The following is a 123538-nucleotide window of genomic DNA, read 5'->3' on the forward strand; positions in this document are numbered from 1 at the left end:
AATATTTTATCATAACTGAAACCTTGCAATTTTATAGAAATGTATTAAAACATGAGTCTTTGACTCTTCTGAATATGACAAATACGTGAGTCCCTGGCTCCTCTGTATATGACAAATACGTGAGTCCCTGGCTCCTCTGAATATGACATATACGCGAGTCTTTGACTCTTCTGAATATGACAAATACGTGAGTCCCTGGCTCCTCTGAATATGACAAATACGTGAGTGTCTGACTCTTCTGAATATGACATATACGCGAGTCTTTGACTCTTCTGAATATGACAAATGCGTGGGTGTCTGACTCCTCTGAATATGACAAATACGTGAGTCTTTGACTCTTCTGAATATGACAAATACGTGAGTCTTTGACTCTTCTGAATATGACAAATACGTGAGTCTTTGACTCTTCTGAATATGACAAATACGTGAGTCTTTGACTCTTCTGAATATGACAAATACGTGAGTCTTAATTCCTCACAATAGGACAAATACTCGAGTCTTTGACTCCTCTGAATATGACAAAAACGCGAGTCTTTCACTCTTCTGAATATGACAAATACGCGAGTCTTTGAAACGAGGAAACCATATATTTGAGGTACAGATCTAAATCAAATTTAAAGATGCTTTGACCATTGACCAATGGTACATTTAGAGAGTTAATACGGATTGGTTTTAGCGGACGTGCACGATGCCTGAATATGAGGTAACTATATGCTACCAACCAATTTTTAGCGCTCTTAAGCATGTTTGTATTATCATAACTCTTGAAAATGAAATAGTTCTTTCTTAAGTAATTGTAAATACACTTAGATTTTAAGTTAATATATCGTGGAAATGTTGAAAATAAGGTATTGTTTAAACTGCGTACCGAAATTCTAAATGACTCCGTGAAGCCAGAATGCATTTTTAGACATGCCCACGATTGTATGAAAATAAACACAAGATATCTATAGTTTCGGTGAAATCAATGACATATTTACCGTCATGTTTAACGACGACGACGGCGACGATAATTTTTTTTAGAAAACACACCTTCAATATTTTTTAAAGTGGTTGTGGTATGTTTTTGTTTGAATTTGATGTGGAATTTTCTATTTCTTTTGTTTGATAAAATGTTCGGTGTGTTTGATGCTCGTTAGTAGACATGTTGGTTCCATTATTGTGTACTCATTTGAATACATAACATTACTTACGTAGATTTACAAAGATTTACAGGTCGAGTGTCGTCCATGAAAAAGACGACGCTTACTCTTCCGGAACAACTGGTCTGAATTCTCTCTATATTTGTAGGAGTCTTTGGTTCATATTTTGTCCTATCTATATGTGATGGAGATGATAATGAGATGTAGACGATGACTATGATGCCTGAGATTGAGATGATGACACAATAAGGATGACGACATATATGTTAGGGATGCTGACACCTATGACAGGGTTAATGACACCTATGACAGGGATGATGAAAACTATCACAGGGATTGTGACACCTATGACAGGAATGATGACACGCATGACAGAGATGACGACACATATGACAGGGATGACGACACCTATGACAGGGATGATGACACCTATGACAGGGATGACGACACCTATGACAGGGATGATGACACCTATGACAGAGATGATGACATTTATGACAGGGATGATGACACCTATGACAGGGATGCTGACACAAATGACAGGAATGATGACACCTATGACAGGGATGATGACGTCTAAGACAGGATGACGACACAAATGACAGGGATGATGACACCTATGACGGGATGATGACACCTATGACAGGGATGGTGACACCTCTGACAGGGATGATGACATCTATGACAGGGTTAATGACACCTATGACAGGGATGATGACACGTATGACAGAGAGGATGACACGTATGACAGAGATGATGACACGTATGACAGAGATGATGACACGTGTGATAGGGATGATGACACCTATGACAGGGATGGTGACACCTATGACAGGGTTAATGACACCTGTGACAGGGATGATGACACCTATGGCATGGTTAATGACACCTATGACAGGGATAGTGACACCTATAACAGGGATGATATAGACGATGATACCTGTGATTGATATGACACAATAAGGATGACGACATATATGTCAAGGATGCTGACACGTATGGCAGAGATGATGACACGTATGGCAGAGATGATGACACGTATGACAGAGATGATGACACGTATGGCAGAGATGATGACACGTATGGCAGAGATGATGACACGTATGACAGAGATGATGACACGTATGTCAGAGATGATGACACGTATGACAGGTATGATGACACGTATGGCAGAGATGATGACACCTGTGACAGGGATGACGACACCTATGACAGAGATGATAACACATTTGAAAGAAAACTATCATTTCTCGTTAGGCCATCATTACATGTCTAAAATGCTTATGAAAAATGATAATACGGGATATGTTTTCTGGTTGGACTGGTTAATTATAAAACTGTAAACACAATATTCAAAGTACTGGACACAAAACTGGCTCAGTCAATAACATTACAAAATCTAAAATTTTGATTTTTGCACTACACACCGCCAAGATCAACGCACAAAATCAAATTTAAGATTATTTCCCAGTAAAATAGATTACTGTTGAGGCGGGAAAAATATACTGGTATAAAATAGCACAAACAATCGTAGTTAAATAATCTATCGGTGATTTCGTAATAATAAGAAGAGGAAAACGATATTTTTTTGTATATGTGTGGAACTGTTCTGTTTACTGACTGTGTTGTGTCAATAATACAGACAAAAATTACCGCCAAAAGGAGTTGCTCGTGCAATGTATAAATGTCACATTTTGGCGACACATTCTGGAGAAAATTATTTGTTCTTTCTCAACAAATGTTATTTACGATCTTATTTCTTATTACACCAGTCAGTATTTGTATATTGATTAATTCACTATTCTGTTAGTTGATAAATTATTCTATTGTAAAATAAATATTCAGTTGGTCTGTTTGTTAAATATTCAATTAATTAGTCTGTTAGGTAATCATTTATTCTTTTTGTCAATTAATTACTCTGTTAGTCGATGAAGTTTAAGTATTTTGTATTCTGTTTGTCAATTCAATATTCTGTTTGTCAATTCAATATTCTGTTTGTCAATTCAATATTCTGTTTGTAAATTCAATATTCTATCGGTCAACTCAGTAATCAATTCATTATGCCATATTCTGTTTGTCAATTCAATATTCTGTTTGTCAATTCAATATTCTGTTTGTCAATTCAATATTCTGTTTGTCAATTCAATATTCCGTTTGTCAATTCAATATTCTATCGGTCAACTCAGTAATCAATTTATTATGCCATATTCTGTTTGTCAATTCAATATTCTGTTTGTCAATTCAATATTCTATCGGTCAACTCAGTTATCAATTTATTATGCCATTAGTGAAATAATTATTCTATGTTGGTATGACAAGGTAAGTCTTTATCTTTATCTACTTTATCTGTGATGAGGTAGGGTTGATATTTCTACTTCGATCTATAATGCTGAAGTGTACGCATGTTTGAATGTCTTTCGTTCTATTTATCAAAGATAAAGGTGGAATACAAGTAATGTCACGTTCTCAAATTAAGAACCGTTATAGCGACAAAAATACATCTCTATAAAGACGAGTATGCTAAAACACTGGCGTTGAAACAATAAGTAACATATTATTTTAAAAACAAGTTGATAAAATAGATGTTGGTATATATAAACCTCCATCATTTTATCAACCTTTGTGATGCATTCAACCTTAAGAAGGTATTTTATCATGAAAATAGTGTTATTTGGTAAAAGTATGTATGATTACGAAATCGCCACGTAACACCATATGTTAGAAAATGGAATGGCACCTTTCAGGAAAGGGTGTAAAACTCACGTAAGCAGCTTTGGAAAAAAAATGATTTCAAGTCTATATTGTATAGATAGGATAGTTAGCCGACATACAGATGTTGAAGTTATGTTAAATGGTTGGCGATGTTCGTGTAACCTATCATGGCTGTTTCCTTGTGTATAATGATATCATCCTGTGGCGATTTTAGGTATCCCCAGGTTTATGTTTACAAAGATCAGGCTGTCCATGATTACAAATGTCATTTCTGGAGTTTGTGCAAGTCTATTTCTCTTTTAATTCTGTCCCTAAAGATAGTTCTCAAGGAATTATTCCAAAGTATTGCAGTACATGTGCGTCAAAGAATGTTCTACTGGTTGTTATATTACATCGTACCTGGCGTAAAACCACTTGTTGGCGCTGAACTGCTAATTAACCAACAAGTCAGGTTAGGAGGCAAGGGGAGAAATGAAACTTAACTTTAAGGAAGTAGCTGGGCTAAGATTAGCAATCTTAGGTATGTTTCAACCAGCGTAAGACCTGTTCTTGGAAATTCTATATTCATGTTCATTGTGAGTTAAGAAAACCAAAATCAATGGCTATCTAGGGTTTATATCTCAAACATCTTATACTTAATTTCCAAATGATTTCCTATCAAGCCCAGACATTAGGAATGCAGACAGATGCGTCTGTTTATGAAAATGTTATGAGGTACGGTTAATCATTATCAGAAGAAACATGTGTTCTTAAATCGTTTACAAAATTTTCTTCTGCAACTGTGAACTCGTATTTATTCTAAAGAAGAATTTATACAAAATCAGTGAATAAAAATATAGAAATACATTATTCGTTAAAAATTGTTCGACATTAAAACAATCCTGGGGCATATCCTTAATGAACGTGTGTGTATCATATCTAACCTACAGACATAGATTTTCTATCTATATTATAGTTACAGAATATATTACGTATATAATACTTATCGTTATCTACACATTAATTAGCTCCGTAAGGTAGGCGTCTTTCGTATATGTAATGTTATCGTGAACAAAGGGGGCGATGATAGGCAGAGATTCTATCTCTTATTTCAGAAGATGGGACTCATTGCCAGAGTACTATGTACAGACTATTATGAACTGTGAATGCATTTTATCAAACATTCTGTACCATGCTGTACATTTTCTTTTGCGTTGAATAAGATCAGATATCGGTAACATCGACGTCATTACGGATAAATTTGTTCAGCATTTCTCCCTGGAAGAAAACATCGCGAGATCTCGCGATACCCCCTATTACTTGAACTCGGTGTGTACTAAACAAACAGACTGCCATTGAATAAAAGAAAAAAAAAGTAATGTAATGAAAACTACCTCAGGATTTGACGTAAATGATCAAATAAGTATGCATTATATAGCATTTAAATGTTTAAAATATATTTTAAGAGCTGTTCAAATAGCTAGTGTATCGGAAACATCTGTACCTCTGTCGGGTTCCCGTTAATAACGTTTCAAAAGATACGTTATTTATCTATTCCACTGTGTGAATGTTCTAGTACTGTTGGAGCTCGCCTTAACTGTTTAATGAGCATGTATTCACTACAAACATGCGCACACAGCACGGTCTCATCAACATGCATGCACGTTAGCGCCGATGTAGCACAGACGTAAGGATATATCCGTATTTCATTCAACAGGTCGGAAAACTCTTTACTTTGCTTTCAACTACACGTGTTGCATTTCATGGTAATGCGTTTAACATACAGACTGAATATTGAAGTGTTCCCTGTAGAAACCAAGCATTATACAAATAAAATTCAGGATATCATCACACACATCATCATCATATGTAGTTAAATACTTGAAGAAAAGTCTCGCCTTTTTTTAGTCTGGAAAATACTTAGTCGGATTTTCTAGCTCAAAACTCAAACGGAATTTTTCATGTTTTACACGTGTTTAAGCATTCCTCTTTAAGTTCACGTGTGAAGATCGGCTCGGTAGGGTCTATATCTTAAAGGGATTTATTGTATATGCCTGCCAAGGATTTTATATCTCAAGAAAAGTAAAACAGAAAATATCAATTAATTAATTAATCAAACTCTGGTTGAATTACATATGAATCTAAAAGTATGTTTTTCTTAATTCAAATAGAATATTTTATACTTTTTTTAACCCCGGAATGTGCATTCTTAGGTTTTATTCTAATATTTTAGAACATAAACTGTGCTTCGAATCTTTTTAACCTAGGTGTCATAACATGATTTACACTTGATTGAACTGATGGTCTTATTCGAACAACAGTCATTTTTCGATGTTACGCAAACATTTCTCAGACACCGATTCATGTCATGTACACGGTTTCCTCGTCATTCATTCTGACGTCATAACCATTGTCACACTTAAGGCGCAATACTAGACACGATGTTGTGATGGTGACGTCATAGATACCCGTAACAAAACGAAAGACGTCACCCGAACTCACGTGAAATATGTAATGTAAATGACTTCATGCATTATCATAACTTCGGTGAAAGACTTAAGAGTAATAAATGTGACATTTCGAAGTTTAAATACTTTATATAGCCAAACTTGTAATAGACAAAACATAAATAAATAAATAAACCTGCGAATCATTTCTGCTTTCATCAAACGGTGAACCCCCTAGCGGCGTTTACATTCACCACTACTCTCCTCAGATGGCTTTCTGCTGTTGGACGTGTTTATACGCTCAACTAAAATACCGAAAAAGACATGAAAATCTTAAGGTGCATTGACAAAGATTATAAAATACCATTGTCAAACGATCCCAAATGTAAATGATTGCAGTTCGTCGTTTCACGGTCACCACAAACATGATTAATATATCAAGTACAAAAAACACTCCCTGGTTATTCGTACGTAAATGGCAGTTAGGTGTGTTTCCGTTTGTGTTTTCAATAATCGAATTCTGTATCAGGTAATTATCATAGAACATAACTTTTCTCTATAAAGCATTTTTGCATTTAAAGGAATTTCACAGTTACGTAATTATGTTTGGCATTCCATTAACATGATGTTTGTTGTGACTTAGATGCCGTAATTACATATCCGTACCTATGTGTTATCATTAAATACACCCCATGCACCTGTGACAATAAATTACGTATTAAACGTTACATACAATGCATTTCAAGTATGTCGCTTTTATAACTTAATTTTACAGCCTTTTTTACAATATTGCTGCGGGTACTTTAAAGTGTATATCGATTCCCAGCTGTTGAATGATATGTCAGTATTAGCTGTGTCATAACTTATAGATGAGGTGGTTTTAAATGTGCCACCTCTCTTAACTTTAGGTATAAACATCATGTCGAACACTTGAGAACGTAATATGTGTGTTTTTCTAATATTTATTTTAAAAAATGATTTATTTGCGTCGCAATGCATGAATTTCTATTTCAATAACATGGGCTGAAAGAAATGTGTTTTGGAAATATTATTGTTCAATTTTCATTTCTGTGTATCAATTTATAGCCTGTCTCCAGTTTTACAATTGCAAAGATTGTACAAAAACACGCAAGTGAAAAGTACCTTTTAATACAAATTTATTTTTATGTAAAAATACATCAACTTATATAGATATTGATTAAGATATCAAAACACTTTCCAAAGCTCATTTTTACAGTATGTGATATTAAAAAATAATTGTTAAAACCATGAATTTGACGAGCTATCAAAGTCCCAAATACATGAAACGAAAAAGTATTAAAAGTAAAGATATGTAACTTGATGTTTATTTTTATCAATATTAGAAAACAAAATTCTAAAACATAAATCATATATTTAAATAATTATTTTTAACACGAATTTTAAATTAAGAAATTTTGTTTTCAAACATTTTTTTTCAAATAATTTGAATTAAACTATTGGTAAATTTGACTGAAGTCAATATTTTGATTGGTAATTTATTCCTAAATTATGAAAAAGCTGATGTTTGGATGCAATGGAATGCATGAAGGCACGGATAATGAATGATATTTTTATGATAAATCGGATGCCAGCTGTGTAATGTAAAGTAAATGTTGTGTTAGGTAATCATTAATGTCTAGAGCAGTTAATATGTAAAAATAAAAAATAATTGTAGCTATGTAGTTTAACAGTATACTTATAATCTTTGAGTTTGTGGATTTTATTTTAATTCATTTCGTGGATATTCTTTATCCACAATTGTTCTTGTTCAAGAATTGATAAACTAGAAAAACAATAAAATTTTCATAATTAGTGGTTTTAAAAAGTACTGCCTTGCAAAATCAAATGCTCACGAAAAAATGTTGGGTTTTTTCTCTCAAAGAGCGAAAATTCAGCCCCACTAAAAATTATTTCACAGCATCATTTAAATTTCTTCTGTAACGAACAACTTTATTTAAAAGTTAGTTATACATAATCTTCAAATCAGTTAGAAAAATCACGTTTGTGAATTCTGTCTTAGATCGATGGTTATTAACAGTCAAGAACGGACATGTTTTAGAGTACGTCTGTTTAGGATGGTAAACGTGTTTTTGCATTACAAATAAAGAACTATTGTCAAATTTTGTCTAGAGAAGGGAATTATCATTTCTGCTTTTATGCGATTTATGGAAACTTTAATCGCGGACCACCAGAACATTTTAACGCCTGTGTCATTATCAATAAGAAAAGTATGCGACGAATTCTCACAATGTTAATTCTACCTCTGTTGATTCAATCATCTAGAAGAGACGAGGGTGTATTAGCATTTAACAGGTGACAAATTATACTGTAACGCTTAACAGACATACCAAGCTCTGACCAAACGCACTGGTGATAAGGTCAGCCTAATAGAGTAATTGTGATTCAGTTTTACATGGCCTGTCATTTTCTTCACCAGCACGATATCGGGGTGGGGACTAATTGATTAGAGCACGTAACCAGATGATCGACGGCCAAAGTTATCATTTTATGTGCAAAATTCTGTCAAAATCACGATATTTTATAAAAATTACATGATTTAATTAAAATGAATAAGGAAAATATTAAAAATCGTATTTCGTGTTTTTTCCCCTTTTTACAAAAATCTTTTAATATTTTCTCATTCTAAAATTGATATTTCTTTAAACAAACATTTATTTTTTCAGTGGTTTTGTCTTAACAAGATAGGTTTCTATCATTCCGATTTTTCCCATTTTCCACGAATATGTTTTAGATTATAAATTTGCCCCTTTATGATATGATGTTTAGCCATATTGAACGACACGGAAATATAGTTTACTAATGAATCTACTGTACATCAGTGAAAAAATACCGATTTACTATCGTAGCTTATATAATCCATTTTCAATAAAGTTTGCTTGTAGAGTCGCACAAGACATGGCAACCAGTGGAAAAATTCATTTTGTAACAATCAAAAATATTTATGTAAATAAATAAACATATTAATTTAATTAAAATAAAATATGTCTAAACACTGTATCAAACTACTTATAAAAGCTTCGCCTGTTGTTCGACCCTATTAGCTAAATTTGTAATACAATATATTACAATATTACAATTAGAATAAAATTTGTTGAAATAAAATCTCAAAACGGACCGCTTTTCATTCTTACATCCAATATTGGTTTAAACTTTATTTTATTGGGGTAATAACAGTTGTACATATAAATGATACTAATTACAGGATACAGAAACAAGTACATAGTACTTATATTAATCCGTCTCCTAATGTAGATATAAGCTATGGACCAATATTGACTATACTGAATATATATGTACATCCAATATTCATTGGTTTGTCTCATCCTGCAAACATATTTTTCACATATTACCTATATTTAGTTTGTTTTTTCTTTGATCTTAGAAAGCTGGTGTTGTCTTTTATTTATATACCAATATATATAATCAGAATATTTAGCTTATTTCTAAAATTCGATTGAGGTTTAATCTTAAATATCTATCTCACTTCTTACTTGAACTTGATCTCTAGGATGTAAAATTCGTTTGAGCAACATCTCCTTAGGTTGAGACGCTATAAGTTATATTTAAAGACGTTTGCTCTTCCAGAACACCTGGTCTTATTCTCCTTGTATTTTTCAGAAATTTCCGTGTAAATCTTTCTCTCTTTTTTTGTTTATATTTTGCCCTAGTTTTAAGGAATGTTAGATTGGATTATGATTATGTTGTCATGTTGGTATTTTGTTGATTTTTAAAATTGTGTTTCTATGAAAGATATTCTCCTCTGAATAGACAGTGACACATTGTTCGTGTACATGACTATCCTGGTCTTCTTTTTTTATCTGATGCATATTATAGAGACTAGCGTGCAATAGTTTTGAAATTCATAAAAGAAATGTCTTCTGGTTAATTTAGATTTTTTTCTTTCGTTTGAAATGTACAAATTGAAACAAAAGGCACCTGCCACAGTTTCTTTATTTATCAATTGTTTGTACTAGAACTTCTGAAAAATGATAAAAACAAGCTCTCTTATCGATAAATACTTTTCACTGATGTATCTAAAATGAGATAGAAACGTTTTTTTTATATACCTTAACGTCAACAAAATAACCCGACAATGTCATCTTGTTTAGTCTGTATCGGCCGCAGTTTGTTAAAATGTCATACCCTTTACTTTTCCTACTTTCTGATTTACGTTGAATTCACAGCAGTAGTAAACTGCTGTGTAAAACCACACTTATGCTTGTAATATCTCAAAAACTTTAATTCAATAATAACAAAGAAAATTACAACAGATTATTCTAAAATTTTCCAAAATTATCAGATTTATTGAAATTTATATCAACGGATAATAACAGCAACTCCGATATCAAGCCATTTATATATTTTTCTTTTAAATGAAAAAAGTAAGAAACCCTTGCATTATTATTATATGGTTTCCACCCAGTAAGTAAACCCAGAAATCATCAAGTATGCTTATTTTTCATTTATAATGTAGTAAACGAGATTATAATTTTATCGCTGTTCCCTATATCTGGTTAAAACTCATTTAATTTACGAAAAACTGCATATAAACATTTTAGTCTATAAATGGTCACAGATACAAATGGTCAAAAACCGATAGTCTTTTTCCGTTCAGCTTGTGAAACCTAAACACTTTAATAAAAAAACGACAAAGAAATTATTACCAGAATTGTTTTGTCAAACTCACATTCTAAAATGATCTGATATATGAAAAATACGAAATACAATTATGTGTGGGGCTAGTGCACCTCTAGGTTTAAATTTTGACTTTTCCCTGTATCACTTTGGATTTTCCTCTCTTGCCTTCTAGGCTTCAAAGTTCAGACCCTTGATATCACTGTCGGGTCCACGAAGGACTAAACAGCTGTATGACGCAGTTTAATTAATTGTTCGTCTCTACAGTATCTAACTCTTAATTTGTATTAAAATGCGATATTTGCTTGTGTGTTTTCTGTTCAATCTTTCTATTGAATGAACCATAGCTCTGTTCTGCAAAGTTATTAAGATCATAATATTCATAATTATCGAAAGACCATTTCACGATTATAATTAAACTTTTTGTGTCTTAAAAGGAGTTGATATTAACATTTTATATAGTAACAAAGGCATGGTTTACATTACAAACATCCAAAACCTTGGAGCTGCAAGATAACGTAGAGTAGGGTCGTTTTAATGCCCAAGACAGTAGCAATTAACATAATATAAAAAAGTGATATTAATACAATGATATCTTCATACATTTTATTTGTTTATTTAATGGGTTTACGTCCAGTGTTACGATCTTTCGGCCGTTCGGCGGACGAGGGGTAAAACATGCTGGTGATTGGAGTAAACAGGACCAACAAATCCTATGCAAAACCGTGTAATATAGAATGAAAGAGGTCGAGGGGAGTGTACCAACCAAGTACCCTTATTCTACATAGTTGCTAATGAAATAATATAAGAATGTACAGCTTAATTGTCCATTAGAGAAATTACTCTCACTCATTACCATGAACATTCGAGCCCATAATCATACGTTTAGTTTTCAGATCACCATTTGTCACCATTGGATGCTGTAAAGTTACTTAATTTACCACCATCAAATTTTAGCGCATAATAATTTTTGGCAAATTACTGCAATGATATATTCGTACATCCACAACAAGACCTGTATCAGCTGTACAAAGAAATTGCAATTAGCGCAGTCTTATTTTAGCGCAATTTTTTTACTGCGCAAAAACAGCAAAAATAGGATGTTTTAAACGTAATTAAATAGGATTCGATTTATAGAGAAAAACGAGTTTATGAGACCTTAAAAAATAACTAGTCAATTGTTTGAAAATAGGATTCCTGAAGGCATGTTGGCGATACAGACTTTACAAAGACACAAGTTTATAGTATATTTTAATACAAATTTAGGAAAATTGGATAAAATCAAAACCTGCTATATAAAAGACACAAAAAATAACATCTTTCAATGAAGAATTTGAGTGAGAGACACTAGAGCCAGATGATAATGTAAACTACATAATACTGCTGTTTCGTCAAGGACTCATAAATGATGCTAAGGGCATTGAGTTTGAAAACTGGCAGGAAAGTTATTAAAATCAAAATTGACCGGAAGAATTGAAATGTAGATTGAAAAGACACGCTGGTCTCATAATACTACACATTTCTGCAACTCACATATATCTGATAATATCAGAATAACGTGACCTACATGTGTATATTTCTGAACTGTGTCATTTTAGATGAACAATGACATGAAAACATAACAGCATATGTAATTGGAATTATTCGACATCGTATTTCGAACTCCGTATTTAGATCGTAAAACAAATTTTGAAATGACGTCATGGATTAAACTCTAACACATCGAGACAAGTTATCAGAGCCTGCCAACTGAATTAGTCTAATGATATCAGATAATGCCTACAAATAATGAAGAAATCATATCATGAAACACGTGTTCATGTTAGACACAGCACATCATATCAAGTTGGTACTCAAGAAGTAAGAAGCATTCTTTTACGTTTTTAATGTTATATAAATTAGATTTGCATACCAGCCGTGTTGAAATAGTAAATTATTGTGTATTTCCGGTCACTTGACTGGAGTTCAACCAAGCGTGTCTTTGAATGAGTTAAGAAGTGGGGTATATTAGATGTGTTGTGTTGTATTAATTCAACGAATCATAGGTGATATTGAACCAAAATTGACACTTATCCACATCAATCGTCTCAGGATATTTACACAATTAAAGTGTATGAGATCAAATCCATTCAGAAAAAAGTGGGCTAAAAGAACCTCAAGGTTCAGCCACTAGATGGCGTTATTGTATACAGTCGGCGTTTGCAAGTGATCCATGGTTTCCTCTACCGTATCAACTTTCACCAGACTAACCGAAATTAGTGACGATATTGAGAACATAGGCCATACCAGTTTACAGGATCATGGGCCAAGGTCTCTTACACCGTGTATACTTATCAGTTGTAACTTGCATTCGACACATAGTAGAAAACCTACTCATTCTCGGTATCAAACGAGAGAGTGGTTTCCATCGGCCGTCAATGAAATCAAATTTACTCAGAACAACCAATGAACTATTCATCTCACTTAAAGACAGGTGTAACTATATTTAATAGTATAATAGGCACAAGCAAAATATACACAATGGAACATCTAGCACATCAAAGGCGTCCACAGGGTTAGGGTTTGAATCTTATTAGTGTATTGCCTCGCTTAAAATGTCTAGCTTTGTTTAAAATTTCGTTAGAATCCATTACACAGAGCAGGTTAGATCTATTCATCTTACCTACTTCCTGACCAACAATTTGAAATTCTTCATCGATGTGTTGTTTTCGAGATATCTGTCGTTAAAATTTATATCTAATCGAAATATTATCTGACTTTTGATTTTGTTTATTATTACTCTGAAGTTTTGTGATTTTCGATACTGAAATAAAGAGAATAGAGCTCTTTTGATCGAGGTACATTAATGATAGAAAGTGTTAAACTTTGAAATAACCAACCACTTTAAAGACTCTTTGTTAAGACGATGACCAGTCTCAGACAAGTGGTACAAGTGCAACACGGCTGTAACGAGACATCCAAGATGTTATGGTCACTTAAATAATAAGTGATTCCAGCTTTCATGAACCGTGAATATGTACAAATCCATGTGTTTCTACTACATAAATTATTGACGATTTATTGGTTCTAGGATGAAAACTATCCACCAAATTATGTCGTAAGATTTATAAGATGTGGCTTAGCTATAAAACACCAACAAACAAATAGCGACAGGTTAACAGGATTCAAACCCTAACTCGGTGAAACTAAGGAAAATAGTGCAGAAAAGATAGATTTACATGGAGACTCGTCAACACATACAAAGGAAATAAGATTGTTCGGAAAGAAATAGCGTCTTCTACTTCATCTACAAATTCCGTCACGTAAATGTTTGTCAATGCCAGTAAGCCATATGACACTCCCAAATGAGAACTAGGTAAGCAAGCCAACCGAACCATACTATCGAGTATGAAACATGTTTAATTTCATATGCAAAAGGAAACAGAATATTTCATGTTATGCTCTTCATGATAACAATATCGTTTTCTTTATTCTTCTTTAATTGGTATCTCGTTATCGTTGTTATTTTTCAACACCACAATTGACCTCCAACTCACGTGCATTAATGCACAGACAGAAACTGTCGTTTCATACGCTTAAGGAATTAACTATCCAGCATACAGCATCGGTTAAATCTCGTGCAACAAACAAATATGTACAACGAAACAAAATTGCATTAAAATATTTCTAAATATGGATTTTCAACTGATATGTTTGCTCAATAATAAAAGAATGCCTCAATTTGAAATGGACAAGAGCTTGCACTCGTCAGATTTAGAACATATTAATGACATCAAGCAACAATTTAAATTCGAAATCAATTAAGCGAAGGTAGTATATGAACTAAAAGAAAATTTAAAAGAAGGTTCTGGTAAACAAATTTTGAGATATGATGTTGGTAGTGTGTCGTTTATCTTAATAATAATTTAATTCACAGCCAACAATATCGGATGTGAACATGTTTTTGTCACATGTAAAAGTACAGAAGAAAACTACCGTTAATCAATGTTTACCGTGGCTTCCGTTCTATTGTGGTATCGTTGACCTGTCACGATCGACAGGATACATTTCAAATTTCCTTTTATCTAACCCCGTGAAACAATAAACCAAGGCGTGAAATCTAACATCCTTACAAGTTTACTAAATTACTGATATAGGAAACACTATCAGTGCACATCACTAATTAATCACATCATTAAACGCACTTTAAGGGCGATCTAGATACGTTTTAAAACTGTCGTTTAGTTTGAAATATATTCAGATACTTTCAGAATACTGTAATTAGGTTTTTTTCGGTTCTAAAAATTCTTCATCGGTTGGATTTCTTTACAGGAAGTGGCATCTGATCATTAATTATCGTACTTTGCACAAATGTTTTTTTTCGGTTCTGAAAATTCTTCATCGGTTGGATTCCTTTACAGGAAGTGGCACCTCATCATTAACCACCCCGTTCACCGTCCGTGTCCATTGCCTTGAGATATTCTGCATTACCATATTAAGTCTGAAAACAATTTTTTGTTTTACACGTATATATACAGATTTTGAAACTATTATAAACTTCACGTCCTTTATTTTCAGCTTTCGCTTTTTGTTTGTGGAATTAGACAGGTGATGACTTGCAGATGAGGCATTGAGTTATCCAGGCGGTTGATTGAAACATATGCAATGTTTATATTTTCGGTTATAAAAGATTTCCACACTTTTGCCCTCTAAACCACAACATCACTGGCGGGTCCTAAGACGATGAAACAGCTGTAGGATGAAATCCAGTGTTTTCCCTGTTCATTTTGCATCTAATGCTTTCTTGTATGAAAAATTATTATTCACTTGTGTGTCTCTTGAACAATCTTCCAAGAAACATTGAAAAATATTCAGTCGCGTTAAAGGTTTAACAGAACATTTTCGGAACAATAAAGACATACTATAAAGCCAACACAAATATATAAACTCAAGAGTCATCGCCGAAATTCGTAACAACAAAACTATTTACTTTCAAGACCTGCTATAAAGAACAAATGATAATTTGTACACATAATTTTAAAAATACATTATATTTGAAATTATTGAAATATTCAATGTAAATGAAAGCATTCCATGAATTTTGACTAGTTCAATAGATGTGGTTTCTAAATTAGTTTATATATTTTTTTGTTTATATTATGTATGCAACAAGTACGTCAAACTAGCATTTATTTTACTTGCAATGAGGCCAGAACAAACAAACTCACAAAAATAATGCAAATATAGAAATAGCTATACAACAGGTGTTACACTTACTTATTGTTATTTTCTGAGTCAATATTTCATACTTTTTGAAATCATTTTTACCCTGCTGTCAGTATGCCATTAGTGGAAATTTCAGAGGTACGTTACGGTGCGTCTGTCTTTCGTCCTTCACAGGTGCGTTTAATTTGCTGAACATAAAAATTACCATTTCGGTTGGAGTCTATTTATGCATAACCGAATTCAAAGTAATGAAACACAAACACACGTTTATGTTCTGGCTCTTAGGCTTCAGAATCTAGGCCTATTTAAAGATGCCATTCATTTGTATGTCTGTTGTACAATCTTTTAAGAATAGTATGATGCAGGTGGTAGACACTGCCGGTAGACATTAAGTTCCGAGGTTTGTCGTAACCTGCATGCCACGTTTTAATTCATGTGAATAATGCCACGTCCTTCTAGAATTATCAGATATGTAGAAATTATAAAATTTATTGAAGTATGGGGCTAGTACATTTCTTGTAAGCACTTTGGATTTTTTCTCATTTGCCTCAAAGGTTTCAAAATTTAGGCTCTTAACCTACATTTGTATCTGTCGAGTCCTGGAAGAACGAAACAGCTGTACGATGCAGTTATATCTATTATTTGGCTCAACTATATCCGACTCTAAATTTGTATTCAAAGATGGTATTCCCTTGTGTGGCTTTTGTACAATCTCCGATGTGTTTTGACTGAGTTTTCAAGATAATTGTCAAAAATGACATCACCTTACCACTTTGTTTTTCGAAATATGCGGTTTTATTAAGACTGGAGAAAGGTTTTGGACGTAATCAAAAATACAACTGGGACATATTTTAGTTTGTGTGCGATTTCGGGTATTCTGTACTCGTTCATCTTATCAAATTTGATTTGAATAGTAAAATATATTATCATATTATTTTAATGTTTTATAACATTATGAAATTTATTCTTATTTTGGCTCTCGCCGTCAACGACATTCGCGTGATTATTTCCTTTGCCCATATTTGGTTTTCTGTTTATTGAGTGTGAAGTTTAGTTATAAATTTTTCGTTATTCTTTTGACCAGTACACTGCCCATGTTTTCCTCAGACGTGCATTGCTACAGTAACCAAGACACGCGCGTAACTTATTCAGTTATTGTTTTATATAGGCACTAGAAATTAGCATTTCGACTTTTGAATGACTAATGTTTGGCTGTGTCAGCTTCAGATTGAGGAGTCATCACTTGATTGTAATAAAACTTGAGGGTAAACCAGAAATATTCAAAGTAATAAAATGACGTCATCAAACAAAAGACAGAGGAAACCAGTTCATGGAGGAACTATAAAATACCAAAAACATGATAATTACAGCTACTTAACGTGTCATTAGGGTTTTGGAAAGTGACATCATCCACATTATGGCATGAGTCTTATCAATCTGTCATCAGAAAGATTCTAAGACCGAAGTCAACTGTATATGTATGATATTCGGTACGTGTTATTGTCTAGCCACGTCGTCTAAATTCAGCTTTCGCTTGTGTTTGGAAACCTGGGGAGTAAAGAACCTTCAAAGAATGGCCGCTAGGGTGACACCTTTTGGCTGAACAAAATTTGTTTTCATAAGGGGATGGTCTTATTCGCAAGTATAAACTCTGAGACAATATTATGTTATATATGTCAAGGATACTTGGCGGACATACCAGGGAACCTGTATGAGTGATCAGTATTCAACTATATCCTAAAAATATATGAAAAACAAAAAGGAAACTACTGGCATATCAATAGAACAGTACATGCTGTTAGTAAGACGAAGAAAGGACCAGGTGTTCCAGGAGGGTGAACGTTTTCTAACGACGCACGGCAATATAATTGTTGGTTAATCCAAGTAAATAATTTCACGTTCCGAAACGAGAACAAGGTAAACAACAACAGAACTACCAGGTTTACTAACGAGTATTAGACAAGTCCAACTTATATATATAGAAAATAGAATGCATCTTATTCTGACCATCGTGACGATTGTAAAATTTTCCCTTAAAATTGAACAAGGTGGTCGTACTTTTTCGAAGTGCATTTTATTGGGTAACAGGAGTGAATGTTCAGTAATAGCGAGTTAGTCTAACTTTAGGTAAATTCAGGAGTATTTCTTAAATCGACAAACGAGAATGTATTTACACCGAAAAGGAAAGGCACCAATGAAACCTATCTACATCTCTTTAAAAAATGTTTGTGTTGCTAATAATAAGAAACAAACGTTATCAAGAACATGGTGAAATATGTCTATATCTGTAGGAGTACTGATTAAGGATAGCGTTAGAAAAATAATGTTACATTATTTATTTGTGAAAAGTAAAGCAAATTTGCTCATTTTCACTTCTATTTCATTCCTATCATATGAGTTATTTTTCAAGGTAAGATATAGGACTTTTGAAAAGTTATATGGTTAAATACAGAACTGGCAGCGTGTACATATACCTCATACTTATTTAATTATCATCTGTAACTTATCATCTATACAAAATATACATTATTTTAAATGGTTAATATATTAAACTTTATTTAATTTACAACAATTGTGAAACAAGTTTTTCTAACTTATACTTATCATGTTTGTTTGCCCGGATGGAAGCGGGTGAGGAGTGCCTGAGGAAAACCAACATGACCCAGCACCTTTTCCACGGTCGTTCGGGGAATCGAACTCCGGACATCTTAGTGAAAGGCGAGTCGGTTACCACTGCGCCACTCGATCACCTAAATGGTTGCGTGTTTAGTAATAAGGGTCAGCATGATGTTATTTTTCAGATTTACATCCTTACATGGCGTAAAATGACCCCTCTGACGTATTACAGACAATCAATTGGCAATCTGGATAAAAAGACTTTATTGAATGCAGTCCGTGTCTTTTCTGTAAATCATCCTTATACAAGACATCAACCTTATCTGCGATTTGCCTGTTTCAGCAGTAACCTCTTGATATGGACACAATAATTACTGTATATGCATTTGTCTTATTATCTTATAAAACTAAACATAGGTACGTGTGTCTACATTGTCATATTTAAAAGAGCGTGAAGGGAGAGGGTAGTGGAAAAGGGAATGAAAAGGCAACACAGAAAAGGGTGGTTTGAATATGGTATTCTAGAAGATAATTTCGCGTAGTTCTAATTTTGGTGATTTTCTGGATTGTATTTCAACTGAAATAAAATTCCAGTAAAAAACAATTCCTATGTAAAAAATCGCAATTCTGGAAATTTTTTCTGGTTAAAGAAAACAATGCTGCTATTCAAATATAACCTGTATTGTAAAACTTGATATTTATGCAAACCATTAGCATTTTTCAAATTTACTGAAACGGCAAAAATCTTGATTTAGTCTAACGAAGTTTTATAGAAGTAGAGAGAAAATAAATCACTGAAGAAAGCTATGAACTTGAATATTTACCACTGAAGTTTGGAATATTTACCACTGAAGTTTGGAATATTTACCACTGAAGTTTGGAATATTTACCACTGAAGTTTGTTATATAAAAACAGGAAATATGTAATTTTAATTATTTAGTTATGAAAAGCGTTGTTTGATAATTAAAATCGACGAGTGTGTATCAGTTTATATATATATTTTTTTTCTGCAGATAACGAATTTACTCCATTATGATGAGTAAACTTCGACAGAATCCAACAAATCAATACTTATGACCTTTCTGCCGTACTATTATAGCACATCAAACGCATTATCACTAACTCGTTAATCATTCTTCCAGGTGTGGACACAGGTGAAGCGGCCACAGGTAAGACTCTAGGTAGGGGCCTGTTCCTGCTGACTCGTATCCCCCCAATAAAACAATCTTATTCTCATTAATCAGACGAGGACAGGTTTAATTGAAGACCTTCAAAAAGATGAACATAAAATGTAGAATTTAATGTAAACCAAGGCGGCGATTAATCAGTGATTTGTAATCGTCTCACCATGTAGAGTTTTATATCACGGGTATTTCTCACTAATCTGTTACACAGGTGTCGTCTTGTGATAGAACGCGCGTTATAATTCAATGGTTAATCTACGGTGATTCAGATATGAATTATGGTTTTGTACTCGGAAACACGATCGAGACCCCAAAAAAAATCTCTGGCCTAAGGGAGGTAACTCTGAGTTTCAGAGATATTTTATTTTTTTATTTAAAAAGTTTATAAGTATATTTTTTTTAATCAGTTTGGGTTAGGAAAATTGTTTATGTTATTTTCAAGAATTCGAATGTGTCTGTTCAAGCATAAGTGAAAATATACACATCACATAGTTTTGACATAACAGGGAAAAGCCGTCATTGTTTTAAAGAAACTCCGTTGACTATTGTCCCACTCCTGTAAGGAGGGCGAGGTGTCATGGTCTCAGGATGAATCTGTGATGAACAAATTTTGCATAACAATTTTATGTTGGCCTATTTTACGACATCACAATCGTCTTAAAAGACTTAAAAGGAAAAATTAAGAAATACATTCTGCTGGTTAGTTTGCTCTTTTTCACTGTACTGTCGATTCGCAAATTCGTAACGTCCCAAAATTCCTTTGATGTACGAATCAAGATTCATTACAGTCTAATGAATGATGTACATACAGGTAGTTCCATTGAAAGTATTTCAATATTTCACAAACTATTTTTTATTATTATTTCATCGTTTTTACTTTTGTAGGTTTTTTTAAATTTACAAAATGTCTGATAATCTCAACCCCCTTCAATGTTAATTTGTTTTTCTTTTTTGTGTTTATTTATTTTCCATTTCTAGTCAATCTTTCTTCATTATTTTATTTATCATTCGGCCATATATAGAGAGAATTTATATAGGCATTGCCTGTTATTCAATCCATTTGACTTAACATCATGTCAATAAAATTTGATGAAATGAAAATGATAGTCTCAACATTTATTACGGAGATCCATATATAGTACATACCAACTTTACGCAAAAATAGAGTTTTTTTTTCATTACAAACAAAACTCTCTGACCTTTCATATCACCTCATTGCATTGTTCCATAGATCACTTTACATATACGAAAGTTATGGAAGATTTTGCCGAAATCTTACAGTAAATAGACGGAAAAGTCAATGATTAAAACTTTTTCACTGAATTTTTTTTTCAATTTTTTTTGTGCATGATTAATTTTATCAAATAATTCCGTTTTACATGTTTTTTTCCCCAATTTTACGCGTTTAATTGCAGAAATGCTTTTTCTTACGATCCCATTGAAAATCATTATTTCAATGAAATATAATATTTCAGTGACAGATTCTTTTTGTTTCCTAGATACTTTTCGATATTTCCATGGTAATGCTAATATTTTACTGGTATTTCAGTAATGTTTCACAATATCTCACTGATAATTGCTGATATTTTACTAATAATCACCAATATTTTTTCACTGCTGTTATTTCCAAAACTTCCATCCATTATTCTGATATATTACAAATATCTATTATAGTTTTCGGTAGAATACAATAAATGATAGCAGTGATAGGATTTACACAACTTCAACCAAACCTAAAATGATAAACTAGAACAGAATATACACGGAATCTTAAACTATGTTACAAATGAAGAGGATCCTCATTACAACACGACGGGAGAAGGGAGGTAACTTAAGAATACCTGCTGTTTTACTGAGGAAAACGTTTTATAATGTATTTTGTAAATATAAGATGCTAATCATGGGTGTGTTATTTAATGTGTAATCGAGATTCCCTACTGATGTTAATTACCTGTTTGTTTCTAGCACAAACTGTCACGTTATGTCAAAACATAAAATATATAATTGTGCTGTTACAAAATACATTTATATAACTGTTGTGTTTAAATTATCTTATATAACTGTGGTGTTTAATCTTAAACATAACACTGTAACTGTTGCTATCGTTATCAACAATAATAATTGTAAACATTTATTAATTATATATAACTACGACATGTGATGATTATACCAGTGCTAACGTTTGATCAATATTGTAGAATTGTAAAGTTTTATCAATAATAGGTGACTATAACAATTATACATAATAAGTAATTATATCACATTATTATAAATGATAGGTAACTATAACATACAATAGTTAGTATTATATTATTTCATCCAAAAACAACATTGAATCCAATACTCGGAACTTTGTAGCCATTCTAAGGTATAAACTGAGATTTCTGTTATGTTTACGAAAGCATTTAGATAAATAGCCATCAAGTTAAATTTGGTATTTCATGTCATCTTATTAAAGAGAGACTTTGATATACAAATTGTTTATAATAATATATGATATATTTCGTGATAAATTGATATGTTTTTACACTTTCTTATAAACAAGAAAAAAAAAGAGAAAATTTAGTGGAAAAAACTTATTTATTAGATGTTTCTAAAAACTTTTTATGATAATGAAATTGAAATCGGAATGAATATCAATATCAACTTGTTTGTTTGTTTGTTTGTTTGTAACATGAGGTAGTATAGTGTATTGTTTTTCCTTATTTGGTATTCATTATATTTTCATATTGCAGTTGACATATTCCCAACCCACAGAAGTAGATAAGTCTTATTACAATATGATATATAATTTCATTTGATCCTTAAGCTAGCAGAGTTTGCCAGTTTTGGTCAATAGATCATTTTATCAGACAAATATTAACCTCGTACTTCATCCTCGGCCGATATGTTATTCTGAGGTTAATAAAACCATATATAGACCTTGTAAAATATGAATCTTAATCTAATCTTTATAAAATGGGATTTCTGGACAGATATGTATGATTTGTTCTAGCAACATATTGAATACGATGTCCTGTTATTGTAAACATATATTTATCTTGTGTTTCATGTGTGACTGATGTTTTGTTCTAGCCAGTGACGAATACTTCAGAGGACAAGCGAGACAAGATATCCTATTGGAAAGGACGGAGAGGAAAAGATATCTCTGTACGGAAAGATAGGATATTCCGGTAGGAAGAGAAGAGATATTCCGGTAGGGAGGGACGAGATATCCCAGTACGGTGGGACGAGATATCCCAGTAGGGTGGGACGAGATATCCCAGTATGGTGGGACGAGATTACCCAGTAGGGTGGGACGAGATATCCCAGTATGGTGGGACGAGATATCCCAGTAGGGTGGGACGAGATATCCCAGTAGAGTGGGACTAAATATTCCAGTAGGTTGGGACGAGATATCCCAGTAGGGAGGGACGAGATATCCCAGTAGGGTGGGACGAGATATCCCAGTATGGTGGGACGAGATATCACAGTAGAGTGGGACTAAATATTCCAGTAGGTTGGGACGAGATATCCCAGTAGGGAGGGACGAGATATCCCAGTAGGGTGGGACGAGATATCCGAATAGGACGGGACAAAATATCAAGTCAGGGAGGGACAAGATATCATGGTAGATATGGACATGATATCATGTTAGGGAGGGAAGACTGGGGCGGGGTTTCACGGTAGATATGAACATAATAACACGTTAGGGAAGGACGAGATATCAAGGAAGATACGAATGAGATATCCAAGATGGGAGGGACAAGATATTACAGTTGGAAGAGACATGATATCACGTTACAGAGGGACAAGATATTGTATTCGTAATATTATATTGATCTTAAGTTGAACATTTCGTGGTAAATTGTCTTAGCGAAATAAAGGATATGCGTGTTCTTAATTAACAGCTTACCCTTAAACTGCTAAAAAAATACGAAGAAAATACCAACATGGCAACATAATTATAATCCAAACTCAAATTCACTTAAACTAGAGCAAGATATGAATAAAAGATTTACACGGAGACCCTGAGTAAGTACAAGGATAATAAGACGTGGTGTTCCGGAAGAGCTAGCGTCTTCTGCTTGATCAACGACACTTGCGATGTTAATCTTGGTCAAACAAAATAAGTAATGCCACCCACTCAAACGAGAACAAGGTATGCAACCACGGTACCAACAGGCAAACTAACGAGCACCAAATACGTCCAGATTCATTTCGCACACAAAATAGAATATTTCTCAATGAGATCTCTATGACGACAGAAACACATTAATTCCCTATAATTTTCATTAACATATATCTTTGAAACTTTGTGTTACGAAGTTGACGACTTTATACACGAATGTTGTAATAATGGGAACAGGCCGTAGAAAGTCGAATCAACGAATCGAATAAATTCTTTTGAAGTTAAGAAATCCAGTATAAACAAGGGAGGTCCGTATTCTTATCATTAAAAGGCAATCTAAATTATTGTAATACCGAAGCATGATTAGCCAGGGTTATAAAAGTCAAATTATCTTAACGAAGCATAGTATATACGTATCCTAAATTGACACCAGCCCTATCACTGGCACAAGTGAAAAAAATTCCTCAACAAAGTAAATTATAAACGAGTCCTAGATTAATATCTAGCTTACCACTGGTCAATGTCAAATTATCTTAACGAAGTACAGGATATAATTGTCCTTGATTATAAGCTTACCCTATCACTGGTCCAACCTATTCATACAAAAAAATCTTAATACGTAATGAAAGGTGTTATTTTGTTTGTGTATCCATCATACAGCCTTATAGTCGATTCATGTACTTTCATCACGAAGGAATGCAATAATTCGATATGTCTTTAAATCATTTTAAAATTATATGACGAGTTTCATAGAAAGGACACCGGTGTGGTGAGAAATCATGATTTTGTGGGGTGTAGTTCGGTGAGGAGAAAGGGCTAGGATGCGAGTGAGGTGAGGAGACATGAATGTGTGGGGTGCGGTTCGGTGAGGAGAAAGGATGCGGGAGTGGTGAGGAGAACTGCTTGTGTGGGGTGCGGTAAGTTGAGGAGAAAGGATGTGGGCGTGGTGAGGAGAACTCATTGTGTGGGGTGCGGTACGTTGAGGAGGAAGGATGTGGGCGTGGTGAGGAGAACTGATTGTGTAGGGTGCGGTACGTTGAGGAAGAAGGATGTGGGCGTGGTGAGGAGAACTGATTCTGTGGGGTGCGTACGGTGAGGAGAAAGGATGTGGGCGTGGTGAGGAGAACTGTTTGTGCGGGGTGCGGTTCGTTGAGGAGAAAAGATGACGATCAGTTGAGGAGAAAGGAATGAAGGTGGGGTGTGGAGAAAGGAAAGGTAATATGGGATGAGAAAAAAAATAGAGGAAGAGTTAGGAGAAAGAATGCTGGATGGGATGGTGGAGGTAAATGGAGGACACATATCGGGACCAGGGGATGGGCTGAGGAGAGATCGAGTTTAGATTGATGTTTAGTTCCTATTATACTGTCTATTTAGATGGGTTGATCTACTAGAGTGACGAAACAAGAGAACTTTTTGAAATCTATTTCTGTGAAAATAAAAATGTTTATCATTAATGGTTAAATAGTTACAAATCTCTCATAGCAAAAACCTTCAAAATCTAATAAACCAGGGCGATTTAATAGAAAAATGATTAAAAATCTAAATTCTGTAAAGAGCAAATATGATCGATGTTACTTATTGGACAAACGCATGGTTGATGGTCAACGAACATTTTATCAAACATCGGCATGTACATTTTTGTTAAAATTTTAATCTACCTCCGTCCATCACCCCGAGTAGACGAGGCGATACATGCACTGTACTGACGTTGTAAGGAACCAAGGCTAGGGATGGAATTGGATCTTATGTAATTCATACGAGCGGTCTTTATAAATGCAAGCGTGCTGCTTATTTAATATCATTTCTGTATCTCTGCCAGTTAGCATCCCTCTATCAGATCTTATAACGGCTTTCATCTATATATGCATCACGTTTGCCCGCCAGCCGCTCAGAAGTGGTAGACTTTGATGCTGTGGAGATATTCTAGTCGTGAATGCATTCCAGCCCTGGTGATGCCTACACGAACGGAATATCTGTTTCGGGAGGACCTAGTGATCAAACCCCACTGTTAATTGTATCGTGGAGGATCTTGTACAAGTACTGGCAACTGACTAATGCTATTACGACTGATAGGAACACATATTTTCTTCCTATAACACCTGTACCTCCGCTGTACCACTCGGTACGCCAAACCTTACAGCCTATATATATAAATCCGCGACAAATATCATTGATCACTATCAGCCGATTTACAAACTTCCGGTGGATTTCCTACTCCATTGAAAATAATCTCATAAGTACAAATAGAAAAAGGATAAACTGTGTGGCTGTTACGACGATAATAACAGAACCATCGGACATATTTGAAATCTGAATCATAATTGTTTATAAGGCGTTATATAGCAAATAAAAATATCTGGAGTTATTTATTTAACGAACAATTTATATCAGTTGGGAAACTTTTATTGACGGAATAAAGATACAACAGAAAAAACAGGTTCTTCCCTCCCTCTTTGTACAGATTCTAAAGATTAAAGTTGATGAATAGAAAACAAATATAATGCTAAATTAATGTCGCTTCTGTAACAGTCACCGTGAACCATTATTGAGGCATGATCAGCTTGTGGTTAGCCTAACCCGACAGCTGTCTCGTGCCTCTCCTTGTGCCTTCCACAAGGTTTTCATCAAACCTTCAGGTCTGGAGATTGTCTGTCAAGTCACATACGGATCATTACTCCCGGCTGAAACATTCATTACGTTTATAAACCAATATATTTTATAATGGTTGGACCCTGTCTTTATAAATCAACTATTATAAGGACAATTTATATCATAAACATAAACAAAATCCATAAATCTTAGCTCAGATTGATTCAAACCAGAAATTTTGTACTTTGTTGTGTATTTAATGTGTTGTTTGTGATTATACAAAGATACAGTTCGCCAACCTCGGGCTGATTTTAGGTCTAACAGAACAGTCCAAAGGTGTAGGTGAGATATCTGATACACTTACCTAACAGAGAGGACATATCAACTCAAGTATTTTCGTAATTTTTTTTTCTTCATCAGATTTCTGATATGCTGGCAAGTGTTTAGGGCAATACCTGCCTCTCAACTATGGAAACAAATGAAGGACATTAGCTCGATACATACCATTGAAATATTTTTATCAATTCTCGCACGACTATTATAATGTTGTATTAGTTATACAAAATAAAACAAAAGGTATATTTGAGGCGATCTTGACATTCCATTTGAGGAAAATTGTGAAAGTAAAGAACTATTCATCCTTGGTTTATTGTTCTTTATCGTTGAACAGTTTCTACTCCAGTGTTCTGGTTTTTCTTTCCCGTTCACTACTCATAGTGGGAACAGTTTCTACTCCAGTGTTTTGATTTTTCTTTCACGTTCTCTACTTACAGTTGAACAGTTTCTACTCCTGTGTTCTGGTTTTTCTTTCACATTCTCTATTTATCGTTGAACAGTATCTACTCCTGTGTTCTGCTCTTCTTTCACGTTCTCTATCTATCGTTGAACAGTTTCTACTGCAGTGTTCTGGTTTTTCTTTCACGTTCTCTATTTATCGTTGAACAGTATCTACTCCTGTGTTCTGCTCTTCTTTCACGTTCTCTATCTATCATTGAACAGTTCCTACTCCTGTGTTCTGGTTTTTCTTTCACGTTCTCTATTTATCGTTGAACAGTTAATACTCCAGTGTTCTGATTTTTCTTTCACGTTCTCTATTTATCGTTGAACAGTTTCTACTCCAGTGTTTTGGTTTTTCTTTCACGTTCTCTACTCATTGTTGAACAGTTTCTAATCCTGTGTTCTGGTTTTTCTTTCACGTTCTCTATTTTTCGTTGAACAGTTTCCACTGCAGTGTTCTGGTTTTTCTTTCACGTTCTCTATTTATCGTCGAACAGTTAATACTCCTGTGTTCTGGTTTTTCTTTCACGTTCTCTATTTATCGTTGAACAGTTCCTGTCAGGTACAGGTTATTGTATTGTGTATTTGTACATGTACATGTATCCTTTTGTTTTCTTGAGTTTTCGTACGAGCTGATGTGTGACTGTGACTCTTTGTGTGTGGTTACTTCTGTGATAGAATTTTGACTCTTTGTGCGTTTTCGTTTTGTTACTATGCGTGTGTGCTTCATGTGAAATTTTGTGTGTGCTTTTTGTGAGTTTTTGTGTGTGCTTTTTGTGAGTTTTTGTGTGTGCATTTTGTGTGTTATTTTGTGAGTTTTTGTGTGTTATTTTGTGTGTTATTTTGTGAGTTTTTGTGTGTTATTTTGTGTGTTATTTTGTGAGTTTTTGTGTGTGCATTTTGTGTGTTATTTTGTGTGTTATTTTGTGTGTTATTTTGTGAGTTTTTGTGTGTTATTTTGTGTGTGTTTTTTGTGAGTTTTTGTGTGTGCTTTTTGTGAGTTTTTGTGTGTGCTTTTTGTGTGTTATTTTGTGTGTTATTTTGTGAGTTTTTGTGTGTTATTTTGTGTGTTTTTTGTGAGTTTTTGTGAGTTTTTGTGTGTTATTTTGTGAGTTTTTGTGTGTGCTTTTTGTGTGTTATTTGTGGGTTATTTTGTGTGACTTTCTATTTGTGTGAAAATGCTTTTCTATGTATATGTGTTCATATTGTGATTATTTGTAAGTTCGTTTTTTTGTGTGTTCTCGTGTGTTACTAATTGTGTGTTAATGTTTTGACTTTTGGTGTGCATTCAAGTTATGACCATTTTAGTGTTACTGTTGTTACAAAGTTTAATTGTTCATACCGTGATTATTACTGTGTTCTAGTGGTAAAATCATTACTGAGTGCTCGTGTTATGACTATTACTGAGTGCTCGTATTATAACTATTACTGAGTGCTCGTGTTATGACTATAACTGAGTACTCGTGTTATAACCATTACTGTGTGTTCGTGTTCTTACTATTACTGAGTGTTCGTGTTCTTACTGAGTGTTCGTGTTATTACTGAGTGTTCGTGTTATTACTGAGTGTTCGTGTTATTACTGAGTGTTCGTGTTATTACTGAGTGTTCGTGTTATTACTGAGTGTTCGTGTTATTACTGAGTGTTCGTGTTATTACTGAGTGTTCGTGTTATTACTGAGTGTTCGTGTTATAACTATTACTGAGTGTTCGTGTTATTACTGAGTGTTCGTGTTATTACTGAGTGTTCGTGTTATTACTATTATTGAGTGTTCGTGTTATTACTATTACTGAGTGCTCGTGACTTACTGAGTACTCTATTACTGAGTGTTCGTGTTATTACTGAGTGTTCGTGTTATTACTATTACTGAGTGTTCGTGTTATGACTATTACTGAGTGTTCGTGTTATTACTATTACTGAGTGTTCGTGTTATTACTATTACTGAGTGTTCGTGTTATTACTATTACTGAGTGTTCGTGTTATTACTGAGCGCTCGTGTTATAGCTATTACTGAGTGCTCGTGTTATAACTATTACTGAGTGCTCGTGTTATGACTATTACTGAGTGTTCGTGTTATTACTGAGTGTTCGTGTTATTACTGAGTGTTCGTGTTATTACTATTATTGAGTGTTCGTGTTATGACTATTATTGAGTGCTCGTGTTATAACTATAACTGAGTGTTCGTGTTATTACTATTACTGAGTGCTCGTGTTATAACTATAACTGAGTGTTCGTGTTATTACTATAACTGAGTGCTCGTGTTATAACCATTACTGAGTGTACTTGTCATGACTATAACTGAGTGCTCGTGTTATTACTATTACTGAGTGCTCGTGTTATGACTATTACTGAGTGTTCGTGTTATTACTGAGTGTTCGTGTTATTACTATTACTGAGTGTTCGTGTTTTAACTATAACTGAGTGTTCGTGTTATTACTATAACTGAGTGCTCGTGTTATTACTATTATTGAGTGTTCGTGTTATTACTGAGTGTTCGTGTTATTACTATTACTGAGTGTTCGTGTTATTACTATTACTGAGTGTTCGTGTTATTACTATTATTGAGTGTTCGTGTTATGACTATTACTGAGTGCTCTTGTTATGACTATTACTGAGTGCTCGTGTTATAACTATAACTGAGTGCTCGTGTTAAAACTATTACTGAGTGTTCGTGTTATGACTATTACTGAGTGCTCGTGTTATGACTATTACTGAGTGTACTTGTTATGACTATAACTGAGTGCTCGTGTTATAGTTATATTTATGTGCTGGTGTAGTGTGTTGGATTGATAAAAGAAACCATATAAACAGAGTTTTATTGCTTGCTCGTCTAGCTGTTCAGTAAAATCTTTGTAGTACTATCACATCTAAGTTACAATCTTATGGTGAAACTGTTAACTCAAGAAGTGGGACCCATATTATGTGGATTTTGGAGAACTCCAAATAACTTTTGACTAATCTTTACCACACACTTCTAAAGACATTTCCTCTATAAACATTTTCCACCCTGTACACTACCATATTCCATTCTAGTCTGAAAGAACGCCTTCGTTCACTAGTTATGAGAGCTTTCTTTTTCGAGAATGGTGAACGGTGGTATAACTATATGGTTGTGAGATATACTGAAGCTTACATCGTGATATTACGTCCAAATCAAAGAAGAAATATACAGAGGACAAAGCGTAAAAATAATCGTGTTTCTGGTTGACAACATCTTCATCGTGCTTGGTGGTAAGATCTTTCAATAGACTATTGGTATGGTAAAAAACTGTAACTCTCCTGGCTGATTTGTTTTTTGTTTTCATACGAGGCTGAATTTATCTAAGAACTTAACAAAAAGAGGTCAGAAAGGGCTTGCACATTAATTGAATTTCACTTTCATGACATCTTGTTTCTAAATAACAAGATGTTTATTGACCAAGACCATCGCATACATCCATCAGAATTGAAAATCTAGGACACGACAAACACTTTGATCTCTTCCTTCAACGAAACCGACATGGACAGTTTTCCACCTAGCTGTGTAATGATTTCAATTTCTCTATTGTGAATTTTCCATTTCTGGATAGCAACATTTCATGTCGCTGTTCAATTCAATATTCGAAGGCATGTTCCCATTATCACGATTTTCGGCGAGAAGTCATCAACTGGCATCTTACGGACATACTCTAAATACAGTGTTTCTTAAAAGTATAAATGTATTGACCGTGTTTTACTTCCACTATTAAGAATTTTAAAAGATGCAGATTATGGACAAATTTTTCATTCATCTCTTTGACAGGAGTATTCTATTACTTTGTTAGGTATGAAGTTGGACTTGTTTGATGCTCGTTTGTTTGCCCGTTGATGAAACAGAAAAAGCTCACTCTTCCGAAACACATGGTCTTATTCTCCTAGGAGTCTTTGTGAATTTTTTTCCCATATTATTTTTTTGGATTATAAGTATATTCACTTGTTGTGATGCTCTTGTGTTTGGCTATCAATTTGTATGATCGTGCTGTGACTGTATGGTGTAGACCATCATCACTGGGCTCAGCCGTTACAACAATGAAGCGTGTGACTGGCCCAGTCATCTCTAGACACCTTGGAGAAGCCCATCGTCAGTGGCCAAAGCCTTCCTAAGCCTGAATCGGTTGATTATGCCAAACGCATATTGTCGTACCATTTTTCAAAAATAAAGCACGGCCGCCATGATTGTCACTTAATCTATTTTCTAATCGTTTATAACATTGCTTTTTCAAAATTGACTATTTAGATACTTACATGACTCATTAGTGTATGGTTTGGTTCTTTGTGATAGACGGCCATGCTTCTTTCACTTGTTCAACACCGTTATATTTTTCTGCATATTACACAAAAAAATGAATAATTTAAAAAGCAACACACAACAGACAAACACCAATTATACAGATGCGATTTTATTGACTAAGAATGGATTCCTAAAATAAGAAATGAAGTTTAATAATTCTTCATTACATTGTAAAAATGTACCCGTTTCTAAGCAGTACTTACAAGTTAAAACGTGAAACTATTACAAAATCTCGCTCATAGGACAATAGTCATATTTCTAGTACAGTATTATATGACAGCCAAACGTGCATCATTGCATAAGATGTACTATATCATATAAGCAGCCATTGCGGTCACTTTCAATGATATAATAGATCGTGATTAAAACGATATGGTACTATCTGTCAACATATTAAAATGAATAACACTACTAATATAACCATATTGTGTAAAAATCAAACTCCATTACTGTAAAATATCATCAGATTTGAAAGATTGAGTGATATCTGAAAAACCCCAGAAAAAATTCTCTTGGTATCGTTAACGAAACAATAGTAACAGAAACCATAATAAGACTTATGTTCTTGTTTATGATAACGTCTTTTGGTGTTCATTGACGAAACTCCTAGCATATGTTTACAAATTTGAGATGCTTTGAAGTCAAAATGAGTTTCTATAAAAATATACTGACGGTAAGGCACTGCTTCCAAATTGTCTATCAAGGTTCACAGGTGTATTTGAAGAGAATGCCAAACATGTTCTTTGTCAATATATTTAACAGGGTATTAGGTAAAATCAAGCGCGCTTAGGATCATTATTACAAGCTTTTTTTTTCAGAACATAGCATAAATATTCTAAATCATGAATAAGGAATTCTAGGATATAGGCTCTATTGTGAATTTGTCCGAAGTTTATAGAATATGTATGGGATTACGATATGATGAGAGCTTATATGCATGTATCACAGACGCTTCAGAAACAAATCTTTTCAGTACAATTATTACATAATGGTTTACAAAAATGAATAACTCAATGATTTAAAGAGAAATGAAGTTGAAATTATAGGCCTTCTACGATTGTTCAAAAGTGTAAAAATGTTGTATCTATGTTTTAATTACCTGTACAGATGTCATATATATTGTTATCATCACCTGTACAAATGTGGGATATCCATTGTCAACATCACCTGAACAAATGTGGCATTTCTATTGTCAACATCACCTGTACAAATGTGGCATATCTATTGTCAACATCAACTGTACAAATGTGGCATATCTATTGTCAACATCACCTGTACAAATGTCATATCTATTGTCAACATCACCTGTACAAATGTCATACCTATTGTCAACATCACCTGTACAAATGTCATATCTATTGTTATTATCACCTGTACAAATGTCATATTTATTGTTATTATCACCTGTACAAATGTCATATTTATTGTTATCATCACCTGTACAAATGTGGCATACCTATTGCTATCCACACCTGTACAAATGTGACATACCTGTTGTTTTCACCTGTAAAAAGTCAAATCTAATGTCATTCTACCTGTAAAATGTCATATATATTGTTACCACATGTAAAATGTCATATCTATTGTTACCACCTGTAAAATGTCATATATATTGTTACCACCTGTAAAATGACATATCTATTGTTACCACCTGTAAAATGTCATATCTATTGTTACCACCTGTAAAATGTCATATATATTGTTACCACCTGTAAAATGACATATCTATTGTTACCACCTGTAAAATGTCATATATATTGTAACCACCTGTAAAATGTCATATCTATAGTTATCACCTGTTAAATGTCATATATATTGTTTCCACCTGTAAAATGTCATATATATTGTTATCACCTGTAAAATGTCATATATATTGTTACCACCTGTAAAATGTCATATATTGTTACCACCTGTAAAATGTCATATATATTGTTATCACCTGTAAAATGTCATATATATTGTTTCCACCTGTAAAATGTCATATCTATTGTTACCACCTGTAAAATGCCATATCTATAGTTATCACCTGTGAAATGTCATATATATTGTTTCCACCTGTAAAATGTCATATATATTGTTATCACCTGTAAAATGTCATATATTGTTACCACCTGTAAAATGTCATATCTATTGTTACCACCTGTAAAATGTCATATCTATAGTTACCACCTGTAAAATGTCATATCTATTGTTACCACCTGTAAAATGTCATATATTGTTACCACCTGTAAAATGTCATATATAATATCGTTATCACATCATGTACAAATATCATTGTTTATGCTATTAGTACCAAAGTCTATCAGAAAGGTCCTTTATTCCGAAGAAACATGAAGCAGATGACTGCTGTGAGTTACAAAACAAGAATATAAGATGTACCTAAATGTTAAATGTACGGATGTAATTATTCTCAAAATACCAATGCATGGGCATTGTTTGTGTGGGTTTAGAATAAAAATAATGACGTGTTTTAAGTGATCTTTCAACAATACTATTTAACATACTCTAAAATGTATCCTAACTTATACTAACTATAATAAGTGACAGTGTTGAACATTTCTGTTATAAATATGATAGACTTTGTAGTCACCATGGAAACATAGACGTATATAAATATTCATTTCCCCGTGACTTTCAACTGGGAATTTAATGTTGGTCCACAAATAGAGTAATAGAGGTTATGAGCGACCATCCTACTTCCAACACTATATGATCTTTATCGGTAGAGGATATGAGAAATATTAGCACTGTCATGTGAAAATCGATATTCAAACATTCTTATATCATGGATGAAAAAATTCATGCAATAATTTCACTGCTATGAAAATAGCATCGAGGTAAGTTCTTAAGCCATATTTTGTAATATTAAAAGCAATTTCCAAAATGTGATATTGAGAATCCCTCTTTTACCCAACGGAACAAGTCTATCCTTTGCCTTTTTTCTATCCTTGCGTTCAAATACTTTCAGTTTGTTGATGTGAGAAAAGAAAGATCTCCAAAGTTAATGAGGCAATGGCATGTAGACTGTGAGGCTGTATTTTTTTACCGGCTAATAAATTAGTCTAAATCCATGACTTATTAGGAAATCAATAAAAATTAAATATCTACTCAGATAACAGTTTAAAGGCAAATTAAAACACATATAGAACAATAAGTTATTTGTAGCATTGATGAGCACATTTCTGTTCGTTGCTTGGTAAGAAAACATGACTTTGTACAGGATTATCATCATCATCATCATCACATAAATTACAATATATTTACAAGTTACATGATATATTCCATAGTATAACCGCAAGGTGAGTACATAAGCCTGCTGTTAATAAATACATATTCGGCACAATGTGATAATATGTAACCTTTGTAAAGGTCAGTTCTTATAAAAAAAATGTATTTATCTTGAATTGATGGATTTACATGCGTGGTTCTGGTGCAAACATCACCGATTCTATTTAACCATTTCCTGTTTGGTTGACAGGTCAGTCTGTCTCAACGTTGACCATTCCATGTTTATTATCATCAAGACCAAAGCACTCTTGGAAATGTCGAATTCTTAGGCTGTCTTACACATCCGGTGAATTTACACAGATTCACCAAAGGTTTGGTGAGTTGTAAGGCATATGTTGGCGTATGTTTGTGCATAAGTTTGACAAAAAGCACATGCAGATTGTAGTTTTATACATGTTTCTGTTTCTTACAGTTGTGAGACAATTGATTCATCTTATCCACTCTACAAATTATTTACACAAGTGCACTTCTTCTTCAAATAAACATTGTTTACAGTGGAAGTCACAACACCAAACTACCTGACATGCGCAGGACCGGTTATACGCCTTTGTTTGTACATTGTAGCCACGCCCACAACATATGGCGTCACAGTTCCGGTCTTTGTCACACTCCCTTCCTGTCGTGCCTTGTGAGTACCTACTTCGGGAACAGTAACTCGGTGAATCGTCCATGTACACCATGCTGCTTCCATAAGCACTTAAGAACGGACTCGGACGAATTGCGTTTGATATTTCACCTTTCGGTAGTTCATACTTTCCATATGATATATTGTTCTCTATCTCCACTTTCACTGCGCGTTCGTATTTCCGTTTTAAAATATTGCCGATCTTGTGGAATGGAGAGAGTTGTTGCCAGCACGTGCGGACCGTGCACGATCCGGAAACGCCATGACATTTGCACGTGGTGTTGACGTTGCTTCGAACAACCTGTAACACAAATAGAAGTATATTTATCAGTACCACGACATAAACAACACAGGTAGATAATAACGTAGGTAGGGAATTGTTATCATTACCACGACAAAAACAACACAGGTAGATAATAACGTAGGTAGGGAATTGTTATCATTACCACGACAAAAACAACACAGGTAGATAATAACGTAGGTAGGGAATTGTTATCATTACCACGACAAAAACAACACAGGTAGATAATAACGCAGGTAGGGAATTGTTATCATTACCACGACGAAAACAACACAGGTAGATAATAACGTAGTTAGGGAATTGTTATCATTACCACGACGAAAACAACGCCGGTAAATGATAACAAAGATAGGGGCGTTGTTATCATTACCACAATATAAACAACACAGGTAGATAATAACGTAGGTAGGGAATTGTTATCATTTCCACGACAAAAACAACACAGGTAGATAATAACAAAGGTAGGGGCGTTGCTATCATTACCACGACAAAAACAACGCCGGTAAATGATAACAAAGATAGGGGCGTTGTTTTCATTACCACAATATAAACAACACAGGTAGATAATAACAAGGGTAGGGGCATTGTTATCATTACCACGACAAAAACAACACAGGTAAATGATAACATAGGTAGAGACATTATTAACTTTACCACGACATCAACAACACAGGTAAATAATAACAAAGGTAGGGCATTGTTATCATTATCACGCTATAAACAACGCCGATAAATGATTACATAGGTAGGGACATTATTATCATTACCACGACATCAACAACAGGTAAATAATAACAAAGGTAGGGCATTGTTATCATTATCACGCTATAAACAACGCCGATAAATGATATATTTATGTCAATCAAAATTATGAGGCAATCCTAGTTTAATCGTTATGGAAGACCTTCCAGATTTTATGAAATTTTATTGAAAGGTCATGACTTTATTTGGCCCCATGACATAGACATTTTACAATTATAGATATTGTACAATAGGGTGTTTCAATAGACAGTATCATCTTATTTTATCTACCACAGAAAACATCATAGGAGGACAAATTGACAACAGGAAAGACAACAAGAGGACGACAAATTGATAAAACAGGAAGTGAGAGACCCTAGGGATCGTCACTTTAAATAGAAAGCCCACGGGAGAGAAGATATCAGGACGAGATTAGAGAAACAAGATGTAAAGAAAGACGTTGTAAAAACGGGAGATATATTGAAGGAGACAAAATGAAAAAGGGAGATCACAAAAAAGGAACCGCTTGGAGGATCCAACTACCGAAACCAGCACATGCGGCGTGTTGAACAATCGCCTTCAGTAAATAAATTTTCCTACACACAATTTCGTGTAATTGCTCAAGTAAAGAAAAAGCACGAGGTCATTACACTGGTGAGCTATCGCTTATCGAAATGTCGTGAGGCAATATAGACCCTATCAGCCGGAAACGGTGATTTGTTTCATGTGTAGTATATATATATATATATTGTGTCGATGTAAATGAAGGTAATAAATGAACAAATACACCGTTATTAACTATTTTACATAACTGGAGGATCAACGGCCACTTTCACTTGCCCCTAGCTATATACATGTACACAGTATACGCCCTTGTACAGCTCACACAGTGTTTTAAAAGCAATAGCTGCATTGGTGTCTAAAGAAGATAGATTCAGAGACTATGCTAATGTTATTTTAATGTTTAATGGCAATATCACCGCTAAACCATTTCAATTAATTTAGATTTCGATGTTGATTCAACAAGCAAAAGTTAAATAAAATTTCTGTCGCTTTACGACAAATAACATTCATTTAAAAAAAATCATTAAAAAAACCCAAAATACAAAACAAAAAAAAAAAAAAAAAAAAACAATGAATATATCCACATTGTGTATTTCATCTTAAAATAAAAACAAATTCTCACAAAATCTTGAATAAACAACACCACAACATCCTTTATCATCGGGAGTAGTGCCATGTTTTATATAATAAAACTATGAATAATATAATTCGGCATCATTTCTGACGGGAGGAATGCACAGGTACATGTCTTTTTCTTAGTTCACAGCTTGATCATAACAGATGACATTACTCATGCACGTGCCATAATTCATTATGGCGCGAAAACCTACATGACACATCACGTGACTAATGACGATGTAGTGAGACGGTGCGCCATACCAGGGAAGGCACGCGACTAAGATTTAATTTATTTTCCAACTCCAAAGAAAATGAGTCTTTGATTTGTATAAACATTTTAAAATGTGTACATAATAAATCTCGTGTATGTTGACAGATCAGTGAATGTTTGTAAGTAAATATTTTTGTTTTTTCTTTGTGACTTATGTAGCAGGGGGTCGTTAAGAGAGAACTATTGAACGCAGTATACCCTTTCACTCAAGACTTCCCTCCTACCTTTCAGTGCATGTACAGCATGTCAGTGCCCTGAGCACTATCGTGGAACATCAACAGTAAAACTGTCTTAATCTGTTAACATAGCAGTCATGTCCACGCCCATTAATAACGCCGTATTTATACCACTTGCATTCTTCAGAACAACGTAGTATGTTCGTGGTAGTTGTTTCAAATAACTCAGAATTGTTTTGTTTCGACGCCTGCATAATGTGATAAGTTTATACACAACTGGTGAAAAAGGAAAACTGAAGTTTAAAACAAGTTCATAATGACATACTTGGCTGAATTTCGTACGACGTTAACTGCACAACTTGTAAATGCTAACATAACTTGGTTTCTTACATAGAAACTACTGTATAATTCAGTAGTGTAACGTACATAGATAATAATATACTTTAGTATTGGGCTTGTTATGGCATTTATGGTCTTATAAATGATAACCTTTATATACAAACATCACACTGCGCGACAGATGGTATGTTTGCGTTAAGAAAATGTTTGTCACGTATGGACAGCATTATTGATGAAAAAGCATCACCTTTTTTATGTTCTCAATAGTGACGTCATAATGGTCACGCGCTATATGTCATTTATGATATTATACATGGCCATTTTTCTGTACAGATGTGAATATATAACATTAAATTAATTTAGATAAACAAATATTCATTTATTTCGACATCTAAATGATTGTCTAGTATTCGTTGTAACGTTACGTCTGGTGTTAGACAGACGAAGTACAGAACTACGATTTAACATGTAGATCACACTACCTATATATTATCTTATATAACTTATGTCACTTTGCTATCTTAATCTGTTTTCGAAAACCAACATGCATCGTTGCTAAATACAAAGTCCCGTTACTGTATACAACAGTACTCTGACACTTGTCGGTCACCGCATGTCTTCTACAACCATAGATTTACTTATCACACTCTGACTTATACGGAGTTCCGATGTATGAAAAAGAACATGCATCAGACTCGAAGTAGCGTATGCGATGTGGCATTTATGGGTCAGGTTTGGTGTGGAGGAGCGAGCTGTGGGGTATAGAGAATTGGTAAATGTTTACATGGTCAGATCATTACCGTATCACTGTTGATGAGGGATTGCCACTGTATGGCACAAAATATTAGGTGTTTTTTAAAATATTTTTTTCACGTTTAATCTGGTCGTTCTGTCTTATAAAACGATGGATAAATTCATAATGTTTTAATTATATATATTATAATATCAGATTTCCTTCATATTCGAGTAACTTATTCTTATGTCGTAATCCAGATATCACATACAAGATGTTTCCAAATGCATTCACGAAAGCCTGTCATTTACAGAAATGTTCAACCAACATACGCTTTCTCTCAAGGTCACTGGCCGTAATATAAAAAAGGACTTTCCTTATCTATTGTTACAACGATTAATGTTTCATAAATGTCGTCTATTTTCTGTCAAGATATCTTGGTCCGTTACATTTCAGACAATAAGAGAAGATTTGTGGTTACATACCAAGAGGTTTGACGAGTCTTAAGTATTGATTGGATGATTTATCAGCACGAGGGGGAGTGGAAGAGATAGTAGCAGAAGGCTGAAATGAGGAGACAGGGATCTTGCCTACAGTTAACCGGTGGTTAGTGAAAAATTTAAACTGTTGCCAGTTAAAAAAGATTTTTCAGATCAAAATTTATATTTAGAAATCTAAAGCTGTGAAATGATAAGGAATGTTCCATGATTGATTTCATTCGTTGTTGAAAAAAATGAAAATTTTATTGAATATTGATTAACTCAAGTCACTGATAAACATATCAGCACTGCTGTGAATGGATATTCCAGGATACAAATTATTCAGTTGACCTTTAAGAATTGCATATCCACTATCAAATAAGATCTGCTGTTGTCATGTTTTATGATAATGCTTTTTGTTGATAACTATGCAATTGACTTGTTTAAAAGGTGAGTCTAGACCTGAAAGACATCTGCCCTTAATATCACATGCGAATCTTAGAATGACGAAATAACTAAATCCATTGTTGGATTTTACTGTATCCAACTCTAAATTTATATCTTATGACGCTTTTCATTGGTCTTTTGTACAACCCTCAATCAAAATATCTTTGATAGAGCGTGGGAGGTTCTTACTTAGTTAAGAAACTTGAGGTTGGTAAATCCATGTGGTCGACAGGTAACTACAATACCTATTCACGTCATTTCTGGGAATCGAACCCAGGACATCAGGGGAAAGGCAAGTGCGTTACCACGTAGTGAAAATGACCAGATAAAAATAGGACACGAAATTAATTGAAGTGAAAATATCCGGCTTTTGTGCTTTACAAAAAGCCATACGCATTATGTATCCTGAAACCTAAAACTTCATAATTCTATATCAAAACGCATCAAGATATTTCATGCTACTACGAAATATCATGCCACACCAAATATTTGCAGAACTGAATTTTCATCTCATTAATTACAACAAGGTGGATGTTTGGACAACTGCCTTTTTATCACATTGATTACAACACGCTGAATGTTTTTTGACAACCGACTTTTCATCACATTTATTAAATCATGGTGAAGGTTTGGACAACTGAGTATTCATGACATTAATTACAACACGCCTGAATTATGTTGATACAAATGTCTAGAATAATTGAAACAATTGGTGAGATTACAAGATGGAGTCTTACAGATTGTGATCTCACACCTAGTACCCATTCACGCGCAGATGCTTCAGTAAAGATGATAAGACATTCCACAGTTTACTTATAGTCTATTCTCTTAGATAGGATAGTGAAAACTCAACTTGGCATATTATGGATAACTTCAAGGTATAGAATGCAGCAGTATGTGTATCAGACCCAATTCCTTATGACAATTATAGTTACCGTTAGCAGTAAACAAGATCAGAAATGAGCGAAGGCTTGGAAGAGAATGTCCATCACATACTTGTATCTACATTGAAGGTTTTAGTGTCCGTTTTGGTAACTATTCTCTCCTCAAGCAAGTGTTTAACAGATTTTCAATCGAAAAGATCTTGTGTATTAGTACAACCTGGTTATCAATATCTTTATAACAGAAACAGTATGTGTTATCATATTTCTGTATACTTTGTAGATATTTTCGTTATTTTGCGATTGCGCTATTCTTTATTTTATCAAAAAACATTTCCAAACGTTAAGTCTTTCAGTATTTCTCTGTTTATTTATGCATAAGCAAAACTTAATTGGAAAACAATTGAATAGCAATAAAGATTTAATACCAAACCTTTGCTGTAAAAACGAAAAAAATCCTTATGTGGATCCGATCAACCAATCACAAATCCTGGTTTTACATCCCGACTTTCACACAGTTTCTACAGTTTTACAACCCGACTATCACACAGTTTCTACATTACATTTACAATTTTACATCCCGACTATCACACAGTTTCTACATTACATTTATAATCTTACATCCCGACTATCACACAGTTTCTACATTACATTTACAATTTTACATCTCGACAAGGACACAGTTTCTACATTATATTTACAATTTTACATCTCGACAAGGACACAGTTTCTACATTACATTTACAATTTTACATCTCGACAAGGACACAGTTTCTACATTACATTTACAATTTTACATCTCGACTATCACACAGTTTCTACATTACATTTACAATTTTACATCTCGACTATCACACAGTTTCTACATTACATTTACAATTTTACATCTCGACTATCACACAGTTTCTACATTACATTTACAATTTTACATCTCGACAAGGACACAGTTTCCACATTACATTTACAATTTTACATCCCGACTATCACAAAGTTTCTACAGTTTTACATCTCGACTATCACACAGTTTCTACATTACATTTACAATTTTACATCCCGACTATCACACAGTTTCTACATTACATTTACAATTTTACATCTCGACTATCACACAGTTTCTACATTACATTTACAATTTTACATCCCGACTATCACACAGTTTCTACATTACATTTACAATTTTACATCTCGACAAGGACACAGTTTCTACATTACATTTACAATTTTACATCCCGACTATCACACAGTTTCTACATTACATTTACAATTTTACATCCCGACTATCACACAGTTTCTACATTACATTTACAATTTTACATCCCGACTATCACACAGTTTCTACATTACATTTACAATCTTACATCCCGACTATCCCACAGTTTCTACATTACATTTACAATTTTACATCCCGACTATCACACAGTTTCTACATTACATGTACAATTTTACATCTCGACAAGGACACAGTTTCTACATTATATTTACAATTTTACATCTCGACAAGGACACAGTTTCTACATTACATTTACAATTTTACATCCCGACTATCAGACAGTTTCTACATTACATTTACAATTTTACATCTCGACAAGGACACAGTTTCTACATTACATTTACAATTTTACATCCCGACTATCACACAGTTTCTACATTACATTTACAATTTTACATCCCGACTATCACAGTTTCTACATTACATTTACAGATTTACATCCCGACTATCACACAGTTTCTACATTACATTTACAGATTTACATCCCGACTATCACACAGTTTCTACATTACATTTACAATTTTAAATCTCGACTATCACACAGTTTCTACATTACATTTACAATTTTACATCTCGACAAGGACACAGCTTCTACATCACATTTACAATTTTACATCTCGACAAGGACACAGCTTCTACATCACATTTACAATTTTAAGGACACAGTTTCTACATTACATTTACAATTTTACATCTCGACTATCACACCGCTTCTACATTACATTTACAGCTTTACATCCCGACTATCACATTTTCTACATTACATTTACAATTTTACATCTCGACAAGGACACAGCTTCTACATTACATTTACAATTTTACATCTCGACAAGGACACAGTTTCTACATTATATTTACAATTTTACATCTCGACTATCACACAGTTTCTACATTACATTTACAATTTTACATCTCGACAAGGACACAGCTTCTACATTACATTTACAATTTTACATTTCAACAAGGACACAGTTTCTACATTACATTTACAATTTTACATCTCGACAAGGACACAGTTTCTACATTACATTTACAATTTTACATCCCGACTATCACACAGTTTCTACATTACATTTACAGATTTACATCCCGACTATCACACCGCTTCTACATTACATTTACAATTTTAAGGACACAGTTTCTACATTACATTTACAATTTTACATCTCGACTATCACACCGCTTCTACATTACATTTACAGCTTTACATCCCGACTATCACAGTTTCTACATTACATTTACAATTTTACATCTCGACAAGGACACAGCTTCTACATTACATTTACAATTTTACATCTCGACAAGGACACAGCTTCTACATTACATTTACAATTTTACATCTCGACAAGGACACAGTTTCTACATTATATTTACAATTTTACATCTCGACAAGGACACAGTTTCTACATTATATTTACAATTTGACATCTCGACAAGGACACAGCTTCTACATTACATTTACAATTTGACATCTCGACTATCACACAGTTTCTACATTACATTTACAATTTTACATCTCGACAAGGACACAGTTTCTACATTACATTTACAATTTGACATCTCGACTATCACACAGTTTCTACATTACATTTACAATTTGACATCTCGACTATCACACAGCTTCTACATTACATTTACAATTTTACATCTCGACAAGGACACAGTTTCTACATTATATTTACAATTTTACATCTCGACAAGGACACAGCTTCTACATTATATTTACAATTTGACATCTCGACAAGGACACAGCTTCTACATTACATTTACAATTTGACATCTCGACTATCACACAGTTTCTACATTACATTTACAATTTTACATCTCGACAAGGACACAGCTTCTACATTACATTTACAATTTGACATCTCGACTATCACACAGCTTCTACATTATTTTGTTCGATTACATCCATTTTATACATTAGGACTGGTTACAGTAACGTTTTCTATTCAATGGTTAAACCATAATTGTTATTTACGCAAGATTTTCTTCCCGAAAATGTGATTTGATTTTCTCTGACATTTTATATTTTGAAATTAAGAAGTCATTAAGAAAAGTCATTGCACATTTGTCGAACATAAATTTTGAAACACATTTGCATATCTCAAATCTAATATCACACTGTACAACACAGCAAGAACCACATACCGTAAACAGTACAAGTATGCCAAGACAGGTGTACCGACCGTGCAATAAATACACTCTCCGGTAATAAACATAGTCTGTGGGGTCAAGGGTCAAACTGCCAACGACTACAATCCCAGAAATGTTTATCAATCAAAACAGAAATACTAAGACATGTAAATAATTGCGCTTAAAACCTCGTGGCAAACACGTCATAAAAGTGTCTAAATGTTTGATAGCAGTAAATGATAACTGTAACATCAATGATAGCAGGAGCAGATTTTAAAAAGTGATAGGGAAATGGATTTATTTTCATCTTTAATAAAATCACGTCGTTTATTACGCATGATGGAGTTAAACCTGCGCCTTCACAAATTCCAATCTGACACGTTACAAACCCATCTAGAACCAGAAATACGCATTAGTTGGAAATACATATTTCAGTCTAGGTAGTGGGCCTTTCTTTTTCACTGTCATGAATGTTTTATTACGATAATGATCCACTAAATGCCCATAAGGACATCATAAATGGCTACAAACCGTAAGGTCATTATGAACGGCTACAAACAAACCATAGGGACATCATGAAAAGCTACCAACCATAAGGACATCATGAACGGCTACAAACAAACCATAGGGACACCATGAAAAGCTACCAACCATAAGGACATCATGAATGGCTACCAACTATAAGGACATCATAAATGGCTACAAACCGTAAGGTCATTATGAACGGCTACAAACAAACCAAAGGGACACCATGAAAAGCTACCAACCATAAGGACATCATGAACGGCTACAAACCATAAAGACGCCATGAACGGCTACAACCATAAATGCATCATGGACGGTTACCAACCATAAGGACACCATGAACGGCTACCAGCCATAAGGACACCATGAACGACTACCAACCATAAGGACATCATGGACGGTTACCAAACAAAAAGACACAATGAATGGCTACCAACCGAAAGGACATCATGAACAAAACATGTTTTATATCATTTATCTGATTTTTAAAGCTTTTTGAGATAAATTAAATAGTATACATGTTAACGCCACATACACTAATCTATTCACCCATCCATCCACCCCATCCACCCCATCATCATCATCATCATCATCATCATCATCATCCCTAAATCATAAACATGATACAAAACTTTCTTGATATTTTCTATATATGGAATTAATGAATTGTTGACTTTAAAGAACTAAAAACGGTTTTCGACCCTTCAACACCTTCTTTATTTCATTATTTTTTATTATTGTAATTATTATTTTTTTTATTTATTTTTCACTCTGTACATCAACATAGCCCATTACAAACTGAAGAAACGCCTTCCTATTACGATGGTATTTCTTCCAAAGAAATATCAAGGTTTAATAAGTATACTATACTATACTGCAGCGTATTTCGTGACAAAACACGTCCAAATCAAAGAAGAAATATACGGATGACGAAATCATTAAGATGGTCGAGTTCCTGGTTGACAATAGCAATCGTGTCTAGCGGTAAGATCATCCAACAGAATATTGGAATAACTACGAGAACTAACTATGAGCCCCTGTTGGCGGACTTTTTTTTCATACGAAGCTGCGTTTATCGAAGAGCTTATTCAAAATAGGTCACAAAGACTTTGGAAGTCCTTCGTTTTCACTTTCAGATATATTTAAGTACCAAGAGATTTATTGACAATGTATACCCATCAGAATTGGAATTCAAGGACAGGAAAGGCTTTTCTACATCAATCGTTGATTCAGAAGACGCTATCCTTCACCTATCTAACACTTCTCCTTGTACTTTTCCAGGGATCATCGTGTAAATCTTAATTCTTTATATATTTTGTCCAGTTTTATAAAAATGATGTTTGAGTTCCGTTAACATGTCTTTATTTCTGGAAGGGGTGGTAGCTGTTTTTGCGAGGTTTCGATTATATTAACCAATTAACAATTGATCAATTAACAACTTGTAACCTCAACATATATCCATGAGATAAAGAGGATCGCTTTTTGCCTTTTTATTTATCTTGATCAGAAGGCCCATATTCCGCAATAGGTAAAGTCAGTTCAATGGTTATCTTTCCTGTTCTATTAACTCTAAAACACCATTATACATATCTAGTATAACTTGTGCCATAAAAGGTAGAACAGGTGTTCATGATCACAGACTGAGAATTCAAAAAATGGATAAGGAGAATAAGACCAAGTATTCCAGAAGAGTAAGCGTCCTCTGCTTCATCGACGACATCCGTTATTGTCAGTTCAAATAAGTAAAGTCACGTTCTCAACTGAGAACATTATATACAGCAACGGACCCAATAGGCAAACTAATGAGCATCAAACACGTTCAGCTTCGTATCGCACAAAGAAATATATGATATGATGAATGACTCTAACAATCCGAATAACAATCTTCTTGCCATGAAATTTGTAATATGTAAATGTTGAAAATAAAAAAAGAAACTAATAAGGTCATATATAGTTATAATTCCACTTTTTATTTGATTTTTAAAATACAAAATAAAAAACACTAATATTACATCTATTAAATACCTTATTCCATCGGATGTTGCTAGTACATCAATAGAGACACATACTCCAGCCAGACTTAATATTGAAGTGTAGAATAGTGTGTATTGAATTCGTTATTAGATTTCCATAAAAATACTTTCCATGAGTTAACAAAAACCCAAAATTAAAACAGAATAATTATGCAGATTTAGTAATGACGAGAATAAAGTCATGTACCAAGCTTGACTGTACTGACAATGAAGAGAATATTCGGCCCTAAATACTGGTATGGTGTTCGGAGGGAAATTTCAGGGTGATTAAGACACATTACGTGAAACAGCAGGCCCGATGTGTTTCATCCAGGACTTAATCGGCGATCATATTTGTTGTTTACATGTTTCATTTACAGATGAGATGATGATCTTGGAACGACACTCCTCACACCGGAAGAGTAGTCGTCAATTGTTGCTCGTGTGTTATCAATTCTATGTAACGAGGAAAGGTTAATGTCTGTCGACTTTGTTTTAAAAGACTCCTGTCTGTAAAATAACAATTAATTAAACTTTACAGACGTCCGTCCATGTCATCTTCACTTTTATCCTGTGTTTCTAAACGAGGGTATTATAATGTTTTGTCGAGTTTGAGACAAGTTATCGTGGTTAATACGCGAAAGACCGTTTGAAGTCGTGGGTTGTCTAAACAGTAATGAAAACACAGCCAAACATCCAACCAAACAACTCCTTAAAGGGCGCGGAAAACACGGGCGGAGAAAGTAATCGGTAAACCTCGGTATATCACAGAACATTCCGGGAATACACAGGGCACTGAGGAGATATCTCTCGTAAACTCACATCTATGTGAGGGTTAAAGATTTATTTTCACGTAGTAATAATTTTATTTTATGAAAATATTGAACAATTTGTCAGATTTGCTAATTTAAAACACATTGGTCTCACATTAAAAAAAATGTTAAGAGACGCTTTCAAAATCAAATAAATGAAATAATTTTCAAAATGAAGTAAAAGGTTTATAGAAACAAATTCAAATTTCGGCATTCAAAATATTCTGGATCCGTGCGTCATAATTACTAGGGAGATGCGTGTGAATATATTTACTCTTTCAAGGAGGTGTTTGCTCGCGCGCATGTTAAAATACAAATCAACATGAAAGTTTGCGCCTAGCGTGTTTTTGTCTCTGGTAGTGGTTATTTTATCGTTAAATAAGGCATGAACAATCACTGCTGATGGGGTTGTGATTTGTTGTTACACTCAACACTTCTGTCTCAAGTATTCTTAATAGGAACACTCAAAACTGTTTAGTGTAGGTAACGATGGTTCATGTACACAATATTAGAGATAATGTTATCCTTAAATCTGTATCGCGATGTTCACATCCAAGGACACTTGAAAATCAATCGCTTTTAAATGCTTGATTGCTATATTAACAACTACATAGCGTTTTAACGATGTTGATCCAAGTACAGTCGAGTACAGTAGAAGCAAATTCTATCAATGTCACACCGTTAAATTAAGATTTTTTTTTCTTTACGAACTTTTCATATAATCGATTCATCTGTCTGTTTTTATAGTGCAAAGACCTACCTTTTGATGTAATGATTTTAAGAACACGATGCTTAAACCGAGCTGTAGCAGTTCTGAAGGCTATCAGAGCACGACAACTGTGTCGGAGTGTTACTAAGCATTAGATGTATGTTGCTGTGGATTTCTTCGGCAGTCCTTGTAATACCATGTCCCTGATTGCACGTCCGATAACTGGAAAGACCAGTGTATCCCCTCCGTAGAAACCAGTCTCTCAGTACACACGTACAGGGAGCACTGTCTCGTCAAAAATATTACAAGCTTCTTGTCACGAAATAGTCTTTGTAAGTTTCAACCCGTTCTCTTTACATTAAAAAGGAAAATTGTGTTTGAATAAGAATTAACCAGCATCTTAGCATTAATTGATAAATATTATATGCTAAGTGTCAATAATAAGCAGGATAAACACTTGTTAAAGAGAATATGATTTTTACAATAGAGCTAATCATGCTTGGTGGGTAAGAAGTATCCGTATGAGTGTTTGTTGTCTACACGCCAGTCTGTAAGTTACAATTAAAGATAACGTTATGAGAACTAATTAACCAACTTTTGTTTCCTTCACGTGCTCTAGGGATTCGACAGTTCCCTATATCATTGATAAGGCTCGTACCGTCAGAGTCTCCATGTAACCTTTCTTCTAAACCTGATAATCTCTGGTGGTGATTGACTAATCGTTAAACAACTGCTGCGAGTTAGTGATACAACGAAATTATTAAAACACTCGTCATAACCAAAATATACTGGGTTACTTAAAGATAAATCATAAACAAAAACTTATATATACGATGAAAAATCGTGTAAATATCACAGATATAGGTTAATTTTATAACAAAGCACAGGTATAAGTTTTACTTTATCACAAATCACAGGTATAAGTTTTACTTTATCACAAATCACAGGTATAAGTTTTACTTTATCACAAATCACAGATATCAGTTTTACTTTATCACAAATCACAGGTATAAAGTTAATTTTATCACAAATTACAGATATAAGGTTAACTTTATCACAAATTACATGTATAAGGTTAACTTTATCACAAATCACAGGTATAAGATTAACTTTCACACAACTCACAGGTATAAGTTTTACTTTATCACAAATCACAGGTACAAGGTTAACTTTATCACAAATTACATGTATAAGGTTAATTGTATCACAAATCACAGATATAAGGTTAACTTTATCACAAATTACATGTGTAAGGTTAACTTTATCAAAAATCACAGATATAAGGTTTATTATGTCACAAATCACAGGTTTAAGGTTAACTTTATCACAAATCATTAACATAACGTTAAGGTAATATTTACACGTATTTATAACGTAAATCACATTTTCAATATTTCTAAATTTTCAAGCTGTAAAACTATTATAAATAGTGGATAAAAAAAGTAAAAATGTAAGGTAGCATTTTAATTCAAATAAGTTTCATGATTCAAGTGCAGGTTGTGGCAATTTTATTTGATAAGAACAAAAGTAACAGCCCTGAGGTATATATACAATATTCATATCTAATTTTATTTCTCACACAACAATGTAGGAAAATCCTACCTCCCCCAAGGCTACCCTCTGATAAGCAGAGGGTTTAAAGGAGTGTTACAAACATTTCGAGATTTGTCCTTCTCGTCAGTGTTTTAAGTTTTATTTGTAGTAAGACTGCTACAGGTATATTATAAATGAACATTATCAATTTGCTTTCAGTTAAGATAAATTTAAGTATATATGTATATATTAAACATATTATCAAAAGTACCAGTACAAATTTAGGATTTAAAATATTTCCAATACAAATATAGGATTTAAAATATTTCTAGTATGGTGTCGTGATATTCGTAAGATAATTCATTATGTAATCAAAATACTTATTTAAAACAAAGAACAATGATATTGCATATAATATTGACATTCCCCATATGACATGGGGGGTGCATTACTGACAATATAGAAATACTTCATCAATTACTCAGCCCGACCACACTGCGGTCGACCGATCGTACCTGTGTTAATGGCTAATCTGCGATGCAATACATCACCGCAAGGTAAGCAATGCCTGTGGCGTTTATAACGGCGGGATTTACGCTAGAATTCAGAACAGAAAGAACGCGATGATCCTCTGCGATTATTTAATCTAAAGATCTAACAGTTTAGTCCAACTTGTGACGCCCATGCTGTGAAAGTTACACGTGATTCTGCCCCCGCACGGTTCCATATCGCTGTTATTCAATCATCGGCATTGTAACATGTTGCAGGTCTTACAGATATACAAACATATAAAATCGGACAAAGCACGCAGCTGTCAGGAAATGCCATCGATTTAAGTTACTTTTAATTGACGTTAATCGATTCTGATCCGCCTTGCGGTACAAAACTTTCAAGGAGAGGTGCTGGAGTGACAACGGCATGTACATGTTTTTTTTTTATCCGGTAAAGATGAAACGATTTTCATCTACAAAGGGTCACCCTAATATCACAGGGAGGTAGGTATAAGATAAATATACGAAACAGACAGCAAAGCTATAAATGTAGCAAAAACAAACATTTGTGACACTTTGTCACACTTCTGTTCATCAATCCATCACCTCTCGCACGTGTTTACATGATATGTCATACATTTGGTCACGTGATATTGTCTTTGTGACGTCATTCTTTTGTTTCCAATTTCCTCAGACACGCAACGCAGGGTAATAGATCAGGTCGATATTTCGGGCGTGAAACATATAAAAAAAAAATACACCACACGATCAAAAACTCTTTAACATTCAATTTCGAAAATCGTTTATTTCATCACCTATTTGAGAAATGTGTAGACGTCTGTTCGTATGTTTAGCGTTGTGTTCAAGTCTTTTATTTTCATTCCTAAAAATATATGTCACTGTCATTCAATGTACATGTTTGTACTATAAATAAACAAAAGTGACAACGTTCTTGAAACAGATTGTAAAACATTAGTTTATGAAAAATGAAGTGAAAAAACACCATCGCTAACCAAACATTTATAAAAATATCTAAATAAAGATATTAAAAGGAAAATGATATAATTTTGCTTAGTGTCTTCTGTGGTCACTCGAAAAACAACTCGTAGTTTTGAGCCGTTAAACCCCCTTCAATGAAATAACAATGGGCTCATTTCTCTTGTGGTTCAAAACTATAAGTTGTTTTTCGAGTGACCACCACAACAGACCTTATACTGAACAGTATAGAAAAACTGAAAAAAAAAATTCTTCTGCTATATATCAACTTTCGTCAGGACTTTTTTCAGTACAAGTCAATTTCGAATTCGTTGTCCCTTTAAGACTATTAGAACTGAACTTGGATACGTACCGCGCCTACCACCTCATATAGACTAATACCGTAACGTTCAGAAAAATAATTATAAAGTTTTGAGATGCCTCCAAGCAGTTGGTTTAATATACAAATAGTGAGATTTACACACAAAATAGCGGTGTTCACCTGGGCTAGATTTTGTAGAACGCGCTGTGTTAGGGTATCGTTTTATTTCGTCGGTCGAAAATTCTAAAACACAAGGTATACGCTAATTCTAAAGATCTGTTTGATTAATATTTATTGTATATATAAGTGTTAGTGTACAAATACATTCTCCTCACTTCACAAGATGTAGAAGAAACGAGACCTCTTAATACCTAACAAACACTCCTCGAAGTCAGTACACACACTTGAAATTTCTGGTAACGACACTTATCAGACTTGAGCACAGCCAATACAGCATGTTTCGCGAGCACTAACAAGAGGAGAAGTAGACAGTTTGTGTAAACAATATCATCAGATCTTCACGATAACTACAGGTGTAATCTTACCATCATAAAATCACCAGGAAGAATGTTTGAATTCTTTTATGAAACTATATTGGATTATAGTCTAATAGATATTAATCATTTTTATTCGCTCTTACTGTTTCTAAATTTAATTGCATTATGAATCTTACCTATAGCGACATTGAGATATCATTAGATATTGAATGTATCACCAGTACTTTTTACAGAATACAGTTATTAACGATAGATTCCAAATTTCTGATAAATTCTCTTTATAGATACTTTGTCCCCAAACGACCAGGATTCTAGTTGTTTCAAATCAATATTCCTTCATTACGACGTTTAACCCAGACCCGATACATTGTAGTACGATTCGAGGTTGAAAACGTTTAAAAAAACACAAAAACAAAACAAAACAAAGAAACGTAAACAGATTTTCTCTTCTGTGTTATCTATAGGTATACCACTTGTTGGCGTGAGGTGGACAATTTTAAGTAAGTATACAAACCCTGTTAGACATATCTAACTATGTAGCTACCTAGCTTTATAGCTATGAGATGCTATTGAACATCTAGAATTGTTCTTGTTTGTTAACAAGGTATTACTCCATCATAAATATTGTAATCAGAGCTATCTCCCCTACCTCCATCACCACATATCAATCATAGCTAGCATTTATCTGTAATTTCGCTATCAGTGAATACTATCTTACAAACTGCACTTTAACAAAACCACACGTTAATAAAACTGCACGTTAACAAAAACTGCACCCTAACAAAACCGCACCTTAACAAAACCGTACCGTAACAAAACCGCACCTTAACAAAACCACAACTTCACAAAACCGCACCTTAACAAAACCGTACCGTAACAAAACCACACCTTAACAAAACCACAACTTCACAAAACCACACCTTAACAAAACCGTACCGTAACAAAACCACACCTTAACAAAACCACAACTTCACAAAACCACACCTTAACAAAACCGCACCGTAACAAAATCACATCCTAACAAAATTGCACTCTAACAAAACTGCATCCTAAGTTAACAGACCGTTTACTAACAAAGCGACAACGGACAAACTGTCTATCAACAAACCGTCCACTCATTTTAACAGGATCTTCTAACAGACATGTCCTCTGATCAAAAACTATAAATTGTTTAACGTCCTATCAACAGCAAGGGTCATTTAAGGAAACCTCCAGATGCATACGTGGTGAGTTTATGTGAAGAGGGTATGTGTTTCGGAAGGCTGTGATATGTTCTTGTTAGTCTTCTTGTGATGATGAGAAACTGAAACCGAATTTATAGTGCTACCATACCGAAATAAACTGACTAAAACACGCAGCGGCACACCCAATATTGTACTGACAACAGGCAAACCAGATTTTCCTTTACCATAAAATTGGGCGCTAAGAAAAGATCGAATAGCAACTAACATTTTAAAGAGTTTGGTAAATCTGGGTCAAGGGATAGTGCCCTAAGTATTCCACGCATGGGTGAACGCTTTACTTACACAATATAAGTCAAAAAGTGAGACAATGTGAAGGGAGGCATTGGGAACAAGAAGGATCTTTAGACAAGAGATCCCAGAGAGATCTTGGCATCCGCCATTGTTTGATCTTTTTTGTTTTTTAAAAGTTGGATTTTTCCCCTTCTTTTCTCTTCTGTTCTCTGTTTTTGCTCTAAATTATAAGAACTTTGAAATTCCCTCTCTTAATCCTAAAATTGTTCACGGAAGGACGGACAGACGGATGTAGGGCTATCTGAATAGCCCAACATCATCAGATGGTGAGCTTAAAGAGTGAAAATATTCAGATCTCAAATTTAGTCGCCTCTTTCGATCATGCAATGGCGGCATGAGGTACCATTCTAACACCATGCAAGCAGGACAAAACATTGATGATAATTAAAAAGTGTCTCGTGAGAGAATAGCAATATTCAAAAAATTATTTTTGACATAACTATAATTTTCAATAATTTATAAATCAATAAATGAATATCGTACTTACTCGTATTCCGAGTTTACTATTATGTTGGTTGATCATGGCACGATGGTCTTTGCCCCTCCGTCGGGCCCGTCGCAGAAACCGTCTCGTAAACCGGAAGCCATACTTGACATTGTCGCCACAGCCACCCCATCGCCATGCCTCCTTATTTTGAAGACTCTGAGACTCGTCACAAGTACATCTGTCTAGGCGCCCACTACTACACGCACGTGCAAATTCGTGTACTAAGCTGGCAGAAGACATCGCATAAAGGAAAGATGTTTCTTTGAAACCTGTGAAAAATAAACCATCGATATCAAAACACACCAACAAACAAGGCAAGAACATAGTTTATCATTACCTCTACAAACAATGAAAAAAGAACACGTTTTTTGAAGTATATATACAACGGGAAGCGGGAAACAATCCGAAAACAAACTGAAACAAACCATCTACAAGAAACCACTTGTGTAAAAATCCGATATTACTTTGGGAGAACATTTTTGAATTTATGAGCGGTTTCTTGACGATTTTATACCCGTTTGAGAAATCAATGACTTTAAGTTGGTAGGTAGTAATTAGATTTTGTTGAATTAGCTAATACTACATTAAAACGGTTTATAGATATTAATTATCACAATAAAGGCAATTACGAAAATAGACTGGTTTTTATCGTCAACTAAGTTTGTTCACGGTCGGGTCACGGTTCTATCAACGATGTTTTGTTTACGTAAAGTGATAAAGTACAAATCAAACTGAAAAAAAGATACAACATTGTCCAAAATGGTCACACCATTAATTCTGGTTCATGTTGTCTCCTACAACGTTTGTTAGCTACAGGTTTACTACATCATTGACGTATGTTGATGTTCTGGTAAATTTACTATCAATTTTGTAGATTATACATTTTCTGAAAACCATTAATTATTGTAAGACGTTTCTTCATTCATCAATTCTTACTGCTTTTGGCACTCTAATTCATCAAATAAAAATGTTAACATGTTTGGTACTTTTCTAATTGTCATTAGATCCGAGTGAAACGTGAACGAAGCTTAAACGCTCGTAGATAAGACAGTACTTTTAAGGAGATGGATAAATGTTCGAGGATACGAGCGTACTTTTAAGGGGCGATCTAGTTTACTTGGTGTTTAAATCTTTTAATAGTCAGAGATTTCATATAAACTATTTGGTTACTTAGGCATGTCAAAAAGAAGAAATATCGTCAATCTTAATCATCAATTTAAGATTCATCAAGATTTTACAATCTTTAAAACATTTCTTAATAAAAACAGAAACTCTGTAAAGGAAAAAATGGAAAATCCGTTTCTTAGTCATTTTTTCCCTTTCGAAAATTAAAAAACACTTAGCAGTGTACATTAACCATATAGGATCGTCGACCTGACTCCTACTTTTCATAAATATTCTCAGGTAAGGGCTTGGTATTTACAGGGAGGTTCATGGTAGTATCGTTTTTTTACAGGTTTATTGTAAATCTCCTTGTCATTTTACAAGTAAAACCCAATCATTGAAACGTGAATGTTTAATACATGGCTTGTTGACGCGAGAGGGGCGTTGTGTTTCTGTCTTATTGGCATTTTAGTGGGAGTGTGAGGCAGGTAGCCACTCTGTATAAAGGACAAAGCTTCCGTCAGAATCCTCATACACCAGACAAATGACATGTGAAATATCTCCCGTCACCCTGGTGGTCTGCACAACAAAATCATTTAAAGTAATCGTTTAGCAATTAAGGCCATCCGCACTTCTTTACCCTCGCGTAGGTAGATCATTTTTTCAACAATCATCAGTCAGTTTGTAAAGGCGCATGAATACACCGGTATCTGTCATGGTGAACTGACATTAGATTCCACTTCAATCAGCCAGCCAGGTGTTTCGCTTGGAATGCAGTTTACTGAGGCATGCACGTCTTTCGTTCTCTGTATTTAGTTAGTTTTCACAACTGAACATACTTCGGGATTTTCTTCACGCCATTTAGCAAATGTACGCCCATCCCCTTTGTATAAAATGCGGACAGAGCGCGGAGTATCAATAGTCATTTACGAGATTGGACATATTAAAGCAGCAACTATATGTGCTGGTAGAATTGTTAAATGAAGCTTTTAGTACTTAAGCGTCGCACACCTTAACATATTTATGACTTGATGGAGTCAACACAATCTACCATCGAACACATAGAACGTACTGGAAGTTGACAACTACCTCCACCCCCTCCCAACATCTCGCGGTATTAATGCCGGTAACTCCACACTGCTGTTCTCTAATATTTAGACATAGAAGAAGACGGTTTATTAACCCGTCTTTCAATAACCAATACTTTGGTGATGTCATGACGTCATCACACGCGATCACATATATCAACAATGCCCAAAACACAAGACAAAATTGTAACGTTATGCTCAGAGAAAACCCCTGATTTATTCCACTTTTTCTTATAAAGTTCCCGGGTTGTTTCTTTGCGTTTGTTAATTACGGTCTGTGCTAATCCGTGCGAGGCTTTTTCATCTTTGAGTCTGGGTCATTTATGTGTTTTAATTAAGATCGGTGTTAATGTAACTACACATAATTGCGTGTGTTTATATTTGGTACCTTAACTCTATCATGGTGAAAGAATCTTAAACGTTTTACTTAAACTTCAGTCAACAATACCGAGTAGATACCTACAACGATGACTGACCTCGCACGGAATTTGTAATCCTGTCACTCTCACGCTTGTTAACAAAGTGATGACAAGGATAAATCTAGTATGTCCACTTCTACTGATCATAGTCGTTAACACGCTTATCAAAACTTATTCTGGTCAAAGTCGTCAACATTCTTATCAGAGATGAGATATGAAGTCCGCGACGCTTGTTTCAGAATCCCGTAAAGCCAGACGATGGCGTTTGTTTTCCGTGTTTACTATATTTTTCCAAGATGTTTCCGAGAGTTTTGTATATCGATGACCTCATATTGTTACAGTTAGGGCTAATGATACTTGAACATTCCTCGTAAGTAAGTAAGTAAGAAGTCTACAGGCGGCCTTATCTGGTCACAAGATAATAAATAAACAGACATGATACCCATATAAGCTCTTAATCATGGCTGGGTGGCAAGGGACATCACTCTGCCTTCCGAGTACGTAGTGAAAGTAAACATTCCACGGGTTACGTCACCAGCTGATAAAGGTCCACTCTCCCAGGCATGGGAATTCTATCCTATCCGATAAATTTAATTTGTCGAGTAGTTACAATACTATTTACATCTGAACCTTTTTTTATGTATATTGACAATGTATGTAATATTTTGTTTGTTTCTTAAGGATGTACTCCCCTTAGAACTAATAAAAATCTAGTATGAAAGTTTTTTCTGGTGATGTTTTTTTTGAAAGGGTATGATTTTAGAAAGTAGACTTTAAGCAAAAAAATCGTCATGTTACCGCACTACTTTTTCCAGTACAGAACGTCTGCTAGTATTACAATTTTTTAAATTTACGTTTGGATAGAGAAATTTTCGCTGATACTTTTCATTATCTAAAAAGAGTGGGTCACTGTGTTGTAACTTTTGCAATTTTCGCCAAAAAAGATCCAAAATCAAGAAACAAGCTGACTTATTTTTTTTTCGGGTACAAAATTTCCGGGAAAAAGGTTCACTTAGTCAGGAAACTGAAATCTGTGATTTGTGGTGATAATTAATACAAAATTTAGTTGAAATCTACCTAAGATTTGTAACGTTATACTCAGATGAAGTACCTTAACAACCAGAAAACGTTGGAATTGTTGACGTCATAAACCGAATCACGCCGTCAACTACACCGTCATAGGTGTAATCCTCGAACGAAATTTCTTCAAAATGTCATATAAATCTACCGTTTTCAACTTAGAAGTAAAACTATAGATGCCAATGTAAAATAAAAAGACAAATAGTCCAAAATATTATGTTTGAATTCATTTCATATTGAATGATGTCTTACTTCCGGTTAACACCTCAGAGGAATACATCCTTAACCGAAACCCGCTGTCAACTTCGCCATGAAATGTAGTCCACAAGTGAACTTTCTCCAAAGCGTTATCAGATTAAAATTTGTAAGTATAACTGTAGATAACAAAAGGTTAAAGACTGCCAAAACACCGAGAAGTTGGAGTTCATTTTTTAATTATTTTTTGTCTTACTTCCGGTCAAACGTACATCCTTAACACATTATTATTTTAACATTAAGATTATTGTAAATTTTATTTACTATAACACAAAATAACTACTAACGTACCGGCGGAGGTTTCGAGACTACTGTAAATGTTAGTTACTCTCTAACACAAAGTAACTACTGACGTACCGGCGGAGGTTTCGAGACTACTGTAAATGTTAGTTACTCTCTAACACAAAGTAACTACTGACGTACTAACAGAATTTTGGAGACTACAGTAAATGTTGATTACTCTCGAACACAAAGTAATTACTAACCTACTGACAGAAGTTTGGAGACTACTGTACATGTTATTTACTCTCTAACACAAAATAACTACTGACGTACTGACAGACGTTTCGAGACTATTGTTAATACTGCTCTTACACATACATTCCTTTCTCATCAAGTCGGCAATAATGCCACAAATATGAACAAATGACTTTGCGCATAATATTGTTATTGGTTTTGGGCAACCGTATTGGTCAACTGTGCTGGTCAACAGCACCGGCCAACTGTTCTGGTGAACGGTGCTTGTCAACTTCATGTATTTCACTTCAAAATGTCGCGTTTTAAACGATCACAGAAAACACAGAAATTCGCAATAATCAAAACTCCTCCGTCGGACGTTAAAAATGATTCTAATAAAAAAGTATTGGAAAATGCCCAAAAATTCCATATGATGACGTATTTGTACTGAGATAAATATCATAAAGATGACGTAACGAGATTTATTGTTTCGAACTGGTTATTCCTGTGAACCATTTGCACTCACTTCTTTACCAGAAAAAAAGGACCCTTGGAGAATATGATTTATAAGTTTTGTAACATACAACGATACAAAAAAACAAGCAGGCAGCAGGGTCACAATTACACGACCGACTATAGAACGTGTAATTGACACCTGTCATACCACTGAAGTATCTCGTAAGGAACGGCTGAGGACTTCTAGGGGTGTAGTGGAGGCAGAGAACCAACTTACTGGCGAACGTAAAAAAACGTTTGGTGGATCAGCACCATCCTGGTTATACAGAAAGTTGTAATACTGTCAACATTTTATGGCCAAACATTTGTATAATTATTATAGACGGCTGTTCATGATAAGTTCTGTATATCCTTGACTCGACGTATTCAAGGACGGATGCCCAATTAGTAAAGAGACATGAAAAACAATTTTGGCCTGCAATGAAAAATAACTTTTCTCGAGGAGACTTTAGTTCAGGAAGTCATCTGTTCCAAACGTAATTAAATATTGTATCTTTTTGACAAAGACATTTGTGAATTCATTCTATAAATTTTCATTGCGTTCTTAACGGTCCATCAACACATAAAAGGTCATTAGGGTCATCAACCGGTAAAACACACAGCGATCCAAAAATAACATCAAACAAACTAAACGGTAAAAGACAAATGCTAAAAATCTTAAATGGTTGTCACAAAGATTAAAATTGTAAGTCATAGTCTATTATATATACCAACATCTTTCAGATAACAAAGAATTTTATAGATCTGAACAGTTTTAAAAAGGGCCTTTAGACTCGTAACTTTACAATAACAAAATTCTCGAGTAAACAGAAGGTCAATGCAGTCCAATAAAAATGTTTAACGGTGAATGGCTCATCACATGCCAAAACATTTTCTCCAGCGTAGTCATAGTTCATATGACATCATGAGGTTAAGATGTAGGCAAAATGGAAACGATCTGCCAGTCACAAATCGACAATCTGGATATTGTGACTGATGCAGCGGGACCACAATGTGCTCATTAATTAGTAACAAATAATACCTTAGTTTGTAACACTGAAAATGAAAGAAGACAAAACATGAAGTCACAAATATCACTCCGCAAGCAAACAGAGAGTAGAAGTTGTTGATTTATTTCAAACATACCTATTTAACATTTACTATTGTTTAAACTTTATCATTATTGTAGAATGCGGCCTCGCGTGCCAACAACTCTTTGACCCCGTAGGCTAAGTCCATTATGACAAACTCCCTGTCAGTCCCGTCTATTTGGAGAGAAGATACATTCTCTACAAGATGGACCAATAGATTGCCATCCGTGTTCATCAAAACTGGTATGTAAAAGGTTCTTTATCTTGGGGTATATCCAGACTACAATTCATCTTTAAGGCGTTGTTATGGAAGTGTTGTTTGCCATTCGAACGAAAGTTTGAATACCAACGTGGGGGTTGTACAGACGATGCCAACATTTAAATGTGCAATGTTCTCAACTTATGAAATGTTCTCTTATCAAACAATTAATTTTGTCTATAATCATTAAATGGTTTCAATATAACAAACGACCGAAGGAAAGTAAATCCGCCAGCTAGCGTGATGATGGCTGACAAAGATACAAACAAAATGTTGCCCTTCTCCAAGATTTTAACATAGCCGACGAAGGTCACTATGTTATCTTCAATATATCCGAAAGCGAGATTTATATCCTTGTAGTATAAGTGTTTTCAATGTACTCTAAACCGAGAATGCATCCCGGTAGTACAGATGTCTCCAATAGACCCTACAGCGGGATTATATCCCGGCAGTACAGGTGTCTCCAACAGACCCTAAAGCGGGATTTATCCCGGTAGTACAGGTGTCTCCAACAGACCCTAAAGCGGGATTGTATCCCGGTAGTACAGGTGTCTCCAAAAGACCCTTAAGCGGGATTGTATCCCGGTAGTACAGGTGTCTCCAACAGACTATAAAGAGGGATTGTGTCAAGGTAATACTGGTGTCTCTAACAGACCCTAGAGCGGGATTGTATCCCGGTAGTACCGATGTCTTCAATAGACCTTACAGGCGGAAGTATTGGTGTCTTCAATAGACGTTACAGACGGACGTTTTGGTGTCTCCTACATACCTTACAGACTGACGTTTTGGTGTCTCCAATAGACCTTACAAACGGATGTTTTGGTGTCTCCAATATACCTTACAGACGGAAGTATTTGTGTCTTCAACAGACCTTAGAGGCGGAAGTATTGTTGTCTCCAATAGACCTTTCAGGCGCAAGTATTGTTGTCTTCAATAGACCATACATACGGAAGTATTGGTGTCTTAAATATACTCTCTGGCGGTGTAGCATCATTCGCCAATGTCTTCGCTGCTTTAGTATGTAGCAATGGGTTCTTCTTTAAATATGTAAGGGTTTGTCATAAGACTGATGCAAATGGCTTCACGCTAGAACAATGTATTTTCTACTCTCAGACACGATACATCCTACAAACTCCAGATACCACAGTGCATGCAAACAACTACGAGCTTAATGTACTTTCGAGCGTGCTATTCTCAGCTCGCTGTACCAAAATCAGCCTTCCTTATCTCGACAAGATTCCCACAAACGATTCATGGGCTGTCACACTGACCGGACGGTCGATATATTTCGAGATAAACACATATAGACGCAAGGCAACATAGACCACGGTCATTATAGCATCAGTGTTTTACTTTCACACCCCCACCCCTACCCCCACCCAAACTGACTACTTACTATCTTACATTACACGTACATGCACGTGTATCGTCAGTAAATCAATAAATCGGTAGAAATAATTTCTGTGTAAATGATAGTAAACATTGAAAAACTAGAAAATGTCTGTAAGACATGAATGCCTCACCCCCCCCCCCCCCACCCCCCACATCCCCCCCACCCCCCCATGTGAAATAATAGTGAAAGGTCTGAATGAAGTTGTTAGGTGGTATATACTGATTTGGGACGCGACGGGACGCGACGGGACGGGACGCGACGCGACGCGACGGGACGGGACGGGACGGACAGACATGGGCAACGCTATATGCCCCCGGCCATAAATGGCGGGGGCATAAAAATAATTTGCTATCATAAGTTTATACTTCCTACCTGTAGAATCTTGTTTAATTCAAACTGCAAATTTGTAATCATTTACTTGAGAATGACTGTAATTCAAGAGAAAAAAAATCGATGTCGAGTCAATAAAGTCATATAGATGTATTGTAACTAGTTATTAAAACTGTGACTTGTGAATACTGTGTGTTTAACGACAATCACAAACTGCTACATTTAGTAAAATTCTGTCAGACACTTTGTATGAGGTATTGAGAGAGTTACGAATGTTAGCATATTAGGTTCAGGGTCGTGAAACTGTCACAGAATGAGATATCTTATAGACATGTAAACATTTAACAGTCTTAAAATAGAAAACATAATAAATTGAAATGGTTATTAATAGAAATTTGATGTAACAAAGACGCTTAACTAAAAATAAACTATTTGTACAGAATTCTTTTATGTACGAAACCATATTTCTAATAAAATCATCATTTGTCACATAGATACAGTTTGACATCATAGAATATAGACTAATTATTGCATTGTTAACATATTTCCGACCATATTCCATTTTTGTTCTGTAGAGTGACATATGGTTTGATTTCTATTCGAAAATGAAAGCTGGAGAAGCGTTGCTGTACATGGAAGTTTACTTCGGAACTCAGGTCTGTTGGAACTTCCGAACGGAAGAACAGTTTTTTAATCCATCGTTACATATCTCTATGTTTCTATCAAAACGATGGTTACGTTCGTTTCCAATTAATTTTGAATCAATCAAAACGTTGGAAATTTTGACTGCTGTGTCGACGGGAAACCATAGCAACTGCATTTCAAGTCTTCAATAATCTGATTAGATATTTTAATTACAAATACGACATGCCGTAAAGAGGTTTAATAGTGATAATGTATTAATTTACATATACGACATGCCGTAAACAGGTTTAATACTGATAACGTATTAAGTTACAAATAAACAGAAATCAATTCATTAAAAGATTAGAATTTCCATGTAAACTTAAAAATTACCGTTTGATCTAATTAAACCCTTCGCTGTGTTGAGATGTTGAAGCTCGTTTTACACGCTTATCTGACAGTGTAAAGTTTTTTTTTTGCCAAAAACCAACCGCAACACTTATAACATCATTGTAAACACAGTACATTTATAATAAATTATGTAATTTGAACTGAATTCAACGATAAAGAATGGTATGCGAAAGCTAAAGAAACAATAAAGAATTTCGATTGAAAGGCAGACTACACTCATAATTCACCCCACCCCCCCCCCCCCTCTCTCTCTCTCTCTCTCTCTCCCTCCCCCGCCCCAATTTTTTAAAAATAGGTCTTGATCTCCAGCTGATTATAGATTATCAGTTTTGCCAAGTTGGTCAATAAGATGAAACTTCTCAGTAACCGGTAAAAAAATGTCGTGTTTATTTAAGGTGTTCTTATAGTGTGATCCAAAAGACCAGGAAAGACTTTGTAAACCTTTATACAAATCATAAATTAACAGATTTTGTAAAGATATATGAGTCCATAGCTAGAGAACAACGTGCCTTCATCCTGTTTTAAATAACTGCATTAATTTCTCAGATTTCTCATTATGGGAATCTGAGGTCAGAAACAATTAAAACAGCGTCAAAATCTTGCTGAATCCGATCGCTGATAATTGAAGATAAATTTGTTAACCCCATTTTCTCTGCACAAAATCAATACCTTGATAATACGATACCATAATGACTCATTTTATGCACACAAAATATTTATATTATCGCGGTTTTTTTTTCTTACAAAAAATTAATTTGACTTATGGTACCAATTTAGTTAATGGCGTTTCTTGCAACAAACCCTTGAATCAGTGTGGTACAGCATGGCGCTTGTACAGGCGACGTCAGATCTGCCAAGCTGTCTGTCTGTCACGGCTAACAAAGTGCAACTGTCTCATTCCCTTGGTCTTAGTAGGCAAAAAAGTGACATTACAAATCCCTCTAATTACTTAGAGCCCCAGGAGGCTACTATACAACACTATGTAAACAATGCATGCTAGAATACAACAGACAACAACATCTATTATCTCCCAAGCTCAGTATTGCTTAATGTTTTTCGCCTTCCAACTTACGTTGCATTGTATTTATTTTAATGTTCTTTCCTTTATCAACACTGAGTAATTACTGAATGTTTTTATATATAAAATATATAGATAAAATACCCGATATATTCCAGACAGATTTTTCTTTAAGCAGACGTCGCCATTATTAGCTATATGAGCTTACGGTATCGTCCACCATGTTATCCCCTGTAAGGCGTTAGGATCAGTGTAATAGACACTCCATACACTCGCTGGGATATTTAGAGTTATCTGGGTAGAGGATTTTACGGTCCCGATAGCGCTGGACAGACGGTTCGTCAGCAACCGATAGCCCTGATAAATGGCCGTTGGTGATTGAGAAGGTGCCGGGTGGCCGTCGGTATGGGGTATGGTAATCCGCTGATAGCCGTCACAATATCCCAGTAATACCCTTACTCTCAAGGTTGATATCGTCACCACAAACTCAATACATCACCCTGTAATGGTGTATTACCCAATCGCGGACAAAAGGCAGCCCGAATATAGCAATTTATATGTGTGAAGTGTCACTCCGTTGAATTGCCGGAGTTTTTATGCACTGACCCGTCCGTTCAAGGCTTTGAGGATTCTGGGTGGCTGGTCAGGGCTAGAATTTATTGGGATTGAATAGACAATTAATGTAACAGATTTTAGTACTGACTATGAAGATAAATCTCCCAAGGTCTACAGAAATTCGAATCAATATGTGATAGAAACCAAAGCCACAACATCACTTTGACAGTATTAATCCTCGTCAGCCATTAAACTTTTAAATTTCGAGGAATGTTTTGTAAACCCCACTAGTCACCAGGATCGTTGTCCTCTCCTTCCGGGACATGAAGGGCTAAATCATAGTTACGGGAGAGCACGTCGCGAGCCGCGGATTTAATCAATATACTTTATAGCACTTTGTCGTGTTAATATACCTGTCGCCGTTTGACTTATGGTCGGAAAAATCAACGATTTTAGCACGAAGAGCATGATCGGCAAATAGAATTTTGACTTTCTTCCATTTGGTGTCGTCTCGAACAAAAATAAATATCATAGCAAATGAAAGTGAATCATTGTTTTTATTCATACTTAAATCACACATATTTTCAAACCTACACCAATACCTATTAAGAGAGATACAACTCTCTACAGACACCGGATATGGGGGGTGGGGGTGGGGGTGGGGTCGGACTTTACAGGTCACGGTGACTCAAATACAAAAATACGTTCCAGACCTCAGCGCAATTTAGGGACATAATAACCGAGAGTTTAAATATCAAAAACTGTTTATATCAGTTAGATAACTGTTTTTGTTTCAAACATTGTTGCTTTTAGGTGTGTTGTTTTCTGAGGAAGGATGTCAACTTTAACCAATAGGACGAGAAAATTGCATCATAGAATATCGGATGCTTAAAATAATGTTAGTTTAGACTGCTAGCCCGTGTGTTGTTTAACATAAGTTCCTATACTAATAATGGTGTGTGTCACACCGTAGAGTTAATACAGAAAGTTAGCATAGTGTTAGCAGATGACCTTGAACTTTGACATTCCTTTGCATAATGACCTACTTTAACACGAATTAGATTTTTCATATTAGAAAAATGATTTCACCAGTTACTATAATCATCAATATGTTAGGTATCACGATATATAGTCAACACTTAATCTGACTTTTCTCTTGCAATTCCTGTCGTCAGTCAGGCCATTAAAATCGGTAAATTGAGGACGGTGCGTAGTAACTTAAAATGCACCAGAAGTAGAGGTCACCATGTATGTTCTGATTGGCTTCATTTAATTAAAGATGATTGAATTTTGGTATTTTTTTTAAACATAAAATGAACGGAAGTCAGCGTACACACGTGTGTCTCATATCGTTTATCAATGTTATCGAAGCATTATATATACCAACACTTTCCTTATCGTGGCAGTTCAACCTAGTCCATTGGGAAATAAGTGTTTGATCAAGTCAGTGACTTCTCATGGCTTGTCTGTAGACAAATATTTAGCTTCTGGACTAACGTTACACAAAGTTTCACTAAAGAAATGCATGTCAACGTTTCAATAAAATTCGAAAAATAGTGTTTTTGTGTTGTTGTTCAATAAAGGCGTGTCTTCGTAATGAACTGAGAAGTGTCTATCTGAAAGGTCAATGGAAGAAGGCGATTAATTAAAGTAGAATTAGACGCTCGTATCCATCAGGAAGTCAGGACCAGAACGCTGATAGAGAGATACGCTCAGGTCATGTGCCGTAAACGCCCCATCCTGTGTTAGCTTTGGCACGTGGTCGAGTAAAATTAAACTTGATTTTTTTTTCATTTTTTTTATGATATGGATTTTCAAAATAAAAGTAATTCAGAAACATATTAAAAATAACAACTTTATATCTTATTCTCTTGAAGGATAAATAGACTTACAAATTAAATTTTGAAATTTGTCAAGCTTGATCTAACCACAATGTACAAGAATGTACATGTGTATCTTCCGTTGGAATGCGATTTCCAGCTGATCGATAGTCGATAATCAATCACTATTAGCTTATGTCCACCGACGCTATACCTTAACAGGAACAGTATTACGATGTTAAATAAGTGAATACATTTGTTTTGTTTTTCCATGCCACAAGCATGAAAGCTGCCGCATTTCTGTGGACAATGAAATATCATGTGTTCAACCCATTGCCGTACACCAAAACAAGAGATCCCCCTCACAGCATGTTTCATCAGTCCTGCTTTGCAATTTTCCATTAATATTTTTCATACTGAAGAAATTAAACTCGAAAAACGTAATCATTTTAAAGATCAACCATTATTGTAAAATAATATAAGATGTTTTAAAGAATATTTTTTTACACTATCGTCACTAGAATTTTGCTGGTAATTGGTATGAATATCTAACCTGAACATTATAAGTACCGGAAAATAAATTAAATATTAACTTGAGAGATCACTAGACATCATAATATTCATGAACGACAGCACTTAGGGCGTGCCCTTGCTCTCAAAACAAACCCTTCTGCGGAAAACAAAATTCTCTTTATTTCAAATTATAGAGGAAAATCTATTTCAGTTTAACTAAATATTTACCAGCAATTGACATCATTATTAAATGCAAACGCAGTAAATTTTATCAAAATTCACATGAAGGTAGAGACAATACCCTTAACTAGTCAGTACAAGCTTCTACTTCATTCAAGTACAGGCCATTCATACGAAAATCAAATACGCTTGGAATGTCTTTGCTGATCGGAATACGTAATCATTGGGTTATTTGAATACGTTTATTTACCATCATATCGATAACATTACACCAAAAATATAAATACTGAAACTCTATATCCCTTTGTTCAATAAAGAAATGTTTGAGTACGCCCTAAGATGAATGAAACATCAAATCTCCATCGGACATTCCCTAAAATTAAACATATCTAGAAAATCCTAATTCCGTAGTCTAATTTGATAATTTCAGATACAGAACTCAAAATGATTTCAATTTCAAATGATATCTGTAATATCAGCATAGCGGTAGCTAACACTGGACCTATATTGATTATTATAAGATACATACTAACATGATACAAATCCAATTTATCATTTAAATCAACACATTTTGTTAAAAAGGAAACAAGATATATCCAGCTGGAAACAAAGGAAAACGCAATGCGCTTTTGCTTTAAGTAACATATATCTTATATCTAACAAGTTTTCCTGAATTTAATCGATGTGAAGGCAAAGAGGTAAGTTATTTGCTTTAAATTCTGGAGAGAAAAATGAAAACAATATGATCTATCCCGTTAATCAGCTTGTGATTATTTTTTACTTTTATTTCATTTCCAAAGTTCTAAAATGATTATGTTCTACACTTCCGGTTTTCAGGACGACTGTATCCTTCTCTGTTGAAGTCTTAAGGAATGTTTTATCTCTATTGACCTTTAATAAATTTCGATTGATCAAACATCTACGAACAATTCTTCTATGAAGTACAATGACATGAACAATAAACAGCGAGGTTTTAAATATTCTAAGAAGCAAATACTGTGAGATCATTAATATTCGTGGTGTTTTATTTCTGTTACTTCGTGTTGATATTCGTGGTGTTTTATTTCCGTTATTTCGTGTTAATATTCGCGGGGTTTTATTTCCGTTAATTTCGTGTCTACTTTTAATCCACCAATTTCCCAATCCACGAACTGAAGGTCCGATTACACACACATCCCTTCTTTGGGAAGAATTATCCTGATATACACATTTCCAAATATACACAAACAAAAATCGGGTCATTTTTGGAGAAAAATCAAAAAGTAAAATCATCTTCCTATTCCAGGTTAGAGTATAAAGTTTGCTAGCTTGGCTACCTAAATGTTGAATGTCTTTTTTATGTAAGAGATGCTGTATCCGGCGTGTTTACTACAAAGGCATAGGTGTCATTACTGACACAGTACCTAGAAAATAACATCCGAACTGTATTTATATTGTCAAGAAATGCTAATTAATTCATCATGATACAGGCGATGTTGTAAATAATCGTCACTGAATGAATTAAGACAAAACATTCACATTCTGAAGCAGCGAAATGTCGACTGCATTGCGATAACACAAACCATCGCGAGGTTATATGATATACATATAGAATGCACGTGGATACGTTACTATGTCAACTCAGATAAACGTACAAAACATTTAAGGTTTAAAATGCAAAAACAATCTAACTTGCTTCAACGTTTTACTGTTAAATCTAGATAACATCATTAAGTATTTGAATGGCAGCAGGGCTAAACATGGGCCTGTACATTCAATAACGAATTATCAATGAAAACTTGCCGTCAGGCGTGAAGTTCAAGGTTGTTTCAATTGACCTTGAGTAAATGACTTAGTGGTGGTAAAGGTTCTTTGAAAAGATATGGCCTCAACCATGTTGTAGATAGATACATATTTCGATGTTCAGTGTGGCCGTGACTGGGATAAGGTAGAGGATATGCCTACAACAATGATGTGAGACTGATACCTGTACCGAAAATGTGGCTTACAGCCAGGCCAATAAATGTTATTGTTAATTCTCGTTAAGCCTTCATCTACCTGTGTTTTTCCGAAACAGATCTTGACTACAGGAGTACGTCTCCCGAAACACAGAAAAATTGTCTAGAAACCAGTCCTCACCACAAACACCGATACATCTCCCTAAACACAGTCTCCCTAAACACAGTAAGATGATCCTGAAACTAGTCCCCACCATCAACAGGGGTACGTCTTCCTAAACACAGTAAGATGGTCTTAAAACTAGTCCCCACTACCAACAGGGATACGTCCCCCTAAACACAGTACAATGGTCCTGAAACTAGTCCTCACCACTAAGAGGGATACGTCTCCCTAAACACAGTAAGATGGTTCTGAAACTACTACCCACCACTAACAGGAGTACGTCTCCCTAAACACAGTAAGATGATTCTGAAACTAGTCCCCACCACTAACAGGGATACGTCCCCCTAAACACAGTATGACGGTCCTGAAACTAGTCCCCACCATCAACAGGGATACGTCCCCCTAAACACAGTATGACGGTCCTGAAACTAGTCCCCACCATCAACAGGGATACGTCTCCCTAAACACAGTATGACGGTCCTGAAACTAGTCCCCACCATCAACAGGGATACGTCTCCCTAAACACAGTATGAAGGTCCTGAAACTAGTCCCCACCACCAACAGGAATACGTCTCCCTAAACACAGTAAGATGATCCTGAAACTAGTCTCCACCATCAACAGGGATACGTCTCCCTAAACACAGTAAGATGGTCCTGAAACTAGTCCCCACCACCAACAGGGATACGTCTCCCTAAACACAGTAAGATGGTCCTGAAACTAGTCCCCACCACCAACAGGGATACGTCTCCCTAAACACCGTAAGATGGTCCTGAAACTTGTCCCCACCACCAACAGGGATACGTCTCCCTAAACACAGTAAGATGATCCTGAAACTAGTCCCCACCATCAACAGGGATACATTTCCCTAAACACAGTATGACGGTCCTGAAACTAGTCCCCACCACCAACAGGGATACGTCTCCCTAAACACAGTAAGATGATCCTGAAACTAGTCCCCACCATCAACAGGGATACATCTCCCTAAACACAGTATGACGGTTCTGAAACTAGTCCCCACCATCAACAGGGATACGTCTCCCTAAACACAGTAAGATGGTCCTGAAACTAGTCCCCACCATCAACAGGGATACGTCCCCCTAAACACAGTAAGATGGTTCTGAAACTAGTCCCCACCACTAACAGAGATACGTCTCTCTAAACACAGTTAGATAGTTTGAAAAATGTTCCATCTAACTAGGTTTTGTTCAGTCTTCTCTCTAACCGATAATTATTCCGTCTAACTAGGTTTTATTCAAATAGGTCTTAAGTGTAACCGATTTCTCCTGATAAAAATGTTCCGGCTAACTAGATTTTTTCTCAAATAGAAATTGTCGTGTAATTGTCATCTGCTAAAAGTATTCAGACTATTAAACTTACAAAGTTTCATTTAAACCGAACGTTATCTGAAAAGAAAATTCCTCTAATGAAAGAAGTCAATGTGTTACCACGTCGGCTTGCTTGAATCGACATTTAATGTCGGTGTAAAGTTTTTTTCTGTCCTAAGTAAGGTGGATAGTAAGTAACGAGAAATATCCTAAACATATAGTGAGAATATACCGTAGTTAGAAAGCATGCAGAGGTGTATTCATCCCTGTTTACTACCGGTGTCAGTTTAGATTTTACTAACAATTGACTTTCATTTGTAACATGATGATGGAGTAAAGCCTTTGTTTACACGAGAAACAACCCACAGAGAGCTATGTGGCTAAACAGTGGTAGACTTTGCCAAAAAACACGCATACAATTTAGAAGTAAAACAATTCATCATCGCAATTTAGTACACAGCTTATTATGACGTCATCATTTTATGAACATGCATCAATATTTGTTGGTAATTACTTAATTTTATATAATAATTGATTTTTTTTAATATTAAATCATCACATGAAACATTTCCGAATGAGATCCCTGACTGTCTACTTTTAAAAAGCTTTGATGTTGTTTAACACTGTTAGACTGTCTCATTAATTTTTATTTAAAACAACATTGAACCATTTAACTGAAATAATACTTGACAAACAAGGGCTTATTAACATGGAAATCTCTGAGAGAAAACGACCTTTGTTAATTGACTTCAAAGCATGACATGTTAAACTGAACATGTTAAACATTGAAAGCTCTTCCACTCCTAGCCTACATCCTTCTCTACTTCATTTCATTCAGATAAATTCGGACTTTCAAAAATGAAATATTTGTCGTTTATATAAATTACGAACGAAACGTAACCAAAGTCAAAATGATACGTGTTTATACTTTTCACGTCAGGTTGTATAAATTTTGAACAAACTAAGGGAAGTACTATAATATTAGGATACAATTTTCACATTAAAACATCAAGTTTTACCGATGATGAAATAATACCACAAATAGAAGTAGTGTTAAATAGAAAAAATAGACAAAGTCTTGGTACATAGGATGGGAGACTGACCACAGCTGTATTATCATCAAATCTCTATATATAACAAGGAGACTGACCACAGCTGTATTATCATCAAATCTCTGTATATAACAAGGAGACTGACCACAGCTGTATTATCATCAAATCTCTGTATATAACAAGGAGACTGACCACAGCTGTATTATCATCAAATCTCTTCAAATCTCTATATATAACAAGGAGACTGACCACAGCTGTATAATCATCAAATCTCTATATATAACAAGGAGACTGACCACAGCTGTATAATCATCAAATCTCTATATATAACAAGGAGACTGACCACAGCTGTATTATCATCAAATCTCTACATATAACAAGGAGACTGACCACAGCTGTATTATCATCAAATCTCTATATATAACAAGGAGACTGACCACAGCTGTATTATCATCAAATCTCTATATATAACAAGGAGACTGACCACATCTGTATATCATCAAATCTCTATATATAACAAGGAGACTGACCACAGCTGTATAATCATCAAATCTCTATATATAACAAGGAGACTGACCACAGCTGTATAATCATCAAATCTCTGTATATAACAAGGAGACTGACCACAGCTATCAAAATGACCACATCAATCTCTGACCACATATATAACAAGGAGACTGACCACAGCTGTATAATCATCAAATCTCTATATATAACAAGGAGACTGACCACAGCTGTATAATCATCAAATCTCTACATATAACAAGGAGACTGACCACAGCTGTATAATCATCAAATCTCTATATATAACAAGGAGACTGACCACAGCTGTATAATCATCAAATCTCTATATATAACAAGGAGACTGACCACAGCTGTATTATCATCAAATCTCTGTATATAACAAGGAGACTGACCACAGCTGTATTATCATCAAATCTCTATATATAACAAGGAGACTGACCACAGCTGTATAATCATCAAATCTCTATATATAACAAGGAGACTGACCACAGCTGTATAATCATCAAATCTCTATATATAACAAGGAGACTGACCACAGCTGTATAATCATCAAATCTCTATATATAACAAGGAGACTGACCACAGCTGTATTATCTACATATCAAATGATCTCATATATATAACAAGGAGACTGACCACAGCTGTATAATCATCAAATCTCTATATATAACAAGGAGACTGACCACAGCTGTATTATCATCAAATCTCTACATATAACAAGGAGACTGACCACAGCTGTATAATCATCAAATCTCTATATATAACAAGGAGACTGACCACAGCTGTATTATCATCAAATCTCTACATATAACAAGGAGACTGACCACAGCTGTATTATCATCAAATCTCTGTATAACGAGGAGACTGACCACAGCTGTATAATCATCAAATCTCTATATATAACGAGGAGACTGACCACAGCTGTATAATCATCAAATCTCTATATATAACAAGGAGACTGACCACAGCTGTATAATCATCAAATCTCTATATATAACAAGGAGACTGACCACAGCTGTATAATCATCAAATCTCTATATATAACAAGGAGACTGACCACAGCTGTATTATCATCAAATCTCTATATATAACAAGGAGACTGACCACAGCTGTATTATCATCAAATCTCTATATATAACAAGGAGACTGACCACAGCTGTATTATCATCAAATCTCTACATATAACAAGGAGACTGACCACAGCTGTATAATCATCAAATCTCTATATATAACAAGGAGACTGACCACAGCTGTATTATCATCAAATCTCTATATATAACAAGGAGACTGACCACAGCTGTATAATCATCAAATCTCTGTATATAACAAGGAGACTGACAACAGCTGTATTATCATCAAATCTCTGTATAACGAGGAGACTGACCACAGCTGTATTATCATCAAATCTCTGTATAACGAGGAGACTGACCACAGCTGTATAATCATCAAATCTCTATATATAACAAGGAGACTGACCACAGCTGTATTATCATCAAATCTCTACATATAACAAGGAGACTGACCACAGCTGTATTATCATCAAATCTCTACATATAACAAGGAGACTGACCACAGCTGTATTATCATCAAATCTCTGTATATAACAAGGAGACTGACCACAGCTGTATTATCATCAAATCTCTGTATTTTACAAGGAGACTGACCACATCTGTATAATCATCAAATCTCTATATTTTACAAGGAGACTGACCACAGCTATATCATCATTTAATCTCTATATTTTTCGTGGAGACTGACCACAGCCGTATTGTTATAAAAATATATATATTACAAAAATGTGACCCTATATGTATTGTCATCAAATCTTCTATTATCACATAACTGGCATGTTGAATCATTTCATACAGCGATGTCATAAATACCATAAACATGTACATCAACACTATTGTGACGTCATAAGTAAGTCACGTTTTGATGACGTCACATGATTGTCTCGGTAGTGAAAAGTGTACCGTCCACATCGAAATAAGTCTGTCTTACATGGCAATCAGTTCTATCTTTTTGCTTCATTTTTTTTAGAAACATGGCTAATGTAATGAATAGAATCTTAGACTTGTGATGTCATATGAGCAGTATTATTAAACGAGTTCAATAATTTGGTATGTCACTCGCCAAAAGCCTCTTGACATATAAAATTATTGAACAATTTAACAGCTTTTTACCCGGTTTTAATTTTTAATTTGTTTTTAACAATTATGTAGGGGATTCAATTCGGTGCTATTGTACATTCTTACAAAAGTTGTATCTGATGGCAAGTTTCAATTAGCTACAACCCCTTGGTAGTATTTCTAGGCCATTTTCCAAAGATTTCAACTACGTATGTGTTTTCCTGTTAATTATTATACACATCACGTCTCATTTTTTAAATTGGGAATTGCAAACCTTAATAATATGACTTACCTTTCTTGAGAAGGTTTCGTCTGTGGGGCTCCGTAAGGGAGCAATTCCATCGCTCGTTCTGAAACTGAAACTGACACTCCATCACAGAGAGTTCAATGGCGTCGAGTAATGTCCGAGCTACGCCACGCCCCCGTCTGCACATACGTTTTTGTTTTTTGTGCAAGTTCATCATTTCACACAATTTGGTAGAAGAAATGCCCCTGTTTCCCCGACCGTCGTCGATGTAATTATTCTCGAAGTTATAGCTGTGAGAAAGCATAGGGTCCCAGGCAGTCAACCTGTAAGAGACAATCAAAGTCGATAGTTAGAGGGAGGTGATCAGGAGGGATCAAAGAACTGGCTCTCCACCTTCATCGATCAACTTAGAAAACAATAAGTTCAGATTCAGGCAACTAGAACTGCTCTGTTTGTCGGTAGATTAGCTTTTTCATGTTACTTTCAATAGAGAATTGTTCTTATACACAGGTATATACAGATAAAATTAACTGTAAAGTGTGGTATAATGCCACTGTGTTTACACTATATACAACAGTCTCAACCATATAGACATAAGGATTTCAACGAGTTTCTCAAGTTCAATATCTTATCGATTATATTGATTGTGTTACGTTATTGTGGTGTATACTGCGTTCATACGGAGATGAAAGTTGTAATGGAAAGTTTGAATTTAACAAAAAGATTACAAAATGGCTCCGATTTTTCCCTGACCACATACTGTAAAAAATAAGTTGAAAACGTACCCCGAATTCGCTCTACCCCTCACAACGTTCGCATGGTGACTTACAAAACTGAAATATATGGAATATGATATTATCATAAAGACGTTAATAATTTTATTAGTTTTGTACAATTTGTATATTTATCAATATTCTTAGATAGTTTATCTGCAAAATTCCAATATATTGAGTTATAAATATCGAAATTCAATATATTAAATAAATCCATGTTCTGTTAAAAAAAATATAATAAAAAAGACATTTTTTTCATTCCTCCGAGCGGAAATATTGTTTAACAATTGTCAATGACGTTAATGACTTTGCACACTTTGTGGACCATGTTACATATATTTAACAAACCTGGCCAAAATTGGTTTATCAGAGGGCAAAGAGGGTTATGCACAGAAAGAAAAGTCAGGAACTTAAACATTCGTTGGGAGAGAAAGCGTTTTAAGGCAATTTCCCAGCATTGTTATGTGAAACAGATATAGCTGTACATACTGGGGACTTCATATCTCTGTGGAGTCAGTAAATGTAAGGAGACCAGTTAAGTAACCGTCAACCTTCCTTTTATGGATAATAAATTATCTACATTAACACACAACTCATTGCCATCCGAGAAGAATAAAATAAAAATGCATCATCTGTCTGTCTGGTAAGTCGTTACAAGACTCATCAGTGGTACAACGGGTAAAATAAGTTTGAATATAAAAAGTAATTTAGATAAACCAAATAAGGACATATTCCTAATTATTGTATCATTGGTAACAGGATGTAGCTAATTGTTTATTTATAATTGAATTACAACTATTAACACGCTTGTAATTCCAAAAAGTGCATCTTTCGAAAATTATATCCTAATAAACGTAATCAAATTACATATATTTTTGTTATTTTTAATTATAACTATCGTTTATAACGTAGCTATCTCTGTGTTTGGTTTGGTATTTTAAGTGTTTTAAGAGTTAAACAAAATGAAAGAAGATAACAATGAATTATGAAGTCACATATTGTGTATATATATATATATGTATGTCCTTGCGACAAATGCCGATCAACGTCCCTCGGAGTTGCAAAACCATAAACAGATAATGTATTTAAGGAGGGGAGTACTTATCCCAGCAATAGCATCAATGTTAGTGTACGAAAGTGAAAAAGTACTTGACACTGATGATGTAAAAATCATTTCTACAAACTCATATCATCAGCCGGTTTTATCTTTTTCGTACAAGTTTTTTGTAGGACAAAGATGGCTTTCTGTAATTTGGCGCAATTTTGCTTGTTTTATTTTCTGATTTTCTTTTTTTTTTCTCTAAAATTAGATTTATTGTTTGGCGTCACCATATGTGCAAGATAGGAGTGTCAACGAATGATTTGAATTCCTGTTAACTTTGCCCTTTATAGGTATAACATACCTACCTTACCTTCCTATTGCTTTCGTGAATGACAGATATCGTATATTGATTAGTAGTATACAGGTGTCGCGTGGTCGTATATAACATGCAAAATAATTAGCTTTTTTATTTTTTATGGTCGATTATCCAACGATTTTGCATTTACAATATTGTATGGCACTTTTGTAATATAATCTGGTGTGTTTTTTCATTCGCTGCATCACTCAGAAATCGATTGTCATAATATGGACAATGAATTGAAAATTGCGCGACTAAATGGGTGCGTCCGTTTGATGTTATACTGTGCATTTTTTGCCTTTAAAGCATGTCAAAAAGTTACTGTTTTAACTTTTGTGGTAAAAAGTATCATTTTTTTTCATTTCATATGCTTTTTTTTGTGAAACTCGTCATGAAGTTTCAATTTTTTTTTTCTCCTTAATGAAGACCTTCCAAGAATGGTATTCATAAAATATTACATTACATGATAACTTTATTTAAGTTCTGATATACATGAAAATGTTGTCGTTTATAGCAAAACGTTCAGTTATTGAAAATTTCTTCTAGTACTCCACATCTATTGTAATAGATCTGTATATGTGCATTTGTAATACATATATATATGTACATTTGTGATACATATCTTTATATATAGATATGTTCATTTTAATACATATTTACATATATGTGTGTGTGTGTGTGTGTGTGTGTGTGTGTGTGTGTGTGTACATTCGTGATACATATATATAAAGACATTTATTATATGTAATAAATAGTACGTTCTTGTTATAAATCCATGTTTGTGTGTAATTCATGTAGATGCGTTCGTTTCACAAAATTGACTTACGTATACTCAAGGTGTAGAACCTTACGTGTTTGTGTCGTACTCCCGGTAATAAAAGTGAATTTGGAAATCGGTAAATTATATATTTTTGCAATACTCGACCAATGCTATATGTAAACATGGTTTTATATGCTGTTAATACGTGTATCACCTGTATGTACATGTAGCGGTTTACACATATCTGTCTGCGACTGGCTGACAAGTTAATGACCAAGGACACCGGTAAATCATGAAGCACACCAGTATATCCCTACATGTCATATGTCGCTACCTAACAGATGGGGATGCAGCTATGTACAGCTGACCATGAATGTAAGGAATGAGGATGTTTGTATTTACCTGTACAGGTAAAAGTGTGATGAGTAGAACACAATACGGGACATTAGTACAGTCAATCAGCGGGTGTCAGACTACAAACATAAGTATGAAAAATCGAGAATAACGAGACGAATTTATAAAGAGCTTAGCCCCATGTTGCTATGATGCAATGCTTCATTCTCACTGTTTTGTTGCAGCCGAATCAACACCAAAACAGCAATACATTGTGGACGTCTCCAACACCACAGTATTTAGTTCCTAATTCCTATAATTTTACCGATAGTAAATCTATTTATGGTTTTCTCATTATCTGTTATATTGAGATGTCCTAGATCAGGATAATAATGTCTACCATCTACAGTTCTGTGGTATAAACTATCACTGTAATGTGTTATTTAAGGACATGTTTGTCTAAATTAACACTCGTAGCATTATTTATTACTTTTTAAAAGTTTGCATTTAGATACAACGATGATGCTAGGTCTCTGAATAATAAACATCTGTTTAATTTATCCGTGACCAGATCACAGACAAAGTATCAACATATTCTCCTCTTCTCCAGAAGTATATCAATATATCCATTTCCAAATGATAATGCATCACAATGTATACCTGTGTTTAATTCAAAAACATTTAATTTCTTTTCCTTACTAGTAACCTACCTGCCTTCCAAAATTATACTCTTAACTAGTTAATTACTAACCTCAAAATATACTCCCTACCTGTTAACTACTAACCTCAAAATGTACTCCCTACCTGTTACTTATTAACCTCAGAAATATACTCCCTACTAGTTAACTACTAACCTCAAAATATACTCCTTACTAGTTAGCTATAACCTCAAAATATACTCCCTACCTGTTAACTACTAACCTCAAAATATGCTCACTACTAGTTAACTACTAACCTCAAAAATATATTCCATACTACTTAACTACTAACCTCAAAAATATACTCCATACATGTTAACTAACCTCAAAATATACTTCCACATTTATTGTTAGTGTAGATCACACGTAGTTTCACTTTATAAATACATCAATCAATCTGTAACGTAGCCTGGGTTTCCTGCCAGAGTCACTTCAATCTGCATGTTGTTGTGATTGATACCCTTGAACTTATAGTACCTGGTGATATCTACCCTACTCGTCTTGAGCTACATTTATTCTGTTGTGATTTCAACAATGGCAGTTTTAGCAATTAACATTTCAGATGGAAGCGAAAAGTGGTACATAACCCTCAGCATCATCCGAATGGTCGTAAATAGTATCTGGTGACCGACATATCTGTAACTAACAGTAAATATCTGGTGACCGACATATCTGTAACTAACAGTAAATAGCTAGTGACCCACATATCTGTAACTAACAGTAAATATCTGGTGACCGACATATCTGTAACTAACAGTAAATATTATCTGGTGACCGACATATCTGTAACTAACAGTAAATATCTAGTGACCGACATATCTGTAACTAACAGTAAATATCTAGTGACCGACATATCTGTAACTAACAGTAAATATCTGGTGACCGACATATCTGTAACTAACAGTAAATATCAGGTGACCAATATATCTGTAACTAACAGTAAATATTATCTGGTGACAGACATATCTGTAACTAACAGTAAATATTATGTGGTGACCGACATATCTGTAACTAACAGTAAATATTATCTGGTGACAGACATATCTGTAACTAACAGTAAATATCTAGTGACCGACATATCTGTAACTAACAGTAAATATCTGGTGACCGACATATCTGTAACTAACAGTAAATATCTGGTGACCGACATATCTGTAACTAACAGTAAATATTATCTGGTGACCGACATATCTGTAACTAACAGTAAATATCTAGTGACCGACATATCTGTAACTAACAGTAAATATTATCTGGTGACCGACATATCTGTAACTAACAGTAAATATTATCTGGTGACCGACATATCTGTAACTAACAGTAAATATCTGGTGACCGACATTTCTGTAACTAACAATACATCATTTCAAGGTTTAGTCTATATTAGTTTTGATATTTTGTTACTTCAGTCGTGTTTAGTTAAGTCGTCAACAGGACGTTCAAATTCTAGAGTGGTGAGAGTGGTGACGGTATTCGCTATAAGGTGTTTGTATAGACACTGTGATATTTTCGTCCAGTTATCAGGACGCTACAAAATGCAGATACACTCAGAAAATATCAGTTATCACGAGGTTTGCTTATCAAACACCAACTATTTCAAATTCACGAATATCTCTCATATGAAGTGAATGTTCACCGATATTTCTCTCGATCACGATGTTGTCATTTTACGTGAGTTCGAAATACAGTGACTTAATCAAGATCAACTTGACTTCACTCTGATACCAATGCTGGTTAATTCATGTGTCAGAACAAAACCGTTGTAGCGGAATAAATTTTCTTTGTATACTGATAGACAAGAGAGTATTCCGAAGGTCACTTTGTTGCCAATGGAGGTATGCCATATTGTTAGCAACTGTAACTTATATACAAGTGCACTAGATGTGTTAATTTTGGTAAATTTCTACATTTTTATTTCTCATGAAGAAACTTGTCACTTAGTTGATCGAAGTGTCCGATTATGTAAGTTGCTAGTTTCATTTTCTTATTCAGCGTATAACACATAGTAGTAAATTTTATCTATTTTCAGGGATAATTCTCAAATGTACCTAGCCTAGTTTCTAAAAAGTATGGTAAATAAACACTTTAAAATGAAAAGAATGCCGAAAATTACAGAAAATTATAATATTTATAGACAGAGGAGAACTTTAACGTGAAACTTATCCGTGATAAAACTAAAAATTACGATTGTTTAATTCTCGTGTATGATATGGAATTTCACATCTAAATGACTGAAACACTAGGAAATACATAAAGATGTAGCAAATGACATGTAAGCGAGCCAGTTATGAGTTGTATACGAATGGCAGTAAACAGGAAAATGGAACCCGGTAGTTGTCAGTCGTAGACGTTTTGCTGGGCGTTAAGGATATTAGAGCTATTCAGCCGTCAAACTAACTCCAACACCTATGTGCCATGGTATCTTTGATGTGAATTACTGATTTTTTACTTCAGAGCTCTGAATTTCATGTAACGACCCATGAATTAATAAAAAGATGACATGCAGGTAAAATACCTTGTTCTGTTCATGAAAATTTATTGAGAAAAAAAAAATTCTCTTCATTTTATTCGACTTACCTTTCAAATGTACCTTTATGTTGATCGTCAAAACAGTTTTTAGTTTCCGATACGTAAATAGACTGATAAAGATACAATATGTCTTATGTATATGATAGCTTTATAATAACATTGGTATTTTTTCACACTTGTACAAATTTACGTTAGAATGGTGATATTCCAAATTCATTTTAGCTTTGTCCACCCATGATGTCTGATAGTAATCGACCAGGTTGAGACACACTATGACAAAGAAAGATTGTGGAAAAGACAAACAAGTGAAAAACACCATTGACTACAAATTTAGAGTTAGACACAGTATAGTCAAACAATGAGGCATTTTTATAACTTGGTGAATCTCGAAATTTTCATATATCTGGTCATTTAAGAAAAAAGTCAAGTTGATGTGTATCAATTAAAACGTGGAATACACGTTTTCATTTTTATGATGAGATGGTCAATCCTATTTTCCTAATTTTACTCTCAAAATGTAAACGAAACTATCACACCACACTTATAGTATTTAAATGGGAGTTCAATATTTTGGTGCCCCCTGGTAACATTGTGTTATTAGCTATTACACGCGAAAAAATATCCCAGAAAAGTCACCAAAATTATTGAAAAGAAACGAGTTTCAAGTAATAGGAGTTTCATATATATATATATATATTAAAAAGAAATTGTCGGATTTCAGTCTGGTGTTGACCTGTCCAAAACTTCTACGCTATTGATTGACAATGATAGCAAATTATCAAATAAAAATGTGATTTTCAAATGTGCAAATAGTTGTACTGGATTTGGAATTATTTGTAATCTTTGATTAATGGATGGCGAAGTATATCTCCGTCCGAATCCATATATCTAATGACATCCCAGGAATCAGAGAGCGTCCCACTGACACTAATCTGCCACATCAATGCAACATCTTTTAAAGTCCGTTATAGGACTTTTATGGGGGTGATGATTCAAAATAGTAACAAGAGTATATCTGTTTTATCGTTCTCGTGTAGGACGACATTAAAAAATTAAACGTTCTTACACATCTTTATTTCAAATGGAATCTAACTCAAGACCACATGTTAATTATTCATTTGCTTAATTTAAATGTGTCTACTTGCAACTCAGTAATCTCCCAAATTATTTCTGGTTGTTATTAAAATGAAATGCAATTCACGTTTCATGTATATTAATATTCTATTCATTATTTTGTTTATTTGGGCGATAGCATCCATGATTCTACACTATTATACGTCTATAAACCTTAGTCGCTACATTTTGTCGAGTTTGGTTCTTTGAAGTAGGTTTCCATCAGTGTTACACATAACTTGTAATCAGATGGAGAAAACTTGGCAATGAAGGTACACTATAGACGTACAAATGTGAAGAGCAGTTCAAAATAAAACTAGTAAATGATTAAATTTTGATCTAAGTTATGCCACAGGCCTCTAAACTGATATTCTTTACATATGAAGAACACCTGATCGAACTCTTCGATATCATCACGCATTTCATCCTTAATATCAAACATGTGTTATCTGCTTCCATCAATTGCTTGTTGAACAGGTAAACTAATTTGTTGTATAATTGAATTATTATGAAATGTGCATATAACACTTTTAACAATGTCTATGAATGATTCGAAAATATAGGTTTGTAACTGAAAGCTGATGTATCGTATATGTCAGTTTCTTAAGAAGATATGTATCAATCTATAGAGAGAGGGGTACACCAGAGGGTAACTGAATAAGTGGTGATATGGAAATATAGGAACGGGGGTCCCGCATAGTTGATGATCATTTCATAAATGGTTCCGGAGCTAGTCAAAATAACTCATCACTGTTAGTCTTATTAACTCGTTACTGTTGGCCACATTAACTCTTCACTGTGAGTCACATTAACTCATTTATGTTAGTCTCATTAACTCATCACTGTTCGTCTCATTAACTCATCACTGTGAGTCACATTAATTCATCACTGTGAGTCACATTAACTCATTTATGTTAGTCTCATTAACTCATCACTGTTCGTCTCATTAACTCATCACTGTGAGTCTCATTAACTCATCACTGTGAGTCACATTAATTCATTTATGTTAGTCTCATTAACTCATCACCGTTAGTCACATTAACTCATCACCGTTAGTCACATTAACTCATCACTGTGAGTCACATTAATTCATCACTGTTAGTCACATTAACTCATCACTGTTAGTCACATTAACTCATCACTGTTAGCACATTAACTCATCACTGTGAGTCACATTAATTCATCACTGTGAGTCACATTAACTCATCACTGTGAGTCACATTAATTCATCACTGTTAGTCACATTAACTCATCACTGTGAGTCACATTAACTCATTTCTGTTAGTCTCATTAACTCATTTCTGTTAGTCTCCTTAACTCATCACTGTTAGTCTCCTTAACTCATCATTGTTATTCAAATTAACTCATCACTGTTAGCCACATTAACTCATCACTGTTAGTCACATTAACTCATTTGTGTCAGAAAAGTATTCTTTCTACTTGCTCCTGGACAAAGATTGTATATAAAAGTTCATATCACATCAACACCTTCCTGGTTACGTTTCCATTTAATCTTTCTTGTTCACTTACGTACACCAAACACTTTCAACATCACATCGCTCATTGAACATAATATTTCTCATTAAGATCTTAAAACTTCCCAATAACCTTCATCAACCTGCATGTCTCCTAAACTTGTGTTGGGATTTTGTCTGTCACTTGCTGTCATGTTGTACGAACCCCCTGCGACATGTAAATATAAGGATGCAGGGATTCCGCTATTCAGAGATGGAAAATTCACAATAGGAAAGCTGAAGTCATTACGCTTGTCATACAGCTTGGTGGAATGCTGCCTCAGTACGTTGTGTTGTAGGAAAGGATCGAGGTATGCGGTTGATGTAGAACAGGCTGCGGAATCCTTGACCTGCAGTTGTGGTTGTTGTCATATTGCTGTCGATGCAGTAACATCGTCCTGCTCACAAGGTCAGAAAAAACGCCTTCCTATTCACAAAACACACAGTAATATGTTCCTGCTCACAAGGTAAGAAAAAACTCCTTCCTGTTCACAAATTCACATGAAAATCTTCCTCTTCACAAGGTTTGAAAAAACTCCTTCTTGTTCAAAAAGTCATAGTAACATCATCCCGCTCACATGGTCAGAATTTTTTTTTTTTTCTTGTCCACAAAATCAGAAAAAAATCTTCATATTGACCAGGTCTTTAAGCCTCCTTATTGTCAAACAGTTAAAAATGCCTTTCCTGTTCACAAGGTCAGAAAAGGCCTTCCGGGTCACAAGGTAAAAAAGGCCTTCCGGGTCACAAGGTCAGAAAAGGCCTTTCGGGTCACAAGGTCAGAAAAGGCCTTCCGGGTCACAAGGTCAAAAAAGGCCTACCGGTTCACAAGGTCAGAAAAGACCTTCCGGTTCACCTTGTCACATTGTCCTTTTGTCATGTAATAACATATTAACAAACAATAACATACAAGTAATATATTATGCACATGCACCTGTCGATTTTTATATCTCCACATAATTCGCTAACCTTTTACCTAATCCTCGGCCACACAGCTACTATACACATCCTTAACGTGCTTAAGATATAGTATCAATCATTCATGATCTGCAGAAAAAAACCCATATGCGCCATTTTGCATCTGCGGTAAGTTTAAGTTCTATCTGCAGAAAATAACGTTTAACCTGAGATGTGTAACTACACTAACTAACGTTTAACCTGTGATATATAACTACAGAAACTAACGTTTAACATGAGAGATATAACTACAGAAACTAACGTTTAACCTGAGATATATAACTACAGAAACTAACATTTAATCTGAGATGTATAACTACAGAAACTGACGTTTAACCTGAGATATATATCTGCAGAAAATAACGTTTAACCTGAGATATATAACTACAGAAACTAACATTTAACCTGAGATGTGTAACTATACAAACTTACGTTTAACCTGAGATGTATATCTACACTAACTAACGTTTTATCTGAGATCTATAACTACAGAAACTAACGTTTAACCTGAGATATATAACTACACAAACTAACGTTTAACCTGAGATATATAACTACACAAACAAACGTTTAACCTGAGACTGTGATGTATAACTAAATGTTAAAAAAACAGCATGCTTTTTATAGATGTATGTATACTTAAATAACGTAACGTAGGAAATGTTATATATTTGAAAAACCACTAGAAAATACCAATATGCGAACATAATGCAAACTTCAATACAACACGGGCAAATAATTTTACACGAAGACTCCTTAAAAAGTACAAGGAGAATAAGACCATGCTCTCCGCAAAAGTAAGCGTCTTCTGCTTCATTGACGACAATCGCCATGTAAACTTTGATAAATCCAAGTAAGTAATGTCACGTTCTCTACGAGAACAATCTATACAACAATTACACCAACAGGCAAACTAACGAGTATCAAACATGTCCAGCCCCATATCGCACAAAGAAATAGAATATTTCTCAATGAGATCCCATCCTTAGGACGGACCGCACATCTTCCCCGTTTTTATCATTAGCATGCATCTTTTAAAACCTTCTTTCATGAGTTTGTCCAGCTAACTTTTAACATTGATGTTACTACAGTAGGTTTCCTTTCAGAAAATTCACATATATACCAAACATCACAGTAAATACCAAAATCAATCACCCGTAACAAAAATCAACAAAACTATCTACTTCCTGCAGCCATAATGTATTCAACATGTATTAGTGGTGTTTATATTGACCCGCTCTTTGTATGAACATTGACCAGAAACAGACAAGGCGAAGGTATTAAAACATAGAAATATTGCGAACTGCTGTCAACTTTTTTCTGGTCTTGTGTGACATAAAATTGTTTGTAAAATCACTCAATGTATAATTCTTAGTTTATTTTAATTCAGCCAAAGGGATGTACCGGAGTAGAATATCTAGATTTTTCCCTTTATAAGTAACAAGGAGAGCATTCGGTAAACACTGAAGTAAATAGCCCGTGTCAATACAAATGTATAAGTATATGCTGAAGAATTACACTGCAGCATACAGTTGTCATGTCCTTCTAGGATAAAAAAAACAACCCAGATTGGGTGTTTCACTGACCTCAAACTCTTAATTCGATAAAATTGATTTTTCGATGCTGTAGACACATATTCGAAAAAAACCCAAACTCTTTAGTTTCTTTCGATTTTAAAACTTAATTCCTCAATATGTAACGAGACATTCATATTTAGCGAAATGGTGACGTCGATATTTTATATCCTTTGTTCACGGTTTCTTTTCAGATTCAGTAATAAGAAAACATGATTTATTTCCGAATGTTGACATTTGCAACAAAACAACCTAAATAGTTCCACATAGTAATAACGATATCAATCCAGGGGGACATTTTTTTAAAAACTGGCTGTAAACATGGATAACCTGATTATAACCAGGTTAGAAAATTAACTAACTTCCATGGTTAGTTATTAACATCGTATAACGTGTCCGGTGAAAAATAACTTCTATAAGGATACGTGGACCCTGTCTTTACGTAATGGTCTGACAAACAGCTAACATTTTACCGTGTAACTCGGCTAGTACTGACCAGGACAACTTTAATCCGGGGTGATCACATACTGAATTAAATTACATCTCAGTATAATGGTTTTTAATTTTCCATCAGTGTGAACAAGCAAATCACGATATTACTTTTTGGACAGTTAAAAAGCCTGCAACAATTTAATTCTTTCACGGAAGATGCACACTCCACTAACCATTTACCTCAGCTTACCATTAATAACGACTGACTTTTACTGACCATTGATAACGATGACCTTAACTTACCATTAAAACCGATTAACTCCATTTACCATAAACACAGGTTACATGTATCTCAATTTACCATTAACACCGATTACCTCAACTTAACAAAAATACCGATAACCTCCACTTTCCCTCGATATCACTTTTCCAAACATCAAAATCTGACAATCGTTTACTCTCGATATTATTTTCCTAACACATCTGACAATCGTTTAACCTCGATATTATTTTCCTAACACAAATATTCTGACAATCGTTTAACCTCGATATTATTTTCCTAACACAAATATTCTGACAATCGTTTAACCTCGATATTATTTTCCAAACACAAATATTCTGACCATCGTTTACTCTCGATATTATTTTCCAAACACAAATATTCTGACCACCGTTTAACCTCGATATTATTTTCCTATCATATAAGCTTACTATCGTTTACTCTCGATATTATTTTCCAAACACAAATATTCTGACCACCGTTTAACCTCGATATTATTTTCCTATCATATAAGCTTACTATCGTTTACTCTCGATATTGTTTTCCTAACACAAATAATCTGACCACCGTTTACTCTCGATATTGTTTTCCTGACACAAATATTCTGACAACCGTTTACTCTCGTTATTATTTTTCCAAACACAAATAAGCTTACTAGCGTTTGCTCTCGATACTATTTTCCTAACACAAATAATATGACCACCGTTTACTCTCGATATTGTTTTCCTAACACAAATAATATGACCACCGTTTACTCTCGATATTGTTTTCCTGACACAAATAATCTGACCACCGTTTACTCTCGATATTGTTTTCCTGACACAAATATTCTGACAACCGTTTACTCTCGTTATTATTTTTCCAAACACAAATAAGCTTACTAGCGTTTACTCTCGATATTATTTTTCCAAACACCAATAAATTTTACTATTAAATACCCTGAATATCACAATATCTATTAACACTAGCGATACAACATTGGTTACACGACCAGGAATGTCGTCAAAATGATTTTTCCAGACATCACGAGACATTCATACTTACCCAAAGTAACCATAGGCAGATGTTAGTCCTAATAGAAACACAAGCAATGTCCAGTATTGAATCGTCGGTAATCGCATGATTTCTTTGAGGGCTGCCTAGTCATGACGCTGGATCAGTATAAACATGCCTTCGGACACTTTAGAGGAGAAGTAATCCACGACACACACTGGAGAACAAATTCCAAGACAAATAATGATATCCGACAAATTTAAAAACACATGTTGCGTCGTTTTCTTATCCATGAACCATAGTTATTGTCGCTGATTGGACGGACACGTCGGGATGTTTAACTGTTGCGGAGACTAGGTCACCTGTAACAAGAAATGACTTAGTATTTGGTAACGTTGGTTACAAGTCCTTGCTGGTTTTCTTAATAATAGTCTTATGTCACACGTAGAAATCTACCAGAAGCATGTGGTGTTATGTGTGTGTACTAGCTGGGCCTAGTCTGTGCCGCGTCCAACCTTCATAACTTTCCTTCTATCGGAACAGAAATGTATGTACAGATGAATCAAATTTGATTAAATCAGATGTTACGGTGTTACATTTTCAGAACAGATGGTTTCCCTAACGATGACATTGGGAAGGAGGGTAGTGACGTGCGCCGTACCGAGGTACCGCTCTGTAGCCAGTCTGGTCCCCACAGTGAGGAACACTACCGCGGCAGGTAGTATATACCGCTCTGGCCGGAGACTTATAGGTCAGATCTCACGCACACGAGCAGATAAAGGGACCGTCCTCTACACTTACATAGTGGGTGTGGGTCATACCACAGGGCACGGGCAGTTCAGTATAGCGGTAGTTTTACTAACTCTGTACAGGTCGACATCGTTTCTGGAAAACATACCAATATTATATGTGTATACTGAGACTGGAAATATTTCTCCAAGGTACGTTTGCTCAAGTTATTCGTGGGATCGGTCGACACGACGGATCGAAGTTCTGTTTGTATTACCTTTAACATACGAGATTTTACACATTCTACTTTTATCTTATATAACGTCTATCGACGACGCCGTAGAACACAACATGTGTCATCGATAGTCTTTATAACAAGTCTATAATAAATGAAAATTCTACACGGCTTGGTTCTTCTTTAAATATATAGTACATCAAAAATTTTAAATGATGGCGTGTCTGAAAACGCTGAATTTTCACTAACATTATATTTTGTGTATCATAAACATGATGATTTGTTTAACTATGTCAAGTGTAAGGTGAAATTTGTGTACAGATTAAGTATTCATAAGTTAGATATAATAATAAGATATTGCAATAATACTATTTAACATCTATCTGTATCCCTGTATGATAATCACCAAATTTTAGAGATTCAATGTTTACTGTTAAAAATATGTTTACTTTGAAAAGTTTGAGATTTTGGTTTCGGTGTAGAATGCTACTGAAAAAATGTGAGATTTGCTTACGTTTGCATAAATTTAATGTTATATACCGTATTGTGCCTCGGAATAGATTAAAAATGGTTTGTTATCAACGACAGACCCGATTTACGTCTATAGTCATAGAATTTGTTCTGGGAAATCTGCATTATCTGACTTTCCTAATCTAAATGAAAACAAACACGGTGAAAAGGCGATGGTGGGGTCATAGGTCAGTCATGGTGTAGAAAATTTTGAAAAAATGATAAATGAATATTTGATTATAATTTTACAATATTTTTTATCAAAAGATAAATATACACTATTGTTAATAGATATCATTGATGAGGAAGGGCGTGAAAGGGAATACAGAGTTTGGACAAAGCCACGAGAATAATACTACTGGATTTAAACGATATTATTCTATAAATCTGATTGGCCTCCTTATCCTTATCAAATATCCTGTATCAACGCATCACAGAGACCCAACGATATGATAACATTTTCAAATTCGATCACTTACAGAAGAATTGAAATTGATAATTGGTAGGATAAGGTATATAAATTTGTTTCATTTATCATAATTCTCCCACAACGCTGTTTCTGATCGGGAATGTAACATGACCGACATTAATCGACAGAAGTATCCAACTAATCAGCATTATACATGATTAAACAAAAAGAAATGAGAGAGAAGGTTATCACCAAGTTTGATCCAAATTATAACCTGTCTTCACTAAACATGCAAAAATTATTATTATTATCGGCTAGCCTCTCATAGGTCCTGATGAAAACAGAATTGTAGATTGTACAAAAAACCAGATAAGCGTTTTACATTACAGTTTAGAATAAGATACGGTTGACAGTCGCCAGAACACTGACGTTCGTCGGTGAGACGATACCCGGACACGGGAGGAGTCACGGAGACGGAAAACCTGTCAATCAATCAATTAATCAATCGATCAATCAATCAACCAATCAATCAATCAATCAATCAATCGATACAGTAAAGCCAAATTACGATGAAGTAGATTGCACCATTTAACTGTATCGTCATTCTAAGACTCATCAGTGATGTTAAAAGCTTAAAAGATACGTCTTGTATTGTCAAGTTAACACGGATATTTATCTGTTTTAATATCATATTAATTAAAAAAAGACGTATTTTTTCCGTGACCAGTGATACACAAAATATTTAAGAAACTTGATAATATAAAGAAATATTTTGTACTCATTAAATGATTGTGTTGCTTTAATATCTCGTCATATTTTTGAATGATAAGCATGTGCATGCAATCCTTAGCAACGAAGTGTCTCGCCACGTGAAGTAGCCTTGGGCACGAAGTTCTCGTTCACCGGCGCGACACGCCCAATTGGTTATGCACCTATGAACTCTCATATCGTCATCGATAGCCTTTTTCCTGAACTGCAAAGTTAAATGATATTCTTTTATTTACAGGGGAGTTTTCATGTGTATGAAATTGTTTTCATTTAAAATAAATTCCTTCACAGATATTTTAATGAACAGAGATCTTTAAGTTGTGACCAGTACAAACTGCAACCATTGTGAAAACCACGTTTTATTTCATCGTTGTGCTTGACGTCTATAAATTAGTTACGGCAGTTGGAAGACTGCCATCGGAACACTAGGATGAAATTAACGTCACTATTTCTGAAAAAAATACATTCTTGTGATTGTTATTTTTTATATTAGAAAAGTCTACAAATTAAAGCTAACCATTGTAGTTATAAGATATATATATATAGACATATACATTAATATGCTTGTGAAGAGAGACGAGCAATGAAGATATAACGAATGTCTCTCCTAAATACATTGCCCTTTAGGGGATTTCCTTGAATTATTAATGTTCACGAATGTTAATTCTCATGATAACTGGAAATCGCGATGGTCTTTCCGTGTGACCCAAACATGAATACGTTACGACAGATTTCATCATCGATATATATATATATATATACCAGTCATCAACTGATCGACAAATTAACCCTATTTCATCACTGTTATCAATTCTATTTCCAAGTCAGCAGGGAGTGACTATGAGAATTTCCAATATGACAATCACTGGGCGGTGCTTCAACAAGACGTGCCTAACACTTTTCCGTAATATCCACACCGCTGTGTTTTACATCTGATCAGCCTGGATACACCTCGACATCCCCTCTTTTCATCCCCTGACCATTAAACCATATTCTACCGCTGACCATTCACTCTGTGACCTATATCTACACAAAAATATCACAGACGATATAAAAAAAATTAAAAAAGGTAAGTATGTTCATGTGGAATTTTGCTTTCCAGCCGAATGTAGTGTCTAACGCTTAATCACAGACAGTATCTCTACATTCAAAAGTATGACATACATTTATTTGAAGTGTTCCATGAAAATGAATGTTTTTGTTTCTAGTGAAGAAAATGCGAGTTATTTAAAACAAAATTAAGAGTTTATGTAATTCTATCGAGAGAACGAGATGACTTTCTTCATTACTCTAACAATGATGTATTGTTCCCCAATTAAGCTATGACACTTCTACAAAAGACGATATTTCCCGTCATCCACCGAAGGCAAGTTTTAACGACTTAAAGCGGAGATGTGACAAGTTTAACTAGCTAAATTCACTGAAACATACAACTCGACAATGAATTTGATTATTCCGCCGGCTTTTCATGGATGACGTTTCAACTTTATTTTACCGTAACAAAAATACATGTTAACAGAAACAATTAAGAAACATGCAAATCATTTTAGGAAATAAAATGGTAGTGGTCAGTTTTCTAAATTTCTATATATAGCATCGCTATATAACAGTGTGCTTGTCGGCTCACGAACATGCATTTGTATTTGCCGTCCTGGTGGGTTTGACAACACCGTCAACAAGAATTAAATAAAATAAACACAACATGCACGATATTACACATTTTAAGTTTAACTTACCTATAACTTAATACAGGGCCTCCATTTCCAGGTAAAAACATGATCCTGTTACAGGTAACTTGATTGGTCTGGAAAGCAAATCGTGGTAGGTGTTAGGCTAACATAAACGGTATCCAGATGCTACAGTTTCCAAAGTCTTGGTTTTTACCGATCTTTATTAACTTCTGAGTATTGGTGTGTCCAAAGTAACACTTCTAACCATAGTGTTCGCCGATAGTAATTCAGCGAAGATCTGTAAAGTGAACCGTGACGTATCAGCGAGGCCTCCTGGGTGATGAGTACCCCGGGGGTGACTGGGAAACTGTGTAAAAACCTGGAAAAGGCCCCTCAATACATGTCTTCAGTGATGCATCAAAACAACTATTTAACGATATTTAAATTCTCAACCACACGTCTGACAGGAGCTGACCGAGGGATTTCTATCACTCAGAGCAGCAAGCTAAAGGATGTCACAGAAGGACACTATTTATCACGCTCTAAGAGATGTCCAGCCTCACGCCCCCGTCTTTATCTCAACGTGCACTTCTGGTTTATATGTTGGAGAAACAGTCGAATTCCACAATACAACAGCCAACCATTAATCAATTAGAAAGCTGGTAGGGCAACAGGACACTGGTGTGAGGTACGGGTTCAGTTACAATGTCGCCAAACTGTTGCCCTTCGCTTCAATTAAACAAATACCAGACGTGGCAATCGCGGTGTATTTTCGCCGATGACCCAGATTTAAACATTAGTTGGCTGTGATTTTGTTTAGAAGATCGAGTGTTAATTGAATTCTATTTGGCCTTTATAAACAATGAAACGCGTGGAAAAAATTTATAATGAATTAAAAAAAACATTGTTGTCAATTTTATCCGTGAAGCCGACGCTGCAAGATGTCATAAATAGACATGATGACACCAAGAAATGACGTCACTGATAGAGGTACCCCAATGAGGGGCCATTGGCCCTCACGTCGCCAGAACACTGCCGTTCGTCGTTGAGAAGATATCCGGACACGAGAGGAGTCATGGAGACGGAAAACCTGTCAACCAACCAACGGGACTATTGGTCTCCCTGATTGTGTTATACATTATGTGTGGGTAAATATGTTAAGTCTGAAGTCTGGAGAAAAAAATCTAATTCGAAAGATTCTGTAACAAAACAATATCATAAACCACAACAGATGCAATAGAATACGGTATAGACACATGGTGAAATATACCACAGTATAGACACATGGAGAAATATACCACAGTATAGACACATAGTGAAATATAGCACAGTATAGACACATGGTGAAATAAACCACAGTATAGACACATGGAGAAATATACCACAGTATAGACACATGGTGAAATAAACCACAGTATAGACACATGGTGAAATATACCACAGTATAGACACATGGTGAAATATACCACAGTATAGACACATGGTGAAATATACCACAGTATAGACACATGGTGAAATATACCACAGTATAGACACATGGTGAAATATACCACAGTATAGACACATGGTGAAATATACCACAGTATAGACACATGGTGAAATATACCACAGCATAGACACACGGCAAAATATGACAAAATATAGACACATAGTGAAATATACCACAGTATAGACACATGGTGAAATATACCACAGTATAGACACATGGTGAAATATACCACAGTATAGACACATAGTGAAATATACCACAGTATATACACATGGTGGAATATACCACAGTATAGACACATGGTGAAATATACCACATTATAGACACACGGCAAAATATACCACAGTATAAACACATGGTGAAATATACCACAGTACAGACACATGGTGGGATATACCACAGTATAGACACATGGTGGAATATACCACAGTATAGACACATGGTGAAATATACCACAGTATAGACACATGGTGGGATATACCACAGCATAGACACATGGTGGGATATACCACAGTATAGAAACATGGTGGAATATACCACAGTATAGACACATGGTGAAATATACAACAGTATAGACACATGGTGAAATATACCACAGTTTAGACACATCGCAAATTATACCACAGTATAGACACGTGGTGGGATATACCACAGTATAGACACATGGTGAAATATACCACAGTATAGACACATAGTGAAATATACAATAGTATAGACACATGGTGAAATATACCACAGTATAGACACCTGGCGAAATATACAACAATATAGACACATGGCAAAATATACCACAGTACAGACACATGGTGAAATATATCTTGGTATAGATACACGGCAAAATGTACCACAGCATCAACAAATTAACACACCAAAAAACATTAAACGTAGCATTACCAAACGTTATCATTTACCTCAACATTAACTCCTAAATATACCACAACATTAATACCAAATCATATCAGTAGCAACACACGGGGACATAATCTAACACAGCATCAACACACGTGGACATAAACTCGCAAAACATCAACACACGGGGACATAAACTAACACAGCATCAACACACGTGGACATAAACTCGCAAAACATATTATAGCAGTGGAACATATATGAACAAAAAACACAGAAAAAGAAAAAGAAAAACATGCCAAAAATCACATTTCAAACTCAAACTCGATTATTTTTATTTCGTAATTGTTGGTAAATCCAATTAATTAATGTCACGTTTCCAAACTGAGAACAACGGAATCACCATCGTCAAGCACATCAATTTATGTCGTACAAGGAAATCGAATATTTCCCATTCCACCATAAAACTTCTCAATATCAAATCTCCATCAACTTGTATCTCTTGAAACCCCATGTTGTGAGTTTATCCATCAGCTGTCGACGCCTTGCACACGAAGAAACGTGATATTGAGAACAAGCCATTGAAAATCGAATTCCTAAACGGCAAAGTAAACGGGAAACAAAATACCTACATATGGGACAAAGACGAGGCTTGGAGTTCTGTTCATATGCAACGTATGGTACCAGTTAGAATGTTGCCCAAAAAATTCGTTAAATAGTCGGAATACCGGCAGTGTTCCCGACAGTTTTTCTGAATATTGTACGATATTTTGACATCATTTACAAATACAGGACATGTTTCTATCAGAAATGGAAGGTGTTAAAGTTATTCAGACATGAGATGGGTGATGAGCACTTACATAAGGCAAGTATATGTAAGTGTATATATTCCAAGGATGGACACACCTGATACCTCGTGGACCTCACACAGAACACCTATCAACGCACGCACGGGAACTTACTGCACAGGTTATACCACGCGCACGTGAGCAACTTCTATTAAATATCATAACGGTTCCTGACCTCGTTTAAATGCTCCAATCACAGAAATCAGTTCTGGTTTTTGTTCTTTTGCTGGTCTTTATCATTTATTCAATACTTGAACATTACATTTATATCAACTCTTATACCAGATGGTTTTATTTATAATTATACATAACTCTTTATCGAACACGAGTATTAAGTATAAGCAGCACGTGCAGGTTCAACATGGATGCCCTTGGTTAAGAGTTTTCAAACCTGGATTCCCCATAAGAAAATTTGTCTACAACTCCTCACACTTCTGAAGTTGAAAATGTTGGCCTTGCATCGAAACGGAGCGTTATGTATCAAAGATGTTCATATGTTGATATCTAAATTTGCAATGTAAAGCCGATGTATAAGTTACACAGGAAGATCTGTGATTTTATGATACCATAAATGCCTTCCGATCAATGACAACTAAGATTTTGAACATAAAATGATGACGATTCGGCATTAAAATGGTCGTTCTACTCGAGTGATTACACCCTCGATAAGTAATCTTTTAATTCACTATATCTGTGTTGCTTTCAAAGCTGTGTTATTCATAGCTAATATAATTGCCAAAAACAAGAGAGAGTTAAGTGCAAGGAATCTTGTGACGAAGCAATCATTGAATGCCAATAAAAATGGGTTTTTGGTTAGGTGTATGATAAGGACATGTGGACAGTAGATATAAATATGTGTGTGTGTATATATATATATAAGCTTTCAATAGATGTTCTTGAACCCGATAACCCCAGACTCGTTATCAGATATTTCATTTGTACTATAAATAGCATATATTTACAAGGCAGTATTACATATGACATGTACACATATGTACACTAGATGTAAATGATCTTACAGGTGTGTTCATTTCAAATGAGATTCCACGAAACAAATCTCAGAGCCTTAGCGAGCAAAAATTTGAACTTCGGCACAAGTTACATGAAATATTGTATAAAATGAAAACCAATTGTAAGATATACATTTTGTCGACATTGACATGAGTAAAAGTCAAAATCGGAAAAATATTATCAAACTGAGCCAGCCATAATATCGCGCAAGTTTCAATTTATCCAGTAATTTTCAATAAGGTGAAAGTAACCCGCGCCCTCAAGGCCGTGATCCAACCCAAGTGCACGCCATTTTGGTTTCCCAATCCTGGAATGTTCGAGGGAGAAAGGAGGGACATCTTACTACTAAAACAACAAAGAAAATAGCAACAGAATCTTAATTCAAACTGAAATTCGACGAAGCTACGGTAAAATTTAAAAACAAATACAATTTTAATAACACCAAGCATTCCGGAAGGGAAAACGTCTTCTGCTTCATCGACGAAATCCACCATGAAAATTTTGTTCAAGCCAAGTAAGTAATGTCACGTTCTCAAATGAGTACAAGGTAAACAACAGAACCACTAGGCACACTAACACTACACATTGCACAAGGAAATATAATATTTCCCAATGAGATCATGATGTCAATCAGAAACATCCTGAATAATCGTCCTAAGTCTGTACCTCTCGAAACCCTGTGTGGCGAGTTTGTCTTTCAGTTGCCGACATTCTGCATGATCAAAATTTGGAACAAATGACATGTTAACAATATAAGGATGCAATAATGTTTGTCATCCAGAACTTGAAAAATTACACCAGGGAAAAAATCATCCTGTTGATCATACAGACTGGGGGATATTGTCAATGTATCTATTATTATTTAAAGACAAGACATCATCGATGTATTCGTAAGTGAAGTTGAAGGACTTTGTAAGATCTTTTTGTAGCCTGTTTTGATAAGCTCTTGTATGAATCTAAACAGCATGCTGCGTTTTAATTCATTCGATGACAGGTACGGTTCAGAATATAAACGTGTACTTGACGTTGTTCTAAAATTAACAGATATATAGAAATTAACAAATTGATTGAATTTTTGGGATAGAGCACATCTCCACCGCTTGATTTTGACTTTTCTTTCCATTAAACTGTATTTCCCACAGTCGCCTCCGATGCTTCCAAATTTCGGCCCTTAGCATCACTGATGTGTCCTAAAAAGACGAAACAGCTGTATGATGTAGCATCACTGACGATACCTAGAAGGACGAAACAACTGTCTGATGTAGCATATGATGTAGCATCACTGATGAGTCCTAAAAGGACGAAACAGCTGTATGATATAGCATCACTGACGATACCTAGAAGGACGAAACAACTGTATGATGTAGCGTCACTGATGAATCCTAGAAGGACGAAACAACTGTATGATGTAGCGTCACTGATGAGTCCTAGAAGGACGAAACAACTGTATGATGTAGCGTCACTGACAAGTCCTAGAAGGACGAAAACAGCTGTATGATGTAGCGTCACTGATGAGTCCTAGAAGGACGAAACAGCTGTTTGATGTAACACAAACATTAAATATATTTGATATGTATTTGAACCAGAAAACCGGCCTAAGTATTAATCAATATACCCTAGGGTCAGTATGGGCGTGGTCGGTGTGCACAGACAATGAACAAGTTATGCTTCAGTTAGTGTTTTAATTGTGCTGTGACGTGCAGTACTTTTGTTCCAGAAAACGTAAATAAGTATGTCTGAAGAAACTGTCTCGTATTGTCTAGTCTCGGTAATTGGCAAAATGTGAGAAGAATTTAAAAATTACGCCAAACTCTAAAATAATCAACAACAACATAGTATGGCGATATAAAGTTTGTACTCCTATGTCTTACAGCGAAAAAAAAACATTCCGAGTGTTTTTGTCCCTAAAAATGTTTTGTCGTTAACTTTTCTACATCCACAACTATTAAAAATATGCCAACTGGTGCGTCACATGAATAGTGTTAAATGTTACACAACAGCGACATTTAATATCCAAAAGTGCCATTAAACTCGTGACCTGACGTCATGGATACACGTGAGTGATGAACATATCGTAATCGTAGAACTGTTATTAATGTCGCACTTAGCTCCAATGACAGCTTGTATTAGTGTTAAACACAAACATAAGCCACCCTGGAGGTTCCCAGTGGCCTTCCAATTTCTTCCGTGCACTCTGTGACGTTTAGCCTCGCTTCCGATGTTATTCTTGTCATAATGAGTTATCTACCGTGATATAGAATTCCCAGAGACCGCATCCTTGTTGTGGCGAAAAATTATGGGCGGACGCCAATTAAAGTTTTCCACAATCTGTTGTAAATTACTTGTGGAAATATCTTTAAATATTAATTTTTCTCCGTTATGATGAAGTACTTTATAAATCTTTCACTTTTATCTGCCTGTGATACAGAAAACGTCTTCATGTGGCTCTACACCTGTATACAAAACCTTATTACTGATTGTGATGTGTTGAAGAAAACTCATTGTTATGTTTCATGTAACTAAAGAACAATATCACCAAAGGGACACATAGACATCAATGTTCCAGCACAGATTTCATCAAATATCATTAACACAAAATAGATTTTCTATACCGAGGTTATTCGCTAAGAGTCAAAGTTTATAATACACTTCAATCAGGTTCGAGATTTGTTCCGCGCCTTATCAAGAATTTTAGAAATACTATGTAGACCGTCATCTCGTGTACTCGATGTTCTGTATGTAATGATATGCGTGAATTGATGGCGGTTTCGCTAGGTGCAAGAACATCCCTTCAGCAATTTACGTGATGATAAATACAAGGTGTCCTAAATGGATATGCATAAGATAACTTAATTGATCCTTGATATCTTCTAAGTATTTAGATACATACCTGACTCCACTCTCCTCCATGTCCCTCTCTGCCATGTCTACCAAGTCCTCTCTTTTCCAGATGGTGTCCACTTCAATGTATCTTATTCCTTTACTATCAAAAAGTCGTCATCTAACACACAAGCACGTAACACAGTTTCAAAAGATGCACGTTGATGGAAAAGTTTTACGATCGTTTAACTGTGAAACTTATTGCTCGTTTGTCTACCCGTTGGTTCCCCTGTTGTATACCTTGTTCTCATTTGAGAACGTTACATTATTTATTTAGACTGATCAAGGTTTACATGGTGAGTGTCGTCGATGAAGTAGAAGATGCTTACTCTTCAGGAACACCTGGTTTTATTCTCATTGTACTTTTTCAGGAGTCTCCACGTAAATTTTTCTATTGTTCATATTTTGACAGCGTGTCATTGGATTTGAATTTTGATGATGCTTATATTGACATGTATATATTTTCTCGTTGTGTTTTTTTCCTCCATTCTCAGTACTTGTCCCAGTTATCTTCACATTCTACAATTACTGTGTCAGTGTTTGTCCGTCCTCTCTGCTTTCTCCTTGTTGTTGGCGCGATCTTGCCACCTCACTCTAAACTCCCTCTCAAAATTTGTATCATTCAGATGAAATTCTCGTTGCCAGATCATTTCTATCTCAAGTGTGATTCATAAAATTCGTTACTACTTTTTCAAAACGAAATATTCTTCGACGAAAGCTCTTCATAATCCTTCTATCAACGGAAACAAATGGAAGATCAATCATTCAAACCTAATTTCGGTTGAGAAAAATAGATAAGAAGAACGATTGACACGGAGAACGCTGAAAATGTACATCGGAAATAAACTTGTATGATGTTTTACAAATTACACTGTCCTGATGTGATGTTTTACAAATTACTCTGTCCTGATGTGATGTTTAACAAATTACTCTGTCCTGATGTGATGTTTAACAAATTACCCCGTCCTGATGTGATGTTTAACAAATCACCCCGTCCTGATGTGATGTTTTACAAATTACCCTGTCCTGATGTGATGTTTTACAAATAACCCCGCCCCGATGTCATGTTTTACAAATTACTCTGTCCTGATGTTATGTTTTACAAATTACCCCGCCCTGGTGTGATGCTTTACAAATCACCCAGTCCTGATGTGATGTTTTATAAATTACCCTGTCCTGATGTGATGTTTTACAAATTACCCTGTCCTGATGTGATGTTTAACAAATTACTCTGTCCTGATGTGATGTTTTACAAATTACCCCGCCCTGATGTCATGTTTTACAAATTACTCTGTCCTGATGTGATGTTTTACAAATTACCCCGCCCTGATGTGATGTTTTACAAATTACTCTGTCCTGATGTGATGTTTTACAAGTTACCCCGCCCTGGTGTGATGCTTTACAAATCACCCAGTCCTGATGTGATGTTTTATAAATTACCCGGTACTGATGTGATGTTTTACAAATCACCCCGTCCTGATGTGATGTTTTACAAATCACCCCATCCTGATGTGATGTTTTACAAATCACCCCATCCTGATGTGATGTTTTACAAATCACCCTGCCCTGAGGTGATGTTTTACAAATTACCCTGCCCTGAGGTGATGTTTTACAAATTACCTTGTCCTTAAGAAGCTTACCACTTGTAGAATTGTCAGTATTGTGATTTGATTCCTGCTAGTGAGGTGCTGTTTGTTTGAGTAAATGATAGGTGTAAAATACCCGTCCTATTAACATCGATGTAAAAGTTTTGCCTCTCTACTCTAAACGTTTTAGAGAATTAGACCGACATTATCCATATGAAATAACAGTTACTTGTCGTTAGCAGCATGTTTGTCTTTTTGGGTTCCATTTTTGTTTTTTATCCCGTTTCTGTTTTTGATCCCGTTTATGTCTTCTGACACCGTTTTATTTCATATTGTTTCTGTTTTGGTCCGTATCTGTTTCGGTCCCGTTTCTGTTATTATACTGTTTATGTTTTTTAATCCCATTAAGGTCCCGTTTATTTTTTAGTCCCGTTTATGTTTTTTCTCGTTTATGTTTTTAGTCCCGTTTATGTTTTAGTCCCGTTTATGTTTATCGTCCCGTGTCTGTTTTGCCAACATGTGTTTTTTGCTTATTTGTTTCTTTATTTTATAGAATTTCCCCGTCAAACATGACATATATTGGTATTGATAATTAGCACAAAAAAGAACATATTTCTACAGTAATGAAGTTCTGTCCTATTGTAGAAAATGCACTCTACCAATGTATATAGTTATTGCTTCGTGTCCGAGATTCTCACCCACATCGTCTATGGTGTCAATTAAGTGTGCAGAACCACACTTTGTCGACATCGTTCACCTCCACATAACGTTTTATGACTGTACTGTGTCATCCTAATCCGATGATCTGTCACTCACACCGGAGACCCAGCACGGTGAGGTGTTCTGCAGAATTATCCCAGGCTGTTTTTTTATAACGACCACTTACCACACCAGACCGTGTAATACCTACATTGGTAAAAGCCAAGTGTTGAGAAAAGGCAGTAAAACATTCAAATTGGTCATTAAAGGATAAAAAAACCCCCATTTTTATTGTAGAAGAAGTCTAGCATTTTCATCCTTCAGATTTGTGATACGTTTTCCGATACGGCCAAGGGATCAAGGTGTATATTAGGGGGTCAGGAACCTTGTCCAGGAATAGACAATTCATAATCGGTTATAAAGTATACCAACTTGTGAATCTGTCAGGCATTATTTCACAAAGATGTCACTATATATGGTATTAGCCGGAGAACACGTGATGAGAGGCTCCCTGTCCACGAGTCACTGACCCACACAATCATAACAAATCTTGTAGATTGCACGTGGTAAACAATTTTGGTGGATGGACACGCACGCCATGTCTTTCGGAAATTACCAGATATATGAAAATTACGCAACAAGTCGAGTCTTAGGTTAAAACGGACCAAAAGCATCTGTTCTACGATATGGTTTAATTCATTTTTGATTCTATAATATGTGATTCGTAATTAGTACTGAAAGGTGCTTTTCACGTGTCTTTTGTAAAGCTTTCAGGAACGTATGAAATACAACTGTCAGGAGATATGTTTGTAAATCTCCCAATTTATCAATTGTATAACAAATAACACATGGAAGTCGAGAATAAGTTACCAGCGTCAACAAGGTGATCCCTGCTCAAAATGACCTTATCTGTTCACAGAAATATCAACCCGGCAAAGAAACAGTCGTTCTGAAATCATGAAACCCGCCTCTGCTGTTAGGTTCTGATAATATTGACGTACGTGGATATAGGTACAGCGATCAAGTTCTGTTACGAGGAACAGTTCCTGTTGCCTGTCGGTACTGTGATGTCTCTTGGTATGGGAAACAGTTCCTGTTGTCTGTCGGTACAGTGATGTCTCTTGGTACTGGGAACACTTCCTGTTGTCTGTCGGTACTGTGATGTCTCTTGGTATGGGAAACAGTTCCTGTTGTCTGTCGGTACAGTGATATCTCTTGGTACGGGGAACAGTTCCTGTTGTCTGTCGGTACAGTGATGTCTCTTGGTACGGGGAACATTTCCTGTTGTCTGTCGGTACAGTGATGTCTTTTGGTACGGGGAACAAGTCCTGTTGTCTGTTGGTACAGTGGTGTCTCTTGGTACGGGGAACAGGACCTTATGTGTGTCGGTAAAGTGATGTCTCTTGGTACGGGGAACAGGTCCTGTTGTCTGTCGGTACAGTGATGTCTCTTGGTACGGGGAACAGGTCCTGTTGTCTGTCGGTACAGTGATGTCTCTTGGTACGGGGAACAGTTCCTGTTGTCTGTCGGTACAGTGATATCTCTTGGTACGGGGAACAGTTCCTGTTGTCTGTCGGTACAGTGATATCTCTTGGTACGGGGAACAGTTCCTGTTGTCTGTCGACACAGTGATGTCTCTTGGTACGGGGAACAGTTCCTGTTGTCTGTCAGTACAGTGATATCTCTTGGTACGGGGGACAGTTCCTGTTTCTGTTAGTACAGTGATGTCTCTTGGTACGGGGAACAGTTCCTGTTGTCTGTCGGTACAGTGATATCTCTTGGTACGGGGAACAGTTCCTGTTGTCTGTCTGTCGACACAGTGATGTCTCTTGGTACGGGGAACAGTTCCTGTTGTCTGTCGGTACAGTGATATCTCTTGGTACGGGGAACAGTTCCTGTTGTCTGTCGACACAGTGATGTCTCTTGGTACGGGGAACAGGTCCTGTTGTCTATCAGTACAGTGATGTCTCTTGGTACGGGGGACAGTTCCTGTTGTCTGTTAGTACAGTGATGTCTCTTGGTACGGGGAACAGTTCCTGTTGTCTGTCGACACTGTGATGTCTCTTCGTACGGGGAGCAGTTCCTGTTGTCTGTCGACACAGTGATGTCTCTTGGTACTCGGAACAGTTCCTGTTGTCTGTTAGTACAGTAATGTCTCTTGGTATGGGAAACAGTTCCTGTTGTCTGTCGGTACAGTGATGTGTATTGGTATGAGAAACAGTTCCTGTTGTTTGTTAGAACAGTGATGTCTCTTAGTATGGGAAACAGTTTCTGTTGTCTGTCGGCACAGTGACGTCTCTTGGTACGGGGAACAGTTCCTGTTGTCTGTCGGTACAGTGATGTCTCTTGGTACGGGGAACAGGTCCTGTTGTCTGTCGGTACAGTGATGTCTTTTGGTACGGGGAACAGTTTCTGTTGTCTGTCGGTACAATAATGTCTTTTGGTACGGGGAACAGGTCCTGTTGTCTGTCGGTACAGTGATGTCTCTTGGTACGGGGAACAAGTCCTGTTGTCTGTCGGTACAATGATGTCTTTTGGTACGGGGAACAGGACCTGTTGTCTGTCGGTACAGTGATGTCTCTTGGTACGGGGAACAGTTCCTGTTGTCTGTCGGTACAATGATGTCTTTTGGTACGGGGAACAGGTCCTGTTGTCTGTCGGTACAGTGATGTCTCTTGGTACGGGGAACAGTTCCTGTTGTCTATCGGTACAGTGATGTCTCTTGGTACGGGGGACAGTTCCTGTTTCTGTTAGTACAGTGATGCCTCTTGGTACGGGGAACAGTTCCTGTTGTTTGTCGACACAGTGATGTCTCTTGGTACGGGGAACAGTTCCTGTTGTCTGTCGACACAGTGATGTCTCTTGGTACGGGGAACAGTTCCTGTTGTCTGTCGGTACAGTGATGTCTCTTGGTACGGGGAACAGTTCCTGTTGTCTGTCGGTACAGTGATGTCTCTTGGTACGGGGAACAGTTCCTGTTGTCTGTCGGTAAAGTGATATCTTATGGTACGGGAAACAGTTCCTGTTGTCTGTTAATACAGTGATTTCTCTTGGTACGGGGGACAGGTTCTTATTGTCTGTCGGTACATTGATGTCTCTTGGTAAAATGGCATTTTAGTTTGATTTGTACATATTTATCAATTGAATCACCACTGGTCAAGTCTGACCGTTCCCAGACCAAGGTTAATGTAAGTGTCGGATATACTTCATGTTGATGTGGTCAATAAAGGTGATGACCTTTACATTCACTGACCACGAGACTTTTGGCTGTCCCTGACCACCAACATAGGTCATTCGGGCCTACGTATGTAGTTCGCCTTGTTCCCCAGGCATTCGACCAATTGGAATATCCAGGTACAAGGTAGAAAACTGAGATAATTCATTTTTTATCTAGGTATATATAACATGTTAGGAAGAAAAGGGACCTTTGAATTTCGAATAAAGCGAAATAGCAACTTGTTTCCAGCGACCGATGAGACGAAACTTAATATATATACGAGGATATTGATATTGTGACATTTTGAATGTGTCAACAGAAAAGTTTTAAAGTCAAGTAATTCTTTTTAAGTGAAAATTAACCTTTATGTCATTAGCGGATGTCTGAAATCGTAATAATATTGTTTTAATTCGGATGATGTGAATAATAAACATCGTGTAAAGATTTACAACAACAAGATTTCCGTCATATCGAATAACCTCGGGCTGCCATGTTGTGTATCCACTGTCTGGGTATGAACAATAGTTGGTGATGTACGAGGAGGCGAGAACGTAATGTTGACAATGTTTATATATATAACATATACATAGTTAGTGTCCCTGTCTAGAATGTAACCAGTGCTAGTTTGTCACAGCAACCTGCTAACACAAAACAAATGACGGCCTAGTTACCTGGAAAGGTATGGAGAGTTAAGAATATGTCTTTTTCTATCAACATTTCCTTGACAAATACTAGTGTCAGTTTTTTTTACTTTATTGTCTTACAAATATCGAATATCCAGCATTATATCCTCATTGTCACACAGGTATTGATACACTTGTGGTCTTAATATCAAAGAACCATTGACAATCAGTGTTGCATCATGTTTGTCACACACAAAAAATGCTTAACGGCATTGTATCCTTTTTACCACAAAATAAAACATTGACTAACCAGTATCGTGTCCTTATTGTCAAACAATATTTACTAGCCGGCATTGTGTCCTTATTGTCAAACAAACATTTACTAACCGGCATTATGTCGTTATAGTCAAACAAACATTGACTAACCAGCATTGTGTCCTAGTTGTCAAACAAACATTTACTAACCGGCATCGTGTCCTTATTGTCAAACAAAATTTACTATCCGGCATTGTGTCCTTATTGTCAAACAAACATCAACTAACCAGCATTGTGTCCGTGTTGTCAAACAAACATTGACTTACAAACATCGTGTCCTTATTGTCAGACAAACATTTACTAACCAGTATTGTGTCCTTATTGTCAGACAAACATTTACTTACAAGCATTATGTCGTTATTGTCAAACAAACATTGACTAACCAGTATCGTGTCGTTATAGTCAAACAAACATTGAAAACCGGCATTGTGTCATTATTGTCAAACAAACATTGACTAACCAGCATTATGTCATTATTGTCAAACCAACATTGGCCTTCAAGCATTATGTCGTTATTGTCAAACAAACATTGACTAACCAGCATTGTGTCATTATTGTCAAACAAACATTGACTAACCAGTATCGTGTCGTTATAGTCAAACAAACATTGACTAACCAGCATTGTGTCATTATTGTCAAACAAACATTGACTAACCAGTATCGTGTCGTTATAGTCAAACAAACATTGACTAACCAGCATTGTGTCATTATTGTCAAACAAACATTGACTAACCAGCATTGTGTCATTATTGTCAAACAAACATTGACTAACCAGCATTGTGTCTTTTTTTGTCAAACAAACATTGACTTATGTGTCCTTATTGCCAAGCAAACATTTCCATACAGAAATTGTGCCATTATTATCATAAATACATTGACAGAATGCTTGTTAAAGAATACATGTGTAAAAATACGAGAGGTGTAGGGATGGTTTAAAGTGACTAGAGATATGGGGACACAGAGTAGCAGGCTAGAATCCACGAGCTGTTAACATCGTCTGAAACATCTATGGTCTCATCAACTACGACAACTGTCAGATCGTTTGACCCTGGATCATAACTTACTTGTCTGACACGGCCTGCCATGGTGACCGGCGCTCATGGCGTGAAAGTGATGAGTTCGACGTTGTCAAAGCACCACGTGAAGTTGTCAGCCAATGAAATTGCGTATTATGTCAGGTTTTGTTGATTTATCACAGGGTCATATTTAGGGTATGTCCAGACCCAGGGGTCGCTGAGATCGGCAGTTAATCACGTGCTTCAGGGAAGTTTGTAAAGTCAAACATTGTTTAACAAAACGCCCACGAATCTATTTCAAAGAAAGGAAGAAATTTTATTAAATTGAACGCCAGCATAAAGACGGGATTTCCTGGAGTGTGTCCGTGGGGACACCATGGACGAGTAATATAGAAACATTGTGGTTAAATAAATTCCCATTGTTTTCTCACGAATTACCGCGTTTTCCTTCCTTTTATCAAAGCGTTTTCTTATAAAAGTATGTAATTTTTCTTGAAAATGACATCAAAAGATGAGTGCAAGCACATCATTAAGAAAACAAAAATATAACATTTGTAAGGATACGAAACAAAAGGAAAAGTACATCGTGACCATTAATTTGCTGATGTTAATTTTAGTTTCACCTTGTGTTTGTAGTTTTATTTACATCCTTGAAGTCTCTAATGTCAAATTATAACATTTGGTGCTTTGAATATAATTCAGAGAAAAAAAAAGACAAAATCATTTTTTTATTAATTGACATCAGTTCGCCACGGCAAAAACACATTTTTCAGAAACACTTGAATTTTTCCAATGAAACAATTTAAACTTAACTGGGTGTTATTTGTAGCACCTTGAGGGACAACTCATCAGACGTATTTTAAAATTCCAAAAGGTCTATAGGACCTGTGATATGATATATTTAGCGCCGCGCACTTGGTGTACGACAGGACCACAATCTAATAATAAAATTATATTTTTGAAAAAGTACGATCTTCTGCAAATTATGATCTCAAATATGTCTCAAAAGATTGGTAAAATTCCCAACATGAAAAATGTTGAAACTTGGGCACATTTTAGATAAGACAGCAAATTGTATAAAAAAAAATCCAGAAAAATCGAGGACCAGTAAAATTGTTTAAAGGTGAGAATGTAGAAAGGCCTGTGTTGAAAAAAAAGTTCCACAACCATAGGACCATATTCCTATTTGCTAATCGATCAAACAATTTTGGCTAGATATTATCTTTACTGCTTTTATGGCTTCGGTAAAGTCTCTAATAAATGGTGAGCTCAGTTTTATGGTTAGAGTTTGGAAAATACAGCAGTTGTGAAATATTCTTGACGTAAAATTATCTTAAAATCACTTAATATGACAGAATAGGTGTAAAGCAAGGGTAGGTGTCACTTGCTTCATCAGTGCATACCGCCGTTAAAATCTAGGTGTCAAATTTTAGTAATGTCACGTTCTCAAAAACAGAACTAGGTAAGTGACGTCCAAACATGACACTGTAATGAGAACAAAAAATAATTTTGTGCCAAATAAATAAACAGATAAATAAATGATATGATCAACACGCTTAGTTCATAACTGAATCTGCAATTGTAGGACGAGTCTGTGGAGCACGGAACGAAAACATGTCTGCCAAGAAAGTCGTACAGTTCGATCTTAGTCGTATACTTCAAGAAGATGTCAGAAATTTTTTAACCAATCATTTATTCTATCATTTCACTGTGTCGCAATTTCCGCATGATATACTTAAAAAATAACTAACGGTCGTACTTTTATCCTCGTCCTGGTAAGACGCATGAATAACGTACGTGTGTCATGGGCTGTGTTTTGCGGTAAACATATATTTTTGTTCATTTTTTATATTTCAAAAAAGTTTGTCCTAAACTAGCTTTATAAGCTTAAACATTTCAGCACACTAAGTCTAGTTTTATTATGTTGTTTCAAAATTGGCGCATAAAAACAAGGAAGAATGATTTGGTGATAACACTAACCTGTTGAAGCGCTGAGTTAATGCTGTTGTTTTTTTTTTAAAGAAGATAGGTGTGAACCTTAAGTGATATAAGCTACCAATATTTAAACATATGTTAGATTTAATTATAAAATCACGTGGGCTTGTTAACCTTATTCTACATATCCGCGCTGAAAGAACATGTCCGAGTGACTGTTTCTAGCCCTTTCACCCATGTAATGTGGTTAAGTAATGGCTGTCTTTCCGCCAGGGCAACAGGAGTCTGCTGTTCTCGCCGGACATAGATCATGGTTTGGACGACAATAACACGAAATTATGGGAACTATTTGTGTAATGTCGCCATTACTGGCCGAATGACAACAGAAAAGTGTTCCGAACGGCCTCTTTGTCTCCCTCCGAGACACAGATGGTTCAATCTCCGGTTATGATCCGGGAAACCGCTACAAACAAGAGTTTATTTAAAGCACCGATAAATTTTACTTTGTGTTAAAATGATTAAACTGCGTCGTTAGTTTGCGTGAAACTTATTAAAGTATGATAGTGGGAGTTCCATTTTATCTGCCAGTTCCGTCCTTTTAAGTTACGTCTAATCACGTGCCTATTTGTCAGTTAACCTCTTAACTCCCGTTAATCTTGATGCTTTCAATTGATGATCTATTCAGTTACAATGTTTAATCTGACTCTTTTTGTTTCTATCTAGTTACAGTTTACAATTTATATTTCTTTATTCCCATTGAAAAAATTAATGTTGACAATAAATAAACACCGACATAGCTACGTTAGGTTGGAATAGCTGTCTTAGGTTCACACAGCTGTCTTAGGTTGACATAGCTGTCTTAGGTTCACACAGCTGACTTTGGTTCACACAGCTGTCTTAGGTTCACACAACTGATTTTGGTTCACACAGCTGCCTTAGGTTCACACAACTGCCATAGATACACACAGCTGCCTTAGATTCAAACAACTGCCTTTAATTCACACAGCTGCCTTAGATACACACAAGCGTCTTAGATACACACAGCTGTCTTAGATAATCACAGCTGTCGTAGATACACACAGCTGCCTTAGGCTCACACATCTGTCTTAGATACACACAGCTGCCTTTAATTCACGCAGCTGCCCTAGATACACACAACTGTCTTAGATACACACAGCTGTCCTAGGTTCACACAGCTGCCGTAGATTCACACAACTGCCTTAGATACACACAGCTGCCTTAGATTCACACAACTGCCTTAGATACACACAGCTGCCTTAGATTCACACAAGCGTCTTAGATACACGCAGCTGCCCTAGATACACACAGCTGTCTTAGATACACACAGCTGTCGTAGATACACACAAGCGTCTTAGATACACACAGCTGCCCTTGATACACACAGCTGCCTTAGATACACACAGCTGACTTTGGTTCACACAGCTGTCTTAGGCTCACACAACTGCCTTAAATACACACAGCTGCCTTCGATTCACACAATTGCCTTTAATTCACGCAGCTGCCCTAGATACACACAACTGTCTTAGATAAGCACAGCTGTCTTAGATACACACAGCTGCCTTAGATACACAGAGCTGTCTTAGATACACACAGCTGTCTTAGGTTCACACAGCTGCCTTAGATTCACACAACTGCCTTAGATACACACAGCTGCCTTAGATTCACACAACTGCCTTAGATTCACACAACTGCCTTAGATAAGCACAGCTGTCGTAGATACACACAAGCGCCTTAGATACACACAGCTGCCTTAGATACACACAAGCGTCTTAGATACACACAGCTGCCTTAGATACACACAGCTGCCTTAGATACACACAGCTGCCTTAGATACACACAGCTGCCTTAGATACACACAGCTGTCTTAGATACACACAAGCGTCTTAGATACACACAGCTGCCCTAGATACACACAGCTGTCTTAGATACACACAACTGCCTTAGATACACACAGCTGTCTTAGATACACACAGCTGCCTTTAATTCACGCAGCTGCCATAGATACCCACAGCTGTCTTAGATACACACAGCTGTCTTAGATACACACAGCTGTCTTATATACACACAGCTGCCTTAGATTCAGCTAACCTCTTTCACTAATTAATACTAATGATACCCCTAACGATGTGTAGTGAGATACACCTGTTTCCTGTACCGGTAAAATATGATACCCCTAACGATGTGTAGTGAGATACACTGTCTTCTGTACCTGTAAAATATGATACCCTAACGATGTGTGGTGAGATATACCTGTCTCTTGTACCTGTATAGTATAATACCCCTAACGATGTGTAGTGATACACATGTTTCCTGTACCTGTAAAGTATGATACCATTAACGATGTATAGTGAGATACACCTGTCTCCTGAACCGGTAAAGTATGATACCCCTAACGATGTGTAGTGAGACACACCTGTCTCCTCTACCTGTAAAGTATGATACCCCTAACGACGTGTAGTGAGATACACTGTTTTCTGTACCTGTAAAGTATGATACCCCTAACGATGTGTAGTGAGATATACCTGTCTCCTGTACCTGTATAGTATAATACCCCTAACGATGTGAAGTGATACACATGTTTCCTGTACCTGTAAAGTATGATACCATTAACGATGTATAGTGAGATACACCTGTTTCCTGTACCTGTAAATTATGATACCATTAACGATGTGTAGTGAGATACACCTGTCTCCTCTACCTGTAAAGTATGATACCCCTAACGATGTGTATTGAGATACATCCATCACCTGTCCCGGTAAAGTATGATACCCCTAACGACGTGAAGTGATACAACTGTCTCCTGTACCTGTAAAGTATAATACCCCTAACGACGTGTAGTGAGATACACCTGTCTCCTGTACCTGTAAAGTATGATACCCCTAACGACGTGTAGTGAGATACACCTGTCTCCTGTACCTGTAAAGTATGATACCCCTAACGACGTGTAGTGAGATACACCTGTCTCCTGTACCTGTAAAGTATGATACCCCTAACGACGTGTAGTGAGCTACACCTGTCTCCTGTACCTGTAAAGTATGATACCCCTAACGATGTGTAGTGAGACACACCTGTCTCCTCTACCTGTAAAGTATGATACCCCTAACGATGTGTAGTGAGATACATCCGTCACCTGTCCCGGTAAAGTATGATACCCCTAACGACGTGAAGTGAAACAACTGTCTCCTGTACCTGTAAAGTATGATACCCCTAACGACTAGTAGTGGGATAAACCTGTCTCCTGTACCTGTAAAGTATGATACCCCTAACGACGTGTAGTGAGATACACCTGTCTCCTGTACCTGTAAAGTATGATACACCTAACGACGCGTAGTGAGATACACCTGTCTCCTGTACCTGTATAGTATAATACCCCTAACGATGTGTAGTGATACACCTGTTTCCTGTACCTGTAAATTATGATACCATTAACGATGTGTAGTGAGATACACCTGTCTCCTCTACCTGTAAAGTATGATACCCCTAACGATGTGTATTGAGATACATCCATCACCTGTCCCGGTAAAGTATGATACCCCTAACGACGTGAAGTGATACAACTGTCTCCTGTACCTGTAAAGTATAATACCCCTAACGATGTGTAGTGAGATACACCTGTCTCCTCTACCTGTAAAGTATGATACCCCTAACGATGTGTATTGAGATACATCCATCACCTGTCCCGGTAAAGTATGATACCCCTAACGACGTGAAGTGATACAACTGTCTCCTGTACCTGTAAAGTATAATACCCCTAACGACGTGTAGTGAGATACACCTGTCTCCTGTACCTGTAAAGTATGATACCCCTAACGACGTGTAGTGAGATACACCTGTCTCCTGTACCTGTAAAGTATGATACCCCTAACGACGTGTAGTGAGATACACCTGTCTCCTGTACCGGTAAAGTATGATACCCCTAACGACGTGTAGTGAGATACACCTGTCTCCTGTACCTGTAAAGTATGATACCCCTAACGACGTGTAGTGAGATACACCTGTCTCCTGTACCTGTAAAGTATGATACCCCTAACGACGTGTAGTGAGATACACCTGTCTCCTGTACCGGTAAAGTATGATACCCCTAACGACGTGTAGTGAGATACACCTGTCTCCTGTACCTGTAAAGTATGATACCCCTAACGACGTGTAGTGAGATACACCTGTCTCCTGTACCTGTAAAGTATGATACCCCTGACGGTGTGTAGAGAGTTACACCTGTCTCCTGTACCTGTAAAGTATGATACCCCTAACGACGTGTAGTGAGATACACCTGTCTCCTGTACCTGTTAAAGTATGATACCCCTAACGACGTGTAGTGAGATACACCTGTCTCCTGTACCTGTAAAGTATGATACCCCTAACGACGTGTAGTGAGATACACCTGTCTCCTGTACCTGTAAAGTATGATACCCCTAACGACGTGTAGTGAGCTACACCTGTCTCCTGTACCTGTAAAGTATGATACCCCTAACGACGTGTAGTGAGATACACCTGTCTCCTGTACCTGTAAAGTATGATACCCCTAACGGTGTGTAGAGAGTTACACCTGTCTCCTGTACTGGTAAAGTATGATACCCCTAACGACGTGTAGTGAGATACACCTGTCTCCTCTACCTGTAAAGTATGATACCCCTAACGACGTGTAGTGAGATACACCTGTCTCCTGTACCGGTAAAGTATGATACCCCTAACGACGTGTAGTGAGATATCATTTTTGTCAGTGTTGTTGTTTATGGTAATTTCAGAGCTGATTTTACTGGTGTGGCCATGTTTTGTATTTCTGGATTTAGAATTTGTATCGTGACATATCATTTTGTGGGTATTTGCAATGGTGGAAGATTTGGAATTTATATATATTCTTGGATAAAAAAAATTGCAGGGTTTTTTCAAACATAAAAGGTATAGATATTATCGATACAGTTGAGGTTGATCTGCCTTCGAAATGATATTTTTTGGATAGAAAGATTTTCTTTCAAAATGTCCAGCCTTAATGTTGTTTCTCGCTTATTTATCGTCCCTTCAACAGCTAGGGTCACTATGAGGCGAGGTTTCTTAATACTATGTAGTAGCTGGTGACTAACTCACTTATGTAGTAAACGAATGGCAACATTTATTTATCAAACAAACGAAACAAGAAATTCTACCCTACTTTTGTTCCTCACTGATCTTTGGTCCGTTTTGCTTTTTTTAATGACCAAAATTAAAAGAGAACTTAAAGCACGCCTGTCAGATACCATCCGAAGCCACTGGGATAACTTGTTTTGTCTAAGTTTTCAACCACTACAAAACAAGACGACGCCATTCTCAGCTTCGACTATGCTCTTTTTTCCATATCTAAAAAAGAAAATAATCAAAGTTTATACTTTAAATCGACAGTCAACCGAAAAAACTCCTTTCAACTCGTTTCTGTTTTACATTAACACATAACGAAAACTTCTATGCAAAAAAAATAATACAGTTTTTTTTTAAATCTGTTTGTCAACAAAACAGTGAAAAGAATATTTGATATAAGCTTCCAACCTCAAGTATACAGACAATACCATCACATTACCTAATTAGGTATAAATATTTAAATCAGGTTTACATATTTTTTTTTTTTAAAATCTCTGATTTCGAGTCATTTTGAAGTAACCCGTTTCGTGCCCTGCTAAGTCAATATTTTGTCCTGTATATCCGAGTTGCTGCCGAGACTTCAGAAAGAGACTCCTTGGGTATATAAAATGCCGATTATTTAGCTTTTAATTTGACGTGTTACCTAAACATGTAGATTAAGGATTGTTGTGTTTCGGACGAGATTATCTTGTGATCACTGAGTACACACCAGACACGGGTAACTAGGAGGACAAAAAGTCAATTCTCTCGTGGATAATTCATTTCGAGTAAAATAACTTTATACTGTTGTGAGGTTACTGACAGAATATCGTAATATCAAACCATATGATAAAATATCGCGAGCTTGTGCCTAAACGGTCGGTCCAACGTCTCGCGACATTGATAGTACCAGGTCTGGAGAATGTTTACATCAGGTGAGCTTTCCTTTCTTAAAACCAATCAATGAATACCAGTGGCAAATACTAACAAAAGATAAACTTACTCGGAGTCTAAATCGAGGCTGATACTAACAAAAGATACACGTACTCGGAGTCTAAAACGAGGCTCAAACTAACAAAAGATACACTTACTCGGAGTCTAAATCGAGGCTGATACTAACAAAAGATACACGTACTCGGAGTCTAAAACGAGGCTCAAACTAACAAAAGATACACTTACTCGGAGTCTAAATCGAGGCTGATACTAACAAAAGATACACGTACTCGGAGTCTAAAACGAGGCTCAAACTAACAAAGATACACTTACTCGGAGTCTAAATCGAGGCTGATACTAACAAAAGATACACTTACTCGGAGTCTAAAACGAGGTTGATACTAACAAAAGATACACGTACTCGGAGACTAAAACGAGGCTGATACTAACAAAAGATACACGTACTCGGAGTCTAAAACGAGGCAATTTCTAACAGAGATACACTTACTCGGAGACTAGAACGAGACTGATACTAACAAAAGATACACTTACTCGGAGACTAAAACGAGGCTGATACTAACAAAAGATACACTTACTCGGAGTCTAAAACGAGGCTGACATTAACAAAAGATACACTTACTCGGAGACTAAATGGAGATTAATACTAACAAAAGATACATTTACTCGGAGACTAAAACGAGGCTCAAACTAACAAAAGATACACTTAATTGGAGACTAAATCGAGACTAATACTAACAAAAGATACACGTACTCGGAGTCTAAAACGAGGCAATTTCTAACAGAGATACACTTACTCGGAGACTAGAACGAGACTGATACTAACAAAAGATACACTTACTCGGAGTCTAAAACGAGGCTGATATTAACAAAAGATACACTTACTCGGAGACTAAATCGAGATTAATACTAACAAAAGATACATTTACTCGGAGTCTAAAACGAGGCTCAAACTAACAAAAGATACACTTAATTGGAGACTAAATCGAGTCTCATACTAACAAAAGATACACTTACTCGGAGACTAAAACGAGGCTGATACTAACAAAAGATACACTTACTTGGAGACTAAAACGAGGCTGATACTAACAAAAGATACACTTACTTGGAGACTAAAACGAGGCTGATACTAACAAAAGATACACTTACTCGGAGTCTAAAACGAGGCAATTTTTAACAGAGATACACGTACTCGGAGTCTAAAACGAGGCAATTTCTAACAAAAGATACACTTACTCGGAGACTAAAACGAGGCTGATACTAACAAAAGATACACTTACTCGGAGACTAAAACGAGGCTGATACTAACAAAAGATACACTTACTCGGAGACTAAATCGAGGCTCATGCTAACAAAAGATACACTTACTCGGAGACTAAGACGAGGCTGATACTAACAAAAGATACATCATATTGACTCAGAATGATAAAATAGGGCTAATTACGCGACGTTGAATCTCATTAGATATTTTTCTACATATTTGTGCTGATATTGATCAAAGTTTAAGCAAGCTAAAGGTGCATGCAGAAACGATCAATTAACGTGATGTAACTTATACTTCAGCACCGAGTAGATGATGTTCGGAGTCGCCGCTGAGCGTACGAAGGGACGCAACTCTCTCTAATTCACTCTGCACAGATCGGATATCTACAGTTCATCGTTTTGAAGGAAATAGATATTATATTTTATTTTCCTATTATGTTTTCCGATTAAGTGAGCGACCAGATCCATGTCTTAGCCGAGTGCAATGTAATAGTTGTATAAATTATTTTAATATAATGATTTTAACGAAGAACAAGTAATTATTTCAATATCATTAGATATAATTAACAGCACCTTCATATATTCTAAATATAACGTATGCCATATAAAAATATTTTACAATACGAATGTAACAATTAAATTAACAGATTTTCGGATGTCACTACATGCATTCCTTTATTTTAGAATAAAATAGAAAATTAGGAAATATTGTGGTTACAATTATTAAATTACGCTGGGAATTTGGTCACTAAAGCATGATAAATAGTTGCCCAATCGTTCTAGATCGACATAGTACACCCCGAGGATGTTTATTGATATGCGTAAGGGAATCCCCGAGACTGTTATTGGTACACCTCAGGGAATCCCCGAGTATCTTCACTGGTACACTTAAGGGAATCCCCGAGTATGTTCACTGGTACACCTAAGGGAATCCCCGAGTATGTTCACTGGTACACCTAAGGGAATCCCCGAGTATGTTCACTGGTACACCTAAGGGAATCCCCGAGACTGTTATTGGTACACCTAAGGGAATTCCCGAGTATGTTCACTGGTACACCTAAGGGAATCCCCGAGGATGTTCACTGGTACACCTAAGGGAATCCCCGAGTATGTTCACTGGTACACCTAAGGGAATCCCCGAGACTGTTATTGGTACACCTAAGGGAATTCCCGAGTATGTTCACTGGTACACTTAAGGGAATCCCCGAGACTGTTAAGGGAATCCCGAGTATGTTCACTGGTAAGGGAACATGTTCCTGGTACAAGGGAACTGTTATTGGTACACCTAAGGGAATTCCCGAGTATGTTCACTGGTACACCTAAGGGAATCCTCGAGTCTGTTATTGGTACACTTAAGGGAATCCCCGAGTCTGTTATTGGTACACCTAAGGGAATCCCCTAGTATGTTCACTGGTACACTTAAGGGAATCCCCGAGTCTGTTATTGGTACACCTAAGGGAATCCCCGAGTATGTTATTGGTACACCTAAGGGAATCCCCGAGTATGTTCACTGGTACACTTAAGGGAATCCCCGAGTCTGTTATTGGTACACCTAAGGGAATCCCCGAGTCTGTTATTGGTACACCTAAGGGAATTCCCGAGTATGTTCACTGGTACACTTAAGGGAATCCCCGAGTCTGTTATTGGTACACCTAAGGGAATCCCCTGGTACACTTAAGTATGTTATTGGTACACCTAAGGGAATCCCCTGGAGTCCCCGAGTATGTTATTGGTACACCTAAGGGAATCCCCGAGTCTGTTATTGGTACACCTAAGGGAATCCTCGAGTCTGTTATTGGTACACCTAAGGGAATCGCCGAGTATTTTTACTGGAATTGTTCAATTATTCAGATTGTCATTTATGTTATTTTAGAATGAATAGCAAGAAACTTTGTCTTTTCTAAATATCAGAATTATAATTATCATGAAACTCAGATTTCATGGAACTGGTCATTATCATCAACAATAGTGTATATATATATCTGATGACGTAACTGATATTTAGTCATTTATGTTACATATTTACCACCACTCAATGTCATTGCCACTACATGATTTTATTAAAGCAGTTGCGCATTACCAACCCGTAACTGCCATTCACCGTATAAATTACTTAAACAGTAATTTATACACCAATATGGATTATCTCCCTTCGTACGCTATCAGATATCGCTTGTTTATGTTCGATAATTTTTTTTTTTTGCTTCTTTAACTTTGAGCTTGTCCAATTGGCATTCATATTGCTGATAATGCCAACTGAAGGCAGTGCAATTCTTAAATGAATACGTAGCGTATGTTCAATAGATCTGTATTTCTGTGGAGACGATACACATCTGTACAAAAGTGTTTTCCAACTGGTGCAGCCATTGTTGGAATATAACGGTCACATGTACTAACTGGCCAGAATTACTTATCAAATAACTTTAATATTACATGTAAGATATGATAAACTGTAAATATAACCGATTCTGTTTGTAGAATTCAACAAGTATAAATATATATATCAATTAAAGTTTGGAACTTTTTTTTCCTGCGGAGCAATTATTTTGAGGTACGTCATCAGGCCGATTCGGCATAACATCAACTTCAGGTCATACAGCTTTAAAAACAAGGCTGTTGAATTTCGATAGTCTTACGAATGTTGTTGAATAAATATATTCCACAGCCAGTGTGAGAAAATTTGAGTCACATTTTGGCTCGGAACAGTAAGATTTGTCTTTCTTCACCCCCGTCCAAAACACAGCTTATATTTGATATCACTGGTCGTAGACCCCCTAGGTATCTGTAGTCGACAAAGAAGACGATGTTTAGATGTACTTTCAGTCTGTAAAGGATACACAGAGCAGTATAAACAATTTCAAGTTTGGGGTTATGATATAAAACTTAAGTAGCAAACCATCTGTTTTGTCACAACGTTCACAAGGGAAAAAAAATAAAATTCGGTATGACAAAGATATTCAGAGGCACGCTGAAGTTGCTACGATCTTGGATCTGGGAGAAACATGAATGTAATAGTACATACAGCCATACAAACTTCAGAGTGGTGATATGAAGTTTGAAAGTTGTAATGATTATTAAAACAATCACGACCTCGATGGGTTTTTTTCAGGACTGGAGGCAGAAATATCTCAGGTCATTCAACTGCATCAACCTCTCTGCAGAGAGCGAAAGTGATCGTAACCCCTAAAGTACTGAGATTGATTAAACTGCAGCAGTCCGCAAATATCTGCCTTGTATTTAATTGTACGATCAAATGATAAATTGAGATTGTTTTCTAGTATGTAGAATACCATATTTTTTCATCTTTTTCCCATAGTTTTAATCTATATAGTGCCTTCGAATTGATGTTTTATATATTTAATCTGTTTCTGTTTCCGGTGGCGCACTAACGCCTACCTTTACATCGACCAAGGTCCACGTTCATCCGTTAGACGAATGTCGTGGTGTACAATAGGACCATTGTTTAAACCCAGGTCGATGTAATCCTGTCACAGTGTGCAAATAGCGGCGTGGACATCCTTAATGTTAAACATACCTACAACAATAGAATCATTTGTACTGAATGGTTTGCAGTCGAGAAGGTTTAGATAATAGCTGTAGATCCGGACTCTTATCCTGACAGACGATGTACCAGCATCAAACATGACAAAAATAATAAAAAAAGCCGCTTGTGTTTGTCCTTCAGTTGCAGCAATTCAAAGTGTTGGTAACTGCTTCCTGTTATGGTGGATGTATGGAATTTTATTAGAACGAAACGCCGAAACAATGGCTAGCTTTACAATAATATTTTGACGTAAAGTCAGCCCTGTAGTTGGTCGTAAAAAGGAAATGTTTACTTTGTAATTAAAGGGTTTTATCACATAACGAAAAAAGTCAAACTGAGTAAACAGACATATATAGATATACGATCAATGAAGAAATAGTGACATTACAGACAAGCGAATTGTCAATTTTTCGGAACAACCTGTCCCTTTATCAAGACTACCATTATTGCATAAATTACATCACATACATAAAACATAAAACAAATGCAAAGTTATAAATATAAATCTGGAGCGGTTGTGTAAATTAAGGTGTCTCAATAATCCCTTCGGCAGATGGACGCCGAAGGCACTTTTATAACGGACAACAAACCATCCCAAGTTGTTGTATGGAAGATGGTGATTAAAATATCAAAACTCTTTTATATCAATTTCGGTATGTTTTGCACTGAGCGTATTTGTGATGCAGTCATTAATTTTTTTACGATAAATTTTGTTATTTTTTGATAAAACAACTCCTCGTTTAGAATGTGGCCGAGATGTACAGGTGGATTACTTTCCTCGGAGTGTGACATGCAGTTGTTCTGTTCACTGAGAAAATAGAAAACTTGCATAGTGATATTTATTCGATTAATGTAAATAAAAATCAGTTAAACCATGAAAAAGGATGTTACATCACTAACATCACCAGAATCGTTCATACTGATGATATTATGGCAGGCTCCGCTAAAATCAAGTGTTCTTTGTATTTGAAGTAAAAATTTGTCAGATATTTATGTCTAAACATTTTCCCACCATAAATATATAGTTCATTCTCTCTGAATACAGGGATTTGCCTACATTAAAGACTTTCAGTCTTCTTTGTTTTCGGTTCTGGAGAATATCAACAATCTTTGTTGAGACAGCCTGTGTTAATGCCTAAAATGATGACTCTTTCTGAGAACGCGTTAAAACTATAAGGTTTTGTAATTACGGTGTACGGTGTCTGGGAACGGACATCATATATCTTACATTGTGTGGGAAGGAAATGCTATTTATCTTAATGGTGTGTCGATTAATTTTAATCGAATACCAACGGTTTTGATGGAATGTCGACGATTTTAATGGCGTGTAGACGGTTTTAATGGTGTGTCGGACATTTTAATTGTGTGTCGATTAATTTTGTTGGAATGCCGACGGTTTTTATAGCATGGCGACGGTTTTAATGGCGTGATGACGGTTGTAATGGCGTGATGACGGTTGTAATGGTGTGATGACGGTTTTAATGGCGTGATGACGGTTTTAATGGCGTGATGACGATTGTAATGGTGTGTCGATTTTTGTTTTGACGACTATGTTATTGTCATATGAATTTGTAGATCATTTCATTCCCGGATATCGTCATTACCTGTGGCGACATTTTCACTTCAAATAGGTTTTGTAATTACTTTTGTATCAATGTGTCTTCAGCGTACCATGGAATTATCTATACTTAGCTATGGAGATCATTGATTGACTCGCTCCAAATCATTAATCGACAGTTTACAACTGATTTATGTTAGAGAATGTAAATAAGTAACTAAAATAATCTAAGAAATGGATTCGCTCAATATAACATACATTGATTTTCCTCACATTATGATTAAAAATTATTGGCAACTTCTTGAAACCAATTTTACATGACTAGATACTACCAGTCCTGAACGCCAGAAGAGTTATAACATGTACCATTGTCACTCATCTTGATTCTGAGAACAATAAATTATTCATTAACTATTTCATCGTGTTTGGCTTCCTTACACGAAATCACTACTGTCGTCCTTTACACAGTGACACTAATGTCTGTCGTCCTTTACACAGTGTCACTACTGTCTGTCGTCCTGAACACGGTGACACTACTGTCTGTCGTCCTTTACACATAGACACTACTGTCTGTCGTCCTCAACACAGTGTTACTACTGTCTGTCGTCCTTTACACGGTGTCACTACTGTCTGTCGTCCTCAACACAGTGTCATTACTGTCCGTCGTCCTTTACACAGTGTCACTACTGTCTGTCGTCCTTTACACAGTGACACTACTGTCTGTAGTCCTTTACACGGTGACACTACTGTCTGTCGTTCTTAACACGGTGACACTACTATCTGTCGTCCTTAACACGGTGACACTACTGTATGTCGTACTTAACACGGTTATACTACTGTCTGTCGTCCTTTACACGAAATCACTACTGTCTGTCGTCCTTAACACGGTTATACTACTGTCTGTCGTCCTTTACACGTGTCGCTACTGTCTGTTGTCCTTTACACGAAATTACTACTGTCTGTCGTCCTTAACACGGTGACACTACTTTCTGTCGTCCTTAACACAGTGACACAACTGTCTGTTGTCCTCAACACGGTGACACTACTGTCCGTTGTCCTTAACACGGTGACACTACTGTCTGTCGTCCTTTACATGTGTCGCTACTGTCTGTCGTCCTTTACACGGTGTCACTACTGTCTGTCGTCCTTAACACGGTGACACTACTGTCTGTCGTCATTTACACGGTGACACTACTGTCTGTCGTTATTTACACAGTGACACTACTGTCTGTCGTCCTTTACACTGTGTCACTACTGTCTGTCGTCCTTTACACAGTGACACTACTGTCAGTCGTCCTTTACACAGTGTCACTACTGTCTGTCGTCCTTTACACGGTGACACTACTGTCTGTCGTCCTTTACACAGTGTCACTACTGTCTGTCGTCCTTTACACGGTGACATTTCTGTCTGTCGTCCTTTACACGGTGACACTACTGTCTGTCGTCCTTTACACGTGTCGCTACTGTCTGTCGTCCTTTACACGGTGTCACTACTGTCTGTCGTCCTTAACACGGTGACACTACTGTCTGTCGTCATTTACACAGTGACACTACTGTTTGTTGTCCTGAACACGGTGACACTACTGTCTGTCGTCCTCAACACAGTGTCACTACTGTCTGTCGTCCTTTACACAGTGTCACTACTGTCTGTCGTCCTTTACACTGTGTCACTACTGTCTGTCGTCCTTTACACAGTGGCACTACTGTCAGTCGTCCTTTACACTGTGTCACTACTGTCTGTCGTCCTTAACACGGTGACACTACTGTCTGTCGTCATTTACACAGTGACACTACTGTCTGTTGTCCTGAACACGGTGACACTACTGTCTGTCGTCCTTTACACTGTGTCACTACTGTCTGTCGTCCTTTACACAGTGACACTACTGTCAGTCGTCCTTTACACAGTGTCACTACTGTCTGTCGTCCTTTACACAATGTCACTACTGTCTGTCATCCTTTACACGAGGACACTTATGTCTTTCTGTAA

At 35.7% G+C, this 123538-nt stretch overlaps 2 protein-coding genes across 3 annotated transcripts; one reads left to right on the forward strand and one right to left on the reverse strand.

The window, feature by feature from the left end:
* Positions 1-688: 688 nt before the first annotated feature.
* Positions 689-1722, forward strand: LOC132554005 (uncharacterized). The gene is made up of 2 exons (XM_060218300.1): positions 689-703; positions 1393-1722. The coding sequence occupies exons 1-2, from the start codon at positions 689-691 to the stop codon at positions 1720-1722; spliced, it is 345 nt and encodes a 114-aa protein (XP_060074283.1).
* A 30134-nt stretch (positions 1723-31856) lies between these two features.
* LOC132553989 (protein Wnt-9a-like) lies at positions 31857-88758 on the reverse strand. 2 transcript variants are annotated; one of them, XM_060218283.1, is made up of 5 exons: positions 88386-88758; positions 75770-75817; positions 75030-75307; positions 54515-54783; positions 31857-35961 (listed from the first exon to the last, which is right to left on the reverse strand). In XM_060218283.1, the coding sequence occupies exons 1-5, from the start codon at positions 88460-88462 to the stop codon at positions 35485-35487; spliced, it is 1149 nt and encodes a 382-aa protein (XP_060074266.1). In that variant the 5' UTR covers positions 88463-88758; the 3' UTR covers positions 31857-35484. The 2 variants fall into 2 exon arrangements, with proteins under 2 accessions (XP_060074266.1, XP_060074267.1); XM_060218284.1 differs by lacking the exon at positions 75770-75817.
* Positions 88759-123538: the final 34780 nt, after the last annotated feature.

This window comes from Ylistrum balloti, unplaced genomic scaffold, assembly GCF_031769215.1.
Source record: "Ylistrum balloti isolate Yb309-2 unplaced genomic scaffold, AGI_CSIRO_Ybal_v1 Utg370370, whole genome shotgun sequence".
NCBI lineage: Eukaryota > Metazoa > Mollusca > Bivalvia > Pectinida > Pectinidae > Ylistrum > Ylistrum balloti.

Excerpts from the sequence above, each read along its gene's own strand:
- LOC132553989 (XM_060218283.1), bottom strand. The coding sequence starts at position 88,462 with ATGCGATTACCGACGATTCAATACTGGACATTGCTTGTGTTTCTATTA. Across the intron at positions 75,308-75,769 it reads AGGGGTAGAGCGAATTCGGG|GTTGACTGCCTGGGACCCTA; the intron begins GTACGTTTTCAA and ends TGTCTCTTACAG. Across the intron at positions 54,784-75,029 it reads ACGAAACCTTCTCAAGAAAG|GTTTCAAAGAAACATCTTTC; the intron begins GTAAGTCATATT and ends TATTTTTCACAG.